The following is a 111,499-nucleotide window of genomic DNA, read 5'->3' on the forward strand; positions in this document are numbered from 1 at the left end:
GTGTTCAACCGCCCTAAGTTCTCCCACACAACTCCCCTTCTCACGTCCCTGCACTGGCTCCCAGTAGCTGCTTGCATCCAGTTTAAGACTCTGGTGCTAGCCTACAGGGCAGTGAAAGGAACAGCACCTTCCTATCCCCAGGCCATGGTCAAGCCCTGCCGCTGATCGACCCGGTAGCGGCTCTGTTCTGTCTTGGCCCACAGCGGTGGAATGAACTCCCCACTGATGTCAGGACAACGGAGTCGCTGCCCATCTTTCGGCGCAGGTTGAAAACTCACCTCTTCAAGAACTTCTACCCTGTTACTTGTTCTTACCACTTATTGTATTCACTCGTTTAAAAATAAAAAAATCTCTTTCTTGCGCTTTTACTTTAGCACTGGTTTGGTCTTAGATGCACTTATGACCTCTGATGACTAGTAGTTCTCCTGATTTCCTACGTTAAATGATGCACTTATTGTAAATCACTTTGGATAAAAGCACCGGCTAAATGACTGTAATGTAATGTCATGTAATATGGACAAAACGTTTAGCATAACGCAGTGTTTGGACCCAATTGCATAGAAGAGGCAGAGGCAGTTTGTGAAGTAACAAGTCTTTTACTGGACTTCAAAAACAACACAAAATAACAAAAGACCACTGCACAACAGGGCAGGCAATATCGCTAACTAGAATAAACATACAAAACTAAACGGCGCAAAAACACTCTCTCACACAGAGGAGGCAGACGAGGGTTCAGGAGACACGGGCTTCTGCAGACCAACGTGAAGCCTTTACAAGACTCGACCCAGAATGTCTTCAAACAACCAGTCACACACCAGTCAGCACACGCAGAAGATGCCTTCTCTGCTGTGTTACTTTCTATGGGGTGGTGGGATTTGAGTTGTGTTTAGTCAGAGATTTTAGTTTAAGTACAAACTTGTGAAAGTTATTTCGCTTACATGTAGTTAAATTGTAACATTGTTTGAATTGTTAGTTACATAAGTGAATCTGAGTGTTGATAATAATAATGATATTTATTTCAGTTTCGATTGTATGTGATTTCTGTGTGCTTGATAAGGACTTTTATTGCGAAATTCTATTGGTGAGAAATGCGTGTATCCGGAGTCTCAGTTAAGGAGCTGCTGTGATTGGCTGATTTACGTTCTGGGGGTGACGTCAAGAAAGTTAATACAGCTTCAGAGCGGGGACTCTTTGGTATGACTGGACGAGGACGGACTGGTGAGTGATTGCAAGAGTGAGTGAGTTATATTGTGTGTTAGCTTTGAGTTGAGGGTACTTGAATGATGTATGTTTGTATTTTGTGTGTTTTCTTTTTCAAGGTTCGTAACCTGTTGGTTAAAAATAAAGAAATGTTCGACCATTGAGTGACATCCTGTTCATCCTCGCCTCAGCTGCGGGGCTTGTTTGAGAGTTAGCAGCACATCTACATCCTCTTCTGACAGGGCATCTAGGAGTAGCTGGACATTGTTGGCAAGCACACACATGTACTCCAGGTCCTTCTCTTCAATGACCAACCATCTGGCAAATGCTTCCCAGTGTAAGGCAAACATGGCTGCATACACAGTAGTGTGGGCATGCAGCATTGCATAGTAGTCTTTCCCACTGATGATCTTGTTTGCTCTTCCACGGAGACAGACATCAGCTTCGACCATGATGTCTTCGATTCCAGTGGACTGCATCAAATGACCAATGGCTCCAAGGAAATTCTGAGCAATGTGGAAGCCACCCATGCGCAAGATAAGTTTGGCATACTTCTCTTGGTTCTTCTTTTGCAGACTCAGAACCACCTCATAGATTGCTTGGTCACATGTGATGATGGCATACTCTTGGCCATGTTTTCTCGACACATCCATGCAGTACCGAACTGACTGTTCAACCACATCTGGGTTTGTTGGTGACTTGGGGAAGAAAGGACCATAGCTGATCACAGTTGCAGGGGTGGCACCTGGGATGAGAAATGCCTGGAATGAACTCCATATTGGAGCAGCACAGCTTGGTTTCAGGTCCTCCAAGAGTACAGTAGGGCAGCTATGCACCAAATGCCACAGGATGCTCAGGTGGTAAAGAGGTTCTGCTAGACACACAGGTAGCTTAGGCTCTGTTTCAACTCCAACCAGGGAGCTACTCCTTTGACGATCTTTTAGACTGAGGTGGCTTTCCTTGGTTTGACAAGGCTGAGAAGATTCCAGGGATGATTGGCGGGTTTTCAGCAGAGGTAAACTAACCATTGGTGTGGGGTCTTAATCTGGATTCTTGTACTGGAATATGACGTGTGTTGTGCCATGCAGTGTTCGTCCATCCTTTGTGTACTCTTGGAAGTCAAGGTTATCAAATGCAAACTGTGTGAATCGTCCAACCTTGAGGTTCGTTGGTATGAAGGCACCATCCTTAGTTGCCTGCTCTTCAACTGATTTTGCCATTGTTTTAATATATCACTGTGCTTCTTGGTAGCTGATGCTGTTCCCAAATCTATTTAGGAGTGACACAGTCGACTTGCTTCTGGTTTCCTTGAGGATGTGCAAAGCTGTTCCAATGTGTTTTGGTGTTGGGATCTTGGCAACTGCTTGGCAGACATCCTGGGCAAGGTTGAGAACTTGTTCTTGCTGCGTAGGACTGACTTTCACCCGGCTGTCCTCACCTAACTCTGGGGATGCATCTGTTATCATCCATGCCAGGTGGTTATACAGGTTACAGCTCACTCTTCGGGATGCCTCCAGGTATGATATCTCTAGCTGCAGTGACGGGTCTTCAGTCATACTTCCAGGCATCTGGTGACTTCCACTGTCTGGAGCCGTTCTGGCTTCTCTTGCCACCTTCAGTGCCTGCTTCTCTGCCTTGCGTTGATCCTGGAGCTCCTTCCGTATTCTCTTTGCAGTGTTGTAGGAAGAGACTATGGTGTCATCAGTTGTCAACTCATCATCACTTTCTTCTCATACTCTGCCTCTTCAGCTGTCTCCTTAAGTTCCTTCAACTTGGAGAGCATGCAGCCAACATTTATTTCTGCTGAGCAAATCAGGCTAGAAAATCCTTTCTGTGGCACAACCATTATTTTACAATTGCCACCTACTTCATAGTGCCTTTTAAGGCGGGCTATCAAGGACTGAGATCTGTATGAGGCAACATTGTGAACTCCATGGCTTTCCAAGTATTTACGGAATTCATCCCTCAAAGCTGTAACGAAGAATATGGCACTCTCTCTGAAAAGGGGCTCATCTATCCGAGATATGAGTTGGTTCAGTGCAGCATCATATGGAGTGGTGGCAGTAATAGTCTTTTCTTGTGCACGAAAACGCTTTGTCAGGTAGATGTTCATGCATTCCTTGTGGTACCGGAAGTCATCAGCAATCATGTCAGTACACTTGTTTCCATCAGGACCACGAATCGTGTGTAGCATATCTTCATCTTCAAGTTTGTTTGCTTTTCCCCATACTGCATTCTGTCTGTCATAAGTGGCGATCAAAATGAGGGATCTATCCCCCTTGGTTGTGCGAGCTCTTCCACAAATGAAGCACTCTTCCTTGCGTTTGATGGGCTGTGGCATTGACATCCGTGTTTTGTTAGTAGGCCTACCGCTGTCTGGCTCAGGGTTAAGTTCTGCTTCAAATGAAGTGCCTTCTTGCTTTTCAGCTTTTTTCTTCCTCTGGTCAACAGTTTTACGATTTGTGTACTTCGCACGACATTGTGTGTGCCACATAGGATTCCTCCCCAGAAAGTCACAATGAGGTTCCAGCTCATTCTCAAGTCTGATTGAGACATTTTCCTATCTGCTGGTTACAGCATATAGGAGGGAAGGATAGCCTTGATCCGTCAGTTTCTGAGGAGGACCAGCGTTACTGTCGGTTTTCTGACATACTAAGCAAGCAGTATAGTTGGTACTGGGCCGCTTTCTCTGCAGCTGCTTGGTGGAGAACTCAGGCTCCATCCTTCATTCTTCTCCAATTCACGTCACTCCTCTCCTGTTCTCTCCTCTCCACTCTTATCCTCTCCTGTTCAATTCACTCCTCTCTTCTCTTCTCCTCTCCTTTCTCCTCTACTCATCTCCACTCTTCTCCTCTCTTGTTTAATCCACTCCTGTCCTCTTCACTGTCCTCTTCTCTCCTTTCCTCTTCTCTCCTCTCCACTCCTATCCGCTCCTGTTCCATCCACTCCTCTCCCCTTCTCCTCTCCTGTTCAATCCACTCCTGTCCTCTTCACTCTCCTCTAGTCTCCTCTCCAATACACTTCGCTTCTCTTCACACTCCTCCTCTTCACTGTTCTCTCCTATCCTCTCCACTCTTCTCCTCTTCAGTCTACTCCTCTCCACTCCACTCCTCTCCACTCCTCTCCACTCCACTCCTCTCCACTCTTCTCCTCTTCACTCTCCTCTGCCCTTCTCTCCTATTCAATCAACTCCTCTCCATTCCTCTCCTCTCCACTCTTCTCTCTTGTTCAATCCAATCCTCTCCTCTCTCCTCCTCTCCCTTTTCCTCCACTCCTCTCCTCTCTTTTTCAGTCCACCCCTGTCCTCTTCACTCTTCTCTCATCTCCACTCTTCTCCTCTCCTCTTCAATCCAGTCCTCTCCTCTTCACTCTTCTCTCCACTCCTCTTTACTGTTCTCTCTACTCGTCTCCAATCCTCTGCTGACTTCTCCTCTCGCTATCTTTTCCTCCGCAGCAACTCCAATAAGATCAGAACCAAATCTGTAGATGGGAAATATTGTGCATTCAGGTGAAAGAAATCCAGATGTTTGACACTACTAGCTACCTAGCTGGTGACAAATCTACTCTCTCTATATACTGTACAGTACTATATATATATATATATATATATATATATATATATATATATATATATATAAACAAACTATGCATAATAAATAGTTTGTTTACAGCTTACAGAACATTTGTGTTTTTCAGTACTGTGATATCCAATATAGCTACATTTCATTTTTGTGTGGCCATTCATGCCACAAGCTAACTAGCTACAATTTTTCTAAACCTAAACGTGACAACTGGCCATGTAGCTAATTGCTAACGGTAGCTAACGTTTAGGGCAGCCTATAGTTATCCTTGTGTGGGGTACTCGCCACAGGAGGGCACTGCAGGTTAATTGCTTCTAGCCTGTGTGACGTAGTGCTGGCTCCCGCGGTGCACTCTGGGGCATTCGGGTAGAGTCGTCAGATGAGTGTTGCCGTTCGTATAGTTAGCCATGCTCTGAAAACGTGTCCTCTGTAATGTCTATTTGACAGGTAAGCAGACTAGTTAGACATATGGAATTAGGACGGTGATTAAATATGATGTGTAGGTGGGATATGGATGCCTATTAGAAATAGCCACGAAGGGACTTTCATATTTATTTTGATAACGTCATATCACTGGCTAACGTTAGCTAGATTGCTAGCGAGTTGCTAACGTTAGCATAGCCATAGCTCCCGCGGTCTGAACCCATTGTTCTGTAGCTTGGCTTTGACATTGTCTGTATGTGTGATTAGTCTCCCTTTACTATGTTTAGTGTCTCCACACTGTGTAAATATGAAGGTAGGCCTATGTGTGTTGCTATTTTGATCCCCCCATGTTCCGTAACGTTATATACTGTTTAGCTTTGCTAGCGGTAGGCTAGGCTAATGTGAATTTATGGAAGAATATATTTGGTGCTCTTATTGTGTATAAATTGGAGATGAGTGTTGCCGTTCGTATAGTGAGCCGTGCTCTGAAAACGTGTCCTCTGTAATGTCTATTTGACAGATGGAGTAAAACAACAAAAACACCAGCCCTTGTAAGTGTCATTCTTATCAAGTGTGCTACACTTGCTAGCCTACTATCTGTCTGACATGAAAAACACTTTAGCTAATTAACATTACAATATCCATAATTACCATTCCCTTCCCCAAACGCTGGGACAGACCTATTCACAAAACTCACTGTCACTAGTCGCTTACCAGAGAAACTGATGAGCAGCTCTGAAGTCCGTTGGTAACCGTTGGTTGCTTGTTCCAAACTCGTTCAAATCACTAAGACCGTGTGTGTGTGTGTGTGTGTGTGTGTGTGTGTGTGTGTGTGTGTGTGTGTGTGTGTGTGTGTGTGTGTGTGTGCCATGATGCTAAATATCCAGTATGTCTTTCGGGGTTTTGAGAGTAGCCCAAAATGCTATTGAGGTGCTGAGCCTGTTGATCGCCAGCTAGCAGTAAAATCCTCACAGAACCAATGATTTGGGTTGGGTTTTTATAACCTCTTCTGTGGAGTGAGTATACTGTTTGGAGAAAAGAATGGCATATTGACTGATGTCATAACTCGGGGCCATAGTTGGTTGCCAATGAAGTAAAGATGAAAGTATTAGAAAAAAGTGAAAAACGCCTAATATTTTGCATGAAATTGATCCCAAATCGTGAATAAATGTATTTTAAGAGTTATTTTTTCAGTGGATGTTGTCACCACATGTGTTCTGTGTATCTGGGATGCATTTATTGACAGCCTACCCAACCCACTGAGGATTTGGAGAAAAAAACAAATGTTCCCATTTTTCTGTCTTAACATGAAGGGTACATACACTAAAATGGCCGCAACTTTTTTTCGCGATGTTTCTGACAGAGCAGACCCTTCTATTATTGGACCTTAGTGTCCAAGTTAACAGAAAAAAACCCAAACAGAAAGTAGGGCAGACCATGTCAGGTTCAACCCGTTTTATTGAGCTTTTGAGCCTGTGGATCCCTGACTAGCATGTGTTATACCTTGAGGATGGTCGGTAGTGTGGATTGGGAGGATGGACCAGCAGGCACGAGTTGATGCTCAGAATAAAAACAATATTTATTCAGATCGGCCACAAAAAGATGGCCACAAAGAAAAACATCTCGACCACTTCGTCTTCTGCAGAAAAAAGATGGTGGGAAATTCCTTTGGCTCTACAAACCACTGAACCTCGCCATTGTCCCGGAGAGGGGGACGAACACAGAACGACCGTTTGCTGTCTTCGCACACGCTTCATACCCTGACACCTGCTGTCTCTGGCCAATCAGTCAAGAGTACCAACTGGACACAGGTGGCATCCATAGCCCCTCGGTGGGTGCTCCTTTGTACTAAAGCCACTTCAGAGGGGCAGTACGCGTCTTACAGGTCAGGCAGGTCAGAGAATTAAAGTCCCCCTATAGCAGAAACCTGGACGAGAGAAGACTAAGAGCAAGCATATCACAAACACTACCAGCTATATGTGTGTTGAGCAGATGAGCGAGAGGAGTGCGCACCTTCCTCCCAGCATACATAACATAGTATACTGGAAATGGAGGGAGGAGGCTCCATGACAGCATGTTACACTCAGCTATGCCAGGTTTTACTGACACTTGAACCTGTCCCTGACGTTCTGTGTGGTTCCTCTGGGTTTTAAGAAAACCACCATTGTGCCTGTACCTAAGAGAAGACCCGTTGCTTTGACCTCAGTTATTATGAAGCGTCTGGAAAGATTGGTTATGTCATATGTAACATGGAGCATGTCTGTTACCCTTGACCCATTACAGTTTGCCTACTGTTGGAACAGATCTGTAGATGGCGCTATCGGACTTGTTCTGCACACTGCTTTAGTACACCTTAAAAGAAAATAGGTCAGAAAGTTGTTTATTGATTAGAGCTCTGCTTCTAACACAGCTGTACCATCCGAACTGGTGCTGAAACTCAGAGGTCTTGGTCCGGGCGCCTCTCTGTAACTGGCTATTTGATTTGCTGACGGGCAGGCCCCGCCCGGACTGTGACAACAGCTCAGCCCTACTCCTCTCCATAGGCATGACTTGTGCGGGGCACGTGTCCCCACCACTTTTGGTTGTGGCCTTGCCAAAGTAACAAACAGTCCACATATGAAAGAAGCCAGAACACTGAAAACGCTGAGAGTTGGATGGATAGTGTTGGAGAATAAAGGAAGGGGGTTTAAATGTGTAGCAAGGCATGATGGTAGTGGATTCTTTGAATAGATTTTCTAAAATGCATAAACTTTTCTGTGCTTAAGCAACACAAGCGACTCAAGATCACTTTTAGAGGCCCCAAAAAGGACTACGGATGTCCGACGTAAACGTGAGTCAGATGGTAAAAACAGACGTCCTCTATATACTGACGTGCAAAGTGATCCCAGCCTCCCTGGTCTGCTTTTAGTGTTACGGTCTGGCGCTGCCCAGGTCACACCCGTAACTGACCCCCCCCCACCCCTTTTCATTCCCAATTGTATCCGGCCAATTACCCCACTCTTCCGAGCCGTCCCGGTCTCTGCTCCACCCCCTCTGCTGATCCGGGCAGGGCTGCAGACTACCACATGTCAGCAGCACCCGGGGGCCAACTCCACTTCTTTCCATTGCCTTGCTCAGGGGCACAGGCAGGAGTACGACCATGCATGTCTTTCCTGCCCCCCCTTTTTCTCCCCAATTGTATCCGGCCAATTACCCCACTCTTCCAAGCCGTCGCTGCTGCACCCCCTCTGCTGATCTGGGGAGGGCTGCAGACTACCACATGCCTCCTGCTATACATGTGGAGTCACCAGTCGCTTCTTTTCACCTGACAGTGAGGAGTTTCACCAGGGGGACGTAGCACGTGGGAGGATCACGCTATTCCCCCCAGTCCCCCCACCCCCCGAACAGGCGCCCTGACCGACCAGAGGAGGCGCTAGTGCAGCGACCAGGACACATACCCACATTCGGCTTCCCACCCGCACACACGGCCATTTGTAGGGACGCCCGACCAAGCCTGAGGTAACACGGGGATTCAGACCGGCGATCCCCGGGTTGGTAGGCAACGGAATAGACCGCTACGCCACCCGGACGCCCCTAACTGATGTTCTTAGTGGATAACAGGTAAACCCGGGTAGGATGGTTATGCCATTTATGACGTAGTATTGCAGTATCGCATGGAGTTTTGTCTGTCTCTCTGTGCTGCTGACCTGGTGTATGTAGAGTGGGTTGTGGAAGGGCCTTGGCTCCTGATTAACTTTATGTAATTCTCTTTTACCATTTGACTTGCTCAGGAATCAGGAACAATTTATTGTCATGTCTTTCATGTACTTGCGTACACAAAAGAAAGGAAATGTCGTTTTAACCAGCCCACAGCAGTGCAACACATGCAGAAGATAAAAACACATCCGAAACTTCCAAAAACGACACCAACAAAAACGTACAAAAACAGAGAGAACAACGCAACAAAAAAAAACAACAACAACACACAAAACAGGGAACAACACAGTCCACTCAGTGCAACACAGTCCACAGCAATCACTGTCCAGAGAGCGGACGCCAGCCAGGCAGGGCGGCTAAGCTAACAGGGGCTTTCGGTGCTTTCTCTTCGGGTGCAGCTCCAGGCAGGGCCGCGGTCCCGGGGCCCACCGGAACCAGCAGACCAGGCGCCCTCAGCCGATCCCACGCCAGCTCTCCCAGCCAGACACCCTCGACACACCTCCCCGCACTCCGCACGACGACACTAAAACCGAGCCAACGCTGGCCGCGGCCGCCGCCGCCGCCGCACCGCCCTCGCTGTTACCGGGATTGCCAGTCTGCATGGGCTAGCAGTTAGCTTAGCCTGCCCTGCTTCCTCGCCCGTCACACCGCCCTCGGTGCTTCCTCCTCGGGCGCAGTTCCAGGCAAGGCCGCGGTCCTTGGGTCCACCGGGCAGACCAAGCTCTCTCAGCCATTAAACGAAAAAAAAATCTAAGATCAAAATAAAAACTTCACACACGACACAACATAGACGTAGACATGGACAAAGACACTGCACAGACGGTACTGGGGGAAGCCGCTGCAAAGGTGAGTTGGAACTCACGTCCTGGACTTTCTCTCCTCTCTCCACCTAAACCTTCAGTAGCTAACACTGAACATGCCAATGCAAATCCTTCCGCCTACCTCTGCTGCCTCGTATCACTCCGCCAAGTCCCTCCCACCCACTGATCTAAAAAAAAGACTGGATCGCGCGACCCAACATTCCGTGCCACCAATTTGTGAAGGCCAGTTGAACTTGATCGGCGCCGTCTTAGGTGGAGCAAAACGCGATCAAACTGCATTAGAATTGCCGGCTAAAATGCCGAGTTGCGGAGCATACCAGCGCTCTAACCGCACAGGGTCGAGAAAAAGTGGCAGTTCGGATAAGATAACATTTAACAAGTAAGTACCCCTTCTTATTTGACTCTTGCATTCAAGATGCCATAGCAACTGCTGATTTAAGATGCCTTGATTTGTCAAAAAAAAACTCCCGAGCTGGCTCCTCACATGTTCGACACTGCTGTCAGGGATAATCATGTTTTTAATCTTATAACAGTAATCTTGTAATTAATGCAAGATACGACTGCATCATCTTGGCAAGGAATGCACTGCAGAGCTAGCTGGCAAGAAGCTGCGGAAACAGCTGACACAACTTCTGGATGTAAGCGTGAGATCCTGATGCAGAACATGAGAATATGAGACTCTGGTGTTTACACACAACAGACTCGTTGGGAAGTGTAATAGTCTTGCTTGCACATATAGGTGATGGTAAAGTAGCCTAGCATACTGTCATTTCCTCAGGTAGCGAGCTAGCGTGTTGCAGCGATGGCGAGCGGCGGCCTGATGAGGCCAGCACGCACCGCTCTCTCCCTCGCGAGCGGCACGCTCTGTGTCCTTCTGTCACACACTCGTCTGAGGAGCCAGCTCGGGAAAAACATGCTGACAAATCAAGGCATCTTAAAACAGCAGTTGCTATGGCATCTTAAATGCAAGAGTCAAATAAAAAAGGGTACTTACTTGTGAAATGTTATATTATCTGAATTGACACTTTTTTTCGACCCTGTGCGGTTAGAGCGCTGGGAGGCGCCGCAACTCAACATTTTAGCAGGCCATTCTAATGCAATTTGATGGCTTCTTGGTCTACCTAAGATGGCCGCCAAGTCGCCCAGGCCGGCTTCACTTCATATCGCGAGTTGCTCGATCCAGTCTTTTTTTAGAGATCAGTGCTCCCACCACATGACCTCCACATCGTTCTTCAGCTCCTTATGCTCGTGTACAACCAGAAAGTCAAAGCGAGACTCATGAAACTTGTAGTCTAGCCATATATATATATGTATTGGGAGTGCAGGAATGAGGAGACGGAGAGATCGAGTCGAGTCAATTCCATTTACTCGCCACACAAAACAACACCAATACAGCACAGTCTCTCGTGGCAACCAGCTAACCACTAGGCTGCTGCAAACATGGCTCCACCCCGGAAAATCTAAGCAGTGCCTACGTCAGCACTCTGAATGTCTGCCTTAAAGGAGCAGCAGCCCCTGGTGAAACTACCCTCCTTTGTGTATCACCACAAAGGCCCCCCGAGAATTCACCATCACGAAAAAATGCAACACAACAGTACTCAGTGAAACACACACAGCCAACAGGCGAACAGTCCTCAGTGAAACAGTCAACGTCTCGGGGGGCGGACAAGGCGGCCAAAACGGCTGCGCTGAATGGGTATGGGGGCGGGGGCAGGGGCAGGGGCAGGGGACAGAGCCGGAGCCCTGGCAGGGGCAGAGGCTGGGCCAGGGGCCTGAGAAGGGGGGCGTCCACGCCGCGAGGGCAAGGCCAGTTCGACCGGCCCACCCAGGTCCAAATAGGCAGGCTTGAGACGGTCCATCGAGACCCGCTCCGGCTTGCCCCCCAAGTCCACCACAAAGTTCTTAGGCCCCGCTTCCAGGACGCGGAAGGGCTCGTCGTAGGGGGGCTGCAGGGGGGTATGGTGGCTGTCGTGGCGGATGAAGACGTACCTGGCCGACAGCAGATCCTTGGGGACGTAGGACTGAGGGATGCAGTGGTGAGATGTAGGGATCGGAGCCAAAGCGTTGGCACTGTCCCGGGCCACAGCCCGATGAGAAGCTGCTGACCAGGGGGCCACAGTGTCCGGGAGAAACTCACCCGGGACACGCAGCGGCTGGCCGTAAACCAGCTCTGCAGACGAGGACTGGAGGTCTTCCTTGGGGGCAGAGAGAAGGCCGAGCATGACCCACGGGAGGCGATCGACCCAGTTGCTGTCCGTGAGGCTGGCACGAAGAGCGGCCTTCATAGACCGATGAAACAGCTCACAAAGTCCGTTGCCCTGCGGGTTGTACGCTGTGGTGCGGTGGAGCTTCAACCCCAGCCCCTCCGCGACTGCAGTCCAGAGCTCTGACGTGAACTGCGGGCCCCTGTCAGAGGTGAGGTCAGCTGACGTGCCAAAACGGGCCACCCAGGACCCGATGAATGCCCGGGCCACCTCAGTAGACGTGGTCGATGACAGGGGAACAGCTTCCAGCCACCTGGTGGTCCTGTCCACCATGGTGAGAAGGTGAGTGAACCCGTGGGAGGGGGGCAGGGGGCCCACCAGGTCCACATTCACATGGTCAAAACGCCTCTCAGGCACCAGGAATGGCACCAAGGGGGCTTTGGTATGACGGTGTACTTTGGAACGCTGGCACGCCACGCAGGAGTCAGCCCAGGCCTTGACGTCCTTCCTGAGGCCGGGCCAGACGAACTTGGCCCCCACCAGCTTAGTGGACGCCTTCACACCTGGGTGGGAAAGGCCATGGATAACGTCAAAAACACGGCGCCGCCAGCCGATGGGCACCATGGGGCGGGGCTGGCCCGTGGAAACGTCGCAGAGGAGCGTGGCGTTGGCGCTTTCAAACACCATATCCTCCAACCGCAGCCCCGTAGCAGCCGTCCGATAGCCCTGGATATCTGCGTCAGCGGCTTGGTCTGCAGCCATGGCAGCATAATCAAGTCCCAAGTGAACGGACCCTGCCACCGCCTGGGAGAGGCAGTCAGTGACCATGTTGTCCTTGTCAGCCACGTGCCGGATGTCCGTGGTAAACTCCGAGATGGCAGAGAGCTGACGCTGTTGGCGCCCGGACCACGGCTCGGAGGTCTTGGCCATGGCAAATGTCAGCGGCTTGTGGTCGACGAAGGCAGTGAAACGGCGGCCTTCCAACAGGAACCTGAAGTGTCGGGAGGCGAGGAAGAGCCCCAGGAGCTCCCGGTCGTAAGTGCTGTACTTCCGCTCGTTGTCCTTAAGCTGTTTGCTAAAGAAGGCAAGGGGCTGCCAGGCGCCGCCCACCCACTGCTCGCACACCGCCCCGACCGCATAGTCAGAGGCGTCGGTCGTGAGGGCAATCGGGGCAGTGGGGGACGGGTGCGCCAGCAAAGCGGCATTGGCCAGCGCAGCCTTGGCGTCGTCGAAAGCTTCGTCCATCCCCGGAGACCAGTCTACCTCGCCCTTGGCTTCCTTGCCCCGCAGGGCCTCGTACAAGGGCCGCATGCGGTGACCTACGTGGGGAATGAGCCTGTTATAAAAGTTCTCCATGCTCAAGAACTCCTGCAGGGACTTCACAGTGCGGGGTCGTGGAAAACTGGCGACGGCGTCCACTCTGGTAGGAAGCGGAACGGCTCCTTGCGAGGAGATGCGGCGGCCGAGGAAGTCGATGGACGACAGGCCAAACTGACACTTGGCTGGGTTGACTATGAGTCCATGCGCACTCAGCCGCTCGAACAACTGCCGGAGCTGCGTCAGGTGCTCCTCCGCGGATGCGCTGGCCACGAGAATGTCATCCAAGTAAACAAACAAGAACGGCATATCCCGTAGCACAGAGTCCATTGTGATGTTCAGTATTAGGGGAATACACCTTTAAGGACACAGGGAGTTATGGGATAGTAAGCAGAGCAGCCACGGGAGCGGGAAGGTAGACGAGAGTCAGTCGGATTATGTGCACGTTATGCATGGAGCGAAATAAACATGCCGAAGTTCCACGGCTAATTCAGAAACGGCGTTATCATCTGTGAGAGTGAAAAGCAGGTCATTACAATGGCGACGAGGACTTTGTGGATTGACGGAACCTGCACTGCGGAATTAAATTATGAACTCTAATCAGTAGTAACAAAAGGGTAATAACGTTCAGCTAACTGCATTAGCTGAGCTAGCTAGCACGAATCAACAAGTTCACCCAAGTCATCCGCCATCTCATCATGGCAAAGTTTTTCGCGTCGGGCGACGCGTTCCCGGCGTCTCATATCCATGGAGGTGCCCCGGGGACGTTGGGACCTAGATGGGAGAAATGGACGGCTCGTTTCGAAAATGTCTTGTTGGCCATGGACATCAAAGACAATACTAGGAAACGTGCCATGCTACTTCATTATGTGGGCGAACAGGTATATGACATTTTTGTGACGCTGCCTGATAAGGGAGTCGCTAAAGACTTTGATAAAGCCGTTAAGGCACTTGAGACTTATTTTTCACCATAGAGGAATGTGGATTTTGAGGTGTACACGTTTAGGCAATCTACACAGTCTGGAAATGAAACCGTTGGGGAATACTATGTCCGCTTATGCACACTTGCAGTATCCTGTGAGTTCTCTGATGTTGACGCAGAAATAAGACGCCACATTGAGCAAACCTGCGTATCTCACAAGCTTAGGAGAAAAGCTCTCACTGATCCTACGGTGAATCTGACAAAACTCCTGGAACTAGCCAGGCTGGAAGAAGCGTCTGAACAACAAGCGCGTGAAATGGAGAAACGATCAGACACCGTTTCGGGTGGTATTTTGGCTCTGCGCCACCGAGAGCGCAGGAATCAGCGGGCTAGGCAACCTGCTCATTCTGCCCGGCAGCCTGCGCATACGGCCCCAGGCGCGCACGGACGTGAGTGCTTCAACTGCGGTGGCTCATTCCCTCATCAAGGTGACTGCCCAGCACGTGGGCTTGCATGTCGCACTTGTGGCAAACAAAATCATTTCTCAAAAATGTGCCGGTCGCGCCCAAGACAAAGTATGAACTATGTACAATGTCAACAGTCAGATGACACCTCAAAATCAAATGCCCACTCACCGCGTCCCAATGAAGACAGCACAGACCACTCCCCCAGATATCTTTTTACACTGAAAGACCCAGCTATCACAGCGCCAAAACAGACCATTCAGATAAATGGGTCGCCTCTCGAAGTGCTGGTAGATACAGGAGCCTCAGTCAATGTAATGGACTATTGCACATTTCAATCACTCCCAGCCCGCCCAGTACTGCAGAACACATCAGTCCAGATTTTTGCTTATGGCTCCCGCACGCCTCTGCCAATGCGCGGGCAATTCTGCTCACAACTCAGCTTCCGAGACAGAATTGTCAGAGAAACATTCGTCGTGGTCGACAAGCCAGCGATTCCTGTAGTAAGCTGCCAGACAGCAGTTGCCCTCGACCTAGTCCGCCTGGTCAACATTGTACGTGTGCCGCTCATGCTCCAAAAAAAATTCCCCACCGTTTTTCAAGGCATTGGAAAGCTCAAGGATCACCAAGTGAAAATCCACATTGACACTACAGTGCAACCAGTGGCTCAACAACACAGGCGCATCCCCTTCCCCATGAGACAGCTAGTGGAACAGGAGCTGGAGAAACTAGAGGCGCTAGACATCATCGAACGTGTTGAAGGCCCCACGCCATGGGTCTCTCCGGTGGTAGTAGCTCCAAAGCCCAAACAACCAGGAAAAATCAGACTGTGTGTTGACATGAGACGCCCAAACGAAGCCATCAAGCGTGAGAGGCACCTCACTCCCACAGTGGATGACATTCTAGCAGACCTCAATGGGGCAAAAGTGTTTTCCACACTTGATCTGACAGCTGGCTACCACCAGATTGAACTCCATCCTGACTCCCGCTACATAACAACCTTCACAACACATGTGGGCCTGAGGCGCTACAAACGACTCAACTTTGGGATATCTTCAGCGGCAGAGATTTTCCAAAACACCATTAGAGAGACACCGTCTGACATCCCGGGTGTTCTGAACGTCAGTGATGACATGCTGGTGTATGGCACTAGCCAAGAAGAACATGACAAGAGCCTAGAGGCGGTCCTTACGCGTCTCAGTGAATGTAACCTCACACTCAATGCTGACAAATGTGACTTCAACAAGACCAAGGTGGAGTTTTTCAGATATGTATTCTCAGATCAAGGCATCTCAGTGGACCCCAAGAAGGTGGCTGCAGTCAAGGAGACCCCAGCCCCACAGAACCCAGGAGAGGTCAGAGGTTTCCTTGGCCTTGTCACATACTGTGGTTGTTTCATTCCAGGTCTAGCCACCCTGACACAGCCCCTCAGAGAGCTCACAAAGAAAGACCAGCTGTGGGACTGGTCCCCAACCCACCAGACAGCTTTTGACAAACTCAAAAATGCACTGAGCAGCGACACAGTCATGGCCTATTTTGACCAATCGAAACACACAGAAGTTGTTGTGGACGCAAGCCCTGTAGGCCTAGGGGCTGTTCTTACCCAAACTGACTCTGATGGTACACTGCACACACTTGCCTATGCCAGCAAAACACTGTCACCTGTAGAACAGCGATACTCACAGACTGAGAGGAAGGCTTTAGCTATAATCTGGGGCTGCCTTCATTTCCAGCTATATCTACTCGGATGCCCATTCACAGTGGTTACTGACCACAAGCCGCTGGTGCCCATGTTTAACAAGCCATCTTCCTCTCCCCCTCCCAGAATTGAACGCTGGCTACTAAAGCTACAGAACTTCAACTTCTCTGTGATCTACAAAGCAGGTGTTGGTAACCCAGCAGACTACTTCCCCAGACACCCAGTCCACACACGAGTCGAAGAGCACACATGCCACCGAGCTGGCTGAAGCACACGTGCATTTCATCATCGACCATGATGTTCCCCGCGCTATGACACTGCAAGAGATCCACACTGCCACACAATCTGGCCCATGCCTCCAGAGGGTCATAGCTGCAGCCAGAACAGGACAGCGGCACACTCTTCGGGAACAGACAGCAGACATGTCTCAAGCCCAAAAATCACTCCTCCTATGTTTTCATGCACAGAGGTCAGAGCTCATGGTGTCCACATCTGATCTCCTTCTCAGAGGTAACAAGCTGGTAATACCCTCATCCCTGCATAACCGAGTGATTGACATTGCTCACGAAGGCCACCAGGGGTTGGTAAAGACAAAGAAACTTTTGAGGGAAAAAGTGTGGTTCCCTGGGATAGACCAAAAGACAGAAGACTGCGTCAAAACCTGTCTTGCTTGCCAAGCAGTGACCAAACAACACAATCTCACGCACCACTCCAGATGACTCCCCTTCCAGCTGCACCCTGGACTGAGGTGAGTGTGGATTTCTGCTCATTGCCAAATGGAGAGTACTTACTTGTAGTGATGGACGATTATTCAAGGTTCCCGGTGGTGGAGAAGGTGTCCACCACATCTACAAAAGCTGTTATACCAAAACTAGACAGCATGTTCTCGTTATTTGGCATCCCAGAAGTTGTCAAGAGTGACAACGGTCCTCCTTTCAATTCTGAGGACTTCTCCAGGTTTGCTTCATACCTAGGCTTCCGCCACAGAAAGATAACCCCTTATTGGCCCCAAGCAAATGGGGAGGTTGAGCGCTTTATGAAAACGTTGAAAAAAACGATCCAGATTGCCACACTTGAATGCAAAAACACTCAACAAGCACTGAATCGCTTCCTGAGAGAATACAGAACAACCCCACACAGCACCACTGGGAAACTACCTGCCACAGCCATCTTTAGCAGGCAAGTGCGCACAACACCAGCCAATTTCCAAAACACAGTTCCAGACAAGCTCATGAGAGCCAGAGACACACAAGCAAAAGAGAGGATGAAAGGGCATCACGACAAACACTTCTGTCGCCCATCCCCTGCTCTGAAAGAGGGTGACCATGTGCTGGTGAAAAGACTGCGACTAGAGAACAAATTCCAGTCCTTTTTCCATCCGGAGCCGTTTCAAGTCACTGCAGCAAAAAGAACAATGATCACTGCTCAACGGGGGCAGCAGGTGGTGACAAGAAATGCGTCACACTTCAAGCGAGTGTCCCCCACACTTGGTCCAACTGGTACACTGGGAGAGGACAACAGCATGCGGAGTGAGACTGACCCAAATGACTTTGTTTACAATGATGAACCCAACCCAACGTCAGGCCCAGTGACCTCAGGCGCCCCTCGCTACCCAAGAAGGGTTGCCGTGAAGCGGCCAGAGTACCTTAATGATTTTGTGCCATAACATAACACCTTGGACTGTGTTGTAGTGGAGCATTAGTTTGGTTTTTGTATGCCGTTAATTCAAAAAAACAAAAAAAAATGTTTATGTTGTGATACCTCTAGTGGGATTTGTTACAAAGAAACTTCAACCCCTATCCTATAGCAGGAATGTAATGTTTACTTTCTTGGGAATGTTGGAGGGATGTGATGTTCAGTATTATGGGGAATACACCTTTAAGGACACAGGGAGTTATGGGATAGTAAACAGAGCAGCCACGGGAGCGGGAAGGTAGACGAGAATCAGTCGGATTATGTGCACGTTATGCACAGAGCGAAATAAACATGCCGAAGTTCCACGGCTAATTCAGAAACGGCGTTATCATCTGTGAGAGTGAAAAGCAGGTCATTACTCCCATCAGCCGTTGGAACGTCTGCGCTGCCCCCTTGAGACCGAAGGGCATCCGCAGGAACTCGAAGAGTCCAAACGGCGTGATGACCGCTGTTTTGGGCACGTCCCGAGGGTGGACCGGTACCTGGTGGTAGCCCGCCACCAAATCTACTTTGGAAAAGATGGTCGCCCCCGCCAGGTGGGCGGAGAAGTCCTGTATATGCGGGACGGGATACCGGTCAGGGGTTGTGGCGTTGTTCAGGCGACGAAAATCGCCGCAGGGGCACCAACCGCCGTCAGCCTTAGAAACCATGTGCAGGGGGGAGGCCCACGGGCTGTCCGAGCGACGCACAATGCCGAGGCGTTCCATGGTGGCAAACTCCTCCCTGTTGATCGCGAGCTTAGCAGAGTCGTGGCGCCGAGTACGTGCGTAGATATGGCAATATGGTGCTCCATGCCGTGCCTAGCCACCGCTGACGAGAACGTAGGTGTGGTGAGGTCAGGGAACTCTGCGAGCAGTCGTTGATACGTGTCTCCGGCGGCGAGCATGTTTGACAGACCGAGCGTCCCTGCACCTCCCAGTGTGCACGGGTATGTAGCGAAAGAGACAGCATCGATCAAGCGACAGTTCGTAACATCCACCAGCAGCCTGAAGGCGCACAGAAAGTCCGCGCCCAGGAGGGGAACCGGCACCGCGGCCATAACGAAGTCCCAGCCGAAACGCCGCCTGCCGAAACACACCTCCACATACCTGGTGCCGTAGGTACGTATGGGCGTGCCGTTCGCGGCATCCATCGGGGGGCCTTGACCAACGGCCATGGTGTTCGCGGCCGATGCAGGCAGGATGCTACGCTGAGCGCCCGAATCGACCGGCAGCCGCCGGCCAGATGAGGCGTCCTTAATAAACAACAGCCTGCTGTTCTCGCCGGCGCTCATAGCTGCTATTGAGCGCCCCCTGGCGTTTCCCTGGACGCTGAAGCTGCATGGCGGGCGACACTGCTTGGCCCTGGCACCAAACCTGGTGTGGTAATAACACAGCCCGCTGCTGTCACGCTGGCGGCGGGCAGCCACCGCAGCCGCGGTGCCCGCTGCGTCCTCCAGCGGCGGGGGCGAGGTCTGGGTGGGGAGCACCGCATGAACGAACTGCTGCCGGTTGGCGAGGGAAATCCTGTCCGCTTCCGCACCCAGAGCGCGGTAGTCTTTGGTGGAGGAGGGGGGGGGGCTGGCTAGCGCTGTGCGCACAGGCGCTGGGAGCTACCGCAGAAACATGGGTGAAAATGAAGGAGGCGTCCGCTGAGCCCAAAACGGCCAACATCTTCTCCAGCAGCTCGGAAGGTTTGCTATCGCCGAGTCCGTTGAGTGACAGCAGGCGACCCGCCTTCTCCACCTCCGACAGCTGGAAGAGCTGCAAAAGGAAGCCGTGAGTGCGCCGTGTTTCCCCACAGCCGGGGGGCTTCCAGTAGCCCCATAGCTCGGGCCGTGGTCCGGGCATCCAACGCCGCCACCACATGGAAACACCTCGTACCGTCCCGCGTTATTCCTCCCAGCTCGAACTGGGCTTCAATGTGCTGAAACCATGGCCGGGGACGGTGCTGCCAAAACTCGGGCAACTTCCCCGTCGCTGCTGAGATGCTAGCGCTAACATGAGCCGTACCGTTAGCATCACTCGGAGCCGGAGCGGTGTCGTCATCGCTTTGGGTCGACATGTTGGTTGTCAACGTGCGGGGTCACCAATGTGGGAGTGCAGGAATGAAGAGACGGAGAGATCGAGTCGAGTCAATTCCGTTTACTCGCCACACAAAACAACATCGATACAGCACAATCTCCCCTGGCAACCAGCTAACCAACCGCTAGGCTGCTGCTAACATGGCTCCGCCCCGGAAACTCTAAGCATGTTACGTATCACGAATGGAGACCAGAGGCCAGTGTAGCGAAACCCAAAAGGACGGACAGACAACAGAGCACCGAGATAACCCGAAGGGCGATTTAATGCAGGGAAGAAAAACAAACACTGCCACAGGGGAGAATGACGGGTGAGTCTCAGGTGAGTCTCAGGTGGGCGTTGTTGAGACGATGTGCGCCTGGCTACGAAAGTCCGAATCCGTAGAGCGAGGGGTTGTCCAAAGAAGTCTGGGTCCGAGAACCAGGAAGTCAAGTCCGAATAGGAGGGGTCCAGGTAGCGAGACACGGAGGGAGATCGCTGGAGAGGTCCGGAGGGAAAACGTGAAGGTCGCTGGGGGCGAGGAGCGAGGGGAGCCGTGGAAGTGGCGGAGGGAGAGTCTTGGGAGGGAAAAAGAGAAACAGGAATATAGACACTGGGAATAAAGGGAATAGCAAGAGGGCAAGGACCGCTGGAGGGCTTGTCAGAGCTTTACCGCAGGGTTCAGTACGTCGAAGCCCGGAGTGGTGTTCTGGGAGGCTTCTTGTAGAGGGCTGCCTGATGGCCGCAGGTGTGCCTGATGGATGATGGCAAACATCTGGTGCAGTGCAGCGCTCGTCTCCTCAGAGCGCGAGCCGAGCGCTCGGATGTTTCCGGCACGTGCGAGCTGGGGGAGTGGCTTGAACGTGCCGGGGAGGCAGCTCGGGGCGGTGTAACCACAACAGGACCCCTCCTCCTACGGGAGACACCGGGCGACCGTCCGATGGCGTTGGGGTGGGCCCGATAGAACTCCTCCAGGAGTGCAGGGTCTGCCAGGTAGGACCGGGGAACCCAGCTGTGGTCCTCGGACCCATAGCCAACCCAGTCCACCAGGTATTGGTACCCACGCCCCCGGCGGCGCACGGCGAGCAGCCGGTCGACACCCCAGACCATGTCACCACCGTCGAGGACCCTGGGGGTGGAGGAGCTTGGACAGGGGGAGACAGCGGGCTGGAGGCTACCGGTTTACTTTGCTATCAACACAATATTTACTTTGCTATCAACACAATATTTAATTTACTATCAATAGAATATTTACTTTGCTATCAGAATTAAAAACACTTTGTCATTTCATTTCATGTACTTGCAACATGAAATGAAATGAAACATCGTTTCCTCCAGCCCACAGCAGCACAGCAGTGCAACAGGAAGACAACAACACATGTCCAAAACTACAAGAACACACATATCCACACTAACACACATATCCACACTAACACACATATCCACACTAACACACATATCCACACTAACACACATATCCAAACTAACACACATATCCACACTAACACACATATCCACACTAACACACATATCCACACTAACACACATATCCAAACTAACACACATATCCACACTAACACACATATCCACAGTAACACACATATCCACACTAACACACATATCCACACTAACACACATATCCACACTAACACACATATCCACACTAACACACATATCAAAACTAACACACATATCCACACTAACACACATATCCACACTAACACACATATCCACAGTAACACACATATCCACACTAACACACATATCCACACTAACACACATATCCACACTAACACACATATCCACACTAACATATATATCAAAACTAACACACATATCCACACTAACACACATATCCACACTAACACACATATCCACACTAACACACATATCCACACTAACACACATATCCACAGTAACACACATATCCACAGTAACACACATATCCACACTAACACACATATCCACGCTAACACACATATCCAAACTAACATACATATCAAAACTAACACACATATCCACACTAACACACATATCCACACTAACACACATATCCACACTAACACACATATCCACAGTAACACACATATCCACACTAACACACATATCCACACTAACACACATCCACACTAACACACATATCCACAGTAACACACATATCCACACTAAAACACATATCCACACTAACACACATATCCACACTAACACACATATCCACGCTAACACACATATCCACACTAACATACATATCCACGCTAACACACATATCCACACTAACACACATATCCACACTAACACACATATCCACACTAACACACATATCCACACTAACATACATATCCACGCTAACACACATATCCACACTAACATACATATCAAAACTAACACACATATCCACACTAACACACATATCCACAGTAACACACATATCCACACTAACACACATATCCACAGTAACATACATATCCACACTAACACACATATCCACACTAACACACATATCCACACTAACACACATATCCACACTAACATACATATCCACAGTAACACACATATCCACACTAACACACATATCCACAGTAACACACATATCCACACTAACACACATATCCACAGTAACACACATATCCACACTAACACACATATCCACACTAACACACATATCCACGCTAACACACATGTCCACACTAACATACATATCAAAACTAACACACATATCCACACTAACACACATATCCACACTAACACACATATCCACAGTAACACACATATCCACACTAACACACATATCCACACTAACACACATATCCACACTAACATACATATCCACACTAACATACATATCAAAACTAACACACATATCCACACTAACACACATATCCACACTAACATACATATCAAAACTAACACACATATCCACACTAACACACATATCCACACTAACACACATATCCACACTAACATACATATCAAAACTAACACACATATCCACACTAACACACATATCCACACTAACACACATATCCACACTAACACACATATCCACAGTAACACACATATCCACAGTAACACACATATCCACACTAACACACATATCCACACTAACATACATATCAAAACTAACACACATATCCACACTAACACACATATCCACACTAACACACATATCCACACTAACACACATACCCACGCTAACACACATATCCACACTAACACACATATCCACACTAACACACATATCCACAGTAACACACATATCCACACTAACACACATATCCACACTAACACACATATCCACACTAACACACATATCCACAGTAACACACATATCCACACTAACACACATATCCACACTAACACACATATCCACAGTAACACACATATCCACAGTAACACACATCCCTGTCCAGGAGAGTGAACACCAGCCAGGATGACTGTCAGTACTGCCGGTCTGCATGGGCTAGCAGTTAGCTTAGCCTGTCCCACTTCCGCGTCCTGTCAGCCCACCCTCAGCCTTTCCTCTTTGGGCGGAGCTCCGGACAGGCATCGCGGTCCTTGGGCCCACAGGACGCAGCAGACTAGCCCTCCCAAGCGGTCCAGCGCCAGCTCTGCCAGCCATGAAACGAAGACCAACTTAGACGTAGACGTGGACTGGGACACTGCATGGACGGTGCTGGGTGAGGCGGGCGCAAATGAGAGTTCGCGCCGCCATGATCAGCTGCACAGCTCCCAGATTCAAAACTAAAGGAGCACCTTTTGGATGTGGTGGAAAGGCAGGTTTTGCAGCAGGAATTTGTTGTTAAAAAAACAAAAACAACATGTGGGGAAAGTGAAGGCGTGTGAATACTTTCCGGATGCACTGTATATATATATATATATATATATATATATATATATATATGTGTGTGTGTGTGTGTGTGTGTGTGTGTATATATATATATATATATATATATATATATGTATGTATGTGTGTATGTGTGTGTGTGTGTGTGTGTGTGTGTGTATATTTGTGGGTGTGTATATTTGTATATATACAGTGCATCTGGAAAGTATTCACACCCCTTCACTTTCCCCACATGTTGTTATGTTACAGCCTTATTCCAAAATGGATTAAATTCCTTTTTTGTTCTCGTCAATCTACATACAATACCCCATAATGACAAAGTGAAAAAGGTTTTGTAGACATTTTTGCAAATTTGTTAAAAATAAAACACTGAAATATTGCATGTACATAAGTATTCACACCCTTTACTCAGTACTTGGTTGAGGCACCCTTGGCAGCGATTACAGCCTCAAGTCTTCTTGGGTATGAAGCTACAAGCTTGGCACACCTATATTTGGGGTATTTCTCCAATTCTTCTCTGCAGATCCTCTCCAGCTCTGTAAGGTCAGATGGGGAGCGTCGCTGCACAGCTATTTTCAGGTCTTTCCAGAGATGTTCAATGGGGTTCAAGTCTGGGCTCTGGCTGGGCCACTCAAGGACATCCACAGACTTGTCCCGAAGCCACTCCTTCGTTGTCTTGGCTGTGTGCTTAGGGTCGTTGTCGTGTTGAAAGGTAAACCTTCGCCCCAGTCTGAGGTCCTGAACACTCTGGAGCAGGTTTTCCTCAAGGATCTCTCTGTACTTTGCTCCATTCATCTTTCCCTCGATCCTGACTAGTCTCCCAGTTCCTGCCGCTGAAGAACATCCCCACAGCATGATGCTGCCACCACCATGCTTCACTGTAGGGATGGTATTAGCAAGGTGATGAGAGGTGCCTGGTTTCCTCCAGACGTGACGTTTGGCATTCAGGCCAAAGAGTTCAATCTTGGTTTCATCAGACCAGAGAATCTGGTTTCTCATGGTCTGAGAGTCCTTTAGGTGCTTTCTGGCAAACTCCAAGCGGGCTGTCATGTGCCTTTTACTGAGCAGAGGCTTCCGTCTGGCCACTCTACCATAAAGGCCTGATTGGTGGAGTGCTGCAGAGATGGTTGTCCTTCTGGAAGGTTCTCCCATCTCCACAGAGGAACGCTGGAGCTCTGTCAGAGTGACCATCGGGTTCTTGGTCACCTCCCTGACCAAGGCCCTTCTCCCCCGATTGCTCAGTTTGGCTGGGCAGCCAGCTCTAGGAAGAGTCCTGGTGGATCCAAACTTCTCCCATACACGAATGATGGAGACCACTGTGCTCTTCGGGACCTTCAAAGCTGTAGAAATTTTTTTGTACCCTTCCCCAGATCTGTGCCTCGATACAATCCTGTCTCGGAGGTCCACAGACAATTCCTTTGACTTCATGGCTCGGTTTCTGCTCTGACATGCACTGTCAACAGTGGGACCTTATATAGACAGGTGTGTGCCTTTCCAAATCATGTCCGATCACTTGAATTTACTACAGGTGGACTCCAATCAAGATGTAGAAACATCTCAAGGATGATCAGTGGAAACAGGAGGAACCTGAGCTCAATTTTGAGTGTCATAGCAAAGGGTGCGAATACTTATGTACATGCAATATTTCAGTTTTTATTTTTAATAAATTTGCAAAAATTTCTACAAAACCTTTTTCACTTTGTCATTATGGGGTATTGTGTGTAGATTGATGAAGAAAAAAGGAATTTAATCCATTTTGGAATAAGGCTGTAACATAACAACATGTGGGGAAAGTGAAGGGGTGTGAATACTTTCCAGATGCACTGTATATATATATGTGTGTGTGTGTGTGTGTGTCTGTGTCTGTGTCTGTGTGTGTACATATATATATATACATATATATAGGCCTATAGGCCTACTTTGTTGGTGTTTGACGAGTTTTAGCTAAATAAACAACACACACATACATACTCTCTCTCTCTCTCTCTCTCTCTCCCTCTCTCTCTCCCTCTCTCACACACACACACACACACACACTCTGGGTTGTTTATATCAAACAGGCCTGTATTGTGTGTGTATTCTGAATGTGAATGTTGTGTTTAAATGTTGTGCTTTGTCAAACAAACAGCCATGTCAGAGTTTGAACGGGGTTTCCTGCCTGCCTGCCTGCCCTGTGTAGGCCTACGCTGTTGCTGTTGCTGTTGGATGAGTTGGTAAAATAAATTCTCTTTTTGGTTTTCAGACTCTAAATTGTTTCAGTTTAACATATGTTGATAAGGCCATGACAGGCTACAGTGATACTGGGCTTGTTCTGGGCTTGTTTTGGGCTTGTTCTGGGCTTGTTCTGGGCTTGTTTTGGGGTTGTTCTGTGCTTGTTTTGGACTTGTTCTGGGCTTGTTTTGGACTTGTTCTGGGCTTGTTTTGGGGTTGTTCTGGGCTTGTTTTGGACTTGTTCTGGGCTTGTTCTGGGCTTGTTTTGGGGTTGTTCTGGGCTTGTTTTGGGGTTGTTCTGGGCTTGTTTTGGGGTTGTTCTGGGCTTGTTCTGGGCTTGTTCTGGGCTTGTTTTGGGCTTGTTCTGGGCTTGTTTTGGGCTTGTTTTGAGCTTGTTTTGGGGTTGTTCTGGGCTTGTTCTGGGCTTGTTTTGGGCTTGTTTTGGGCTTGTTCTGGGCTTGTTTTGGGCTTGTTTTGGGCTTGTTCTGTGCTTGTTTTGGACTTGTTCTGGGCTTGTTTTGGACTTGTTCTGGGCTTGTTCTGTGCTTGTTTTGGGGTTGTTCTGTGCTTGTTTTGGACTTGTTCTGGGCTTGTTCTGGGCTTGTTTTGGACTTGTTCTGGGCTTGTTTTGGGGTTGTTCTGTGCTTGTTTTGGACTTGTTCTGGGCTTGTTTTGGACTTGTTCTGGGCTTGTTTTGGGGTTGTTCTGGGCTTGTTTTGGACTTGTTCTGGGCTTGTTCTGGGCTTGTTTTGGGGTTGTTCTGGGCTTGTTTTGGGGTTGTTCTGGGCTTGTTTTGGGGTTGTTCTGGGCTTGTTTTGGGCTTGTTCTGGGCTTGTTTTGGGCTTGTTTTGGGCTTGTTCTGGGCTTGTTTTGGGCTTGTTTTGAGCTTGTTTTGGGCTTGTTTTGGACTTGTTCTGAGCTTGTTTTTGAAGCCGCAGCTGCTTATTTGTCTCACGAGAGTCGGCAACACTGCGTCGAGTGAGTTGGAGGAAATAAACGACCCCACGGCTGGTGGTCAAAAGGAGAAGTGGTCTCGTCTCCTTTCCTTCACCCTCCACAATGTCATCGTTTCCCTCTGGAAAATGTGTAATGTGGAGTTTGGTGTGATATCCTGGTCTTAAGACAAACCTCATACATGAGTTCATATCTGTCAACAGCAGAACAAGTGTGTTATCTCTTTATGAGCTACAGCCGTCTGAAATACCTCAACGCTGAAGCTCACGCCAAGCGAAGGTCACGATACCAAACAAAAGTTCACCTACGACTTCTAATAGTCGTGACGTGAGGTGCTGCATCCATTCTCTGAGTTAATATATAATTTGACCAATGAACGTGACCCCTTAACTTAAACTTTTGACAGTAATGGCTCAAAAACGACCGACTGTTTCTGTGACACTGGTCCACATTCTACTGGGAGTCTTATTGGATGGTTTCTCATACTATCTGTCATTTTCATGTCAGTTGAGGGAATAGTTTTATTTTCATTACTGTCCTGTTGCTGCAAAACAAGGAAACGCTCACATCCCCAAAATAAACCAGACCGAGACCGGCAGCTTCATCTCCATCCTCCTGAGACATCTGGTTTTAAACCAAATTCTCTCTGTCACACAGGGGACGGATGATTAAATGTCCGGATTTTAATCCCATTCCTGTCTTCAGTCTCCTCAGAAAAAACGTGTCTACACCACAAACATCTCTGAGCACCATTCATGGTCAGTTTCACCACAGAACATCTGCACATCCTGAAACCCAAGTCCACCTTCCACCATGGTCTTCTAGTCCCTCACATGACCCGTCCCAGTCCACCTTCCACCATGGTCTTCTAGTCCCTCACATGACCCGTCCCAGTCCACCTTCCACCATGGTCTTCTAGTCCCTCACATGACCCATCCCAGTCCACCTTCCACCATGGTCTTCTAGTCCCTCACATGATCCGTCCCAGTCCACCTTCCACCATGGTCTTCTAGTCCCTCACATGACCAGGTCCCAGCTCTTCTTTTATCTGAACCATCACCATCAGCTCAGCTCGAATAAGTACTACAGACATTTTCACCTTCATCTCCTATCCACTGTGACATTGATTTATTGGTCTTGATCACATGACGGAGCTGAGTGAAGAGCTCTACAAACTTTAACGTTTTTGGAGCGAGGATTTTATCAGTGAAATTGTTAAATTTGTAATGTCCCTTTCAGCTTCCCCGACTCAATGGTGCAAAGACACAAAAAATACAAACCTCTTTATAAATTTAACACATCCCTTTAATGACAGACACTAATAAAAACACACGTTTTGACCACAACACAGGCTAGACTAACTTAAACACCTTCTCATCATGAAGCTGCCATCAGCCCACAAACCATCTGAGCACAACTTCCATTCTCAGATTGTCCTCCTTCAGGAGATGTGTTGCCACAGTCTGCACATCAAATGAAAAATACACTGAATTACACTGAAACATGTTACTGAGCTATGGGTCAACTTTTTCACCTGTTCAATGGACATTTTTGTTTAATAAAATACAGTGAAAGTGTATCCATTACCCGACAGTAGGACACTTATACACATCAGTGTATAGACTAGAACACCTAGTCGATGGGCTTATGGATATAATTTTACTTTAACTTTCAATAACGGACCATAAATGGTGGATCTTAAAACAGAATTTGCATACGATTCCTTGATTTTTTTCTGTTAATTTCATTAATGGTGGATCTTCTGTTTTAACAATAAATGCCAACAGTGAAGTGATTAAACGTCACAACTAGAGGTAACAGAGACACCGTTTTGACCATGACTTGTTTGGCAGCACAACTTGGATGTAGAGGAGCAAAATTCAAAGTATCTTGTGTTCGTTCAGAGAAATGTACCTGTGCAGTTGAATTTAACAGAATGTGCTTTTTATCTCACGTTAAACACCATGCAATAGTATTATTTAATTTTTGTTTTCACTATTGTGGAAATACTCTTTAATTTCAGTTGTCTCTATAAATGGCCTTAAGCATAAAGGCCTCTTGCTCTACAGCAGGTCCAGACCTAATGCGATGGCGCCCTCTAGTGGCAGTATTGAAGTACTACTGGCTGACTAGTGGCAATGTTGAAGTACTACTGGCTAGCGGGTGGCAGTGTTGAAGTACTACTGGCTGTCGAGTGGCATTTGAAGTACTACTGGCTGACTAGTGGCAGTTGAAGTTCTACTGACTGGCTAGTGGCAGTGTTTAAGTACTACTGGCTGACTAGTGGCAGCATTGAAGTACTACTGGCTGGCTAGTGGCAGCGTTGAAGTACTACTGGCTGTCGAGTGGCATTTGAAGTATTACTGGCTGGCTAGTGTCAGTTGAAGTTCTACTGGCTGGCTAGTGGCAGTGTTGAAGTACTACTGGTTGGTGAGTGGCAGTGTTGAAGTACTACTGGCTGTCTAGTGGCATTTGATGTATTACTGGATGGCTAGTGGCAGTTGAAGTACTACTGGCTGGCTAGTGGCAGTGTTGAAGTACTACTGGCTGGCTAGTGGCATTTGAAGTATTACTGGCTGACTAGTGGCAGTTGAAGTTCTACTGGCTGGCTAGTGGCAGTGTTGAAGTACTACTGGTTGGTGAGTGGCAGTGTTGAAGTACTACTGGCTGTCTAGTGGCATTTGACGTATTACAGGATGGCTATTGGCAGTTGAAGTACTACTGGCTGGCTAGTGGCAGTGTTGAAGTACTACTGGCTGGCTAGAGGCATTTGAAGCATTACTGGCTGGCTAGTGGCAGTGTTGAAGTACTACTGGCTGGCTAGTGGCAGTGTTTAAGTACTATTGGCTGGCTAGTGGCAGTGTTGAAGTACTACTGGCTGGCTAGTGGCATTTGAAGTATTACCGGCTGGCTAGTGGCAGTGTTGAAGTACTACTGGCTGGCTAGTGGTAGGAGCAATGCATGAACCAAGACTGAACCAACTGTGAATTGTAGAAATTTATACTTTTCATGGCTGGTTATAATGAGGCCTGTCTTAATTATATCATCATTTCATGGCGGTATCAAAGGGTCTTCATCACATTAATTGAAATTATGATAAAGCCTCTGAATTAAGTTGGTTTGTAAGTAACATTGTTAACTTTCAGAAAGTATTTGAGAAAACAAACACTAACATAAGCAATAGTAGACTTAATGAGAATATCACAGAACACACAACCAGCACTGCACAACACTGTAATGATCACGTTTCACATGGAGCTACATGATGAACTTAGAACTCAGCCCCTCTTGTCGTTCAAAATAGATCCCAGAAGGGTGAACTGCTTCATGTGGACAGAAGGTTTGTTGACAAAAACGTGTCATCGCTCTTCTTCGGTCACTAAGACGAAGTGTTTCTCTCAGTAAACCTTCTGTCCACATGAACCGGTTCTACTTCCTTTCCCTCCCTTCCTTACTGAGCATGAAGACGCTTCAGAATACACCATAAACACCCAGCATGGACTGACAAATGGGCACAAGTGGTGAAGGAAAAGAGGACATAACAGTAAAATTATGCTAAAAGTTACAAAAAATTGTGAGACAGACAGACAGAGAGCGAAACAGACAGACAGACAGAGAATTTGAATTTTTAAAGCAAGTCTTTATTTAACAAAATATTATCCAAAAACACATCTTTTTAACAATAGAAACAATATATGTCAAATTACAAACAAACACTCAACATGCGTCTTTTAACAATCCCAACAATAATCATTCAACAACAAGTCAACACATAAAAAACAGGTCAGACTCTTTTATCCGAGCTCTGCAGCAGACACCAGCTCATCCTCTGTGGTGCTACACAGCACCCCTGTGCAACACCACATGCTGTCAATGTGTCCACATCCTTCATCGCTCTCTACTAACTAAAATCTACATTGTCCTGGCCTGGACCATCCTGGTAAATCTACCTTATCCTGGCCTGGACCATCCTGGTAAATCTACCTTGTCCTGGCCTGGACCATCCTGGTAAATCTACCTTGTCCTGGCCTGGACCACCCTGGTAAATCTACCTTATCCTGGCCTGGACCATCCTGGTAAATCTACCTTATCATAGCCTGGACCACCCTGGTAAATCTACCTTATCCTGGCCTGGACCACCCTGGTAAATCTACCTTGTCCTGGCCTGGACCACCCTGGTAAATCTACCTTGTCCTGGCCTGGACCACCCTGGTAAATCTACCTTATCCTGGCCTGGACCATCCTGGTAAATCTACCTTGTCCTGGCCTGGACCACCCTGGTAAATCTACCTTATCCTGGCCTGGACCATCCTGGTAAATCTACCTTATCCTGGCCTGGACCACCCTGGTAAATCTACCTTGTCCTGGCCTGGACAATCCTGGTAAATCTACCTTGTCCTGGCCTGGACCATCCTGGTAAATCTACCTTATCCTGGCCTGGACCACCCTGGTAAATCTACCTTATCCTGGCCTGGACCATCCTGGTAAATCTACCTTATCCTGGCCTGGACCATCCTGGTAAATCTACCTTGTCCTGGCCTGGACCACCCTGGTAAATCTACCTTGTCCTGGCCTGGACCACCCTGGTAAATCTACCTTATCCTGGCCTGGACCATCCTGGTAAATCTACCTTATCCTGGCCTGGACCACCCTGGTAAATCTACCTTGTCCTGGCCTGGACAATCCTGGTAAATCTACCTTGTCCTGGCCTGGACCAACCTGGTAAATCTACCTTATCCCGGCCTGGACCAACCTGGTAAATCTACCTTATCCTGGCCTGGACCATCCTGGTAAATCTACCTTATCCTGGCCTGGACCAACCTGGTAAATCTACCTTATCCTGGCCTGGACCAACCTGGTAAATCTACCTTATCATAGCCTGGACCACCCTGGTAAATCTACCTTATCCTGGCCTGGACCACCCTGGTAAATCTACCTTATCCTGGCCTGGACCACCCTGGTAAATCTACCTTATCCTGGCCTGGACCATCCTGGTAAATCTACCTTATCCTGGCCTGGACCACCCTGGTAAATCTACCTTATCCTGGCCTGGACCATCCTGGTAAATCTACCGTGTCCTGGCCTGGACCACCCTGGTAAATCTACCTTGTCCTGGCCTGGACCACCCTGGTAAATCTACCTTGTCCTGGCCTGGACCACCCTGGTAAATCTACCTTGTCCTGGGCTGGACCACCCTGGTAAATCTACCTTGTCCTGGCCTGGACCATCCTGGTAAATCTACCTTGTCCTGGCCTGGACCATCCTGGTAAATCTACCTTGTCCTGGCCTGGACCACCCTGGTAAATCTACCTTGTCCTGGCCTGGACCACCCTGGTAAATCTACCTTATCCTGGCCTGGACCATCCTGGTAAATCTACCTTATCCTGGCCTGGACCACCCTGGTAAATCTACCTTATCCTGGCCTGGACCATCCTGGTAAATCTACCTTGTCCTGGCCTGGACCATCACGGTAAATCTACCTTATCCTGGCCTGGACCATCCCGGTAAATCTACCTTATCCTGGCCTGGACCACCCTGGTAAATCTACCTTGTCCTGGCCTGGACCATCCCGGTAAATCTACCTTGTCCTGGCCTGGACCAACCTGGTAAATCTACCTTATCCCGGCCTGGACCAACCTGGTAAATCTACCTTATCCTGGCCTGGACCATCCTGGTAAATCTACCTTATCCCGGCCTGGACCAACCTGGTAAATCTACCTTATCCCGGCCTGGACCAACCTGGTAAATCTACCTTATCCTAGCCTGGACCAACCTGGTAAATCTACCTTATCCTGGCCTGGACCAACCTGGTAAATCTACCTTATCTTGGCCTGGACCACCCTGGTAAATCTACCTTATCCTGGCCTGGACCATCCTGGTAAATCTACCTTGTCCTGGCCTGGACCATCCTGGTAAATCTACCTTATCCTGGCCTGGACCATCCTGGTAAATCTACCTTGTCCTGGCCTGGACCATCCTGGTAAATCTACCTTGTCCTGGCCTGGACCAACCTGGTAAATCTACCTTATCCTGGCCTGGACCATCCTGGTAAATCTACCTTGTCCTGGCCTGGACCACCCTGGTAAATCTACCTTGTCCTGGCCTGGACCAACCTGGTAAATCTACCTTATCCTGGCCTGGACCAACCTGGTAAATCTACCTTATCCTGGCCTGGACCAACCTGGTAAATCTACCTTATCCTGGCCTGGACCACCCTGGTAAATCTACCTTACCCTGGCCTGGACCATCCTGGTAAATCTACCTTGTCCTGGCCTGGACCAACCTGGTAAATCTACCTTATCCTGGCCTGGACCAACCTGGTAAATCTACCTTATCCTGGCCTGGACCATCCTGGTAAATCTACCTTGTCCTGGCCTGGACCACCCTGGTAAATCTACCTTGTCCTGGCCTGGACCAACCTGGTAAATCTACCTTATCCTGGCCTGGACCAACCTGGTAAATCTACCTTATCCTGGCCTGGACCAACCTGGTAAATCTACCTTATCCTGGCCTGGACCAACCTGGTAAATCTACCTTATCCTGGCCTGGACCATCCTGGTAAATCTACCTTGTCCTGGCCTGGACCACCCTGGTAAATCTACCTTGTCCTGGCCTGGACCAACCTGGTAAATCTACCTTATCCTGGCCTGGACCAACCTGGTAAATCTACCTTATCCTGGCCTGGACCAACCTGGTAAATCTACCTTATCCTGGCCTGGACCATCCTGGTAAATCTACCTTGTCCTGGCCTGGACCAACCTGGTAAATCTACCTTATCCTGGCCTGGACCAAGCTGGTAAATCTACCTTATCCTGGCCTGGACCATCCTGGTAAATCTACCTTGTCCTGGCCTGGACCAACCTGGTAAATCTACCTTATCCTGGCCTGGACCAAGCTGGTAAATCTACCTTATCCTGGCCTGGACCATCCTGGTAAACAACAGTTCAACCTCACATTCTACACACTCTTCACTTCTTTCTCTCAGGCTCACATAATCAGCCATTTTGCCTGTCCTGCAATGAAGTTCAAGAGTTGGCATTTATATGTTACACGTTGGCTAGAGAGAGAGAGAGAGAGAGACAGAGAGAGAGACAGAGAGAGAAAGAAGAGAGAGAGAGTGGAGGGGGGAGAGAGAGAGGAGGGAGGGAGAGAGAGTGGAGAGAGAGAAAGAAAGCAAGAGAGAGCAGAGACAGAGAGAGAGGAGAGAAAGAAAGAGTGGAGGGAAGGAGTCAGAGCAAGAGAGAGCGAGAGAGAGAGTGGAGGGAGGGAGGGAAAGTGGAGGGAGGAGACAGAGTGTGAGACAGGGTGAGAGAGGAGAGAGAAAGAGAGCAAGAGAAAGGAAAGAGAGAGTGGAGGTAGGGAGACAGAGAAGGCAAGAGAATGAGAGAGACAGAGGAGAGTGTGGAGGGAGAAAGAGAGTGGAGGGAGGGAGGGAGGGAGAGTGGAGGGAGGAGACAGAGAGACAGTGTGAGAGAGGAGAGAGGAGACAAAGAGAGCAAGAGAGAGGAGAGAAAGAGAGGGAGAGAGGGAGACAGAGAGAAAGAAAGGGAGAGAGAGAGACAGAGAGGAGAGTGTGGAGGGAGAAAGAGAATGGAGGGAGGCAGAGAGAGTGGAGGGAGGGAGGGAGGGAGGGAGGAGACAGAGACAGTGTGAGACAAGGTGAGAGAGGAGAGAGAGGAGAGAGCAAGAGAGAGTGGAGGGAGGGAGACAGAGAGAAGGCAAGAGAGTGAGAGAGAGACAGAGAGGAGAGTGTGGAGGGAGGCAGAGAGTGTGGAGGGAGGGAGAGTGGAGGAGGAGTAATTACGTATTAGAAGGGTAGGAAAGTTTATAGAGGAGTTAAGAAACATCAACTCTGACAGAGTCATCAGCCGTCAACAGGGAAGAGTTAATAAACAAGTGTGGTGATCTTGATCCCCCCCCCCGAGTCGTGCTAGTCACAATGAAAAAGCAAAATAAATTTTTTTTTAAAAATAACCTCCTCAGACTGCAGCAAGAGGAGTCCTGGTGCCATACAAGAATCACGTGAATCATGTAAGGACTCATTGCAAGACAACTCATTATGTGTGATGATACAATGAGTCACCATGAACTGAATAATAGATTCTGCTCTCATGAGTGTGTATTTCCCCCAGTCACAGAAAGTGGTTGATTCTTTTTTCGTTTCCTTTTCTTCTTGTGGTTTCTCACACTGTTTTCTGACTCGTTCTTACATCTTTTTACTTCGACTGTGTTCAGCTCCTCTGCACGTCTCGACAGAAGCGATAAGAGTATGTGTTAAATACACTGCTACTGAATACCGAGTTTATCTCATGTTCTACCTGGAGATGAACTTCCTAAGGAGCCAACAAATGATAAACAATAATAGCCCAGACAAGTGGACCATCAGTACCAGGAGGTCTCGCCGACGGCAAAAGGTCAGAGAAACAGCCTGGTATGCAGACAGTCTCCCTCTATCTCGAGTCCAGCCCAAACACCGCTCACAAAGTCCAACAGTGAAAGTTGTCCACATAACACGGACAATTCAGCTGGTGTGTCAGATGAGTCTCCAAGCGCCTCAACAGTCAGTGGAAGGGTACTGAGGAAGAGGGACACTTCAAGCAGCTCTAAAGTGGACAACTGCAAAAGATTATCACCACAACCAACAGCTTCCCCTAAGAGAAACAAGGGCCACAAAAATGGCAGCAAAGAAGAAAAAAAAAGCAAGAGCACAATTCTTGTCATTCCACAGAAGAAAAGTGAGGATGAGTGGACTGAGGCTGAGCCTGCAAGGCTACAGGAAGCTGCAAACTGCTGCTCCACGTACAAGGTGAATTACTGGGTAAATGTGGCCATGACTGTAGGAACACGCTCAGCACAGGAGTGCCAGAAACGGCACACATCCCAGGAAACCTCATAGGTCTCTACTGAAAGAAGCAAAAGGTGCAAGAAAAAGGAACTCACAAACAAGCCAGCTCTGGAGCTTCCCAAGATGACTGCTAGGGCGGGAACGCTGAAGTGAAAGGAGGAGGTCCATCAGTTACTGGGAGCAATGCCCAAGGAAGATTTTGACGATGCCTTCACCTGTCCGTCAATGAAACGTAATCGGCTTGAGATCGACTGCACACCCTTCTATAGGACGGACTGTGGGTTTTGGTTTTTGGAACAGGGACCACTGACCCCCGGAAGTGCAGACTTCCCTGCGGTGAAGACCCCTCAGTGTCTCCATATCTCTCCTGGCATGATGGGCTCTGTCAATAGGAAAAATGATGACAAATAGAATGGAAATGGAAAGAAGCCAGGTCAGCAGACATAAACATGGCCCTTCTGTGAAGGGCTTGACACTCCCACCATCAAGAAAAGATGTGGCCCAACAGCAGCACCTAATAGTTTCATCATTTGGAAATGTTCCCAGACAATGACGGAACATCTACTGAAAGCGATGAAGAGGAGGATTTATATTTCTTGAAAGACAACTGATTGGGGGCGTTTTGGCGCTTGTTTTTTTTTTTTTTTCGTTTTTACAATTTTAATAAAGGAAATATTCATGAAAAAAAGAAAGCACTCGGGAGCCTTGACAATCGATGAACATATACAGTGGCTTGCAAAAGTATTCATACCCCTTGAGCTTTTCCACATTTTGTCACGTTACGACCACAAACATAAATATATTTTATTGGAATTTTATGTGAAAGACCAACACAAAGTGGCACACAACTGTGAAGTACAAAGAAAATTACACGATTTAAAAATGTTTTTACAAATAAAAAAATGAAAAGTGCGGTGTGCAAAAGTATTCAGCCCCTTTTCTCTGAGTGCAGCCAATGCCTTCAGAAGTTGCCTGATGATTGCTGAATGATCGAATGTTGACCTAATGACTAGAGTCAACCTGTGTGTAATCTAATCTCAGTACAAATACAGCTGTTCTGTGACGGCCTCAGAGGTTTGTTAAGAGAATATTGGGGAGCAAACAGCATCATGAAGTCCAAGGAACACACCAGACAGGTCAGGGATAAAGTTGTGGAGAAGTTTAAAGCAGGGTTAGGCTATAAAAAGATTTCCCAAGCTTTTAACATCTCACGGAGCACTGTTCAATCCATCATCCGGAAATGGAAAGAGTATGGCACAACTGCAAACCTACCAAGACACGGCCGTCCACCTAAACTTACAGGCCGAACAAGGAGAGCACTGATCAGAGATGCAGCCAAGAGGCCCGTGGTGACTCTGGACGAACTGCAGAGATCCACAGCTCAGGTGAGGGAATCTGTCCACAGCACAACTATTGGTCGTGCACTGCACAAATCTGGCCTTTATGGAAGAGTGGCAAGAAGAAAGCCATTGTTAAAAGAAAACCATAAGAAGTCCCGTTTGCAGTTTGCCAGAAGCCATGTGGGGAACACAGCAAACATGTGGAAGAAGGTGCTCTGGTCAGATGAGACCAAAATTGAACTTTTTGGCCTAAATGCAAAACGCTATGTGTGGCGGAAAACTAACACTGCACATCACTCTGAACACACCACCATCCCCACTGTCAAACATGGTGGCGGCAGCATCATGCTCTGGGGGTGCTTCTCTTCAGCAGGGACAGGGAAGATGGTCAGAGCTGATGGGAAGATGGATGGAGCCAAATACAGGGCAATCTTGGAAGAAAACCTGTTGGAGTCTGCAAAAGACTTGAGACTGGGGCGGAGGTTCACCTTCCAGCAGGACAACAACCCTAAACATAAAGCCAGGGCTACAATGGACGGGTTTAAAACACAACATATTCATGTGTTAGAATGGCCCAGTCAAAGTCCAGACCTAAATCCAACTGAGAATCTGTGGCAAGATCTGAAAACTGCCGTTCACAAACGCTCTCCATCTAATCTGACTGAGCTTGAGCTGTTTTGCAAAGAAGAATGGGCAAAACGGTCAGTCTCTAGATGTGCAAAGCTGGTAGAGACATACCCCAAAAGACTTGCAGCTGTAGTTGCAGCAAAAGGCGGTTCCACAAAGTATTGACTCAGGGGGGCTGAATACTTTTGCACACCACAGTTTTAAGTTTTTTATTTGTATTTTTTTTTTTAAATCATGTATAATTTTCTTTGTACTTCACAATTGTGTGCCACTTTGTGTTGGTCTTTCACATAAAATTCTAATAAAATATATTTATGTTTGTGGTCGAAACGTGACAAAATGTGGAAAAGTTCAAGGGGTATGAATACTTTTGCAAGCCACTGTAGATCCGGTCTGTAGGCAAATAGAGTCAACTACCCGAGTCAGTTGGATAGCCAGACTACGTAAGAGGGCAGATAGAGCTCAGGAATTTGATTTCTTTTCCATTTTTTAAAAATCATACTAGAAATCCCAGAAAAGTGGGATCAGTTCATCTGGACCCCGTTTTCATCATTCATCAAAGCAACCCCCAACCCTATAAGCAGTGCAGCTGTATAGCGACCAAAACCGGCGATCTAACATCTAATTAATGGGCACGGAAATGTGCATATGAAACTGTTTGGGTGTGCCGTTTATCAGTTTGGGATACCTGCAGTCAGCTGAGACTGACAATCATTTAGACGAGCGATGAAACCTTTCTTCCACCAAACAGCAGCCATACCAACATGTACCCTGGCGCTGCCAAATGACAGAAGCTAAGCAGGTGTGGGCTTGGCTAGTACTTGGATGGAGACCTCCTGGGAAAACTGAATTGCTGCCAGAAGTGGTGCTGGTGGGCAGTAGGGGGCAGTCTTCCCTCTGGTCCTGATATAAAAAAAAAAACAAACAAAAAAAGCAACCAAAAATGCCAATGGCCCAGTGCAGTGACGGGGACATAGTGGTGTAGAAGATGCCGTCCTTCTGATGAGACGTTAAACCGAGGTCGGGGTAGGGGTCCCTCGGAGTAGGGGTCCCTCGGAGTCCTGGCAAATTTCCCAACCTGACTCTCCATCTGGCCACCTAATCACCCACCCACCCCCCCAGTATGACTGGCTCAATGATTCCTCCCTCTCCACCTCAAGCTGATGTGTGGTGAGTGCTCTGGTGTAAAATGGCTGCCGTGCATCATCCAGGTGGTGCTACACATTGGTGGTGGTTGAGGTGAGTCCTCCATTCTCTGTGAAGTGCTCTGGGTGTCTAGATAAAGCTCTATATAAATGAAATGATTATTATTGTTATCGTTATTATTAAACTTTATGTCCAAATGTTATTGTGTCCTTGTGGCTACAGACTTGGTGTCTCGGGGCCTAGATGTCTGTGACATCACACGTCTTCAATCATGACTTCCCTTGAAACATTGAGGAATATGTACACCGTGTGGGCCGCATGGGTCGAGCAGGACGGCCAGGAGCAGTTCTTACATTGGTAACCAGTGAGAGATCGAGGATGGCGTCAGAATTGACTTCCATTCTGGAGAGATCCAGACAGGACACCCCTGAGGAAGTTGTGATCATGGCAGAGAGATATGGGAAGCACAAGAGGGAGAAAGAGGTGTACCGTCAAAGGGATGGAGGAGGATGAGGACGAGGGAGGCAAGAGAGATGGAGATTCTAACAGGAAGTAACATCAAAGAAGAATTGCAACCTTCTATTCTCTTATATTGAATTTTCTTTGGCGACCTGATTTTTTCCCCACTTTAGTTGAAATCATATAAGCTAACTGCAGAGTTGCAGTTTTGTTACATGTTAATAAAAAAAAACTTGATGCCCAGATGAACTGATTCAACTTTTCTGGAATTTCTATACCTGGATTATTGAGCATGTATCAAGACAAACTAGAACAATAACTTTAACAGTATAGACAGTCTATTTGTAACCCAAGGCCAGGCTTGCAGCTGCAGACCAGACTAGCGGTCAACAGAACTTCGAGATCCATCAGAGACACAGAGTTACACTGACTGTGTATTATTTTAGTCATGATCTATAGACACCTACAAACAAGACAGGGACAGGGAGAGAGAATGACTCGATAGAAGTGTGAGTTGGCATACATGTGGAAATGCCCCATTAATAACAGGAAACATTATAAATACAATCCATTTTATATATTCATTTGTAAGGACATATAGTCATCACCTAAAAACATTAATAAAAAAAAACTTCACAGTAGTCAAGAGCTAGCTCCTTCTCTCCTCCATCCATCCACTCATGGCTCAGTCATAGCTTAGTTTGATATCTGATCCATTGAGAGTAAGACTGGTCAGGTTGAGAGCCACATGCATAGAGAACATGGTCAGTCGGATCATTAATATCACCTTTTCTATTTGGAAACAAACTGATTCATTCAGTTTTCAGAGTGGCACGTTGTGGCAGCTTGCCTCAGCAGAGTGATGTGATGTGCCTCAGCAGAGGGATGCGATGTGCCTCAGCAGAGTGATTTGCCTCAGCAGAGGGATGTGATGTGCCTCAGCAGAGGGATGTGATGTGCCTCAGCAGAGTGATGTGATGTGCCTCAGCAGAGGGATGTGATGTGCCTCAGCAGAGTGATGTGATGTGCCTCAGCAGAGTGATTTGCCTCAGCAGAGGGATGTGATGTGCCTCAGCAGAGTGATGTGATGTGCCTCAGCAGAGGGATGTGATGTGCCTCAGCAGAGTGATGTGATGTGCCTCAGCAGAGGGATGTGATGTGCCTCAGCAGAGGGATGCGATGTGCCTCAGCAGAGTGATTTGCCTCAGCAGAGGGATGTGATGTGCCTCAGCAGAGGGATGTGATGTGCCTCAGCAGAGTGATGTGATGTGCCTCAGCAGAGGGATGTGATGTGCCTCAGCAGAGTGATGTGATGTGCCTCAGCAGAGTGATTTGCCTCAGCAGAGGGATGTGATGTGCCTCAGCAGAGTGATGTGATGTGCCTCAGCAGAGTGATTTGCCCCAGCAGAGGGATGTGATGTGCCTCAGCAGAGTGATGTGATGTACCTAAGCAGAGTGATTTGCCTCAGCAGAGGGATGTGATTTGCCTCAGCAGAGGGATGTGATGTGCCTCAGCAGGGTGATGTGATGTGCCTCAGCAGAGTGATGTGATGTGCCTTAGCAAAGGGATGTGATGTGCCTCAGCAGAGGGATGTGATGTGCCTCAGCAGAGTGATGTGATGTGTCTCAGCAGAGTGATGTGATGTGCCTCAGCAGAGTGATTTGCCTCAGCAGAGTGACGTGATGTGCCTCAGCAGAGGGATGTGATGTGCCTCAGCAGAGGGATGCGATGTGCCTCAGCAAAGTGATGTGATGTGATGTGCCTCAGCAGAGGGATGCGATGTGCCTCAGCAGAGTGATTTGCCTCAGCAGTGATGTGATGTGCCTCAGCAGAGTGATGTGATGTGCCGCAGCAGAGGGATGTGATTTGCCTCAGCAGTAATGTGATGTGATGTGTCTCAGCAGAGTGATGTGATGTGCCTCAGCAGAGGGATGTGATGTGCCTCAGCAGAGTGATGTGATGTGCCTCAGCAGAGTGATGTGATGTGCCTCAGCAGAGGGATGTGATGTGCCTCAGCAGAGTGATTTGCCTCAGCAGAGGGATGTGATGTGCCTCAGCAGAGTGATGTGATGTACCTAAGCAGAGTGATTTGCCTCAGCAGAGGGATGTGATGTGCCTCAGCAGAGTGATGTGATGTGCCTCAGCAGAGTGATTTGCCTCAGCAGAGGGATGTGATGTGCCTCAGCAGAGGGATGTGATGTGCCTCAGCAGAGTGATGTGATGTGCCTCAGCAGAGGGATGCGATGTGCCTCAGCAGAGTGATGTGATGCGCCTCAGCAGAGTGATTTGCCTCAGCAGAGTGACGTGATGTGCCTCAGCAGAGTGACGTGATGTGCCTCTGCAGAGTGATGTGATGTGCCTCAGCAGAGGGATGTGATGTGCCTCAGCAGAGGGATGCGATGTGCCTCAGCAAAGTGATGTGATGTGCCTCAGCAGAGGGATGTGATGTGCCTCAGCAGAGTGATGTGATGTGCCTCAGCAGAGGGATGTGATGTGTCTCAGCAGAGTGATGTGATGTGTCTCAGCAGAGGAATGTGATGTGCATGTTACAGCTGCTGTGGATGACGGTGTTGCAAGAATTCAACGTACACATTGCATTAGCATAGCATTAGCATTGTAAACACTAAAAGTAGCAAATATTGCTGATTTTTTTCCTAATCCTTCTGACTATCAGATATTAAGTTTTGGGTTAATTTTCCAACATCAAATACTGTCAGGTGCCATAAACTAGAGGTTTCAACTGTCAATTTGGGAGCTGGCCACCTCCATCATCCTCAAGCCAAAATATGTATACATGCTGACTAATTACGTACTTGTTGTAATACATGTCAGAGCAACATAATCAAGATAGCTGTTTGCTGCATCTGAACTCTAGAGCATTAAAAAAATACTAAATGTGTAACAATGCCCCCATAACATCACACTGGTGAGACATCCACCCGTCAGCTGGAACGGCATTAGTTCATCAGCAATGAAGCGGATTGTAGACTGGAAGTCAAGCTTCCAGGGAAAACGTGCTACCATGATCAGGATAACACTGCAGAGTAAGATACTGTGGGGAGGGAAGCAGGGGAACTGGACTCTCTGTATTAAATAATGGGAATATTATGGCCAAAAAGCAAAAGCCCTAAAAGAAACATAACAAACAGAAACCAGAAAAATACAAAAGTTAAAATGTTTTAAAGGACAGATTCGGTATTTCTGAACCCAGATGGTTTTTGAAGGTGGAAACGATTGCCCCACTGGACTTTGTTGAAACCCAGTGAGAATATTCTGAAAAGCTTCTCAGTACTGAAGCGATCCATGTAGCTCTTGTCTGTACAACTGTAAATGCTGCTAGCCAATGTTTTAATGAGGTCTGGGTTGAAAAGAAAACAATCAAAGTTGTCCTGAAATCTATAGCCTGCTTTTTTCTCTCCCATCCCATTCCTGTATTTTTTCTCTCATAACTCGGAGTGCGGCAGGGGTGTGGAAGGCTCGGCTCCAGCTTCCCTTTGCACTTGTGCATCATCTTCCTCTTTACCTCCTTCCCCACTCCTCTGCTTTTCATCTTCCTCCTTCTCGTATTTCTTCTCTTTGGATTTGGAAGTTCGCTGCTGGGCATACTCCGGTATTTCCTGGTCCATGACTGACAGGAAATCATAAAAGGGAACTAAGGGAGTCCAGTGATTGTCCAGTATCTTTCCTAGAAAGAGAAACATATCATTGCCATTTTTGATTTGGTTGTGATATGTCATAATACATCCTATCTTGCGTATGTTAAGAGAGGTCTTAGCTGGGCCATAGTCTACTAACATTTGTCCTTCTTGAGAACATTGTAAGCATGAGAAAATACTGGAAGTGTGTACAGATGTATACAGATGTCACCATCTTACAATGCTGTGATTGCAATTATTCCCCAATCCCCTGTGAATAGTACACATGGCCATTGAAGCTCTAGATTTCAGAAAGTCACCACCAAGCCCACTGCCAGCTGCTATAAAGGGTGTTGACAGTGACCTAGTGGAGAGCTACACATATTAGGGTATTGTTCTTGATAACAAACTGTTTTTAATCCCATGTTGATGCTACCTTTAAAAAGGTCCAACAAAGACTTTTTCAACCAACACTTTGTTTTCCTGAGAAAAATTAACTCTTAACGTTTCTACTAAGGTGATGACCGTCTTTTACAGAAGTTTAATTGAATCCGTTTTAACATTTTGTGTTACTGCTTGGTTTGGAAACCTACACTTGTCCAACAAGAATAGACTTGGAAGTCTTGTTAAAATGGTCAGTAAGATCTCAGGGACGAGTCAGGCCAAGCTTTTGGTCATTTATAACAGGCAGGTCTTTAGGAGGGCTAATGCTATGTTGGACTGCCAGGGCCATCCACTCTACTGCCCCCAGACTGTTATTTCAGGGCACCTGTTCGGAGAACTAAAGGACCCCATGTCTCTTTCATCCCAAGTGCTACTGATATGCTTAATGGCAGTTAGCATTCTAGCTGCAGTCCTTGCACTATCCTGGCACATTTGCACACTTGCATATTTGTACTTGGTATGAAATTCCATTTCCCTGGACTAGTTCTGTGATTTACTGTTGTTGTTGTCCTTTTGTATTATGTCATTATGTCAACCCTGGCTGTATAACAAATGTCCCCTAGTGGCGCAATAAAGATAACCTTGAACAATTTATGCTGTGCTTTCTTCTGTCCTGCTTACCTGCAGGAGGTTGCTGTCCTTCCTCTATATCCTGTAGCCACTGCAGGATGAAGCGTGTCTCAATGGGGGTGTTGGGAGAGTAGTGATAGAGCTCACCTCCGCTGGGCAGATGGGACAGGACCAGAGCAGGAAGGGGGGGTAGGGAGCCAAGGTATGATTCAAGGACAGATATACCGGCTGGGGTACGGCCTCTGCAGGAAAATGTCAAACAGAATGTTTTATTTTTTAGCATATATGTGACCAGGGGGACTGTAATACAGACACATTGTAACTGTCGAGGCACTGACGTTGGAATAAAGGCAATATAGAGACATAAAAAGCTATAAATACCTATTTAACAATACTATTTTCATTTTATTTATTTATTGTAATTGTATTTGGCTAATTACCCTATTTTCCAAGCCATCCCGGTTTCTGCTCCACCCCCTCTGCTGATCCAGGGAGGGCTGCAGACTACCACATGCCTCCTCCGATACATGTGGAGTCACCAGCTGCTTCTTTTCACCTGACAGTGAGGAGTTTCGCCAGGGGGACGTAGCGCGTGAGAGGATCACGTTGTTCCCCCTCCCCCCGAACAGGCACCCCAACCGACCAGAGGAGCCGCTAGTGCAGCAACCAGGACACATACCCACATCCGGCTTCCCACCCACAGACGTGGCTAATTATGTCTGTAGGGACGCCCGACCAAGCTGGAGGTAACACGGGGATTTGAACCACCGATCCTCGTGTTGATAGGCAACAGAACAGACTGCTACGCTACCTGGACACCCCTGTCAGCATCAATTCTGATCAATGAAATTTGGTTGGAGGTGGGACATGTGTGTGAAGCTTTGCAAGAATTGAGCAGGGCGAGTGATTTTTCAGACAAGTGACACGTCTCACCTGTTCACTGATGCACGGAGGTAAGGACATCATCACTGGGAAAAACAATCAAGCTGAGGTTCGACCGTCTGCGTCACATCCTGTTAGGAGTCGGAGTGATGCTGTGCGACTATTTATCCTTGGACTGTGACAGTGAACTTGAGTCAGTATGTAAGTTATGCATTTCTTTTAACCAATAAACAGCCAAAGGCAAGCTTTGTGCATGTAACATCTGTCCCTTGTGACCTATAAACAGCATTACCTACGCTGACTTTTTACTAGCTACTGCTGGTTGTTTGCTAGCTACTGCTAGTTGTTTAGTTGTACTAAAACTGTAAACTGTGTATTTGGCTAACGTTTCAAAATTCAACTATATGAAACGATGACAGCAGCCCTCCACACATGTCCAAACCATCCCAATCTTGTCTCTCTTGCTTTGTCTCCAAACCGTCCAACCTGAGCTGTCCCTCTAATATACTCGTTCCTAATCCTGTCCTTCTTCATCACTCCCTGGGAAAATCTTATCTTCATCTCTGCCACCTCCAGCTCCACCTCCTGTCTTTTCATCAGTGCCACTGTCTCCAAACCATATAACACAGCTGGTCTCACCACCATCTTGTAAACCTTTCCTTTAACTCTTGCTGGTACCCTTCTGTCACAAATCACTCCTGACACTCTTCTCCACCCACTCCACCCTGCCTGCACTCTCTTCTTCACCTCTCTTCTGCACTCCGTTACTTTGGACAGTTGACCCCAAGTATTTAAACTCATACACCTTCATCACCTCTACTCCTTGCATCCTCACCAGTCCACTGTCCTCCCTCTCATTCACACACAGGTATTCCGTCTTGCTCTTACTGACTTTCATTCCTCTTCTCTCCAGTGCATACCTCCACCTCTCCAGGCTCTCCTCCACCTGCACCCTACTCTCACTACAGATCACAACGTCATCCGCAAACACCATCGTCCACAGAGACTCCTGCCTGATCTCATCCGTCAACCTGTCCATCATGTCTGTTACAAGCTAACAAACAACATAAATAAATAAAAGATGCTAACTACACCTACCACTGGTGCGTCTGGTAGTCTGTGATGCTGGTGCACAACAGAGACTGAGTCTGGGTCTGACTGAGGCTTAAACATGTATGGCTGAATCTCTCTGAGGTTTCCTCTAATGCCATCTTGATACACACCGCTCTTTCACTGGTCAACCCAGAGCACGCAGCGGGGGTGGGCGGGGTGCGAGGCCTGTGATATTTGCATATTCATAGAACCTGAATTTCTCAATGAGGGAGAAAGAGTAGATGTGCTTCCAGCCCCTTTTCAGAGTTTTCTTTACTTTTTATGTGGGAGAATCATGTTAAAGAGTGGATGAATCATCTCAGAGTTCATCTAAACCTTGCAACATGTCTGGAGGGGAACTTGAAACTGGCCAGAGTAGCAGAATGGACTGGCTGTCTGTACGGTCTGTTTATGGAACATGTGACTAAGAGAGTTAGACTGATGGATAAATGGATGGACGGCGTGACAATGGATGATGACAGATGAATACTGATGAATTTCTCTTGGATGATCAGTAAAGGAGTGGTATAGTGTGATGACAGACTGATGTGAAAGATAAACAGAAAGCATTTTGGGGCGTCTGGGTACTGTAGTGGTCTATTTTGTTGCCTACCAACACAGGGATCGTTGGTTCGAATCCCCGCATTACCTCCGGCTTGGTTGGGCAACCCTACAGACACAATTGGCCATGTCTGTGGGTGGGAAGCCGGATGTGGGTATGTGTCCTGGTCACTGCACTAGCGCCTCCTCTGGTCGGTCGGGCCACCTGTTCGGGGGGGGGGGGACTGGGGGGAATAGCGTGACCCTCCCACGCACTACATCCCCCTGCGGAAACTTCTCAGTCAGGTGAAAAGAAGCAGCTGGCAACTCTACATGAATGGGGGGAGGCACGTGGTAGTCTGCAGCCCTCCCCGGATGATCGGCAGAGGGGGTGGAGCAGAGACCGGGACGACTTGGAAGAGTGGGGTAATTGGCCAAGTACAACTGGGGAGAAAAATCCTCCCAAAAACAAAAAAAAAAACAAAGCACTTTGGCATACGTACGGGTGAATCCAGCAGGCCAGGTAACTCTCCACCTCCCTCTCTCTGCTCTCCAACACACCTCTCATCTCCTGTATGGCCGCCTCATTCTCCCGCCTGACCCTCTCATCCTCCTCCTCCCCAACGAAGAGGAGGAGCAGGGGTTTCTCCAGAGAGAGGTAGGATGGCAGGTTTTCTACTGTCAGCTCAGGCTTAAGGGAACAGGGATGCAGAGGAACAGAGGGAGGAAGGGGCGAGAGAGAGATTGAAGGAAGAAGTGAGAAAAGGTAAGAAAGGCAGGAAGAAGGATGAAGAGACAGGAAGGTAGAGATGTGAGGAAAAATAGATTGGTGAAGAAGTTGAACACTTGCTTATAACTGCAAAATACAAAGTTTAGTTAGAATCATCAGGTAAGGATGTGACCAAAGTGTTTATGGTATTTATATTTATGTAGCATAAAGCAACACTTAGGTCTTCTATCCCAAACTGCAGTGACGATCATTCAGTAGCTCAGACACACAGGACGTCACTTCTCTCCACCATGTGGCGCTCACATACTTCAGTAAGCTTGGCCACACTTCACTGTGCGTGTAAAAGGGTTTGTTTGTGAACACAACCACACATGTGAATGTGGTTTGATGTGGTCTTGCCTCATTCTACCAACAGTAGAAACAGGACCACTCACCAACAATACACCACAATACACCAATACACAAACAACACACCAACAATACACCAACAATTCACTAATACAGCAACAATACACCAAAACATCAACAATACACCAACAATTCACCAACAACACACCAACAATACACCAACAATTCACCAATACACCAACAATACACCAACACACCACCAATACACCAACAACACACCACCAATACACCACGTCATTACTCAGCAACACCGACACCTATGAACCTCTGAGATGAGATCCTACTAGTGGTTACAAAAGGAGAATAATAGAGTACCTACAGAAACTACAGAAAGGAGGAACCATTGATCGGATACAATACCACCGTCTCTACCCACAAGATAACATTCCATGCATATATGGACTCCCTAAGATCCATAAAGATGGAACCCCCTCAGGCCCATCATCAGCAGCATAAACTCGGTCACGTACAACATTGCCAAACATATAGCCAACATCTTGACCCCTTTAGTGGGCGAAACACCTCACCATATCCAAAACTCCATTGACTTCGTGGACAAGGTCCAAGGCATCCCAACCATGGAGGCTTTGGAAACTGTGAAGCAACGTTTGCTACGGGACGACACCCTCCACGATAGGACCAACCTCAGCCCAGACCAGATTTGCCAACTACTGGACCTTTGCCTGAACACTACATATTTCCAATTCAAGGGCCAGTTTTACATACAGAAACACAGCTGTGCAATGGGCTCACCAGTATCGCCCATTGTGGCCAACTTATATGTATATGGAAGAGGTAGAACACAGGGCCCTGAACTCCTTCAGAGGAACACCTCCGAGCCACTGGTTCAGATATGTGGACGACACATGGGTCAAAATCCAAACACAAGAGGTGCAAGCGTTTACCAAACACATCAACTCAGTGGACAAGAACATTAAGTTCACAAGGGAAGACGTTAAGTACAACAGTTTGCCCTTCTTGGACTGTGACGTCCACATTGGGGAAGACAGGAGCCTCCACATTGGGGTTTACAGGAAACCTACTCACACAGACCAATATCGACTTTTTGACTCACACCACCCTCTGGAACACAAACTGAGCGTCATCAGAACTCTGCAACACAGAGCTGACAATGTGCCCAGCAGCACTCAGTCCCAACGAGAAGAACACAAACACCTGAGGGGAGCTTTAAAAACCTGTGGCTATCCCAGTTGGACCTTTGTGAAAACTGCACAGTCATCCCGTATGTTTCTGGGGTCTCCGAGAAACTCAGGAGAATTTTCAACAAACACCGCATCCCGGTATACTTCAAACCCAGCAACACACTCCCACAAAGACTGGTTCATCCCAAAGACCGTGTACCACACACCTGGAAAAGCAATCTGGTGTATGCTGTACCATGCAATGAGGATTGCACTGACCTATACATAGGAGAAACCAAACAACCACTACACAAACGGATGGCCCAACACAGAAGGCCAAACTCCTCAGGACAAGACTCAGCAGTCTATCTACACCTAAAGGAGAAGACACACTCCTTCGAGGACAGCAATGTACACATTTTGGACAGAGAAGATAGATGGTTTGAAAGAGGGGTGAAGGAAGCCATCTATGCAAAACTGGAAAAACCATCCCTCAACAGAGGAGGAGGTCTGCGACACCACCTATCTCCCAATTACAATGCCGTCCTGTCATCTCTACCCAGGAGACTCAAGAAGCCTAGCCTCCAAGAACAACAGTCGGTCACTAAAGGTTCCAATGACCCTCATGACCACTGAACAATGAAGTCGAAACTAACACCCCCAACCACCGTCACTGCTAAACAAATGCAAATCAACAGCTCCGATGGCGACAGGCGTGGCTGGACATCGGAGCACAGGAGAGCCACGCATATCAATAGCTCCGATAATGACGGGCGCGGCCATAACATCGGTGCACAAAAGAGCCACGCATATCTATGGCTCTGTTAGCGACGGGCGTTGGTAAACATCGGGACACAAAGAGCCACGCATATCAAGAGCTCTGACAACGACTCCTAGAGGATAAATTCTGAGTCTCATCACCAGCCAGTCAGACTAGCTTGGTCTAGTAAGAGAGGCACGAACTGAGGAACCCCTTGGATGAGAGGCGAAACGTCTTCACGGATATATACCAAGTCCAGTTGCACTTGATTCAACTCCTTTGGATATCCATGACCTGGATGAATAAGAACATTCACAGACACCGATACACCAACAACACACCAACAATACAGCATTACACCAACAGTACACCAATACACCAACAATACACCAACAATTCACCAATACACCAACAACACACCAACAATACACCAATACACCAACAACATACCAACAATACAGCATTACACCAACAATATAGCATTACACCAACAATACAGCATTACACCAACAGTACACCAATACACCAACAATACAGCATTACACCAACAGTACACCAATACACCAACAATACACTAACAATTCACCAAAAACACACCAACAATACACCAATACACCAACAATACAGAACAATACACCAACACACCAACAATACACTATTACACCAATACACAAACAATACACCAACAATACACCAAAACACCAACAATACACCAACAATAAACCAATACACCAACAATACACCAACACACCAACAACACACCAATACATCGACAATACACAACAATACACCAACACACCAACAATACACCAATACACAAACAATACACCAACAATTCACCAATACACCAACAATACACCAATACACCAACAACACACCAATACACCAACAACACACCGATACCCCAACAATACACCAATACACCAACAATACAGCATTATACCAACAATACATCAACAATACACCATTACATCAACAATAAACCAATACACCAACAAACCAACAATACACCAACAATACAGCATTACACCAACAATACACCATTACATCAACAATAAACCAATACACCAATAATACACCAATACACCAATACACCAACAAACCAACAATAAACAACAATACACCAACAATACACCAATACACAAACAATACACCAACAATTCACCAATACACCAACAATACACCGACACACCAACAATACACCAACAACACACCAATACACTAACAATACACTAACAATACAGCATTACACCAACAATACACCAACAATACACCATTACAGCAACAACAAACCAATACACCAATACACCAACAATACACCAATACATCAACAATACACTAATACACCAACAATTAACCAATACACCAACAATACATCAACAATACACCAATACACCAATACACCAACAACACACCAATACACCAACAATACACTAACAATACACCAACAACACATCAATACACCAACAATTCACCAATACACCAACAACACACCAATACACCAACAACATACCAACAATACACCAATACACCAACAACACACCAATACACTAACAATACACTAACAATACAGCATTACACCAACAATACACCAACAATACACCATTACACCAACAACAAACCAATACACCAACAATACACCAATACATCAACAATACACCAATACACCAACACTACACCAACAATTAACCAATACACCAACAATACATCAACAATACACCAATACACCAATAGACCAACAACACACCAACAATACACTAACAATACACCAACAACACATCAATACACCAACAATTCACCAATACACCAACAACACACCAATAACATACCAACAATACACCAATACACCAACAACACACCAATACACCAACAATACACTAACAATACAGCATTACACCAACAATACACTAACAATACAGCATTACACCAACAATACACCAATACACCACCAATACACCACCAATACACCAAGACCAGCCCTCAGTTAAGGCTTTTATCTCACTTCAATGGTTCATCAATGTTACCGTTTACAACAGATGGCCCTAATGACCACATAAACCTGCCAGCACTGCTGCCATGTCCTACACACACACACACACACACACACACACACACACACACGTATCTGTTTACATGTCTGAGAGTCACACAAAGACACACATATAAACACACACACACACACACACACACACACACACACACACACACACACACACGCATGCTTGCTTGCTTGCTGGTAGTCCATCGAGTGCGATGGCGTCCCTCCTCGTTAACGGTGTGGTCTTTGATGACTGTAGAGTCCAGTTCTTGATCCACAAGTGTTATTGTACGTGGGGCATATGAAGTGTGGGTCAGTGGGGGCAGGCATGGTTGTGTGTCTCCTCAGGCTTCTCTGTTATTTTTTCACGTTCCTCTCCATGTCCAGCTGCTCTACACCTCTGTGGCAGATCTCCTGCCAGCTGGAACGGTTGACGGCAGCTTGCTCCAGTCTCAAGGGGTCGGTACAACACTTCTTCAGCAATGTTTTTAGCTGGTCTTTGTTTCGCTTCTCCTGACCACCTGTGGCCCGGCGGCCCAGATGACGCTGTCCATACAGGACTTGACGTGGCAGGCGTTCTGGAGGCATCCTGATAACATGCTCAAGCCAGCGCAGTTGGTGTTCAGTGACCGTGGCTTCCATGCTCTTGCAGTTTGTCCTAGCAATTAGGGGTTTGTCAGTGTACACGTTTACATGGAAATGAAACCATAACCGTTTAATAAAAATCCCTAACCGATAAACGTAAAGGTTTTTGTTTTTCTAATATAAGGCATGATGACGTCGTCATTCTTTGCTTCGTGACAAGTGCGAGCGCGGTTGAAGCGTGGGATGGCGGCTAGTAAAAACCTGCCAAGCCCCATGTGGGAGGTTTTTGAAAAGAATGGAGAAGAAATAAAGTAAAATGCAGCATTTGTCAGACAGGGCTGACTCACAACGGGAGTACCAGGCCCTTGGTCAACCACATCAGACTGAAACAGCCGAGTGAGTAGTTACGGACAACAAGACAACAACAGACGATGCTAGCTTTGGCGAGGTGCTGTGACAAGGCGCTGCGGGGTGACAAGATAACCGACTTCATAGTGGACATGGTTGCCCTCGACGTGATGTGAAAGGGAAGAAGTCGAGAAGAGACCAAGCACTACGTTCAAGACTGCACACTGTCTACTCGCCTCGTCTGTCCTCAGCTCTACGTTCAAGACTGCACGCTGTCTCCTTGCCTCGTCTGTCCTCAGCTCTTAGTTTTATCTATATTTTTGGTGTTGCAAATTTGAAATGTTATGAGACGCGAGGACTTCAATTTGGAACGCAGACACCTAAGGACGTCTGTTATGTTGTTTATGGTATGTTTACAGTGAAACAGAAGAATGTGGTTTTGATTTGGCTATGGTCAGAAACGTTTAGGCTGTTATAGCCTACCTTTTGTTTTATAACGCAGACACTGAGACGTGAGGATGACGTGTTTGGTTAAAAACTTTAGACATAAGGAGGATATTCGCAAGTTTGCTTATCCACGTGTAAACAACCGTTATTGAACTATTAAAAGCTATTCATTTTTTCATAGTTTTAGCTCACCTGGTCTCCGTGTGTAACCATGCTTACCATTTAATGCATAGGCTAATCAAATGTCTATCAGAATATGAATAATGATGTCACATTATTGTATAGCCTAAAGCACAACAGGGGTTGTCAATGTCAACAAGGACTATTTTCAACATGAATGGATAAATAACCACAAAAGACATATATCATGATGGATTTATTGTCGCCTACAAAGACACTGAAGTTCGAGGTTGGATTAGAAGCTTCTCAGCGGGATCTAATCGCACTGAAGGGCTTTGCGGAAGCGGTAAGCTCCCAAACAAAACAAAACAGCGAGTTTCTAACGCATAATCATTCAGAGATATTCGATCTTTTGTAAATAGCATAGCCTAGCTGTATCATACGACATCGGCGACCTTAACAGTGGTGAATCTATGGAATAATAAGGCTACAGCGACCTCTAGCGGTATAGCACAGACATACTTTCAAAATTAACAGAAATCCTGAAACGTGTACACGTTTAAATGGCAAACATTGCATCGTGTAAACATGTACAGATTTTAGTGACCTGACCAACCCCATGCCTACCCAGTACTCCACTCCATATACCACTGTTCTTTCATACCCTAGCATTAAAGTCTCCCAGAAGGACCTTGTCCATTTTTAGGATACGATGAAGGGCCTCATCTAGTTGCTGGTAGAAGCTGTCCTTCACCCCGTTGTCTGATGGTAGTGTTGGTGCATATGCACTTAACAGAGCGGCATAGCGTGCCTTTGCTAGGAGGATATGGAGGGTCATTAGCCTCTCACTTTCGTTCAGTGAGGCTGGGTAGAATGCTGTTCTTTGCTGCCAATCAAACACCATGCTGATGTTGTCTGCCAAGGGGATAACCTCTCCAGAAAAAGGTATACCCTCCTCCTTCATCTCTGAGGGAGCCTTCACCCAGGAGTCTGGTTTCACTGAGCAGCGATGTCCATGTCGTAGCATCTCAGTTCCTCAGTAATGAGTGCAGTCCTTCAATGTGGTCTGTTGCCATCATTATCAAGTAGAGTCCTAACATTCCATGCTGCCAATTTGTATGGAATAATTTTCTTGTTTTTACCACGGGATGGAATTCCCGGTAGGCACGGTAATCTACCCAGGAGGTTGGTTAAGTGGACAAATTTTAGGCCACCTTTTCTAGGCCCCTCCCCAATTGGGGTGAGCAGTTTGGTCCCTAAATAAGGCTGCTCAGTCACATGGGGGTCTGCCGAAAGCAGCTGCCACTCAATCCCAGCTGCTAGCGACAATATACCCCATGCTGCTGATGTGCAGGGCTCTGACTAGGAGCTCTCAGGCCAATTCTACCCTGCTCCCATGATCAGACACCCCAACACCACGAGACTTCAACTGGATATAAGGCCGGATATTGTACACCATGGTAGGAGGTGGAAACCTATGCAAGGAGGTTTTTTGAGTGCCACAGGGGGTGCACAGTCCTCAGTAGCACTTTTTTTGCCATGACCGGTTGGTCCTGGTGGCAAGGGCTTATACCCAAGACGACCAATCACCGATCATGACTGCAGGAGGCTTCCAGAAACTCAAGACTGTCGAAGAACCATCTAATGTGTGCCGCCAAACATGCTGCTTTTCTCTCGGGGTTGCTCCCCTAGCCTTTGTCTCAATAGAATTCCCACAAGGCAAGGGGGCAGTGGTTGGCCATAAACAGCTTCTGGGGACCACTGCAGCTCTGAGATCCCCTACCAAGTTTGCCTGAGGCCGCGAGGCACCAGGTTACCATGTGTGGCATTTAGAATGCTGGTTCTATGTCATCTTACTGAACATACCACTTAAGATCATGAATAACAAGTTGATTTTCTGTCATTTCACACAAGAAAAAAGCGAGAGATGAACGCATGCACACATACACACAGAAAGATAAACACAAACCTACCAATGTGTGGAGCAGTGCAGTGTGTAGGTGTGTGAGCAGCTCTTCAGATGAGGAAGGTAGGAGGAGGGTAGAGGGGCGTGTGTTGCTCATGGAAGACTGAAATACCAGCACGATGGGCAGCTCCACAGAGTGATCCATAGCCCTGTATTGGCACACACACAAACACACGTGAACAAACATATACGTATGTATGCATGTGTGAGTGTGCGCCAAGCTAATGTGTGTGTTTTTTTTCTATATCTATTCTTACATAGTAGTATTAAATACATTTCCACTGCACCCAGTAGGTCCATATGTTTATGGTATGGATTTACCACAGCAAAATGTACTGCGTTACAACTTTACCATCCAAACCACTCCTACAACCAGGGAAAAGCTTACAGAGGAGACATGCGACAGTAGTGTTACCATTTCTCTGCCAGCCTGTCTGTCAGCAGTCCAGTCATTATCTCGCCTCTCAATGACCTGGCTGCTCTGATGAACACTGCTACACCTGGAGAGGGAGGGAGAGGGAGAGGGAGAGAGAGAGAGAGAGCGAGATAGAAAGCGAGAGAGCAAGAACGAGAGCGAGAGTGTGAGAGAGAGCGAGAGAGAGAGAAAAAGAGCGAGATCAAGATTGTGTGAGAGAGAGACAGACAGTGAGAGAAAGAGAGCGAGGGAGAGAGGGGAGAGAGAAAGAGCGAGATCGAGAGTGTGTGAGAGAGAGACAGAGCGAAAGAGAGAGCGAGAGAGAGAGAGTGCAAGAGAGAGAGAGAGAGAGATCAGTCATGCAGGTCTGTGACTTCATATGAAATCAATTAACTTTTTCTGGGTGCACATTAAGGTAATATAGATGTCTACAAAAATCACCTATGTCTAAGTAAGCAGTATCTACTAAATAAATAGCAGTTAAAGCGCTACAGTTATAAACATGAAATAGCAATACTATCAAATAATTCAGTTCTGAATAGTGACCACATGCTAACAACTCCTTCTTGTGTTGGAGAAGAACTGCTCACGTTAGACATTCTTGACATGCTCATGGAGGTATCAAAGGGAAGAGTCTCATGTTGGTATCAGAGGGAATAGTCTCATGTTGGTATCAGAGGGAATAGTCTCATGTTGGTATTAGAGGGGAAGTGTCTCATGTTGGTATCAGAGGGAAAGTGTCTCATGTTGGTATTAGAGGGAATAGTCTCATGTTGGTATCAGAGGGAAGAGTCTCATGTTGGTATCAGAGGGAAAGTGTCTCATGTTGGTATTAGAGGGGAAGTGTCTCATGTTGGTATCAGAGGGAAGAGTCTCATGTTGGTATCAAAGGGAAGAGTCTCATGTTGGTATCAGAGGGAATAGTCTCATGTTGGTATTAGAGGGGAAGTGTCTCATGTTGGTATCAGAGGGAAAGTGTCTCATGTTGGTATTAGAGGGAATAGTCTCATGTTGGTATCAGAGGGAAAGTGTCTCATGTTGGTATTAGAGGGGAAGTGTCTCATGTTGGTATCAGAGGGAAAGTGTCTCATGTTGGTATCAGAGGGAAAGTGTCTCATGTTGGTATTAGAGGGAATAGTCTCATGTTGGTATCAGAGGGAAAGTGTCTCATGTTGGTATTAGAGGGGAAGTGTCTCATGTTGGTATCAGAGGGAAGAGTCTCATGTCGGTATCAGAGGGAAAGTGTCTAGAGACATCTTCCACCAGTTCCACCATTGAGGTCTTTGTTGGATTGCGCTTCATTTGGAACCTCCCCATTGACCTGTCCGCCTTGGGTGACCCTACCAGGAGCCAAGCTCTGGACGGCACAGCTCTTGAGATCATTGGTACACGCAAGCTTCTCCACCGCGGCAAGGTGGAGATCCAGGACAAGAGGCAAACGAATAAATAAATAATCACATTGGCATTAGAGATGCTGTAGTCTACAATAAAATCAAAGACATCCTACATGAGTGGGGAACAAGACAGAGGACACTGTCATGTCATGTGTGAACAAACATTATCCACAATTCTTATGGGTAGAAGCTGTAGGTGTGGATGGATGAAATCACCAGTGGTGCCAGAAAAGTTTTTGCTGCAATGTTTCGGATTGTTTTTTCGATGATTTTTTTTGTGTGATATACTTTATTGATCCCCATAGGGAAATTACGCTCTGCATTTAACCCATCCTTGCTGTGTAGCTAGGATGGCAGCCACCGCACAGCACCTGGGGACCAACTCCAGGTATTTCTTCCCATTGCCTTGCTCAAGGGCACAGACAGGAGTATTAACCCTAACATGCATGTCTTTTTGATGGTGGGAGGAAACCGGAGCACCCGGAGAAAACCCACCGCAGACATGGGGAGAACATGCAAACTCCACACAGAGGATGACCTGGGATGATCCCCAAGGCTGGACAACCCCAGGGTTTGAACCCAGGACCTTGCTGTGAGGCGACAGTGCTAACCACTGGGCCGCCCCATGTTTGAAAGCAACTTATGATTGTTAATTGCAGACACCTGTGGGAAAGCCTATAATGTCTCAGGGCCTTTCCCCAAGACTTCCCCAAAGCGTCACACTCTGAATCAAGTCACACTCACAGCTGTGGAGGACTCTTCCAATTAACAGGAAGTACATAAAAACAACTGGTATGGGAAACTCTTGGCACTATATCCACCAAGAGCAAGCCATAGACATCACCATGATTAACTGTTTAGTTTTTTCCAACATTCCTTGTGAATGCATCATCACAAAAACCACGTGCTATTACAATAGCTGCACACATTTTTTGAAATATGCTGTTAGAAAAATAAATTCTACACTTGTATGATCTTTCCACTTCTGATAAGGGGTAGTTGCCTTTTGTAAGTGAGCATCAATATAGAGTTACTGATGAAGATTCAGATTCAGACAAATTTATTTATCCCAGAAGGGCAATTCAGTTCCACAATCTACCCAGACCACATACACAAACTCGCACACGAGCGGCTATCAGCAGTATGCCAGAGACAATAGACAGATCAGTACATGGACACTGGCGCCCTCATTTGGCCATGCATGGAGAAGAGATGCACACTGGTGCCCTCGTGTGGCCATGCATGCAGAAGAGATGCACACTGGCGCCCTCGAGTGGACATGCATGCAGACTCACACGAGTACCAGGCGAAGGATAAAAACTCACATAAGTTAAAAGAATAGAACAAATAAATAAATAAATAAAGCATCCTAAGATGCATTGCACGTTACATTCCACCACTAGTCAGTAGACGTACAGACCCACAAGCCATGTGAAACACACACAAGGTATAAACCAACTATTGTGGTTTAAAACACAATAAAGCATTTATTTACAATGACTACTCTCAGCATTAACAGCCTGATAGCAGAAGGAATGAAGGACCTAGAATAGCGATTTGTTTTCCTAGGGGACGCTTTATAGCGCCAGCCTGAGGGCATTACAGTGAATTCATTGTACAGGATGTGGTCAGATTGGCTAATCATTCCTTTTGCTTTCTGGGCCACATGGTTCTCCCAGAGGGAGCACAAGTCTCTCTGCTGGACTCCGGTTATCTTGGAGTAGACCTGAACCATACTGTTTAGACTGTTGCTGTCCTTCACACACAACCCACTAAACCAACCAACACAGGAAAAAGTTAAAAGACTTTCAATAACCGACTGGTTTGATAGGTCTCTTCCCCTCCGCCCTCAGGGCTTTGGCATGCTGTTCAACATGGCGGGAGCGTCATGTTGAACACATGAACAGTGTGTGTAGGGCAAGTGTTTAGGGGTGGTTTGGGATTCACCCTATGAGGCCTGTGGCCTTGGTGCCTCTCCCCTTTGGCCATGGGCAAACATGACTTGTTTATCTCAAATCCTGCTGACTTTCATTTGGACTTTGTTCTTTTGTCCCCCCCCCCCCCCACACACACACACATTTACTTAGGTCACTTTTGGGGGACATTAAATAGAATTTCACTCCCTAAGCCCTTAACACTAACCTTAACCATCAGAACTACATGCCTGACCTTAACCCCTACCCTAACATGAACCAATGACCCAAAAAAATCAGTTATTCCCCCCAACTGGGCAAATGGCTTCCATCTCCAGCTGGACATGCTATCCCAAATTAACTGGTGTTAAGTCAAAACTGTGTTCCTGAAACTAGGCCAAGTCATAAACACACACACTCACACCAATGATGCGCCTCATCATCATCATCAGTTCCGTAACCTATGGAGGTCATCGGAGCACAGCTGATGCCTCAACAACTCTCCTCCACTGTTCCCTATCCATCGCAGCTCTCCCCGCCTCCACTACGCTCATCTGTAGCCATTCTCCCATGTTGTTTACCCAGGTTTTACTTGGTCTCCCTCTCTTCCTAGTCCCTTCTACCAGGCCTTGCAGGATGTCCTTTGCAAATGTCCTTTCCGTTCGGCAGACGTGCCCAAACAAGTTTCCTTTTTTTTTTTTTTTACCATTGTCAGTAAACTATCATGGTGGCCAATAGCGTCCTTAACTCTGTTCAGCACTTCAGTGTTGGTGGCGTGTGCTGTGTAGGGGGTTTGCAGCATTCTTCTATATGGTCTGAGTTCAGAGGCTTGTATTTTTTTCTCCATAGCTTTTGTTAGGGTCCAGGATTCTGCACCATAAAGAAGAGTTGCGATTAGGATGGTGCAGAGCAGTTGCATTTTTGACTTCATTCCAAGTTTTTTATCTTCCCATATCGTGTTGAGCTTGGTCATTGCACTTGTTACGATGGCGATTCTGCTCTCAATTTATTTTTCTGATCTTCCGTCTTCGTTAATCACAGATCTGAGATATTTGAAAGACGTGACTTCCTCAAGTTTTTCGCTGCCAACAATGATTTCCGTGTTCTGCTCTTCAGTCTCCCTCCTCAAGTGATCTTTTGTTGTCATGATTTTGCTTTTTTGAGTACTGATCAACACCGCCTTGTCCAGTCTTCTGGTTATTTTAGCTAGTTCTTCCCTGTTGCTGGTGATTAGATCCATGTCATCTGCAAAGCGAAGGTTGGGGATTTTTCTTCCGCCAATTGTGAGAGTTGGTTCATAACCCTCCATAGCGTTGGTGACGATCTCTTCAAGGAATACAATGAAAAGGCACGGTGACAGTAAACAACCTTGTCTCACTCCTCCTGTTGTAGTGAACTAGTCGCTGAGTGTGCTGTCCACTAGCACTGCGCTTTTCGAATCTTTATAAAGAGCTTCGATAATTTGGACAAGGTGATGATGCGCCTACCCTGTAATAAATTTTTTTTCTTGACCCCCCCTTTTTTTTTCTCCCCAATTGTACCTGGCCAATTATCCAGCTCTTCCGAGCCGTCCCAGTTGCTGCTCCACCCCCTCTGCTGATCCATGGAGGGCTGCAGAATACTACATGCCTCCTCCAATACATGTGGAGTCGCCAGCCGCTTCGTTTCATCTGACAGTGAGGAGTTTTGCCAGGGGGATGTAGCGCGTGGGAGGATCATGCTATTCCCCCAGTACCCCCCCTCCCAAAGAGGCGCGCCGACCGGCACCAGTGCAGTGACCAGGACACATACCCAAATCCGGCTTCCCACCCGCAGACATGGCCAATTGTGTCTGTAGGGACACCCAACCAAGCCAGACCTAACACAGGGACTCAAACCGGTAATTCCCCGTGTTGGTAGGCAACAGAATAGACCGCTACGTTACATGAGCCTGTTTGTGCTGTCCTCTGAAGGGAGTAGTACACACCGGTGTAGGAAATCTTCAATTTCTTAGCAATTTCTCGCATGGAATAGCCTTCATTTCTAAGAACAAGAATAGACTGTCGAGTTTCAGATGAAAGTTCTCTTTTTCTGGCCATTTTGAGCGTTTAATTGACCCCACAAATGTGATGCTCCAGAAACTCAATCTGCTCAAAGAAGTGCCCATCCAACCAATCCAACTTGTGGGAGCTGCTTCTGGAAGCGTGGGGTGCAATTTCTCCAGATTACCTCAACAAATTAACAGCTAGAATGCCAAAGGTCTGCAATGCTGTAATTGCTGCAAATGGAGGATTCTTTGACGAAAGCAAAGTTTGATGTAAAAAAAATCTTATTTCAAATACAAATCATTATTTCTAACCTTGTCAATGTCTTGACTCTATTTTCTATTCATTTCACAACATATGGTGGTGAATAAGTGTGACTTTTCATGGAAAACACAAAATTGTTTGGGTGATCCCAAACTTTTGAACGGTAGTGTATTTTAATGATATTTTATGTCCTTGTCCTTTTGAAGTCTTAAACTTGTAAGAGTGAAACGCCGTACAGCGCGCGAGCTCACCTACTGTTTCAGGGGTAGGGATAGACTGCTTTTTTCACGATCGCCTTTCACGGTGTGAAGTTCAGAGTTTGTACATGCCTGTTGCATAGCTTAAGGTGAAATCAACGCAAGAGGAAAGGCGCTGCCTATGGCGGGAGTGCGAGCCAATCAGAGCCATCAAGGTGCTAAACTGCTACAATGTCATCGATATTTGTGCTATCAATAAAGCAAGCTAGCTCATTTGAATTTGAGCAGCTTAGCTACACTTCAGAGGAAAATCAGTAATGTCGACTATCGTACGTCTTCAGAGTTTTAATAAACTGGATTACCTGCAAAAATTACTTGTCATTAAGCAAGGCAGGCGTCCACCAGCTCTCCCTGACCTCTACCAGAGTAAAGGGCAGGAAATCATCTGATCATTCCAGCTGGAGTGGAACATAAGGAAAGAGTGGCTATGTGGCTCCAATGCTACCAGCAGCAGGCTGTACTGCTTCCCTTGTTTGCTGTTTTACAGAGAGCGGGAAAATGTATGGGTAGGTGGTGCTACTGTGACCTGAAAAACCTGCCTGCAGCGCTAGTCAAGCACGAGTGGTCCAATTCACATATTCAACATCAATAGCATTGAAACCCTTTGGAAACTGCACTCCGATCAACCTTGCTTTAAACAATCAACCTAGCTTTAAACAAGGCTAACAAACAGCTAGTCTCCGCACACAATGTGAAGGTGAGGGAAAATCGTGAGATTCTGAAGGAGGTGATACATGCTACGTGCTACTTAGAACAGGAACCAACCTTCACGGGAAACAAGGAAAGCACTGGCTCATCAAACCGGGGAAACTATGTGGCGCTCTTAAACCTCACTGCGGAGAAAGATCAGCGGTTGGCAGCACATCCTGAAGTTTCGTCAGTGTTTTCCGGAACATCGAACCATATTCAAAACGACCTTATCTTGGCAGTAAGTGACATTCTTCAACAGAACATTCCAGATGAGGTAAATAAATGCAGCCCCTTTCATGACCGTACAAGTCGATGAGACCACTGACACAACCAACAAAGTGTAGCTGTCTGTTGTACTGTGGTATGTCTGCCAAAATGGAGTTAAAGAGGCATTTTTGGGATTTAGTGACGCCATGCTGTGTAATGATGTGAGGCAGTGGTGTTACTGAGTCATTTCACAGCTATCAAAACCATATAAATCAGTTCAAATCCCCGCGTTACCGCCAGCTTTGTCAGGCGTCCCTACAGACACAATTGGCTGTGTCTGCGGGTGGGAAGCCGGATGTGGGTATGTGTCCTGGTCACTGCACTAGTGCCTCCTCTGGTCGGTCGGGGCACCTGTTTCGGGGGGGGGGTGCTCGGGGGAATAGCGTGATCCTCCCACGCACTACATCCCCCTGGTGAAACTCCTCACTGTCAGGTGAAAATAAGCGACTGGTGACTCCACATTTGTTGGAGGAGGCATGTAGTAGTCTGCAGCCCTCCCCGGATCAGCAGAGGGGGTGGAGAAGAAACCGGGACAGCTCGGAAGAGTGGGGTAATTAGCCGAGTACAAGTGGGGAGAAAAAGGGGGTGGGGGGGATACGTAAGACAAGAAAAAAGCACATGGCACAGTGGTTAGCGTGGTTGCCTCACAGCAAGAAGGTCCTGGGTTCGAGTGCCAGGGTAGGTGAACTTTGGTGGTCGTCCCGGGTCGTCCTCTGTGTGGAGTTTGCATGTTCTCCCCGTGTCTGTGTGGGTTTCCTCCGGGTGCTCCAGTTTCCTCCCACAGTCCAAAGACATGGAGGTCAGATGAGTCAGCCATACTAAATTGTCCCTAGGTGTATGTGTGTGTGTGCGTTTGTGTCGGCCCTGTGATGGACTGGTGGCCTGTCCAGGGTGTCTCCCCGCCTGCTGCCCAATGACTGCTGGGATAGGCTCCAGCATCCCCGCAACCCTGAGAGCAGGATAAGCGGTTCGGATGATGGATGGAATATTTTTTTTTTTCCCATGGCATTTTCCCCCCTTTTTTGGTGTGTTAGAACAGAGAACTAAAACAACACCTTGTTCCAACCCCCACCCATCCCAACACCCCACCCATTGAAACACCCACCCATCCAAACACCCCACCCATCGCAACCCCCAACCAGCCCAACACCCCAGCCATCCAAAACTCTCAAAGGAAACAGGGAAGAAAACATGAATACACATAGAGAACTGAAGAAGTAAATATTTGATAATGTTGTAGTTTAGGTTTTCATTCGGGATGCAGTTCAGTCAGGGGGCACAATGCTCTAGAATAATGCTCTAGTAAAATTCTCTAGAACAATGCTCTAGAATGATGTTCTAGAAGTTTGTAGCAGTTGGTCACTTTCTGTTATGCGTAAATACTCTTAGACCACGTTTTTACAGGGAGGAGTGATATTCTTATCACATAAGAAACAAGGTTTCAGGAAAAGACAAAATGAATTTAGAGTTACTGACAACATGTCCGATTATGCTGGATGCATGTCTGGTAGAATATTTACTACTGACACGTGTGTGAAAGTCTTACTGGATATTTACTACTGACACGTGTGTGAGAGTCTTACTGGATATTTACTACTGACCCATGTGTGTGAAAGTATTACTGGATATTTGCTACTGACACATGTGTGTGAAAGTATTATGTAGTGTAGTATGTTCCTACACTGGCTCCCAGTAGCTGCTCACATCCAGTTTAAGACTCTGGTGCTAGCCTACAGGGCAGTGAAAGGAACAGCTCCTTCCTATCTCCAGGCCATGGTCAAGCCCTAAACCCCCGCCCGACCACTTCACTCTGCTGCCTCGGGACGCCTGGTTGCCCCTTCGCTCAGAGGCCCCTGCTACTGATCGACCCGGTCACGGCTCTGTTCTGTCCTGGCCCACAGTGGTGGACTGAACTCCCCACTGATGTCAGGACAGCAGAGTCGCTGCCCATCTTTCACTGCAGGTTGAAAACTCACCTCTTCAAGAAATACTACCTTGTTACTTGTTCTTAGCACTTATTGTATTCACTCATATAAAAAAAGAAAAAAAAATCTCTTTCTTGTGCTTTTACTTTAGCAATAGTTTTGCTCTTAGACGCTTGTTTAGAGAGAAGACGAACTTATGACCTCCGATGACTAGTTGTTCTCCTGATTTCCTACATTTAATGACGCACTTATTGTAAGTCACTTTGGATAAAAGTGTCGGCTAAATGACTGTAATGTAATGTAATGTATTACTGGATATTTACTACTGACGCATGTGTGTGAAAGTATTACTGGAGATTTACTACTGACGCATGTGTGTGAAAGTATTACTGGAGATTTACTACTGACGCATGTGTGTGAAAGTATTACTGGTTATTTACTACTAACGCATGTGTGAAAGTATTACTGGAGATTTACTACTGACGCATGTGTGTGAAAGTATTACTGGTTATTTACTACTAACGCATGTGTGAAAGTATTACTGGAGATTTACTACTGACGCATGTGTGTGAAAGCATTACTGGATATTTACTACTGACGCATGTGTGTGAAAGTATTACTGGATATTTGCTACTGACACATGTGTGTGAAAGTATTATGTAGTGTAGTATGTTCCTACACTGGCTCCCAGTAGCTGCTCACATCCAGTTTAAGACTCTGGTGCTAGCCTACAGGGCAGTGAAAGGAACAGCTCCTTCCTATCTCCAGGCCATGGTCAAGCCCTAAACCCCCGCCCGACCACTTCACTCTGCTGCCTCGGGACGCCTGGTTGCCCCTTCGCTCAGAGGCCCCTGCTACTGATCGACCCGGTCACGGCTCTGTTCTGTCCTGGCCCACAGTGGTGGACTGAACTCCCCACTGATGTCAGGACAGCAGAGTCGCTGCCCATCTTTCACTGCAGGTTGAAAACTCACCTCTTCAAGAAATACTACCTTGTTACTTGTTCTTAGCACTTATTGTATTCACTCATATAAAAAAAGAAAAAAAAATCTCTTTCTTGTGCTTTTACTTTAGCAATAGTTTTGCTCTTAGACGCTTGTTTAGAGAGAAGACGAACTTATGACCTCCGATGACTAGTTGTTCTCCTGATTTCCTACATTTAATGACGCACTTATTGTAAGTCACTTTGGATAAAAGTGTCGGCTAAATGACTGTAATGTAATGTAATGTATTACTGGATATTTACTACTGACGCATGTGTGTGAAAGTATTACTGGATATTTACTACTAACGCATGTGTGTGAAAGTATTACTGGATATTTACTACTAACGCATGTGTGTGAAAGTATTACTGGATATTTACTACTGACGCATGTGTGTGAAAGTATTACTGGAGATTTACTACTGACGCATGTGTGTGAAAGTATTACTGGAGATTTACTACTGACGCATGTGTGTGAAAGTATTACTGGTTATTTACTACTAACGCATGTGTGAAAGTATTACTGGAGATTTACTACTGACGCATGTGTGTGAAAGTATTACTGGTTATTTACTACTAACGCATGTGTGAAAGTATTACTGGAGATTTACTACTGACGCATGTGTGTGAAAGCATTACTGGATATTTACTACTGACGCATGTGTGTGAAAGTATTACTGGATATTTACTACTGACGCATGTGTGTGAAAGTATTACTGGATATTTACTACTGACGCATGTGTGTGAAAGTATTACTGGATATTTACTACTGACGCATGTGTGTGACAGTATTACTGGATATTTACTACTGACGCATGTGTGTGAAAGTATTAGTGGTTATTTACTACTGACGCATGTGTGTGACAGTATTACTGGATATTTACTACTGACGCATGTGTGTGAAAGTATTACTGGATATTTACTACTGACGCATGTGTGTGAAAGTATTACTGGAGATTTACTACTGACGCATGTGTGTGAAAGTATTACTGGATATTTACTACTGACGCATGTGTGTGACAGTATTACTGGATATTTACTACTGACGCATGTGTGTGAAAGTATTAGTGGTTATTTACTACTGACGCATGTGTGTGAAAGTATTACTGGATATTTACTACTGACGCATGTGTGTGAAAGTATTAGTGGTTATTTACTACTGACGCATGTGTGTGAAAGTATTACTGGAGATTTACTACTGACGCATGTGTGTGAAAGTATTACTGGAGATTTACTATTGACGCATGTGTGTGAAAGTATTACTGGATATTTACTACTGACGCATGTGTGTGAAAGTATTAGTGGTTATTTACTACTGACGCATGTGTGTGAAAGTATTACTGGATATTTACTACTGACACATGTGTGTGACAGTATTACTGGATATTTACTACTGACGCATGTGTGTGAAAGTATTAGTGGTTATTTACTACTGATGCATGTGTGTGAAAGTATTACTGGATATTTACTACTGACGCATGTGTGTGAAAGTATTACTGGATATTTACTACTGACGCATGTGTGTGAAAGTATTAGTGGTTATTTACTACTGACGCATGTGTGTGAAAGTATTACTGGATATTTACTACTGACGCATGTGTGTGAAAGTATTAGTGGTTATTTACTACTGACGCATGTGTGTGAAAGTATTAGTGGTTATTTACTACTGACGCATGTGTGTGAAAGTATTACTGAATATTTACTACTGACGCATGTGTGTGAAAGTATTACTGGAGATTTACTACTGACGCATGTGTGTGAAAGTATTACTGGATATTTACTACTAACGCATGTGTGAAAGTATTACTGGAGATTTACTACTGACGCATATGTGTGAAAGTATTACTGGATATTTACTACTGACGCATGTGTGTGAAAGTATTACTGGAGATTTACTACTGACGCATGTGTGTGAAAGTATTACTGGATATTTACTACTGACGCATGTGTGTGAAAGTATTACTGGAGATTTACTACTGACGCATGTGTGTGAAAGTATTATTGGTTATTTACTACTGACGTATGTGTGTGAAAGTATTAGTGGATATTTACTACTGACGCATGTGTGTGAAAGTATTACTGGATATTTACTACTGACGCATGTGTGTGAAAGTATTACTGGATATTTACTACTGACGCATGTGTGTGAAAGTATTACTGGATATTTACTACTGACGCATGTGTGTGAAAGTATTACTGGATATTTACTACTGACGCATGTGTGTGAAAGTATTACTGGATATTTACTACTGACGCATGTGTGTGAAAGTATTAGTGGTTATTTACTACTGACACATGTGTGTGACAGTATTACTGGATATTTGCTACTGACGCATGTGTGTGAAAGTATTAGTGGTTATTTACTACTGACGCATGTGTGTGACAGTATTACTGGATATTTACTACTGACGCATGTGTGTGAAAGTATTAGTGGTTATTTACTACTGACGCATGTGTGTGAAAGTATTAGTGGTTATTTACTACTGACGCATGTGTGTGAAAGTATTACTGGATATTTACTACTGACGCATGTGTGTGAAAGTATTACTGGATATTTACTACTGACGCATGTGTGTGAAAGTATTACTGGATATTTACTACTGACGCATGTGTGTGAAAGTATTACTGGATATTTACTACTGACGCATGTGTGTGAAAGTATTACTGGAGATTTACTACTGACGCATGTGTGTGAAAGTATTAGTGGTTATTTACTACTGACGCATGTGTGTGAAAGTATTACTGGATATTTACTACTGACGCATGTGTGTGAAAGTATTACTGGTTATTTACTACTGACGCATGTGTGTGAAAGTATTAGTGGTTATTTACTACTGACGCATGTGTGTGAAAGTATTACTGGATATTTACTACTGACGCATGTGTGTGAAAGTATTACTGGATATTTACTACTGACGCATGTGTGTGAAAGTATTACTGGATATTTACTACTGACGCATGTGTGTGAAAGTATTACTGGATATTTACTACTGACGCATGTGTGTGAAAGTATTACTGGAGATTTACTACTGACGCATGTGTGTGAAAGTATTACTGGATATTTACTACTGACGCATGTGTGTGAAAGTATTAGTGGTTATTTACTACTGACGAATGTGTGTGAAAGTATTAGTGGTTATTTACTACTGACGCATGTGTGTGAAAGTATTACTGAATATTTACTACTGACGCATGTGTGTGAAAGTATTACTGGATATTTACTACTGACGCATGTGTGTGAAAGTATTACTGGATATTTACTACTGACGCATGTGTGTGAAAGTATTACTGGATATTTACTACTGACGCATGTGTGTGAAAGTATTACTGGAGATTTACTACTGACGCATGTGTGTGAAAGTATTAGTGGTTATTTACTACTGACGCATGTGTGTGAAAGTATTACTGGATATTTACTACTGACGCATGTGTGTGAAAGTATTAGTGGTTATTTACTACTGACGCATGTGTGTGAAAGTATTACTGAATATTTACTACTAACGCATATGTGTGAAAGTATTACTGGAGATTTACTACTGACGCATGTGTGTGAAAGTATTACTGGATATTTACTACTAACGCATGTGTGAAAGTATTACTGGAGATTTACTACTGACGCATATGTGTGAAAGTATTACTGGATATTTACTACTGACGCATGTGTGTGAAAGTATTACTGGAGATTTACTACTGACGCATGTGTGTGAAAGTATTACTGGATATTTACTACTGACGCATGTGTGTGAAAGTATTACTGGAGATTTACTACTGACGCATGTGTGTGAAAGTATTATTGGTTATTTACTACTGACGTATGTGTGTGAAAGTATTAGTGGATATTTACTACTGACGCATGTGTGTGAAAGTATTACTGGATATTTACTACTGACGCATGTGTGTGAAAGTATTACTGGATATTTACTACTGACGCATGTGTGTGAAAGTATTACTGGATATTTACTACTGACGCATGTGTGTGAAAGTATTACTGGATATTTACTACTGACGCATGTGTGTGAAAGTATTAGTGGTTATTTACTACTGACACGTGTGTGACAGTATTACTGGATATTTACTACTGACGCATGTGTGTGAAAGTATTAGTGGTTATTTACTACTGACGCATGTGTGTGACAGTATTACTGGATATTTAGTACTGACGCATGTGTGTGAAAGTATTAGTGGTTATTTACTACTGACGCATGTGTGTGAAAGTATTAGTGGTTATTTACTACTGACGCATGTGTGTGACAGTATTACTGGATATTTACTACTGACGCATGTGTGTGAAAGTATTAGTGGATATTTACTACTGACGCATGTGTGTGAAAGTATTACTGGATATTTACTACTGACGCATGTGTGTGAAAGTATTACTGGATATTTACTACTGACGCATGTGTGAAAGTATTACTGGATATTTACTACTGACGCATGTGTGTGAAAGTATTACTGGATATTTACTACTGACGCATGTGTGTGAAAGTATTACTGGATATTTACTACTGACGCATGTGTGTGAAAGTATTACTGGATATTTACTACTGACGCATGTGTGTGAAAGTATTACTGGATATTTACTACTGACGCATGTGTGTGAAAGTATTACTGGATATTTACTACTGACGCATGTGTGTGAAAGTATTACTGGATATTTACTACTGACGCATGTGTGTGAAAGTATTACTGGAGATTTACTACTGACGCATGTGTGTGAAAGTATTACTGGAGATTTACTACTGACGCATGTGTGTGAAAGTATTACTGGATATTTACTACTGACGCATGTGTGTGAAAGTATTACTGGAGATTTACTACTGACGCATGTGTGTGACAGTATTACTGGATATTTACTACTGACGCATGTGTGTGAAAGTATTACTGGAGATTTACTACTGACGCATGTGTGTGAAAGTATTACTGGATATTTACTACTAACGCATGTGTGAAAGTATTACTGGAGATTTACTACTGACGCATATGTGTGAAAGCATTACTGGATATTTACTACTGACGCGTGTGTGTGAAAGTATTACTGGATATTTACTACTGACGCATGTGTGTGAAAGTATTACTGGATATTTACTACTGACGCATGTGTGTGAAAGTATTACTGGATATTTACTACTGACGCATGTGTGTGAAAGTATTAGTGGTTATTTACTACTGACGCATGTGTGTGAAAGTATTACTGGAGATTTACTACTGACGCATGTGTGTGAAAGTATTACTGGAGATTTACTACTGACGCATGTGTGTGAAAGTATTACTGGATATTTACTACTGACGCATGTGTGAAAGTATTACTGGAGATTTACTACTGACGCATGTGTGTGAAAGTATTACTGGATATTTACTACTGACGCGTGTGTGTGAAAGTATTACTGGATATTTACTACTGACGCATGTGTGTGAAAGTATTACTGGATATTTACTACTGACGCATGTGTGTGAAAGTATTACTGGATATTTACTACTGACGCATGTGTGTGAAAGTATTAGTGGTTATTTACTACTGACGCATGTGTGTGAAAGTATTACTGGAGATTTACTACTGACGCATGTGTGTGAAAGTATTACTGGATATTTACTACTAACGCATGTGTGTGAAAGTATTACTGGATATTTACTACTGACGCATGTGTGTGAAAGTATTACTGGATATTTACTACTGACGCATGTGTGTGAAAGTATTACTGGATATTTACTACTGACGCATGTGTGTGAAAGTATTACTGGAGATTTACTACTGACGCATGTGTGTGAAAGTATTACTGGATATTTACTACTGACGCATGTGTGTCAAAGTATTACTGAATATTTACTACTGCCGCATATGTGTGACAGTATTACTGGATATTTACTACTGCCGCATGTGTGTGACAATATTACTGGATATTTACTACTGACGCATGTGTGTGACAGTATTACTGGATATTTACTACTGACGCATGTGTGTGAAAGTATTACTGGATATTTACTGCTGACGCATGTGTGTGACAGTATTACTGGAGATTTACTACTGACGCATGTGTGTGAAAGTATTACTGGATATTTACTACTGACGCATGTGTGTGACAGTATTACTGGATATTTACTACTGATGCATATGTGTGAAAGTATTACTGGATATTTACTACTGACGAATATGTGTGAAAGTATTACTGGATATTTACTACTGATGCATATGTGTGAAAGTATTACTGGATATTTACTACTGACGCATGTGTGTGACAGTATTACTGGATATTTACTACTGATGCATATGTGTGAAAGTATTACTGGATATTTACTACTGACGAATATGTGTGAAAGTATTACTGGATATTTACTACTGATGCATATGTGTGAAAGTATTACTGGATATTTACTACTGACGCATGTGTGTGAAAGTATTACTGGAGATTTACTACTGACGCATGTGTGTGAAAGTATTACTGGATATTTACTACTGACACATGTGTGAAAGTATTACTGGATATTTACTACTGACGCATGTGTGTGAAAGTATTACTGGTTATTTACTACTGACACATGTGTGAAAGTATTACTGGATATTTACTACTGACGTGTGTGAAAGTATTACTGGATATGTACTACTGACGCATATGTATGAAAGTATTACTGGATATTTACTACTGACGAATATGTGTGAAAGTATTACTGGATATTTACTACTGACGAATATGTGTATAAGTATTACTGGATATTTACTACTGACCAATATGTGAGAAAGTATTACTGGATATTTACTACTGACGAATATGTGTGAAAGTATTACTGGATATTTACTACTGACGCATATGTGTGAAAGTATTACTGGATATTTACTACTGACGAATATGTGTGAAAGTATTACTTGATATTTACTACTGACAAATGTGTGTGAAAGTATTACTGAATATTTACTACTGACAAATATGTGTGAAAGTATTACTGGATATGTAAACCTGACGCATGTGTGAAAGTATTACTAGATATTTACTACTGACGAATATGTGTGAAAGTATTACTGTGTGATCCAAAGGAGTTGAATCAAGTGCAACTGGACTTGGTATATATCCATGAAGACGTTTCGCCTCTCATCCAAGAGGCTTCCTCAGTTCGTGCCTTTCTGACTAGACCAAGCTAGTCTGACTGGCTGCTGATGCGACTCAGAATTTATCCTCTAGGAGTCGTTGTCAGAGCTCTTGATATGCGTGGCTCTTTGTGATCCGATGTTTACCAACGCCCATCACTGTGTGGTGATACACATTTGAGGGTAGATTCACCAGGGGCTGCTGCTCCTTTGAGGCAGACATTTTAGAGTGCTGACATAGGCACGGCTTGGGGGTCTGCTGAGCGGAGCCGCATTGAACACAAGCGTCTGTGGCCTGTGTCGGTCTTCTCCTGTTTCTACAGGGCCATCGGGATGGAGCCTGCAGTCCAACATCCGGATCCAGTCTGAACGCCCCGCCCTGTATCCCACCGTCAGCACAGACTTGTTTCTGGATGTTAATTCACCAGGTTCCTGTTGGAAGGCCGCCGTTTCACTGCCTTCATCGACCACAAGCCGCTGACTTTTGCCATTGCCAAGACCTCCGAGACGTGGTCCGGGCGCCAACAGCATCAGCTCTCCGCCATCTCGGAGTTTACCACGGACATCCGGCATGTGGTTGGCAATGACATCTTGGTTGCTGACTGCCTCTCCCGGGCGGTGGCAGGGTCCGTTCACTTGGGACTCGATTACACTGCCATGGCTGCAGACCAAGCTGCATCCAGGACATCCAGGCCTATTGGACGGCTGCGGTTGGAGGATGTGGTGTTTGACAGCGCCAACGCCACGCTCCTCTGCGACGTTTCCATGGGCCAGCCCCGCCCCATGGTGCCCACCTTCTGGGGGTGCTGTGTTTTTGAAGTTATCCATGGCCTTTCCCACCCAGGTGTGAAGGCGTCCACTAAGCTGGTGGGGGCCACGTTCGTCTGGTCCGGCTTCAGGAATTACGTCAAGAACTGGGCTGAGTCCTGCATGGCATGCCAGCGTTCCAAAGTACACCGTCATACCAAAGCCCCCTTGGCGCCATTTCTGGTGCCCGAGAGGCGTTTTGACCATGTGAATGTGGACCTGGTGGGCCCCATGCCCCCCTCCCACGGGTTCACTCACCTTCTCACCATGGTGGACAGGACCACCAGGTGGCTGGAAGCTGTTCCCCTGTCATCGACCACGTCTACTGAGGTGGCCCGGGCATTCATCGGGTCCTGGGTGGCCCGTTTTGGCACGTCAGCTGACCTCACCTCTGACAGGGGCCCGCAGTTCACGTCAGAGCTCTGGACTGCAGTCGTGGAGGGGCTGGGGGTGAAGCTCCACCGCACCACAGCGTATAACCCGCAGGGCAACGGACTTTGTGAGCGGTTTCATCGGTCTATGAAGGCCGCTCTTCGTGCCAGCCTCACGTACAGCAACTGGGTCGATCGCCTCCCGTGGGTCATGCTCGGCCTTCTCTCCGCCCCCAAGGAAGACCTCCAGTCCTCGTCTGCCGAGCCGGTTTACGGCCAGCCGCTGCGTGTCCCGGGTGAGTTTCTCCCGGAGGCTGTGGCCCCCTGGTCAGCAGCTTCTCATCGGGCTGTGGCCCGGGACAGTGCCAACGCTTTCGCTCCGATCCCTACATCTCCCCACTGCCTCCCTCAGTCCTACGTCCCGCCGCCTGGCGGGACTGTTGGCCGCCTGGTCCGCCCCCCGAGACGTTGACTGTTTCACCGAGTACTTTTGTGTTGCATTACTGTTTTGCGTTTTTTCATGATGGTGAATTCTGGGGGGGCCTGTGTGGTGACACACATTTGAGGGTAGATTCACCAGGGGCTGCTGCTCCTTTGAGGCAGACATTTTACAGTGCTGACGTAGGCACGGCTTAGAGTTTCTGGGGTGGAGCCATGTTTGCAGCAGCCTAGCGGTTGGTTAGCTGGTTGCCATGAGAGATTGTGCTGTATCGGTGTTGTTTTGTGTGGCGAGTAAACAGAATTGACTCGACTCGATCTCTCTGTCTCCTCATTCCTGCACTCCCACAACTGGATATTTATTACTGATGCTTGTAGGAAAGTATTACTGGATATTTACTACTGACACATGTATTACTGGGGCATCGACATGCATGTCAGACAACACAGAGAGAAGAACAAGTCTTACTTTCATGAGTTTCTGTCTGAAACAGCCCCAACACCCTGCCAGGTCCGGAGACACCCATGTCAGGGCTGGAGACACCCATGTCAGGGCCGGGCCTGCCCTGGAGGAATGATGTCATTTCCTCTTGGCTGGAGAGCAGGACAGGGCACGGCAAATCACTCCTGATGAGAAAATGCACAAATACATTAAAAACACACACACACACACACACACACACACACACACACACACACACACACACACACACACACAAAGTGTACATGAAACGAAATGCCGTTTCCCCCAGCCCACAGTAGTACAACACAGACAAAAATACATCCAAAAACTACAAGAACACACATATCCAAACTATCACACATATACAAAATAACACACATATCCAAACTAACACACATATCCAACCTAACACATATATCCACACTAACACACATATCTAAACTAACACATATATCCACACTAACACACATATCTAAACTAACACACATATCCACACTAACACACATATCTAAACTAACACACCTTTCTAAACTAACGCACATACCCAACCTAACACATATATCCAAACTAACACACATATCCACACTAACACACATATCTAAACTAACACACATATCCACACTAACACACATATCCACACTAACACACATATCTAAACTAACACACCTTTCTAAACTAACGCACATACCCAACCTAACACATGTATCCAAACTAACACACATATCCACACTAACACATATCTAAACTAACACACATATTCACACTAACACACATATCCAAACTAACACACATATCCACGTTAACACGTCTAAACTAACACACATATCCAAACTAACACACATTCACACTAACACATAAACCCAAACTACCACATATACCCACACTAACACACATATCCACACTAACACAAATATCTAAACTAACACACATATCCAAACTAAGACATATATCCACACTAACACACACATCTAAACTAACACACATATCCACACTAACACACATATCTAAACTAACACACATATCCACACTAACACACATATCTAAACTAACACACATATCTAAACTAACACACATATCCACACTAACACACATATCTAAACTAACACACATATCCAAACTAACACACATTCACACTAACACATAAACCCAAACTACCACATATACCCACACTAACACACATATCCACACTAACAGAAATATCTAAACTAACACACATATCCACACTAACACACATATCTAAACTAACACACATATCCACACTAACACACATATCTAAACTAACACACATATCTAAACTAAACAAAAAACCACTGTCCAGTGGAACCAACACCAGCCAGGATGAGCCGGTCTGCTTGGGCAAGCAGTTAGCTTAGCCTGCCTCGCTTCCACATCCAGTCAGACCGCCCTCGGTGTTTCCTCCTCGGGCGCAGCTCCAGGTAGGGCTGTGGTGCCCGGGCCCACCGGACGAAGCAGACCAAGCTCTCCCAGCCGATCCAGCACCAGCTCTCCCAGCCGGACACCCCTGACACACCTCCCCACACTATCAAAACACCACAGTCAACGCCGGGTGAGGCAGCTGCCAGACCGCCTTCGGTGTTGTCGGAACTGCCGGTCTGCATGGGCTAGCAGTTAGCTTAGCCTGCCTCGCTCTTCCAGCCGATCCAGCGCCAGCTCTCCAGGCCATCAAACGAACAAAACTTAGACGCAGACGTGGACAAAGACACTACATGGACACTACTGGGTGAGGCCTCTGCAAACTTGAACTTGCGAAGCCATCTTCCCACACCGGAAGCAGCATAAAAGGGTATTGACATGCACGTCAAGTTAAGTCAAGTTGCATTTTATATAGTGCTTTTCTAGCTGCAACGGCCACTCAAAGCACAAAGCACTTTACAAGAGCTAGAATACTGCTTATATATATATATATATATATATATATATATATATATATATATATATATATATATATACACTACCGTTCAAAAGTTTGGGATCACATTGAAATGTCCATATTTTTGAAGGAAAAGCACTGTACTTTTCAATGAAGATAACTTTAAACTAGTCTTAACTTTAAAGAAATACACTCTATACATTGCTAATGTGGTAAATGACTATTCTAGCTGCAAATGTCTGGTTTTTGGTGCAATATCTACATAGGTGTATAGAGGCCCATTTCAAGCAACTATCACTCCAGTGTTCTAATGGTACAATGTGTTTGCTCATTGGCTCAGAAGGCTAATTGATGATTAGAAAACCCTTGTGCAATCATGTTCACACATCTGAAAACAGTTTAGCTCGTTACAGAAGCTACAAAACTGACCTTCCTTTGAGCAGATTGAGTTTCTGGAGCATCACATTTGTGGGGTCAATTAAACGCTCAAAATGGCCAAAAAAAGAGAACTTTCATCTGAAACTCGACAGTCTATTCTTGTTCTTAGAAATGAAGGCTATTCCATGCGAGAAATTGCTAAGAAATTTAAGATTTCCTACACCGGTGTGTACTACTCCCTTCAGAGGACAGCACAAACAGGCTCTAACCAGAGTAGAAAAAGAAGTGGGAGGCCGCGTTGCACAACTGAGCAAGAAGATAAGTACATTAGAGTCTCTAGTTTGAGAAACAGATGCCTCACAGGTCCCCAACTGGCATCTTCATTAAATAGTACCCGCAAAACACCAGTGTCAACATCTACAGTGAAGAGGCGGCTGCGGGATTCTGGGCTTCAGGGCAGAGTGGCAAAGAAAAAGCCATATCTGAGACTGACCAATAAAAGAAAAAGATTAAGATGGGCAAAAGAACACAGACATTGGACAGAGGAAGACTGGAAAAAAGTGTTGTGGACGGATGAATCCAAGTTTGAGGTGTTTGGATCACAAAGAAGAACGTTTGTGAGATGCAGAACAAATGAAAAGATGCTGGAAGAATGCCTGACGCCATCTGTGAAGCATGGTGGAGGTAATGTGATGGTCTGGGGTTGCTTTGGTGCTGGTAAGGTGGGAGATTTGTACAGGGTAAAAGGGATTCTGAATAAGGAAGGCTATCACTCCATTTTGCAACGCCATGCCATACCCAGTGGACAGCGCTTGATTGGAGCCAATTTCATCCTACAACAGGACAATGACCCTAAACACACCTCCAGATTGTGCAAGAACTATTTAGAGCAGAAGCAGGCAGCTGGTATTCTATCGGTAATGGAGTGGCCAGCGCAGTCACCAGATCTGAACCCCATTGAGCTGTTGTGGGAGCAGCTTGACCGTATGGTACGCAAGAAGTGCCCATCCAACCAATCCAACTTGTGGGAGCTGCTTCTGGAAGCGTGGGGTGCAATTTCTCCAGATTACCTCAACAAATTAACAGCTAGAATGCCAAAGGTCTGCAATGCTGTAATTGCTGCAAATGGAGGATTCTTTGACGAAAGCAAAGTTTGATGTAAAAAAAATCTTATTTCAAATACAAATCATTATTTCTAACCTTGTCAATGTCTTGACTCTATTTTCTATTCATTTCACAACATATGGTGGTGAATAAGTGTGACTTTTCATGGAAAACACAAAATTGTTTGGGTAATCCCAAACTTTTGAACGGTAGTGTATATATATATATATATATATATATATATATATATATGTATATATATATATATATATATGTATCCTATATAAACCTGTGCTAATAGAAACAAAACTATAGGGACGATGTTGCAAGGCTTGAAGACTGTTCAATCAGTATCGATGGAGGACCCTCGCACAGCCGTATTTTTGACAGCTCATGGTTGTTTTAGGTAGATCATATCATAAACGTTTTGTGCAATTGATCGAAAACTCATTTTAATACAAATATATGCAATTTTAGGGGCATTCGGGAGCGGCAGGTGTGTATCTTTTTTTCCACGAAGTTATTAAACTTTGAAAATCCAAACCAATCATAATGAGCGTCTTGGTCAATCTGGTGTTAAAGCAGAACATCATCCATTCTGGTGTTTTCTATTGCTAGTGATGATGACATGCAAGTCCATTACATGAACCTTTCCCCATTAGTCTTTCTGGTAAACGGGAGGTGGCAGGAGCAAGAAGCTCATCTAGTCATGAGATATTACACATTTTCCACCCAGCATAGCTACACACCATACTAGCATGACAACAAGACATCAGTTCAGCAGCCAGAAAAGAACAGTAACCGTTTGTACAGCTCTACAAGACGGTTTGTACAGCTCTGTAAGACGGTTTGTACAGCTCTGTAAGATGGTTTGTACAGCTCTACAAGACGGTTTGTACAGGTCTATAAGATGGTTTGAACAGCTCTACAAGACGGTTTGTACAGCTCTATAAGACGGTTTGTACAGCTCTACAAGACGGTTTGTACAGCTATACAAGACAGTTTGTGTAGCTCTATAAGACGGTTTGTACAGCTCTACTAGACGGTTTGTACAGCTCTGTAAGATGGTTTGTACAGCTCTACAAGACGGTTTGTACAGGTCTATAAGATGGTTTGAACAGCTCTACAAGACGGTTTGTACAGCTCTATAAGACGGTTTGTACAGCTCTACAAGACGGTTTGTACCGCTCTATAAGACGGTTTGTAGAGCTCGACAAGACGGTTTGTACAGCTCTATAAGACGGTTTGGACAGCTCTACAAGACGGTTTGGACAGCTCTACAAGACGGTTTGGACAGCTCTACAAGACGGTTTGTACAGCTATACAAGACAGTTTGTGTAGCTCTATAAGACGGTTTGTACAGCTCTACTAGACGGTTTGTACAGCTCTGTAAGACGGTTTGTACAGCTCTACAAGACGGTTTGTACAGCTCTACAAGACAGTTTGTGTAGCTCTATAAGACGGTTTGTACAGCTCTACTAGACGGTTTGTACAGCTCTGTAAGACGGTTTGTACAGCTCTGTAAGACGGTTTGTACAGCTCTACAAGACGGTTTGTACAGCTCTACAAGACGGTTTGTACAGCTCTATAAGACGGTTTGTACAGCTCTATAAGACGGTTTGTAGAGCTTTACAAGACGGTTTGTACAGCTCTATAAGACGGTTTGTACAGCTCTACAAGACGGTTTGGACAGTTCTATAAGACGGTTTGTAGAGCTCTACAAGACGGTTTGTACAGTTCTATAAGACGGTTTGTACAAAGTCGGTTTGTACAGCTATACAAGACAGTTTGTGTAGCTCTATAAGACGGCTTGTACAGCTCTACAAGACGGTTTGTACAGCTCTATAAGACGGTTTGTACAGCTCTATAAGACGGTTTGTACAGCTCTACAAGACGGTTTGTACAGCTCTATAAGATGGTTTGTAGATCTCTATAAGATGGTTTGTAGAGCTCTATAAACATCCTTGTAGAGGGCGCATGATCTAGGTTCATTATTGATGAAACGTGAGTTTGCTGTACTTAAAACTGCATACATATACATACTACATGTATGTAGGTACATTTTTTCATATCTTCTGCTTCCGGTGTGGGAAGACGGCAGAACAAATGCAGGTTTGCGGTGGCCTCACCCAGTACCGTCCATGCAGTGTCTGTATCTACATCTAAGTTTGTCTTCGTTTGATGGCTGGGAGAGCTGGTGCTGGATCGGCTGGGAGAGCTTGGTCTGCAGCATCCTGTGGGCCCAGGGACCACGGCCCTGCCTGGAGCTGCACCCCAAGAGGAAACACCGCGGGTGGTCTGACAGGACGCAGAAGCGGGGCAGGCTAAGCTAACTGCTAGCCCATGCCGACCGGCAGTTCCAACAGTCATCCTGACTGGTGTTCGTTCTCCTGGACAGTGATTTTTTGTTTTGTTTTGGGTTTTTTTGTTTAGTTTGGATATATGTGTTAGTTTAGATATATGTGTTAGTTCAGATATATGTGTTCGTTTGGATATGTGTGTTAGTTTATATATGTGTGTTAGTTTAGATATGTGTTAGTTTGGATATATGTGTTAGTTTAGATATATGTGTTAGTTTGGATATATGTGTTCTTGTAGTTTTGGATATGTGTTTTTGTCTTTGTGTTGCACTGCTGTGGGCAATGATGTCGTTTCATTTCATGTGTGCAAGTACATGAAATGAAATGACAAATAAAGTGTTTTTGATTCTGAGGTTCTCATATATATGCAAAACCCAAAAAACACAGACTAAGGTGCCCTGAGGACTGGGATTAGCAGTGTCTTGTGTGCAATGAGCTGGACATGACGACCGCAACACATCATCTGACACTGATGAGCATGCCTATGTGCATTTGCCTATCAAACAATGCCATATTTCAGTGCCTTTGCCAATGACATCACTGGTTTTCAGTTTGATAGCGCACATCATGCTGCAACTTGCACTAGCAATATGTGTGACAAAAACTTTGCCACCTACAATATCAGTTTTATACATCATGAACTTGGTCTGTGAATGGCTTGGGTCCCAACTGTCCTGCAGAGAGCCACATTATTGGAAGGGGCATGGTGAAGCTGCAACAAAACAAGGTGAGCATCATCAACTGGCCCTGGCCCAACATGAAGAAGCAGGTTAAAGACCTTCTTGGGCTTAATGGGGTGTTATAGTCAGATTGTGCCAAATTATGCGGCAATCACCGCCCCGCTCTATAATCTCACCAAACTCAGGAAGCCGCACCATATCCAGTGAACTGAGGAAGCTGAAGCGGCCTTCATCCGACTACGAAAGGCTCTCTGCAAAGAACCAGTCTTGGCTACCCCAAACTTTGAGTGCACCTTCATCTTATAGCCAGATGCCTCGGAGTCCAGCCTTGGAGCAGTCCTGTCACAGGTGATAAATGGGGACAAGCATCCAGTTGTATATATCACCCGTAGACTGCTTAAGCATGAGTAGAATTGTGTTACTATAGAAAAAGAAGTCTTGGCACTGAAATGGGCAATGCACAGAATGCAATATTACCTATTAAGGGGATGTTTACCCTAGTGACAGATCATGGTCCACTGAAATGGCTCTACTTAAACAAAGGGAAAAATGCTTGTATCACACGCTGGCTTCTAGAATTTCAGGATTTTGCCTTCAAGGTAGAGCACCAAACCAGGAAGGGCCAAGGCAATGCGAATACCCTCTCCGCAGGGATGAGTGTCTCTATGCTGTTGCTCTCTGCACCGCCATGTAGCTACAGGTGGGGGGATACGTGAGGGCTCATCTAGAAGAAAGCCATTGGGAATAGTTCTGAACTCCCAATAACACCACACCTACCTCTGGGAGACCTGGAGAGAGAGCAGCTGACACCCATATCCAATTAACCACCAGCTGCAGCTAGTCTGCAATCACTCTACTCAAGCCAAAAAGACCACGACTTTGTGGGGAGGAGGAGTGGAGAAACGTGAGTACAGCTTGTTGAAAAGGGAGAGGTGGGTTTTTGGCCATGTTCTATGACAGAAGCATTGGAAGGAGAGTGACCCTGGCAACCAGACAGTGGAGTGAGAGACAACCATGGACAACGGATGAACGCCAAAGACGGTTTAGTTCCTTGTTTCCCTCTTATGGCTCACTCCCTCTCCTTTGTCTTCCACATCAACCTCTGTTAAGTCTCCCAGTGCACCATAAAGAGGGACTCCAACCAGGAAGAACCTCAGGGAGCTCACAATATAGCTGAAATTAATTTCCAACATTCGGCCCTTGATGAGAATTAAAAGCTCATATAGTTGATCTAATTCACATCACTCCAATTAAAAATCAGTGCATGAAATGACAAAACAGATTGTCAAATTAACAAATAATAATCACATGGGCCTAATTCAGACTAGACTTGATTGCCTTTAAGTGTTTAAATCTATCCATCCATTATCCAAACCGCTTGTCCAACTCAGAGTCACGGGAAGTGTTTAAAATCTGAGACTTAATTCACATTTTTTGACAAAGAATTCCAGTGATTTCCACTTTCACTGAAAACAAGTGTTGTTGCCTCATCCAGCGTAATCCCTCTGGATGAGAGGTTTAGCTGCTGTAACTGTCTAAAACTGAACATATTAGTGAGTGCAACTCCCACTTATCATGGTATTCCTTTAGATAGTTTGATTCAACAAGGCTTTATTAGCATGACCATATTCTGTTGCATAGTATAGTATTGCCAATTGCATAGATAGTAAGAATTTCATATTTGTTGTAGACTGGTCCAAAGCTACACTGAGTCAGTACAAACTCACAGCATGATGAATCTATGTAGTGCTTCACTTCCCAGCATGCCACTGTAGCGCTGGCTTGGCTCCTGGGGTCGTAGCAGCAGGACACTGGGGAAGGCCGTGATTGGCTGAGAGCTATGTGGTGAAGCAGCACAGAGATCTGTCCATTCTCCACAGTCGACCACAGCCATCTGTACATCTGGAACCTCTGACTCTGAAAACAACAGTTGTCAACTCCATCAACCAACATTTCAGGAATGTTCTAACATGATACATCACTCCAAGTCGGACATATTGGGGCCGTTTTCCCAGACACGGATTAAGCCTAGTCTTGGACTAAACAGACCAAAATTCAGTGTAATCCAGGACTAGGCTAAATCTGTATCTGGGAAACAGGCTTAGCCTTCTAGAAGGAAGAAAAATCCTTCTGGTTTACAAGTCTGAAGCTTCCCAGCTGCCATAAAATAATTATAAAAGCATAATGTTTTAGCTGTGCTCTTATCATTACCTAAAATTCTCTCTGCTACATCAATGAAAGAGCTGAGAAATGCCATGGAAACAGCATCCCCTGTTGGTGAAAAGAAACACTACAATTAGAGCAGTTACAATACGACTGACAAATTCATTTATTTTCTACCAGCTTTACCCAATTCAGGGCTGCAGATGGATGGCGTATGTCTGAGCAGGCATTGGGTGGTAGGCAGGAAAACAATGTGGACAGACCACCGGTCCATCACAGACCACCAATCCATCAAAGGAGTCTCTCACACAAACCCTCTCAAGCCATTCATAGTTATGAGCAACTGAAATGTTGAACCACCAACTTCACTTGTGTAGAAGAAAACTAGACTGTTCAATGTAAAAACAGGAAAATGGGGAGTCCAGGTGGCGTGGTGGTCTATTCCGTTGCCTACCAACACGGGGATCGGCTGTTCAAATCCCCGTGTTACCTCCAGCTTGGTCAGGCATCCCTACAGACACAATTGGCCGTGTCTGCGGGTGGGAAATCGGATGTGGGAATGTGTCCTGGTTGCTGCACTAGCACCTCCTCTGGTCAGTCGGGGTATCCGTTCATGGGGGAGGGGGAACTGGGGGGGAATAGCGTGATCCTCCCACGCGCTACGTCCCCCTGGCGAAACTCGTCACTGTCAGGTGAAAAGAAGCGGCTGGTGACTCCACATGTATCGGAGGAGGCATGTGGTAGTCTGCAGCCCTCCCCCGGATTGGCAGAGGGGGTGGAGCAGCGACCGGGACAGCTCGGAAGAGTGGGGTAATTGGCCGGATACAATTGGGGAGAAAAAGGGAGGGGAAAAAAACCCCAAAAAATAAAAACATGCAAACTCCACACAGAAGGGCTTGGATGGAACACATGACCCTCACGCTGTGAGGCAACAGTGCTTAGTGCTACAGAGCCCCCGTGTTGCCCACCACATACATACATTTTATTCAATACCACATAAATAAAGAAATCTTTGAACCTTTATCCCTTCCTGGGCAGAAAACATATGGGAAATTCAAAGACAGATTCACATTCTTCATAAATACATGAATAAACAAACAGAAATAAATCAAATAACTTCTACTGTACATAGCATCTAAACAGGGATCACACAGGGGAGGGCAACATAAAAAGGGAAAGTTGTGCTACACTTATAATTTGGGTCACCCCTGGGACGGGGTGGGGGTAAATTACGTTATTCTGTAACCTGAGTAGGACACGACTTCCTGTACTGTCCCGCAACAATGCACAGCTGCAGTATTGCTCCAATGTAGTGAAGTTCTGCTGGAACTTTTACCCTGAGCTTCACGGCTCACTAAGGGCCGTCCGTGTCAACATCATGTTTGGCTTCCCTTCCATAGTTTTGATCTCTGTCTAAAAAATAAACGATCAGAGAAAGAAACACAGTGGAAAGCATGATCTGTAAAAAGCAACACTAAACTACCACCGCTGTATGAAACACTATATCTAGGATGGCTTACATTTAAGATAGAAGAGCACCACCGTGAGGCGGTTTTGTGCTACTGCAGTGTGGAAGTTGTCAGCAGTCAGCTGGGTAACTGAATCCATGTCCCGAGAACTGCCCCGATTTCTGTAGACAGATTCCCCAATCTCATCATCCAAGAAATCTAGAGGGTGACATGCAAAAACACTGATACAGTCAGTCAAAAGAACAGTCAGTCACAGGAACAGTCAGGCACAAGAACAGTCAGGCACAAGAACCGACAGTCACAGGAACAGTCAGACACAAGAACAGTCAGGCACAGGAACTGTCAGGCACAGGAACTGTCAGGCACAAGAACAGTCAGGCACAGGAACAGTCAGACACAAGAACAGACATTCACAGGAACAGTCAGGCACAAGGACAGTCAGGCACAAGGACAGACAGTCACAGGAACAGTCAGACACAAGAAAAGTCAGGCACAGGAACTGTCAGGCACAGGAACTGTCAGGCACAAGAACAGTCAGGCACAGGAACAGTCAGACACAAGAACAGACATTCACAGGAACAGTCAGGCACAAGGACAGTCAGGCACAAGGACAGACAGTCACAGGAACAGTCAGGCACAAGAACAGTCAGTCACAGGAACAGTCAGGCACAAGAACAGACAGTCACAGGAACAGTAAGGCACAAGAACATACAGTATGCATGGGAAAAAAATATAATTTTTATGAGGAAGAGACCTGCTCAGAATGGTACACAGCCAAATATCTCTTGAAATCTCTTCCTCTTTTTTACCTTTTGTCTCTCCATCTTATTTCTGTCACATTTACTTTTTCTTTTCTTTTTTTTTGGGAGGGGGGTTGATTTTCTTCTCCCTTTTTGCCACAATTGTATTTGGCCAATTACCCCACTCTTCTGAGCCGTCCCGGTCGCTGCTCCACCCCCTCTGCTTATCCAAGGAGGGCTGCAGACTACCGCATGTCTCCTCCCATACATGTGGAGTCAACAGCGGCTTCTTTTCACCTGACAGTGAGGAGTTTCACCAGGGGGACGTAGCACGTGGGAGGATCATGCAATTCCCACCCCCAGTTCCTCCTCCCCCCTGAACAGGCGCCCCGACCGACCAGAGGAGGCGCTAGTGCAGTGACTAGGACACATACCCACATCCGGCTTCCCACCCACAGACACGGCCAATTGTGTCTGAAGGGATGGTCGACCAAGCCAGAGGTAACATGTGGACTTGAACGGCAATACCCGTGTTGTGGCGTGCCTACAAAGTGGAGTACCTACCAACAAATTCAACAGCCACATATTGATTTTTTTTTTGTGACTTATTTAGAATGTTGCACTCCCGTCAGTTGTTGCTATTCAATCCAATTCAATTTATTGTCATTAAAAACAATGTGCAGGCACATGTTAAAAATGAAATGAGGGCTGTGGCTTCACCAAACAGTGCAAGACAGACACAGCAAACACAATATAAGACATATACACACATGAAGACCAAAAGCTAAAAATAAGTTAAAAAGAGCAAGAATACAAAATATTTAAAAATATCTACAGACATTCAGTGGGTGGCCAGGTTCAGATGGGCAACAGTTTGTAGAAAGAAGCTGTTTTTGAGCCTGGTAGTGCGGGCTCTGAGGCTCCTGTAGCGCCTCCCAGAGTGCAGGGGGGAGAACAGTTCATGGTTGGGGTGGGTGGGATCTCTGCTGATGCTCAGACCCCTTCAAAGGCAGCGTTTGTGATAAATGTCTTTTATGGCTGGGAGCTGGGTACCGGTGATATGCTGGGCCGCCTTGACGACCCGCTGCAGAGCTTTCTGGTCTATTGAGGTGCAGCTGCCATACCACACTGAGATGCAGCTGGTCAGGATGCTCGCTATGGCGCAGTGGTAGACGTTGGTGAGAATTTTGGGGGATAGACGGGCGCTCCTCAGCCTCCTCAAGTTTAATTTCATGAATTCATTTTTAAATTCATTTCATTTAGATAGAGGGTGTCCGTGCCTACTGCGGCACAAAAATAACCCACTGAACCTGAGTTTGTGCTTAGACATGATCTGAGCCAGTGTAGGCGTAGCTGCAATTACAAGCCAAAAATTGACCCCCAATAGACTGCCACACCACCCTGACGCCCACGCTTACTTTTTTTAAAACACTCCTTACTTAATGTTGAGCATACTTCTTATCCCTCTCCTCCACTCTCTCCATCTGTTCCTCCGTTTCTTGTTGTCCATCACCGTTACCACAACTGTCACTGTTATCAGTTATTTCTCTCTTCCTCTAACCAGCACCTTACCAAGTGTTGCCCAGTTTTCCTCCTCTTCTTCCTCTTCTTCATCTTCTTCCTCCTGACCCCATTCATCCTCTCCATCTTGGTCTGTGAAAAGCTCCATGACTTCTTCAAGGTTGGTCAAGGTCAAATATTTCACCGCCGAGCCCTGAGAATAAAACACCTCTGGGTGAAGAGAGCAAGAGGAACTACACCTATATACTGTGTATAGATGAGCGCCTTACCTGCCCCGCGAGCCTGTATGCTACGTTATATTCCTCAGGAGTCTGTACTGCTGGACTCTCCCTTGTAACGAGCACACGCACGCACGCACGCACGCACACACGCAATCACACACACACACACACACACACACACACACACATTGCTAATGGTGTCCTTGCACATACGATACTAAGACAGCAGGTAATCATAGAGGCTGATGGGAATTCTGTAATTTGTCACTGCTTGAAATACTGGAAAACCAAGAAAACCCTTCAGCTCTCGCACACCTTCACGCTGCTCACCTGTGTACCAGCACCAGCAGTGCAAGGCCTCGCAGCCTCCATGCCAGCGTGGTGGCCATCTCCAGGTCCAGCTGCTCAGTACTGGGCCGAGAGAAGAGGAAGAGCTGGGGGGTCTGGAGATGGGGAGGCTGTGGTGGCTGGACCGAGAACGGGTCTTCATACACTTCCGACTGTGGTGGTGTTGTGGTCGTTTCATGGGAGGGGTTGCGGTGGGGGGAAAACAAACAGAAATGTACAGTAAATGAACCATCCTTTCACATTTTGGGTGTTATTTGTTACCCAACTTAACTGAGCAAATATGCAACTAATTACTGCCTATGTTCAAAAAATTGATTAAAAAGTAACTAACGGTAAGATGACTTTGAAAATTATTGCCAAAAATAGCACAACAATTTATTTACACAGGGTTTCACATCCACATTAGGGGGTTCGAAGCCAAGGACACTTTGTTAATGTCTGGTATGGCCTCTAATAGGATTCAGTCGTTCTACATAGCTGTTTATCTGTAAATATATCAACTTATAGAATTATCCTGCTAGCCAGCCTGATAACTACCTGCTCAAATACCTGCTTAACTACCTGCTTAACTATCTGATAACTACCTGATCAACTACCAGCTTAACTATCTGATAACTAACTGCTCAACTATCTGCTTAACTACCTGCTCAACTACCTGGTCAATTAACTGATAACTACCTGCTCAACTACCAGTTTAACTACCTGAAAACTACCTCCTAACTACCTGATAACTATCTACTCAACTACCTGCTTAACTATCTGGTAACTACATCCTCAACTACCTGTTCAACTACCTGCTTAACTACCTGCTCAACTACCTGATCTCTACCTGCTTAACTACCTGATAACTACCTGTTCAACTACCTGCTCAACTACCTGCTTAACTATCTGATAACTACCTCCTCAACTATCTGATTAACTACCTGCTCAACTACTTGATAACTACCTGCTTAACTCCCTGATAACTACCTGCTCAACTACCTGATAACTACCTGCTCAACAACCGGTTTAACTACCTGAAACCTACCTGATAACTACCCGATAACTACCTGAAAACTACCTGATAACTGATAACTACCTACCTGCTCAACTACCTGTTCAACTACCTGCTTAACTACCTGCTCAACTACCTGATCTCTACCTGCTTAACTACCTGATAACTACCTGCTTAACTACCTGTTCAACTACCTGCTTAACTACCTGATAACTACCTGCTCAACTACCAGTTTAACTACCTGCTAACTACCCGCTCAACTACCTGCTCAACTACCTGCTTAACTATCTGATAACTACCTCCTCAACTATCTGCTTAACTACCTGCTCAGCTACTTGATAACTACCTGCTTAACTACCTGATAACTACCTGCTCAACTACCTGATAACTACCTGCTCAACAACCAGTTTAACTACCTGAAACCTACCTGATAACTACCCGATAACTACCTGAAAACTACCTGATAACTGGTAACTACCTACCTGCTCAACTACCTGTTCAACTACCTGCTTAACTACCTGCTCAACTACCTGATAACTACCTGCTTAACTACCTGATAACTACCTGCTTAGCTACCTGTTCAACTACCTGATAACTACCTGTTCAACTACTGCTTAACTACCTGCTAAACTACCTGCTTATCTACCTGATAACTACCTGTTCAACTACTGCTTAACTACCTGCTAAACTACCTGCTTATCTACCTGATAACTACCTAATAACTACCTGCTGAACTACTTGCTTTTCTACCTGATAACTACCTGCTTATCTACCGGATAACTACCTAATAACTACCTGCTAAACTACTTGCTTTTCTACCTGATAACTACCTGCTTATCTACCTGCTAAACTACCTGCTTATCTACCTGATAACTACCTGTTCAACTACTGCTTAACTACCTGCTAAACTACCTGCTTATCTACCTGATAACTACCTGCTGAACTACTTGCTTTTCTACCTGATAACTACCTGCTTATCTACCTGATAACTACCTAATAACTACCTGCTGAACTACTTGCTTTTCTACCTGATAACTACCTGCTTATCTACCTGATAACTACCTAATAACTACCTGCTTAACTACCTGCTCAAATATATGATAACTACCTGCTTAGCTACTTCTGTCATTCAATTAAGAACATTTCCAATAAGTGAAACTTAAAATGAGGCAAAATAAGTATGGTTGTGATTAAAAAAATAAATATATATATATATATATATATATATACATACATACATACACACACACACACACACACACAATATTGACATGGACAGAAAAGCATAAAAACATTTCATTTGATTTAATCTCACTTCCTTTTGTAACCACTTTCTTTTTATTTACCAGTGTCAAAATGCTCTACTCTCTTTATTCTCTTTTTTTTTTTACATTGTTTACTCCCCAGCTGTATCCGGTCAATTACTACTACCACATGCCTCCTCCGATACATGTGGAGTCACCAGCCACTTCTTTTCACCTGACAGTGAGGAGTTTCACCAGGGGGACGTAGCTCATTCCCCTCCCCCCTGAACAGGTGCCCTGACCAACAACAGGAGGCGCTAGTGTGGTGACCAGGATACATACCCACATCTGGCTTCCCACCCGCAGCCACGGCCAATTGTGTCTGTAGGGACGCCCGACCAAGCCAGAGGTAACATGGGGATTCAAACCGGCGATCCCCATGTGCTCTAACCTCTTTAAACAAATAAGGAAGGAACTACTTATACTGTTTTGGTGGCGTGTATTTATGAGGCGAAAATTACTAAAAACTGGACAGAAAGGGGAACAAACAAGTTTTCCATTGTTATAATGGCTCACATGAAAAACTAATAAGACATGAAAAACTAATACCTAGACATGAAAAACTAATAACTAGACATTAAATAACTAAAGCTAGACATGAAAAACTAATAACTAGACATGAAAAACGTATTACTAGATATTAAATAACTAATAATGACATGAAAAACCAATACCTAGACATTAAATAACTAATAACTAGACATAAAAAAATAATATCTAGACGTGAAATAAATAACTAGACATGAAAAACGAATAACTAGACATGAAATAACTAATAACTAGACATGAAATAACAAATAACTAGACATGAAATAACAAATAACGAGACATGAAAAACTAATACCTAGACATGAAAAACTAATAACAAGACATGAAATAACTAGACATGAAAAACTAATACCTAGACATGAAAAACTAATAACTAGACATGAAATAACAAATAACGAGACATGAAAAACTAATACCTAGACATGAAATAACTAATAACTAGGCATGAAATAACAAATAACTAGACGTGAAAAACGAATAACTAGACATGAAATAACTAATAACTAGACATGAAAAACTAATAACAAGACATGAAATAACTAATAACTAGACATGAAATAACCAATAACTAGACATGGAAAAACAAATAACCAGACATGAAATAACTAATGACTAGACATGAAAAACTAATACCTAGACATGAAATAACTAGACATGAAAAACTAATAACTAGACATGAAATAACTAGACATGAAAAACTAATGAGACATGAAATAACTAGACATGAAAAACTAATACCTAGACATGAAATAACAAATAACTAGACATGAAAAACTAATAACAAGACATGAAATAACTAGACATGAAAAACTAATACCTAGACATGAAATAACAAATAACCAGATATGAAAAACTAATACCTAGACATGAAAACAACAAATAACTAGACATGAAAAACTAATAACCAGACATGAAATAACAAATAATCAGACATGAAATAACAAATAACTAGACATGAAAAACTAATAACAAGACATGAAATAACTAGACATGAAAAACTAATAACTAGACATGAAATAACAAATAACTAGACATAAAAAACTAATACCTAGACATGAAATAACTAGACATGAACAACTAATAACCAGACATGAAATAACAAATAACTAGACATGAAAAACTAATGACTAGACATGAAAAACTAATAACTAGACATTGGTGATGTCTTGAAGAAGCTGCTGAAAATGTAATGTATAGTTGCCCAGTTCTGAATAAAGTGGAGTTGTGGAGTAGGAGATGTGGCCTCTCGTGTGACTTGAGTATTAGCAACATTGTCTAGAAGGGGTTCAGTTTGTTTTGTGGTAACCAATCATCACTAGCTGCCATTATTAATTATTGTTATTATTATGATTATAATTATTATTATTGTTATCATTGTGTACCATCTGACAGGAAATTGCAAAAACAGAAAAAGAAGACAACAAGGTGGAAGCATTATTAAAGCAAATACATATGTATACATTATTCTATTTACCACTAGTGGGGCTTCCATGAGCTGCAAGAAGGAGTAGAGGCTGAGGGTGGACAATGACTTCCTCATAGGGGTCACAGGACATCGGTCAGAAGTCATCAGGTTCATAAAGCTACTGTGAACCCTACAGTGAAGGAACCAAACCCCTGACGAATGCAAGGACGGACTAACCCTGGAAGAAGAACGGGAGGGGCGGGGTTATTGAGGTCATCAATTCTGTCACCTTACAATGGGACCAAGCCCAAACCAAACAATGTGAAGGAGTGACTGACTGTAACAAATATTTTCAGTGCTGTGATACAAGCATCAGTACTAATCACAATCCGACAATTAATCATTATCTGAAGAGCAGAGAGAACCTACCCCAGGTGCTCCAGGATTGGCCCTCCATTTGTGAGAATGAACTGATACTTGGCTCCATGCACAAACACTGTCTCCATCAATGCCCTGTGTTCTAAGCAATACAAGTAGTCAAAGTAAAATTACACTGTCATATCAACCACACCATCCAGTCAACAGCCTCTGGTGTATTCAAGATAGCCAATTAGTAAATTTATCAATCATTAAATACATCAGAACATCTTAATTGTCTAAAGAAACTGATATCTAAGTCCAATTGATCTGAATATTACGTAAAGCTTGACTGAAACCTACCAGTCAATCAGAGAATTCAATAGAAATAGATAAAGAGAAAACAAGACAACCAGAAAGCAAGACAGGAAAAAAAAATGCTAAAATGAAATGATCAGATGACATGGATCCATATTAGAATTAAACATCTGAATTAAGCAAAAAGGTGTAGACATGCAGGTAGGTGGCTGGTGTGACAGAGGAAGATGCAGAAGATAGGAAGAAATGGAAACGGATGATCCGCTGTGGCGACCCCTAACGGAAGCAGCCGAAAGTAGTAGTAGTACTGTGTAGTAGTCTCCAACCCTGCTCCTGGGGACCTGCCATCCTGTATGTTTTCACTGCAACCCTAATGTAAAATAAAACCTGGTTCTACTGATGACCCTGTCACCATGGCCTTGAGTGTGTCCCAAATGGAAGGACATGTCCCATGCCATGTAGGAAGCATCCTCCATAGACCTAATCCTATATATCCTATGTATCCCATGAGTCCTATGTATCCTAAGAATCCTATGTATCCCATGAATCCTATGTATCCTAAGACTCCTATGAATCCTATGTATCCCATGAATCCTAAAAATCCAATGAATCCTGTGAATCGTATGTATCCTATGTATTCTATGTATCCCATGAATCCTATGCATCCTATGTATCCCATGAATCCAATGTATCCTATGTATCCAATATATCCTATGTATCCCAAGTATCCTAAAAAGCATATGTATCCTATATATCCTAAGAGTCCTATGTATTATATGTATCCTATATATCCTATACATCCTATGTGTAGGGTTGCCAACTGTCCCGTATTAGCCAGGATGCCCCGTATTTAGATCAAAAGTGGCTCGTCCCATACGGGATGACACTTGTCCCGTATCTGGCGGCCTGTCCAGGGTGTCTCTCCGCCTGCTGCCCAATGACTGCTGGAAAAGGCTCCAGTATCCCCGCGACCCTGAGAGCAGGATAAGCGGTTTTGATTGGATATACATGTATACTGCCTTTAAATCTGGCCTATGTGTGCTGTGTGGGAATACCGATGGATGGCGCTCAGTTGGAAAGAAGCATCAGTTTAAACTAACTGGCCCATATGTGTAACTTACTCGTCTCTTCCTCTCGATCCTGTTGGGAAAAATGAGCGCTAGTGCAGATGGCGATTTGGGCCCTCCGAAAAAGAAAAGATTGTGTACATACAATAAGCGGTGGGAAGAGAAGAATAATTGGGTTAAACCTGTCAGTGGCAATTTGGTTGGAGTTTTCTGCAAGCTGTGTTGTCAGGAATTTTTGATCGGCCACGGAGGAGAAAACAATGTGAAACAACATGCCGCCACGCACAAGAGGAATACACAAGCTAAGGGTGCATCTAGCATTAGCAAGTTCTTTGCCACGACTACTAGTGAAAATGACAAAGTTGCTGCGTGTGAGATTTCATCTGTATATCATCCTACTGTAGCGAATTCGGGGGGCAGCCCGGCTGGACTGTCGCAGCCGGTACGCGAACTCGTGGCTCCCGCACCATTGGCGACAATGTTAACCAGTCAACTAAAGGATCCGACCCGTTAGCCAAGAGCTAATGTGTCTACTTATTCGTGTACGTTACACTACCCCCCTACTGGGAAACGCTTTTGATGGCCTCACGGTCCTACATGATCTCACCATCCCACTTCTGACCCCATTGTAGCGAATTCGGGGGGAGCCCGGCCGGACCGTCACAGCCGGGACACGAACTCGGATGTCCCGCACCGCGGGCGACAACGTTAACCAGTTGACTGAAGGGTCCGATCCGTTAGCCAAGGGCTAGCGAGTCTATTTATCCATGCACATTACACTAACCACCCCTCCGTCGGGAAGCGCGTCCCCGCGCTTTGGCATATCAGCTCCCTCATGCCTCTGGGCGCACGTGCTTCCGATAGCCTCACGGTCTCACCATCCCACTTCTGACACCTACTACTACTTTCGGCTGCTCCCGTTAGGGGTCGCCACAGCGGATCATCCGTTTCCATTTCTTCCTGTCTTCTGCGTCTTCCTCTGTCACACCAGCCACCTGCATGTCTTCCCGCACCACATCCATAAACCTCCTCTTTGGCCTTCCTCTTCTCCTCTTCCCTGGCAGCTCCATATTCAGCATCCTTCTCCCAATATACTCAGCATCTCTCCTCCACACATGTCCAAGCCATCTCAATCTTGCCTCTCTTGCTTTGTCTCCAAACCGTCCAACCTGAGCGGTCCCTCTAATATAATCGTTCCTAATCCTGTCCTTCTTCGTTACTCCCAGTGAAAATCTTAGCATCTTCAACTCTGCCACCTCCAGCTCCGCCTCCTGTCTTTTCGTCAGTGCCACTGTCTCCAAACCATATAACATAGCTGGTCTCACAACCATCTTGTAAACCTTCCCTTTAACTCTTGCTGATACCCTTCTGTCGCAAATCACTCCTGACACACTTCTCCACCCACTCCAACCTGCCTGCACTCTCTTTTTCACCTCTCTACTGCACTCCCCGTTACTTTGGACAGTTGACCCCAAGTATTTAAACTCAAATGCCTTCGTCACCTCCACTCCTTGCATCCTGACCATTCCACTGTCCTCTCTCTCATTCACGCATAGGTATTCCGTCTTGCTCCTACTGACTTTCATTCCTCTTCTCTCCAGTGCATACCTCCACCTCTCCAGGCTCTCCTCAACCTGCACCCTACTCTCGCTACAGATCACAATGTCATCCGCGAACATCATCATCCATGGAGACTCCTGCCTGATCTTGTCCGTCAACCTGTCCATCACCATTGCAAACAAGAAAGGGCTAAGAGCCGATCCTTGATGTAATCCCACCTCCACCTTGAACCCATCTGTCATTCCAACCGCACACCTCACCATCGTCACACTTCCCTCATACGTATCCTGCACCACTCCTACATACTTCTCTGCAACTCCTGACTTCCTCATACAATACCACACCTCCTCTCTCGGCACTCTGTCATAAGCTTTCTCTAAATCTACAAAGACACAATGCAACTCTTTCTGGCCTTCTCTATACTTCTCAATCAACATTCTCAAAGCAAACATCGCATCTGTGGTGCTCTTTCGTGGCATGAAACCATACTGCTGCTCGCTGATCGTCACCTCTCCTCTTAACCTAGCTTCTATTACTCTTTCCCAAATCTTCATGCTGTGGCTGATCAACTTTATACCTCTGTAGTTGTTACAGTTCTGCACATCGCCCTTGTTCTTGAAAATCGGTACCAGTATGCTTCTTCTCCACTCCTCAGGCATCCTCTCACTTTCCAGGATTGTGTTAAACAATCTAGTTAAAAACTCCACTGCCATCTCTCCTAAACATCTCCATGCCTCCACAGGTATGTCATCAGGACCAACTGTCTTTCCACTCTTCATCCTCTTCATAGCTGCCCTCACTTCCTCCTTGCTAAGCCGCTGAACTTCCTGATTCACTCTCTCTCTATCCTTGATCGCCCTAACTTGCTGCACATCCTTTGCAGCTTGGTCCCTCTGTCTAGCCAATCGGTACAAGTCCTTTTCTCCTTCCTTAGTGTCTAATCTGTCATACAACTCACCATACGCTTTTTCCTTTGCCACCTCTCTCATTGCTTTACGCTGCATCTCCTTGTACTCCTGTCTACTTTCTTCATCTCTCTGACTATCCCACTTCTTCTTTGCCAACCTTTTCCTATGTATACTTTGCTGTACTTCCTCATTCCACCACCAAGTCTCCTTGTCTTCCTTCCTCTGTCCTGATGACACACCAAGTACCTTCCTAGCTGTCTCCCTCACTACTTCTGCAGTGGTTTTCCAGCGATCTGGCAACTCTTCACTACCACCCAGTGCCTGTCTTAACTCCTGCCTGAACTCCACACAACAGTCTTCCTTCTTCAACTTCCACCATTTGATCTTCGGCTGCGTCTTCACTCGCTTCCTCTTCTTGGTCTCCAAAGTCATCCTACAGACCATCATCCGATGCTGCCTAGCTACGTTCTCCCCTGTCACCACCTTGCAGTCTCCAATCCCTTTTAGATGGCGCCTTCTACATAAGATATAGTCCACCTGTGTGCACTTTCCTCCACTCTTGTACGTCACCCTGTGTTCCTCCCTCTTCTTGAAATATGTATTCACCACAGCCATTTCCATCCTTTTCGCAAAATCGACCACCATCTGTCCTTCCACATTTCTCTTCTTGACTCCATACCTTCCCATCACCTCCTCATCACCTCTGTTCCCTTCACCAACATGTCCATTGAAGTCCGCTCCAATCACCACTCTCTCCTCCTTGGGTACCCTCTCCACCATGTCGTCCAACTCACTCCAGAATTCTTCTTTTTCAACCATCTCACACCCAACTTGCGGGGCATATGCGCTGATAACATTCAGCAATAAACCTTCAATTTCCAGCTTCATACTCATCACTCTGTCTGACACTCTCTTCACCTCCAGCACGCTCTTGACATACTCTTCCTTCAGAATTACCCCTACCCCATTACTCCTCCCATTCACACCATGGTAGAAGAGTTTGAACCCACCTCCGATACTCCTGGCCTTACTCCCCTTCCACCTGGTCTCTTGCACACACAGTATGCCTACCTTTCTTCTTTCCATCATGTCAGCCAGCTCTCTCCCTTTACCAGTCATAGTGCCAACATTCAAAGTTCCAACTCTCACCTCCACATGCCTACCCTTCCTCCTCTCTAGCTGCCTCTGGACATGCTTTCCCCCTCTCCTTCTCCTTCGCCCAACAGTAGCATAGTTTCCACCGACACCCTGCTGGTTAACAGTACCGGTGGCGGTCGTTGGTAACCCGGGCCTCGACCGATCCGGTATGCAAGTCTTATTTATGATCCGCATATTTGATTTGGCAAAGATTTTACGCCGGATGCCCTTCCTGACGCAACCCTCCCCATTTGTACGGGCTTGGGACCGGCACTAAGGATGCACTGGCTTGTGCATCCTCAGTGGCTGGGTTCATCCCACTCCCCCCCCCCCACTTCTGACACCAATACAGTGAATTCAGGGGGCAGCCGCCTATTAATCCGTTATCGTTACACTGCCCCCTTCCTTCGGGATTCGCGTCCCCGTGAATCGCCACAGCCAGGACGCGAACCTGGGGCTCCCGCACCCCAAGCGACTACATTAACCAGTCGACTAAAGGGTCCGAACCGTTAGCCTAACGTGTCTCAACATCGCACTTCTGACACCAATGTAGCGAATTTGGGGGGCAGCCCGGCTGGACCGTCACAGCCGGGACGTGAACTCGTGGCTCCCACACCACGGGCAACAACGTTAACCAGTCGACTAAAGGGTCCGACCCCTTAGCCAAGGGCTACCGAGCGTATTCATCTGTGATCATTACAATACAGTTAAACACGGACTGAGCTACAACAGCATGGACTGTAACAATAAGCTTAACAGGGCAATTGTTACGGCTTGCCCATCCCACGCCTGCAGCCAATCAGCTCGTCAGGGCTGGGCTTAAGTCGTCAGGGCTGGGCTTAATTTGCTGGTCTCCCAGAGCTCGTTGCCAGTTCGTGCTGTAACCTCCTCGTTGAAGTGGTTACTCTTCCCTCCCTGTGTATTCTCTCCGAGTTTATCTCAGCCCATGGAATTGCTAGTTTCTCTCTGGAGTTTTTTTCCCTGCGGAATCATCCTGCCACATTCCCAATTTGGATTACCCGTGAGTTTTCTCGTACTTTCTCTGTTTGTTGGGGACTACCCGCAAAGTGGATTGCTGGACTCTTTTCGCTGCCATGCATGTTGTCTCGTTGGACCTTTGTATGAACTATTAACAAAGCACGCCAGTTTCGGCGAACTCTATCTCTGCCTGGTGTCGTGCGCTTGGGGTCTTCCACAAACCCTAACAGCAATGTTTAACGATTCCAATATCACAAAGAAAATCCAAAGTGGAAGAACCAAAGCTGAGATTATAACAACCAGTGTGCTTGGTCCGAAAACTGTACGAGATATTCTGAAGGATCTGTCTCCAACTGAAGGTCAGCACGAGCCAGTCTATTTCTCAGTCGCCACGGATGCCTCAAACAAGGGGAACCGAAACATGTTTCCGGTGTGCCTTAGATACTTTAATCCATCCGATTGAGTGCAGTGTAAACTACTTGTTTTTTATGAAAACCGTGATGAAACGGCCAATGGCATCCACTGAGCTATAATGGACTGTTTGGGAAAATATCAACTTAATACAGAGTGTATCACTTCGCATGCCGCAGACAATAATAATAATAACTATAATAATAACTATAATAATAATAATAAAAACAAAACAAAAAGTACTCCGTAGCTAACCTAGCCGCAATGTTCAGAAGAGAGCTCAACCTCCCCGAAACACCGCAACCTGAAAATGAAGCTCCAACCATCCACATCCGAAAAGTCAAACAAAAAGCAAAGTGTCACCCCCAAGAACAAATGAAACAAAAATGGGAAGGGAAACAAATGCACGGGCAATACCCACAAAGAGTAGGTGAGAAAGATGTAGACCAACATATGGCTCAAAACAGCTGGGCTGAAATCCGAAACAGAGGGCTTTATCATCGCTGCCCAAGACCAGGCCATCAAGACCAGTTACTACCGGAGCAAAATCTTCAAAGATGGCACAGACCCAGCGTGCAGGATTTGTGGTCAATACCAGGAAACCATTGACCATATGGTGGCAGGGTGCCCTGAGCTGGCCAAAACTGAATACCTACAAAGACAAAACAAAGCCACCACATACCTGCACTGGAACATCTGCAAAGAATTCAACATCAACACAAAAGAAAAACGGTACGACCACGAGCCCCAAACAGTAACAGAAAAAGATGACATCACAATCTTATGGGACATACCAGTACAAACAGATTGTGAGATAAAGGCCAACAGACCAGACATCATCATCAAGAACAAAAAAGAAAAAAGCTGCCTACTCATCGACATGTCCATCCCGACTGAGAGGAACACCTCAGTAAAAGTAACTGAAAAACTGTCCAAATATAAAGACCTTGAAATCCAGACTGAACGAATGTGGGGAATGAAAACCACAACCATACCAGTAGTGATAGGAGCCCTGGGACTTGTAAAAAAAAGGGAGGGAGAAATACACCCAACAGATCCTGGGTAACACCAGAATACAAGAACTACAGAAGATGGCACTACTTGGAACATCTCATATCCTAAGAAAGGCACTGTCCATCAAATAGACATCTACCTCATTCTAACCCTGGGCCCAAGGAATGGACCCGCTCGGGTATTATGTTGTATTATGGCATGAAAAGCTAAAGGAAATTTGTATAATGATAATAAAAATAATAAATATTACTATTATTTCTATTATTATTATTATTATTATTATTATTATTATTATATAAGGCTCTGGGCTACCTATACAAAGAGGCATGTAGGCTGTTACTCTGGCAATTTTTTCTTGATTACCCCCGCCCTCCTGTCCCTCCTGTCCCATTTTCCTGGGATAGAATGTTGGTAACCCTACCTATGTATCCTACGTAGGCTACAGCACATGAAATGAGACAGCCTATGAAGGATGAACCAGTCAATGACATTTCCTACAATTATCCACACAGGACCAACGCTTTGAGTGGAAAAAAGCCCTGGCAGATAGTGAAGATAGAGAGGAATCTCACAGCGATCTATACTTTGATAACGTTCTTAATTTTTGAAGAAAAAACAAAGATTTTGGAAACTCATCTTCAGCAAGCAGCCCGTCACCACCAGCAAAGTTTTTATAGGGAAAGCGGACAACATGGCCAAGTAAGTTATTATAAATCTTTTACATTTTTAAGTTTTGACAGTGTTAAATAAATAATAACTATAAGAAATGACATGTTATTACACACTTACCGAACACTATTATTCAAATGTAGCTTAATACAGTTGGAAACATTGCTTGTCATTAACACACGAGTACTGAGTTTTAAAATAAAAATGAATTTACTGAGCATTTTGAAATGGTTACCAAAAAAAAAAAACGTAGGCCTAATGCTAATGGAAAAAACTTGGTAACAAAATTATGTCAAATACCCCCCACCCTTATAAAAAATGAATTATTCCATTTACCATTTTACCCAATGCAGCCTCTTTTTACAGCAAATAAAGGTCTCTGTGCCTCCATGTATGTATAATCTTCATGTATAAACAAAAGATATAAATTACTGCCAAACACTTAGCATATCTTCCTGCTCCAGCTAACGAATAAATTGTCATTTGGGGCTCTGAGTTTAATCAACACCTCAGTTTTATACTTAGTCTCTAAATTATATAATTAGCAAGCCAACCAGGCTACTAAAGTAAACTGTTATCCATCAGGGCAAATACTTAAGTCACTGCATTTGAAAATTATTTTGTATTCTTGTTTTTGTTTAGTTAAATAAAACAAAATAAAATAAAGGTCACTGACAGATGCACAAAGGACTTTGGGATATCTGGGGCTGTGAAGGATAAATAAGATGTGTCCTCCAAATTCGGCCTATAAATTCATCATTAGTAGGGTACAGCCTTCCAACTGAGACGCAATTCTTAATTCACTGACTCAGGTGTGTCACCCGTTACCACCTTCCTCCTTCCATCTACCCCTCCCCCATTTATTCTCACTTTCCTTCTTTAAACCCACTGTACCTTGGGTTCCCAGCATCTGGACATATCCCAGCACCATGTCCGTCTTCCCTCTGGCTGTCCTCTCCAAAGCCTGAAGATCAGCGTCTGACCAAACATACCTTAACTCATCAAAGAGAATGGCACTGAAAGAAAGAGATTCACACAGCGAGAAGAAAGGAATTCGCACAGGGAGAAGAAAGGAATTCACACAGGGAGAAGAAACTCAGGAGAAGAAAGGGGTTCAGACAGGGAGAAGAAAGGGGTTCAGACAGGGAAAGGAAAGGGATTCAGACAGGGAGAAGAAACTCAGGCAATGCATCAAAAGAAAAACAACACCTTAAATGTCATCCAAGAGTGCAAAAAGTTATCAAAACATTTTTAATTCTAAGACCCTGGTGCTGTAGTTCTGGCAATGAGAGAGGGGATCACGTGTACCAATACTGATACATGGCAACAATAACACCAACATTTTTAGAGTGTACAGGAGTGAATCTAGTTTTATTATATGCTAGCTGATTTGATATAATGTGGTTGATAGGTGGAGTTTGCACTTATTGTATTGCGCAGTATCAGTGGATGACAAAACTGATAGGATAAGAATGAATAGCACATTCTAATGCTCTTAGAGGTATACAAAGGGTTTAAAAAGGCATTTAAAAATAAAAAAAAATGTTTTAAAGATAAATAGATAATTGGAAAATAAATAATTTTAAAAAGTTTAAATAATTTCATGGTGTTTGAGGTAATTCGGAATTTACATCCAGCTCAGGCATAACAGACCAAGCTAAGCCCTCCTACAGGAAACTGACAAGGAAGCACCCAGAACAGGTGAAATCTATTCACTGGATGTTAGTTTTCATTTTGAAGACATGCTACCATTCATCCAGATGGCTTCTTCAGCTATGACGCCAGATGGATAAACTTAATCATTTATCCCTGTGCTAGTACCGTGCCTCTTTTTAACCTGAGTGGGGACAGCGGTTCGGAACATGCGTTCATTTGGTGCTCACCAAATGTGATATATCGTCTCACATCCCACTTTTTTTATATTGAGCTGATATTTGTAGTTGTAGGCTGGTCTTGGTGAGACGCTAGCATAGCAGGATAAACACAGCTGTAGCTAACAACAGTAATAATGGCTCTGTTGGATATAGAGTGCATTCAGAGCACTACTGACAATTGTTAGTGCTGGTTCTGTCTGTCTGTCAATGCTGATAGATGTGCTGGGACAACTAAATCAAACAGTCTCATTGATAATGTCATTATCGGCAGCTGTGTTTATCCTGCTATGCTAACATCACAGAGTGCCAAGACCAGTCTGCCATGTTTTTAAGCCTTTAGCTGGTTTTTTGGGGGGGTTTTTTTACCTGCAGATGTCAGAAAACTCACAAAATGAGCTAGGGTTTAGTTACTCTTTAAAAGTGTACTCAGGCTGACGTATTTAATACGGTTAATACATTAGGTTGCATGAAAGTTGCATACCTATACAGTCATCTATGTAGAAACAGAAATAACAAGGGACAGGTTACTTACAACAGTGTGTGTGAGACAATGGCATTGATGTCAAACACTATGTCCACATCAAAACTCTTCAGTAACTCAGTGCTCCTAAGATCAGAAAGAGGGATCCAAGTAGGAATGAGACAAACAGGTATCAGAAATTTGAAGCTTGATTATATGCATATTATGGTGGCCAAAAAGGAAATTTTGATATTTTTGGACCCATCAAACTGTTTCGAACTGTTATGAGGTTGAGGAAGTGGTTTGGAAACTGCTACTTTTCCATAAAGACTGAATTTTTTGCATTGTCTTTTGACTGCAGGTTTACTAACTGAGGTAGGGCATTTTGTTCAGCTAGCTTTGAATTTTGGATGCAGATGCTGCTCTGTCTCATAAACATGTTAACTTAATACAATGGTCTTCCAATGTTGTAGTCTGCCTGATCCTGCTTTGGATGAAAGTAAATGATAATAATAAAAAATATTCTATTTAAAGGCACCTTTCATGACACTCAAAATCACCTTACATCAAATACAATAAAATAAAGCAGTAAAAAATATTAATGCAATGAACAATAAAACACACAACAAGCAATGGAGCATGCATAAGCAGGAGCTATAAAAAAAAAGTGAATTTAATGCTGTTAATGCTGTTAAAGTGAGTAAGCTAGTTTAAAAAAGTTGGGTTTTAAGAGCAGTTCTGAATTCTGTAATGGAGTCCAGTAAGCGGATGTGACAGAGAATGGAGTTCCAGAGTTTGGGTGCAACATAGGAGAAAGCACTGGCACCCATTATGCTGAGGTTGATGGGTGGTAGTGCCAATACACCTGCTGGTGAAGACTGCAAGGGAGTAAGTCTGAAGGAGGTCTGTGAGATAAGCAGGGGATAAATTATGAAGAGCTTTGAATGTTAATAATAAAAATTTAAAATTAATCCGCTATGACCAAGGATGCCAGTGTAGTTGAATCAGCAGGGGAGAGACATGGTCAGTGGACTTTGAACGTGTAATAATCCATGCTGCAGGCTTCTGGATGAGTTGAAGTTGGTGAATAAGTTGGTTGGGGATGCCTGCCAGGATTGCATTGAGGTAGTTAATGCGTGATGTCAGTGAATGTTCTCATTCATCCAGGTCATGGTTATCCAAAGGAGTTGAATCAAGTGCAACTGGACTTGGTATATATCCGTGAAGACGTTTCGCCTCTCATCCAAGAGGCTTCCTCAGTTCATGCCTTTCTGATTAGACCAAGCTAGTCTGACTGGCTGGTGATGAGACTCAGAATTTATCCTCTAGGAGTCATTGTCAGAGCTATTGATATGCATGGATGGTTTTTTCTTTGAGAAGATAGATGGTTTGAAAGAGGGGTGAAGGAAGCCATCTATGCGAAACTGGAAAAACCATCCCTCGACAGAGGAGGAGGTCTGCGACACCACCTATCTCCCACTTACAATGCCAATCCTCTCATCTCTACCCAGGAGACTCAAGAAGCCTGGCCTCCAAGAACAAGTCGGTCACTAACGGCTCCAACGACTCTCATGACCACTGAACAATGAAGTCGAACCTAACACCCCCAACAACCATCGCTGCTAAACAAATGCAAATCAATAGCTCCGATGGCGACGGGCGCGGCTGGACATCGGAGCACAGGAGAGCCACGCATATCAATAGCTCCGATAACGATGGGCGCGGCCATAACATCGGTACACAAAAGAGCCACTCATATGTATGGCTCTGTTAGCGACGGGCGTTGGTAAACATCGGATCACAAAGAGCCACGCATATCAATAGCTGTGACAACGACTCCTAGAGGATAAATACTGAGTCTCATCACCAGCCAGTCAGACTAGCTTGGTCTAGTCAGAAAGATACGAACTGAGGAAGCCTCTTGGATGACAGGCGAAACGTCTTCACGGATATATACCAAGTCCAGTTGCACTTGATTCAACTTTGGTTAATGCATGATGTGACCAAAGCATTGACTAAGACTTCCGTCCAGTGTTGTGTTAAAGCAGGGCGTAGTCTGGAGATGTTTCGCAGATGGAAAAAGGCAGTCCAGGAGACATTGTTTATGACTGGAAAAGCAAAGAGTACTATCTAGAATAACACCAAGGCTCTTAGCCTGAGCGGAGACAGGTATGGTGGCTCCAGCAATGGGGAGTGAGCAAATATTAGTTTATGAGAGTGTAGCTTTAGTGCCAATGAGGAGTAGCTCAGTTTTATTACTGTTGAATTTCAGATAAATTGTTAGTCATCCATATCTGTATATCATGGAAAGAAGCAGTGAGGGTACTGGAGGGGAGAGTGGAAGTGGGCTTAGTGGGCACATGAAGCCATTTATCATCAGCACAGCAGTGGAAATGAATACCATAGTGCTGGAAGATGTTGCCAAGAGGCAGGAGGTAAATAATATACAGGAATGACCCTAACACTGAACCCTGTGGAACTCCATGAAGAACTATCAAATTTTATGACCAGTAATTCTGAATTTGTATAAAATATGTATTGTCTGTAAGGTAGGAAGCAAAGCACTGATACACAGTGCCCGCAACTCCAACGCTAACCAGGTGATTCATGAGGAGCTGACGGGATACAGTATCAAAGACTGCAGTGAGGTCAAAGAGGATGAGGATAGAGAGTAGACTGGAGTCAGCTGCACGAAGGAGATCATTAGTGAGCTTAACCAGGGCTGTTTCTGTGCTACGATTGGGGTGAAAGCCAGATTGGAATTGTTCAAAGAGACTACTATTATCGTAGATTTGGAGTCGAGATGCAACTACCCTCCCAAGGATTTTGGAAATGAATGGTAAATTGGGGATAGGCCGGTAGTTGTTTTTGTCAATAGAATCCTTTTTTCTTTCTTTTTTTTTTTAAGAGTTGGGCTGATTATGGCAACCTTCAGTGAAGGGGGAACTGTAAAAGTGGACAGAGAGGCGTTGATGATGGAGGTTATCAGGCAGATGATAGAGGGCAGACATGTTTTAACTCAGGTTGTGGGAATTGGATCCAGGTGATATGTCAAAGTGCTAGACTCTGTAATAAGTTCAGAAATTTGATTTTTCAGTTGGAAGACACATACAGATGGGGACAGTTTCATGGCGCTTGCTGATAGTAAGTCAGTCTGCATGATGTTAGCAGAGGCTGGCTGCTCATGAATGGTACTAATTTTGGAGTTTGAAAAACTTCAAAAAAGAAGGGCATTGTTCATTAGAAAGGTTACTGTTCACATTGGTTTCAGGTGGCTTAAGTAACCTTTTAACTGTGGAGAAGAGAGTTCCAGTATTCCCTTCAAATGTACTGATGATATTTGAATAATAGGATGCTTTAGCTGTTGAAAGAGCATTTTTGTAATGGCGTATATGATCCAAATACAATTGTTTGTGAACAGCAAGTCCAGTCTTGGTGCAACCAGGGAGCAGTATGGGCAAATGAGACAACCCATGTTTTCAGGGGGGCTAAATTATCAAGTGCAGAAGATAAAGTATTATTGTCCATAAGATCGGGGAGTGACGAGATGGGAGCAGGAAAGGGGTTCGAGGTAATTAAACTGCTTAGATCATCTGGATTAACATAGCTAATGTGGTATGATATTCAGTTCAATTCAATATATTGTCATTAAAAACAATGTGCAGGCACATGTTAAAAATGAAATGAGGGCTGTGGCTTCACCAAACAGTGCAAGACAGACAGACACAGACAAACACAGCAAACACAGTATAGGATATACACACATGAAGACCAAAAGGCAACAATAAGTTAAAAAAGAGTTGCAGTTGCCCACTGGGGACTTGGGTTCGCACCCCGGTCTCGTCAGATCCGACTATGGCCGGACTCGATGAAGTAGCAATCATTGGTAACGCTGTCTTCAGGAGGGGCCAGAGTCGGCTTGTGTTTGTCACGTGAATGCGTCTCTGTATGTGTCGGAAAAAACAGTGGTTCGGCCTGGAGTCGCCTTGTCACGAAAGTGGGGAGGCGTCTCCTTTGAGACTGCCGGCCGGAGAGATGCAGTTGGCGAACGCATGCAGTACGAGGGTGGGTGTTTGAATTAAAATAGGGATCGATTGGCCACTAAATTGGGAGAAAAAAGGGAAAAATCAGAAATAAATTTATTTTAAAAAAAAGAGCAAGAGTGCAAAATATTTAAAAATATCTACAGACAATCCCAGTCCAATGCCAGCTGAGAAGCAGAATGCTGAACCCGTGAAGACACTGCCGGGGTCCTGGAAGGAGGACGACCCCGACGGGGAACCTGGGCCGGAAACACAACTTCGCCTGCCGCCCTGTGCGCCGGTTTAAGCCTATCAAGCGTGACACGCTCCCTACGCCCACCCATATCCAGCACAAAACCCTTAGGACCCGTCTCAAGAACCCGAAATGGGCCATCATATGGGGGTTGGAGGGGCGAGCGGTGAGCATCATGCCGTACAAAAACAAAACGAGCCGACATGAGCTCCGCAGGCACGAACGACCGCGGAAAACAGTGGTGAACGGGGCCTGGAACCCGAGTGCTGTCGGACAAAAAAGGATAAACGGCCGGACGGGGTCGAGGAGCAGAACTCCCAGGCAAAAACTCCCCAGGGACGCGGAGCGGCTGACCGAGCACCAGCTCAGCGGGTGACGCGTCGAGGTCCTCCTTAGGAGCTGAACGCAACCCGAGCATAACCCAAGGTAAACGATCCACCCAGTTACCATCCGAGAGCGCAGCGCTGCCTTCAGCGACCGGTGAAAACGTTCACACAAGCCGTTAGCCTGAGGGTGGTACGCGGTAGTGCGGTGTACCTGCACACCCAAGGATCGCGCAAGTGTGGGCCCCTGTCTGAGGTGATATCTGACGGAGTGCCGAAACGGGTGACCCAGGAGGAAAGAAACACGCGTGCAACATCCGAGGATGTTGTGGAGGACAGAGGGACAGCCTCTGGCCACCTGGTGGTCCGATCTACCATTGTTAGCAGGTGCGTAAAACCCTGTGAAGAAGGTAGAGGGCCCACCAGGTCCACATGCACGTGGTCGAAACGTCTGGCCGGGATCGGAAACGGTTCGAGGGGCGACTTAGTGTGCTGGTGGACCTTAGCGTGCTGGCACGCTACACATGCAGCCGCCCACCCCTTGACGTCCTTGCGGAGGCCAGGCCAGACGAACTTGGAACTGACCAACTTCACCGACGCCCAAACTCCAGGGTGCAAGAGGGAGTGAATCGAATCGAAAACTCGACGGCGCCAGGCCACTGGAACAACGGCGCAGGCGTTATGGCAGGCTGCTTAAGCCTCCAGTAAGACACTGATTTTATTTCCAGGAGTCCCTTCTGGGTGTTCGGGGGGAGGCTGTGTGGCGGACACTAGGGGCTGTGCCTCTCACTCAGCAGGGCTGTGAGCTGAGGGCATGGTTTACGTTCCCGGGCTCGCTGGTGCAGGGTTGTTCCTGCTGGAGTTTGGTTTTTGGAGTTGAGGAATAAACATCAAACTCGCCTTCATCTCCTGTGTTTTTCCTCATCCTGCCACAATACACGTATATATATATATGTATGTGTGTGTGTGTGTGTGTGTGTGTGTGTGTGTGTGTGTGTCTATTCAGCATACCTGAAAAGAAAGGCTTTCTTCATGATTTTCTCTCCGGTGCAGAATTTGACAACCCACTCTTGACTGCAGTTTACCTGGAGAGACAAAACAAAAGCTACTCTATTATTCATCCAGCAAGCAAAAAGTACTAAAACATTATCCATTTGCTGTCTACTGACATATCGATACCTCATTCATAGACTCACATCAAATCTTAATATACTTTAACTCATTTGGACAAATTAATGAGAAATAAAGAGACACCCATCATCCATGTTATTTCATCCACCCACTAAAATGAATTGATGTGGTGATGGTGTGACAGCAAGTCCTGTTATATCATCATGGCAAACATAAACTATAAACCTAAAAGTTTCTATTCTCAGTTCAAACCCTGTTCTTGAGGCGGAGTGGCCATAAGTTACCTTAGCAACCGATATCCCATAATCATGCAGCGCCACTGCAGACTTCTCCAACTGAGCTAAGAAGAGAGAGATGGTGGGAGAGACTGGAGAGAGAGAGAGACGGAGAGAATATGACCGATGATCCTTCATGTCAGATGTAATTCACTCTCTCACACACACACACACACACACACACACACACACACACACACACACACACACAGAAATTGTTTTAATGGGCGTCCAGATAGTGTAGCGGTCTAATCCGTTGCTTACCAACATGGGGATCGCCAGTTCGAATCCCCGTGTTACCTCTGGCTTGGCCAGGCATCAATTGGCCGTATCTGCGGGTGGGAAGCAGGATGTGGGTATATGTCCTGGTTGCTGCACTAGCGCCTCCTCTGGTCGGTCGGGGCACCTGTTCAGGGGGAGGGGGAACTGGGAGGAATAGCGTGATCCTCCCACGCGCTACACCCCCCTGGCAAAACTCCTCACTGTCAGGGGAAAAGAAGCGGCTGGCGACTCCCCTTGTATCGGATGAGGCATGTGGTAGTCTGAAGCCCTCCCTGGATTGGCAGAGTGGGTGGAGCAGCGACCGGGACCATTCGGAAGAGTGGGGTAATTGGCCGGACAAAATTGGGGAGGGGAAAAAAAGCAAGGTCGGGGCTCTCCCGAGGCCTGCCTCCATAGGGTTCCTTTTAGGCCGAGTCTTGGAGAGTTCTTTCTTTAGCAATCTATCAGACGGCCAAGGTTCTATCTATCCACGTGTATTGGAGGGGACATATGGTAGTCTGCAGCCTTCCCCGGATCGGCAGAGGGGGGGAGCAGCAACCGGGATGGCTCGGAAGAGTGAGGTAATTGGCTAAGTACAATTGGGGAGAAAAAGGGGTAAAAAATCTAAAAACAAAAACTAAATACATAAAAAGGGACCTCCTGTTGTTCACTGTAAAGTGCAACATTTCTCATGGTTATGTTCACGTTTAATATTTTTTATCAGCTAACTTAGTGACTTCGTGACTTTTCAGTTGTGAACATGCACACCTTCGCCTCATCATCTTGGATTTACAAGGGTCTATCTCTATGCTCAGAGGTATATAGAGATATCGAGCTTTAAAAGGTTCACATCCTCAGCGTATGTTAAAGATTATATGGATCGATGTTTTCACTTTGCATCGATGACTGTTTGTTGAATCGATATTGACACAGGTCGATGGGTCGTTACACCCCTTCTATTTTGCATATTTTTAAGTGACTAATAAGCTGTATGGAAACACCACACAACAGAAAAAATAAAAATGTAAAAACATGTTTCAGGGTAGTCTTAACACTTGCTTTAGGAAAGCAAATGTCAGCAGAGATTACGTGACGCTGAGTTCCAAATGGCATTCTCTGTATTGAGCCGGAGGCGGTTGCTGTTCTTTTTGGCTACTGAAGAAGCTGCCTTTGTGGCCTGAAATCCCTGACAGCACATTCCTGGCTACCTGAGTAAACAAGTGCTGGAACCAACTACAAATCCTTGCCAGCGAAGTCCAGGATAAATGTAACCTAGATTTTCAAACCTACTTCTTTCTCAGTCTACATTTCCATCAAAGAGTTTCTATTTGCTTTCAGACGCCTTGTCCACTGTATTTTCTCCTGGCGGCAAGGATCCTACAAAGTAAACGGTCTGCTCACTCAGTCACATCTGTGTGCTGTCAGGATGCAACATTAGTCTTCCATCCATCCATTATCCGAATCGCTTACCCTGCTCTCAGGGTCCCGGGGATGCTGGAGCCTATCCCAGCAGTCATTGGGCGGCAGACGGGGAGACACCCCGGACAGGCCACCAGGTCATCACACAGGGCCCCCACACACACAGGGCCCACACACACACACACACACATTCACACCTAGGGACAATTTAATCCGGCTGAGTCACCTGACCTACATGTCTTTGGACTGTGGGAGGAAACTGGAGCCCCTGGAGGAAACCCACACAGACACAGGGAGAACATGAAAACTCCACACAGTGGACGACCTGGAATTACCCCCAAGGTTGGACTACCCGGGGGCTTGAACCAAGAACCTTCTTGCTGTGTGGCGACTGCGCTAACCACTGTGCCACCGTGCCGCCACACATTAGTCTTGTCTAAGGCTTACATAATGTCATAGCTAACTGTTAATGTCCCTTGAAAACAGCAATTAGGAGCCTTCGTCCCTCATGGTTCCACTGGGATCCCTGCCTGCCTGCGTAGCTACTATAAAGCTTTGTCTTTTCTACTACTGCTGTGAATCTAACATTTTAAAGTGCTGTTGAACAATACAAATTGTTTCCATTATTTAGGCATTTACTTAGTTATACAGCCGTCCAGGCAACTTACCGTGGTACCCAAAGTAGACGAAGAGTGTCTTGCCGGAGTTCAGTTTCTCCAAGAAGCCATCAGCTGTGTATTCAATTAAACCTGAGGTGTTTGGCGTCACTGTGCACCGTCCTTGGCTTGTCCACAGCCAGCACATGGCAATACACAGCCACACCATGATGGATGTCTTCTGTGTAACTGTTAGAGATGGAATCACTACAAATGTCTGCATTCTACATCATTGAAAGCTATTTAAAAAACAACAACATACTGAACAACTCCTTTTTCTTTAAATCAAAAATAGCTTCTTTTGAAGAAATCTTTATAATCAAACTTGAGAATCGAAAGGCCAAGAAGCAGCACCTCTGTCTGCAGGTGGCTGAGTTTCAGCCGTTTACAACTTGCAGCAGTTAGTCAGAAGGGTGCAAATCCAGTTGCTCGTTGTGTTTTGGTGTGAAAGCGGAAAGGGGCTTTGTTACCTTATCTAAGGTGCCAACCTGCCGGGCTTGTGTCAGCATGGGCGACTGGGGCCACAACGACCCAAAGCAGGGGAGGTGTGCCGCCTCCCTCCCTCCCTCCCTGCTGGACGTCACCAGCGGCGCCGTACTTACGACCAAAAGTCAACGTTACTTCTACTTTGCGACTTAAGGAAGTGTAACGGCGCAAGTAAAGAAGCCAAAGGGGAGTCTTCCAGAGAACGACGTGAACGAGGCAAGGCTGGGAGACGACTGAGGTCGCAAAGGCGAACCAGACTTTCCACTTGCGGTGTAAACGTGTACCAGCGGCTTCACCTAGCTTACCCGCT

General features: G+C 45.6%; 1 protein-coding gene across 1 annotated transcript; it reads right to left on the minus strand.

Moving 5' to 3' along the window:
* Positions 1–42,931: 42,931 nt before the first annotated feature.
* txndc16 (thioredoxin domain containing 16) lies at positions 42,932–110,872 on the minus strand. Its single transcript, XM_056301126.1, has 19 exons — positions 110,716–110,872; positions 108,377–108,459; positions 107,973–108,046; positions 102,436–102,510; positions 100,924–101,045; positions 92,040–92,130; positions 91,680–91,848; positions 87,341–87,510; positions 87,059–87,119; positions 86,841–86,982; positions 84,580–84,726; positions 83,108–83,167; positions 82,624–82,813; positions 74,490–74,647; positions 55,611–55,695; positions 55,203–55,344; positions 47,155–47,342; positions 44,189–44,379; positions 42,932–43,173 (listed from the first exon to the last, which is right to left on the minus strand). The coding sequence occupies exons 1-19, from the start codon at positions 110,870–110,872 to the stop codon at positions 42,932–42,934; spliced, it is 2,547 nt and encodes an 848-aa protein (XP_056157101.1).
* Between the last annotated feature and the right edge of the window lie 627 nt (positions 110,873–111,499).

Source organism: Lampris incognitus, chromosome 21 (genome assembly GCF_029633865.1).
Source record: "Lampris incognitus isolate fLamInc1 chromosome 21, fLamInc1.hap2, whole genome shotgun sequence".
In the NCBI taxonomy this organism is placed as follows: domain Eukaryota; kingdom Metazoa; phylum Chordata; class Actinopteri; order Lampriformes; family Lampridae; genus Lampris; species Lampris incognitus.

Bases quoted from the DNA above. Each gene is read 5' to 3' on its own strand.
- txndc16 (XM_056301126.1), bottom strand. From the start codon at position 110,872: ATGGTGTGGCTGTGTATTGCCATGTGCTGGCTGTGGACAAGCCAAGGA. The intron at 86,983-87,058 runs GTAAGGCGCTCA...TTTTATTCTCAG, and splicing joins CATACAGGCTCGCGGGGCAG to GGCTCGGCGGTGAAATATTT. The intron at 82,814-83,107 runs GTAATGATAAGA...TGTTGTTTTCAG, and splicing joins TGTAGCAGAGAGAATTTTAG to AGTCAGAGGTTCCAGATGTA.